Source organism: Oreochromis niloticus, linkage group LG3, assembly GCF_001858045.2.
Source record: "Oreochromis niloticus isolate F11D_XX linkage group LG3, O_niloticus_UMD_NMBU, whole genome shotgun sequence".
In the NCBI taxonomy this organism is placed as follows: domain Eukaryota; kingdom Metazoa; phylum Chordata; class Actinopteri; order Cichliformes; family Cichlidae; genus Oreochromis; species Oreochromis niloticus.
This window is the reverse complement of record NC_031967.2, coordinates 2,280,475-2,424,653: the sequence shown is the minus strand read 5'-3', so window position 1 is coordinate 2,424,653 and position 144,179 is coordinate 2,280,475. Positions and strand designations below refer to the sequence as shown.

The following is a 144,179-nucleotide window of genomic DNA, read 5'->3' as shown; positions in this document are numbered from 1 at the left end:
GCTCTGATATCGATGCCACACTCTGTCAGGTCTGATTCATAGAAGATCAGGTTTCCTTTCTGCAGCTGATCAAAAGCCAGTTTTCCCAGTGACTCAATCATCTTCCTGCTCTCTGGACTCCAGTGTGGATCTGTCTCAGCTCCTCCATCATATTTGATCCGCTTGACTTTGGCCTGAACCACCAGGAAGTGGATGTACATCTCAGTCAGGGTCTGGGGCAGCTGTCCTCCCTCTCTGGTTTCCAGCACATCCTCCAGAACTGTAGCAGTGATCCAGCAGAAGACTGGGATGTGGCACATGATGTGGAGGCTTCGAGCTTTCTTGATGTGGGAGATGATCCTGCTGGCCTGCTCCTCATCTCTGAATCTCTTCCTGAAGTACTCCTCCTTCTGTGGGTCAGTGAACCCTCTGACCTCTGTCACCATGTCGACACACTGAGGAGGGATCTGATTGGCTGCTGCAGGTCGTGTTGTTATCCAGAGGCGAGCAGATGGGAGCAGGTTCCCTCTGATGAGGTTTGTCAGCAGCTCATCCAATGAGGTGGACTTTCTGGTTTCAGTCAGGATTTTAGTTTTGTTGAAGTCCAAATTAAGTCGACACTCATCCAGACCATCAAGTATGAACACAACCTGGAAGTCTTCAAGCCTGCAGATTCCTGATTGGTTAGTTTGATTAAAGAAGTGATGAACAAGTTCCACCAAGCTGAACTTTTCATCTTTCAGCACATTCAGCTCTCTGAAAGTGAATGGAAATATGAACTGGATGTCCTGGTTGGCTTTGTCTTCAGCCCAGTCCAGGCTGTATTTCTGTGTTAAGACTGTTTTCCCAATGCCAGCCACTCCCTTTGTCAGCACTGTTCTGATTGGTTCGTCTCTTCCAGGTGAGGCTTTAAAGATGTCTTCTTGTCTGATGGTTGTTTCTGGTCTGTCTGGTTTCCTGGATGCTGTTTCAGTCTGTCTGACCTCATGTTCATCATTGACCTCTGCAGTCCCTCCCTCTGTGATGTGGAGCTCTGTGTAGATCTGATTCAGAAGGGTTGGGTTTCCTGCTTTAGCGATGCCCTCAAACACACACTGGAACTTCTTCTTCAGTTGGGCTTTAAGTTCACGTTTACGGAGCGAAGCAAATATTTCTGAAAATAAGAAATTCAGAAGAATTAATTATTATATAATAAATATCACAGCCTTTCAGTACCCTGAAAGGATGAATGTCTATTGGTCCATTTCTTGAGCTATTGGGAAAGATCAATATTCAGTCTTTAGAGAAATTCTCTTACTGCTCTGCAGATGGTCAACCATCTCATGCTGCTTAAGTCTCCTCAAGAAGTGGAGTGTGATCTTCAGAAATGCTTCTCTGCAGCTCTGTCTTTCATCTTCATCCTCACCTTCAAACATCTCCTCATCCTCCATCTGGCTCTTTAAGGTTTCTGGGTGATCTGGACTCAGAAGCTTCTGCATCTTCTTCAGCTCGTTCTTCACAAACATGGTGATGTTGTCCTCCAGCCGCTGGAAAAGAAGACTATATGAATTACCCAGTGGTAAATGGACTGGTTCTTATACAGCTCTCTGTGATACTCTGTGCACACAAAGCATTTTATACAACATGCCTCATTCAACCAAGCACATTGTTCTGTGCTTAAATACTTTCTTTCACACTCTGATGGATGCATCAGAGGGCAGCTTGGGTTTAGTACGTTACCCAGTACATTTGCCAGCCAGGGTTTGATTCACAAAGCTTCTGACTAGTAGCTGACCTGCTCACCTCCTGAGCTACAGTCACCCCAATCTGACTGAAATCATGGAGCCCAAACTCTGATTTATGTTGGACACACTGACAATCCTCTGGTCCACAAAGTGCAGCATAGAGGTGACTGAAAAGAACAAATGTAAACGTAGTACTACAAACCATAACCACAGAGTCCAGGTGTGTTTGATGTTGCTGTGCAGACTGACCAGTGGAAACCTCGGCTCTCTCCTGCTCCACTCTGTGGAGGAGTAATGAATAATTAGCTCATGTTATGTCTGTCCACACACAGACACAAGCTAAAGGTCCATGAAGTGATGTTTGGATGGGTTCAGTCAATCAGATGACTGTCATGGTGAAGCTTTGCTAGTCCTGGTGATCCCACTGAGAATTAACAACTCAGTTTCCAGATGTCTGTAGTTTTCTGCTCAGTTTCTTTAGTCCCAACAGCTCTTACCATCTCCTGCATGAAGCTTTGCCTCCATGCTCAGATGCCCTGGAACAAGGTGCTCTCTTTATATCAGTGACTGGTTTAAAGGGACAACTTGCAGTGCTCGCCAAACTGTGTGTCAGCAAAAGTAGTTCTAATGTTTATTACACTTTTTACATTTTTACACACAAATCAATGAACGCAAAAACATAAACTTTTCAGATATTTTGTTTTACAATGTTACAAAACTCAGTTCACAACTACACAGTCTGATTTACAAAATATTTATGACCACAGTTTGAGCCGATGTCTGTCCCGAGTCTGTGGACTCAGTGGTTTTGTTTTGATTCTTATTGTCTTTGGTTACAATTTCATCCTGATTAAGATTTTCTAGTTCTGAGGTTTTGGTTTCTGTGTTCCCTCTGTACTGTGTTAGTATTGTGTCTCTGTGTTCACTTCCTGTTTTATTTTGACAGAGCCATGTCCTACGTTAGTGTGTCTACTTTTGCTTCCCCTTGTCTGGTTATGTCCAGTTAATCCTGCTGTGTCTCCCTTTTCTCATTCCCTGATTGCTCTTTTGTGTATATGAGCCCTTTGTTTTCTCCTGCTTGTTGCTGGTTCGTCTGTGTTATCTCCCCGTGTCTCCGTTTAAGGTTTCAGGTTAGTTTTTTCAGTAGAGGTTATCTTAGCTTCTGCACAGGCCATCTCCACTGCACTTCACCGTTTCAATAAAGCTCACTCACTTCACAGCAGTGTCGGCATCTTGGGTCCTTTATTAAATTCAACATGGCTCGCCCCGCTAGCCGTGACATAAGATGTGAAAACAATATCCAAAAAACATGAGGGACAAACAGGGAATAGTTTTAAGGTGCAGGGCCAACAAACTGAGTCTAGCCATAAACTCAGAGTTGATTGAATTAGCATTTTGAATTGGCTGATCTGAGTTACTTCAATCAAGTCTATGTTCACTTTGAGTTAAGATTATACATGATTAATGTAAAAGAAAAAAGCCATCATCAGCAACTGATTCTGATTCAGCAGGTTTTCAAATCTAAACGGTACCCATCCCTAGCTGGCTGTAGTTAAACCTTTACTTAAAAAGCATCCCTAGACTCAGCTGTCTTAGCTAATTATAGGCCAATCTCCAACCTGACAATCCTTGAAAGAGTAGTTGGGGGGAGACAATCAGAGGGGCAGTGTGATGATCTTAGGTTACAAACTACCGCAGTCAAGTCATTAAGGGAGACAGGATCAAACTGCTCTAAGACAGCTGAGCACACAGGAGAAAGACTCGGATCTGAGGCAGCAGTCGGCGAGACAAGAGCCCTAATAGACAGAACCTTGTTGTTAAAAATGCTAAAACATCATCACAAATACTTGGTGAAGAAATGACTCTGACATTATCACGTGAAGGAAGAAAACGATTGAGGACATTAAAAAGTACCTGAGGCCTGTGACTGTTTACTGACACTAAGTTTAAGACAAACTGTGTCTGCAGTTTTTACAGCTTCTTGGTAAGAAAGACAGAAAGTCCTTAAAATCTGTAGAGAAACATACAATCTGTCCTTTTTCCATCTCCTTTCGGCGCGTCTACAGTCACGTCTGAGGGAGCGCGTATGTTCATTCAACCACAGCTCTTATAAATGCTGAGCGTGCAGAGTCCTGAACGGAGCAATAGAGTCCAAAATATCAGTGCAGGTAGAACGAAGAGTGTCCGAAAGGTCCTCAACACTTTAACAGCTGGAGTTCATTATTCCAGAGTCCATAAAGGCAGCAGAAAAAGTGGCGCTGTCAGAGCATTAAGTGCTCGCTTTTTACACGCTGAGGCGCACGGCTTATCTACCGAGCAGCGCAGCGTTACAGTGAACAACACAGGAAAATGATCGGAGATGCCCAACTCAGATATTTCAGTGATGCACACATCCAGCCCGTGGGAAAGCTCCAAGTCTAGTGTGTGACCTTTTTCATGCGTGGGACCAGTAACCCACTGGGTCAAGTTAAAAGAGTCAATAATATTTAAAAAGTCATTGACCAGAAGTTTAGAGTCACAGCAGACATGGATGTTGAAATCACCAAGGCAGCATCATCAGAAGACATAGCACACCCAGCTCTATCTATCCATGAAGCCAGGTAACACACACCAATGAGTTACACTGCAGGAATGTCTTAAAGACATAAAGACCTGGATGGCCGCTAACTTTCTGCTTCTTAATTCAGATCAAACTGAGGTTATTGTACTCGGCCCTGAAAATCTTAGAAATATGGTATCTAACCAGATTCTTACTCTGGATGGCATTACCTTGGCCTCCAGTAATGCTGTGAGGAACCTTGGAGTCATTTTTGACCAGGACATGTCCTTCAATGCACATATTAAACAAATATGTAAGACTGCTTTCTTCCATCTCTAAAATTAGAAATATCCTGTCTCAGAGTGATGCTGAAAAACTAGTTCATGCATTTATTACTTCCAGGCTGGACGACTGCAATTCATTATTATCAGGATGTCCTAAAAACTCCCTGAAAAGTCTTCAGTTAATCCAAAATGCTGCAGCAAGAGTCCTGACAGGGACTAGAAAGAGAGAGCAGATTTCTCCTGTTTTGACTTCCCTTCATTGGCTTCCTGTTAAATCCAGAATTCAAAATCCTGCTCCTCACATACAAGGTCTTAAATAATCAGGCCCCATCTTATCTTAATGACCTTGTAGTACCATATCACCCTATTAGAGCACTTCGCTCTCGCTCTGCAGGCCTACTTGTTGTTCCTAGAGTATTTAAAAGTAGAATGGGAGGCAGAGCCTTCAGTTTTCAGGCCCCTCTTCTGTGGAACCAGCTTCCAGTTTGGATTCAGGAGACAGACACTATCTCTACTTTCAAGATTAGGCTTCAAACTTTCTTCTTACTTAACGATTAAGTCCCTGAATTCCACCGTTATATGGAAATCAGCCATTATAACTTGTGTCAAATCTACTTGTACCTCACAGTTTTCTAAGTACACAGAGAGCAGTAAACCTCAGAGCAGCAGCACATCAGACTGTGTGCAGAAAATCTAGAAGAGAAAATATTTTATTTCTAAATGATTCTTGTGACCATGCTGCACCACAACACCTGATCTCTGGTTTCCTGACCTCTTCAATCCCACTTTAATACTTAACTAAACTCATTTTCCTGTTTAGGTGTTGAGGCAAAGCCACCATCTACAATGCAGGCAACAGCAAATGGAGCTGTTTTTTATTCCCTTTGGGGTTTTTCTACTTTTGTGCTACAAAATGTTCAAGCTGATTAAATTCATTAGAATAAAAGTTCAGATAATTTTCTCATATTAATGTTGGAGGTAGAAATTCAGGTAACTTTGCACAAAAACTGGCAGAAATTTCCTTCAAAGATGGAGTTTTTACTTTAATACTGTGAGTACATTTCAGCGCCTGGACTCTTTTACCTTTACTTGAGTAAAGAAGTTGAATCAGTATTTCAGCTTTAAGAGGCTATTTTAACACAAACATCAGTCCTTCTACTTAAGTATGTTTGCCTCTTTGTTTACGCCTAAATTAACTTTACTGTTAACGAGTTTTCATCTTTCTGTAATCCACCAGTGTGCTCATGCTTTTTTAATTGAAAACATATTTTTAATGATCAAATATAATTATTTTTGTTATTTGTGGATTTTAAATGTGCTTGACAGAGACAGATGATAATCATTATCCTGCACTGTGGTCTCAGGTTTGGTCGAGCTCGCACAAAGAATGGCTGCTATGTTGAACTTCCTCCTGGGATCTACACTAAGAAGTGAGTCCAACATTAGCAGGGTCTCTTTCCTTTATCTGGATTCACTTTAGCATTCACAGTCACGTGAAGCTTGTCATTAACTCGATAAGTCAACCCAGGGTTTCAGCTGAGCGTTCACATGAAACACATGGTGTTGGCAGCATCTGATCAATCATATTGATGGAGACGTGTATCAGCAACAGAGCAGCTGAGTTTGCAGAAGGAAGTCAAACTAAACCACAGGAACAATATGAGGAGATTACACACATAATAAAATACTAGCAGTAACACAGCTGCTGCAGACAAATCAGTCGTGTGATGGTGTGTGAGAGGAGAAGGACTGTAAAGGAGTTTGGTGTTAAAAGCTCTGTATGAATTTGAAGGGCTTTAAAAAGGCCAATATAAAGTAAAAGGCAGCAAAATTGCTGACTGTGAAAGTCACCAGACTTATCAGAGCTCTGTGATTAAGACCTGTAAGAACACCTATTTGTACTTGTTGGCATTATATCAAACACACACGTATATTAAGCCTTTGTTTGAATTCTGGTTGAATTGAAGAGCTGAGCTGATATTAAACATGAGGATTTATTCAAAAATACAGAGTCAGGAACAACATCTAGACACACATTACCTCTCAGCAGCAGAAGAACAGCCTTTAAAGTTTATATCAATATCCTTCGACATGTTGCTTTTTAGAGACACACAGCTGGGTTCAGGTCCAGGAGATTCTGGCCTCTTATTGATCCTAAAAGAAAAACAATAAATGTAACAGTTTCATGAGATAGGAAGGAAAAACTGGAAATATTAAATTAATGACATGATGAACAATCTGAAACTCATAAAAATAATGTACTTACTCTTTGTCACATAACAGTCTTTTGTTAAAGTTTAGAATAAAACCCTTCGACCGGTTGCTCTTTAAGGAAACACAGCTGGGTTCAGGTCCAGGTTCTGGATTAGTTTTAGGGTTATGTCCAGCTGAGCCTGGTACGCCCCACAGCTCTGGGCTTTAAAACAACACACACAGAGGTATGAGTGTGAATAATGATGGAGCAGTGATGTGAGTGCTGAGCTGTGACATGGAGAAGAGTCACGGACAGTTAGAGATGGTCATCTCACCTCTGAGCTTTGGTCTGGCTCTCATGTTCCCCACACAGAGTGCTTTTAGAGGGAGGGACTCCCTCCTCTCTGTCCTCACACTGATCCATGCTGCTGAAAACATCCAGATGAACACAATCAACTTTTGGGGGATTTACTGGATGATTGAGCATCCAGACACTTTTTAATATTTTACTAATTTCTGAAGCATTTTACCAACTTTGTTCAAATTGGTCTGCTGTCATTTTATAGTGATGAAGGAAAACGCTGGGCTGGCATGAAAAGGGGCATTTATTCCCTTCAAGGACCTGAAGCTTCATAAAGCAACCCTACAATAGCCAAACCCATCTGTTCTCTGATTGGATTGTTAAATTTGTGATTGACATGACATTGGCCAATCAGATGAAAGGAAAATAGGGTCGTACTTGTAACTTGAAACTTGAGTGCAGAGTTTCACACGTATTTCTTGGCTAAGTCCACACACAAATCTTTTTTACATACACACAAATTCTTTTTACACATACAAATCCTGATTTACAAGTACAAAATATTTATGACCACAATTTGAGCCCATACATCCACAGACTGATGGAGGCAGGAGAACCTGCCTACAGTCATCAGTCAGTGGATCCACAGTAACATCGACTCTGAGTTCAGCTGCTGATCATCAACTAACTGTTTCTGTGTCGTTCCCAGACTCTGATCTCACATAAACGAAGCAGATTTATGCTGAAACTAAGCTGCACACAGCTGATGTTAGCCAGGAAACAGTACAGACTGCTAACGTTACCTTAACATGGAGACGATCAGCTGCGCCACAACATTCACGAAAGCGAAAGTAAAAGTGACGCAAGGAAACGATCAGAGAGGCGTTTGAGGGACGTTCAGAGTCAGGAACCTCAGAAACGGATCAGGCTGGAGTTTAATTCTGTTTTCATCTTTAGAAACATCTATAAATAGTTATAAAAATGCTGCGTAATAAAGAAAAATAGTGTAGATTAGTTTGAGTTGTGTTTAGCTGAGCTGTGTCTGTAATCAAATCTAAACTGAAGAGTTCATTTTGTGGAGGAGCAGCAAGACTTTCAGTGTGACTCTCAGGAGAAAGCCTCCCACATGTCTGTTGTCTTAATAGTGGAATTATCTGGAAAATGAACCAGTTCTTATAAGCTGCTTTTCTATATGAGCAGTCAAAGCATTTTATACAGCGTGCTTCATTCACACAAGCACTTCTTTTTCTAACAATGACACTATGATGGATGCATCAGAGAGCAAGTCGGGGTTCCATATCTTGCCCAAGGATACTGTGGCGTGCAGACTGGAGCAGCCAGGGATCAAACCTCCAACCTTCCAGTTAGTAATTCTACCTGCTGAGCTACAGTCTGTACTTCCTGAACAACACACCCTCCTTTTGTTTCTTTATTTCCAGTGGCAACCAGGACCATAATGAACCCTGACTCCAACAGACACTCAGGATCCACCTGCCCAGTAAGTCACCCGCTAACTGTAACTATCAGAGCCCTGACCTTCTGCAGAGACGAGTCACACTGAACACAGCAAGTGTCCCTGCTCTCAGATACAAAATCTGCCTTTAAAAGTTAAGAGTAATGAAATCAGCAGTACTGATTCTATAATTTGTAGTCTCACACACTTGTGCAGAGCACTTTTGTTGTTTTGGTTCACATCGGTTGATATTCTGCTGTAAACAACTAATGAGAACATTTTATGAAAGCTTTGAGTGTCCATCAGGATCCTGTAGAAACAGCTTCCATGTCAAAGATCAATATTCTGAATTCTGTTTTGAAAGAAAAAGATTTCTAGAAAATTCTCTAAAGAATTCAACATCTGTCCCTCTAGCACAGATTTCTTTAGCCAAACGTCTTTCTGTGTCTTCCATACAAACTTTAAACATGTAAACACTCAACACAGCAACACTGAAAGCATTTGAGAGTAACTTTCATTCAAATTAAACTTTATACACAATTACAATAATGGAAAAAATGACTAAATATTAAAACACTACAACCACTGAAGAAAAAATAAAACCAATCACAATCAACATCAAAATATGATCATAGAAAAATAGAAGAGAGATATCATACAATTCATATACGCTGATGTGATCTCTACGTTCAAAAAAACCAATAACCTTCAATCCTTCATTTAAATTACATTTAAATCTCAGCTGGCAGCTGTTGGAGTCAAATTGTTAAATGTTGTCATTGTGTTACTTAAATTTGTAAGTCTTAGTTCAAGCAGCTGATCAAAGACATTCCTTTGTCTCTGACCACCTCTGCAACCAGCCTGTTGGTGGGGAGGCTGTAGTGTTTTATTATAGGGACATCCTATCTGAAGGTTCTGTTTTCTTGGTTAATAAGCTTCCTGCTTTTATGACCCTTTTGGTGAGCAGGAGGTCACACAAACGCACCTCCAAACACAAATACACACACACACACACACACACACACACACACACACACACACAGTGCATTATCTTTTGTAACCATAGGGGGGTTTTACAATGGGAGGTGCTTGTGTGTACTGTAACTGTTTTCAATAAAAGGCAGCAAGGAAGGCTGTTTATTTGATGCTGGCTAGCAGACAGGTGAGGAGTGTTCAGCTCCAAGAGCCTGGTTCCAACCAGCCTCCCTTGCTACAAGTAAAAACCGGTTAACACTGGAAGTCCCAGAGAGCAGCCATTTGGCTTTTCTACCTTTAAAACCCGCCTTCCACCCAAATGGCTGCTAGGCTTTTAGCTAATATCCTTAATCACCTGTGAACAGCTGCTTTTGTTATGTAAATAAGGTGGGGCCATGCTGAGCCACTTGGAGTGGTTAGTTTCCTGAGCCACAAGGAAACTTGTGTTTCAGTTTGCCATATTAGGGAGAAATCAACACACATGGGTGTATTTCCTTTGTTGCTGAGATTTATTGATAAAAACAGTACAAAAAAACAAAACAACACAACAACCATTTGTACACATATTTACAAATAATAATAAAAAGTGAGTGAGTACATTTCAACATTTTCAGCAATCACTCACAATCCTGGCACTGCCATGGCATCTGTAGTCTGCATTTACCACATGTGTATCTGTAGCAGTGAACACATCGCACAGTGGCATGATTGTTCTTGCATTTGTGTTTGACCTGACACGTGGCTCTTTTTCCAGGGCTAGGTGTGGAGGGTTGTGTCCGAAGCAACTGTTCTTTTCTTGCCTTCTTCCCAGCCATATGAGAGTTAGCCAACTCTCTTGCAAGCTCCACCAGGAAGTCCACCCGTCTTTCCTGCGTCCCGGTGCATGCTTGATACAGCACGTGTGCATTCAGTGCTGCCATGTCAATCATGTTATAGAACACGGCAACTGGCCAGCGCCGTGTTCCTCTGCGGACCGTGTACTCCCGCACCATCTGGTCCATCACATCCACGCCACACTTTGTGGTGTTGTAAAGGATGACAGTGTTGGGCTTCCTTTTGGTGGTGTTATCAGTCTGAACCACGCTGTGCATGCTGCTAAGAATATAGACTGTCTTCTTCCGTTTGCCGCATACGCCGTCAGCGTGGCAGCAGAGGTTGAAAACACCTAAGAAATAAGATAAATTGTTATTTCCATAGCACTTTTACACACAATGAAACACATAAACATAGAACCACAAAAGACCTGCAACATACCTGATTGGTGAATTCATTGCAATCTGTGTGTCTAGCGGATTGAGGAATTTCCCGGCGAATCTTGTTGACTGTGCCGAGGATGGTGGTTTTCCGTCTAAGAAGTTTTTGTGCAAGTGAAAGCGATGTGATGCGATCTTCATATAAGATCAACAAACTAAGGAACAGAGATGTATTGCATTGTTATCAATTCATGGAGGAACTTTGTGTTGGAGCACATATATAATAGCTAAAATACTCAATAGAAGGCTTCTGTGTGTGTCTGTGTGTTATGAGTCAGGAGTTATACCTTAAATAGGGTATTGACCTCGGAGCTGTCAGCCTCCAGCACGCACAGTTTCCCTCTCAGCATTTCCTGTGACTTTTCATCTGCAGGAAGATGGTCTGGACCCCTGACCACATCCAGCAGTACAGGAAGAGCTAAACACACAACACACACTTAATATAGACGTGTCAGACAAGACTATGAGTGAATCAACTCTAATGTGCTGATTTCATAGCTTTCCTGTTCTGACTGGAAAACCTAGATTGTAATGAAAATAAAATCAGTTAAAAAAATGTATCTGTTGACCAATCATTTGAATTTACATATATGGCTGTGTGGTGTCTGTTAAAGATATAACCATACAACATGTTTTCAACCATGTATAAAAACAAGGGTAAACAGTACAAAATTAATAATTAGGAAAATACAGTGTTATAAATAAAAGTCATTAATAATCTCCATATTCAAGATGGTGCAGCTGATGGCAGCCTGAATACTGCTCAATGATACATTTCCTGCTTGTGTTTATCTGTTCAGTTTTCAGCTTTTCCTTCCTGTTCACACATACATCAACGAAACAAGTTATCAGGGTTTTTTTTAAATAAAACTTTACCCTGTCTTTCACCCATCTGGAGAATTCTGCAAAACTATTAGTTGGAGCAGCTCTCAACAGGATCAGGAGATGCTGATGAGAAAAGCGAGCTGGAGCACTCGTCAAACTCCTTCCGATCGGACATTGGCCAGTCCATGCTTCTTTCATTTCACCCAGCGAATGTTCAGCCCTGTGCCTCAATGAAATCTGGCTGGGTGAACATGTCCCCAACAGCTCACTGTATCTACCAGGCTTTCAACTGCAGTACAGACCTTTCTCTGCACAATAATTTCCAAAAAAACTGTTTCCATATAGGCTTCAACCTACAAATAGGTTTCCGGTCAAATTCCAAAACTGAACCCAAGGAGATCTCATAAAGTGAGTGCTCTTGGTTAGCTTTCATCTGGTATGGCTAAAACCTCTATTAGCGTCTATTATAATAGAAGATCAACTCACATGGGTTCAAATAGAAACTTCCAGTGAGTTCACTGTAAAATAAAACCATCCAATGATGAGCTAATGATGAACCTGAGTGTCTCTCTCACAGTTTAATAAGTGACTGAAAAGGAACTGGGTTCAAGGTATAAACCACTTTAAAATCTTTCATGATTTTCTACTGAGGTCACTTCAGTTTTACAGGCTAAATTATTTCCTGTAATACTCAGGGATCAAAGTACCAATAAAAGCAATATGATTTGTTAGGCTGATTTGTCTTCCTCCTAAAATGTTTTATGTGCATTAAAAAAAAAACACTGACTCCTAACTCATCTAAAATAGACTTCATGAGACCATAGCGTGTTCTGACCTGATAACCCTTGCAATCCCAGCATCTGACAATGGTTCAAAGAATGTCTATAAACATCACTATTTTTGGTGTGCAACTTTCTCCAGACTGACAGCAAAACAATTGTAGCTCAGTGTTCAAACATTCGGAAGAAGGAGTTGATCTCACAGCTAGAGATTGACAAGGTACATAATAGGATCACGGGGAAACTTGAAACCTGGACCCTCCGTAGCCGCTTACCAAGATCAGAACACCATGGCAGCAGTGATCAGTGAGATGACTACAAGACGAACAGCCACAAGGAGCAGTACCCACCATGGAGAACGAGACTAGAAGCCAAGATCAAGGTAGCACAACTAATGGAGTTGCAGAAAGGTGCCTAAGAAGCACAGAAAGCTGTCTGTACCTGAGGCCTTGAAGACACCCAAGCAAAGACTACCAGCCTTGGACAGCTGCTTGAAGAGGTATACGCAGAGAAGTAGAAGGCAGGAGAATAAACCATCTATTCTGCAGAGAACCATCCAAGGTGTACTCTCAGTAGGGAACAATATGAGAACAGCACCACCAAGGCTGGAGACGGAGCAGCACTGGAAAAGCATATGGGAGAAGGATGCAAACCCTAATAAGTGGCTAGTGGATCTAAGAGCAGACCACAGCAACCTCGCTGAACAGGATCCAGTAACCATCATAGTGGCAGATATCCAGCTGGTAGTCAATGAGAGACACCCAGAATGGCTAACCAAAGGTCCAAGATTCCTGATCCCCAAGGAACCCCAGAAATAACCAGTCCCATCCAACTACCGGCCAATAACCTGCCTCAGTACCACGTGGAAGTTCCTGTCAGGCACATGGCCCAATACATAAGCGGGGAAGAGAAACGAACTGGCAGGAATAGCAGAGAACCGTAACACCAGGTACCGATAGACAGAGCAAGACTGTAAGACCAGACTGACCAACCTGTGCACTGCCTGGATTGATTACAAGAAGGCTCATGACTCAATGCCCCACACCTGGATCCTGGAATGCCTAGAATTGTCCAAGATCAACAGGACCTTAAAAGCCTTCATCAGGAAGTCGATGGGGATGGACATTAGAGGCCAACTTCAAGCCCATAGCACAAGTGCAGGATCTATCAAGGAGATGCCCTGTCCCCACTACTGTTCTGGATAGGCCTGAACCCCCTCAGTGAGATCATTGAAAAGAGTGGCTATGGTTACCGACTATGGAATAAAACAATCCTGTACATGGACATCAAGCTATATGCCAAGAGTGAACGAGACATCGATCACACGAGTACCTCAGAAAGATGACCATGGACAGCTGCGTGCTCAGTGAATGCCTCAAGCAGCAGAAACCCAATAAAGAGCAGCAAAAGGAGGTACCATCGTGGAAGGACAGGCCCCTGCACGGTATGTAGCACCGGCAGATAAAGGAAGTGGCTGACATCCAGAAAGCCTACCAGTGGCTGGACAAAGCTGGACTGAATGACAGCACAGAGGCACTAATCATGGCAGCACAGGAACAAGCTCTGAGCACAAGATCCATAGAGGCTGGGGTCTATCACACCAGGCCAGACCCCAGGTGCAGGCTGTGTAAAGATGCTCTGAGATCATACATCACATAACAGCAGGGTGCAAGACGCAGAAACAGAAACATCTGTGCCGAATATGGCCTGGTAGTCGAGAATGGCCGAACTAAGATCCTGTGGGACTTCCAGATAGAGATGGGCAAAATGGTGGCTAACCAACTGGACATAATAGTGGTAGACAAACAGAAGAAGACAGCTGTAGTGATAGATGCAGTGATACCAAATGACAAAAAAAAAAAATCAGAAAGAAGGAACACAAGAAGCTGGAGAAGTACCAAGGGCTCGAGAAGATGTGGAGGGTGAAGGTAAACATGGACCCAGTGGTAATCAGAGCACTAGGTGTAGTGACCCCCAAGCTAGGCGAGTGGCTCAAGCAGATCCCAGGAACAACATCGGAGATATCTGTCCAGAAGAGTGCAGTCCTAGGAAGAGCTAAGAAACTGCGCTGGACCCTCAAACTCTCAGGGCTCTGGTAGAGGACCAGCGCTTGAAGGATAAAATGCCACCCGCAGGGGTGAGCAGGGAATTTTGTTTATAGCCAACCACTGTTTACCTATTAGCAATGTGACTGTGCACCAAGGTTTTACCAGGACCTTTACCAAGGCTGTCTAGCCTCTAGTACCTGTTAATGGCTATTTTGTCATGACCATATGAGCTACACCTGACCCAGACAGGCATTCTCAGCTGCAAATCTCAGAGTTTGCTGAATGGAACAATAGACAGGTGAGCCTTACTCCCAAGTGGAATTCTTACAGGAGGGGAAAACGTCACTGACAATGCAGTGATGATGTGATATTAAAAAATAGCCATTAATGTGCGAGTTATTCTAGTATTTCTATAAAGTACACTGATTATACCTAAGCAGCTTTTATTATGAAGTTAAATGTGGATTATTTCCTGTGTTGGTTCGGTGAACTTGACACTGGCGACAAGGAAAGCTTGTACAGTTTTCCTTCAAATTAAATAGTGTAAACTTCACGTTAATAATCACCCAGTGAGCAGCTGAGTCACATGATATTATTAAAATCACTCTTTGCTTTGTCCCTACCTCTACCCCAAAGGATATGCATTTTTTGGAGACGAACACATTTGTTCCAAACAGTTTCCATCAACTTTTTCTCTCTGTTTGCTTGCACGTGGGTTTGACTTAGTGTGAGTTTTTTTCCTCATTAATATCCCAGGAAAAGACTCAGCACTTCCTTTCCTCCAGTCAGTTCCTCTGTCAGCTCAGAATTGCAGCCAACTAGCAGCAGTGTTGTAGAAACACAAGAACTGTCACAGTCATGAAATCATGAGACATAAAGTGACACACATTCTGCAAGTCTTGCAAATGTAGGGGAGACCGGGGATAGTTGTAACATTTTTGACATTTCTGTCTGTAAATTGGAGCTCTTTTAAGGTAGTGGATTCAAAATGTAATGCAAAGTATTTACATGTCTTTGCTATTAAATGGTGCAGCTATTTTCTCTGCAGCACAATTATCCATTGCATGGTATGGTCTCAAACACAAAGAGTGAAATGTTACAATTAACCCCATAGTCTGGGTTAGTTGTAACATATCCTGGGGTGAAATGTAACACAATGAAATAAGGGTACTGACAAAACATTAACATGTAATCTTTTTTATTCAACACATGAATGCACTTAGAGTCATTTATGTAGCTCTGTGTGTGACAGAATGCAGAAATCTAGCTTTTGAACATATTCCAACCCCCCAAAAAAGACAAATTACGGAATTTTCTGCAACTGAATATTTTTGGTTGGTCTTACTTTAGTTTGGCCTCATTGGCTCAGTGGGCATTATAACCTACAACTCTTGCACCAACTTTTTAACATAACAATGAAGCTGAAAAAATGTAGTTGTGCACCAGCATCGCAATTCCATTACTTTTTATCATGGCTTACCTTGGTGTGGTTTGCAAAGTGCTTCAGAAAGATGAGGAAATCTGTTTCTTGCACCCATCCTGATTTATTTCCACTACCAATACTTCCTACTGGTCCATCTCTGACACAGTGGTCTGCATAATGTATGTGTGGGAACACAAACAGTGGTTGTGTTGCCAATGGCATTAACCGCATATACAAAGGCGACCAGTGAACCTCTCTCTGCTGATGTCGTTGCCCCAACTTGTTTAATATAAGTTACAGTAATAGTTTGGTAAGTTGTAACACTTGCATTATCGTTACAACTAACCCAGACTGTTGCTGTTACAACTGACCCAGACTCCTATAGCCATGAACTAGCTAACATTACAGCCAACGGCTAAAACATTAGCACTAAAGACCTACACAGAATATATCCCCACAGACATACAAATAACATAATTTAAGTTTGATGAGTTTAACTGCAAAGCAGATAATGCTATTAGAAACTGAAATAAAGTAGAAAAACTTACTTTTTGGCATACAGATTACTTTTTTTCGTGTTAAATTGTCTGTGTTTGACAAAACGTGCTGATTTTTCACATGTGATAGCAGAACTGAATTGGGCATGCACAGGATGAATCACATCATTTGAAACTTAGCCCTGATTGGAGAAATTGGAAGTGTTACAACTGACCCACGTTACAACTATCCCCGGTCTCCCCTACTGCCATATAATACTTCAGTTCTTTTTATTGTACACACTAGTAGTCAGATAAAGTACTATGTCAGCAACATGCGACCCTTAAATTCTCTTTTATGGTAAACGGACTAGTTGTTATTCTACTCAAGCACTCAAAGCACCTTATGCAGCTAGTTTCATTCACGCACAAGCAAACTGTCAAAGTGCTGTCTAACATTCATACAATGAATGGAACACATCTGCAGCAACCTGTGTTGAGGATTTTGTTATGCGCTGGATTGTCTCACAGGCGTCTTTGCACAGCCTGCACCTGGGGTCAGGCTGGGGTCTTGCCTATTGTGGCAGAGCCCAGCCTCTATGGAGCTTGTGCTTAGAGTTTGTTCCTGTGCTGCCATGATTATTAATATTAATCTTTTCATGTAGTTCTTAGTGCACTGGTGGCAGTAAATCAGTGCTGTTAAACTAAAGTACAATAAGTGATAGCATTTCTCCAATTTTCTTTTAACAAGCACAACTATTATGGCACAATGCAGTCTTTGTACCAGAAGGCTTGTACTTGACACGTGGCAGTCTCCTGGCAGCGGAGCCATTGTGAGTGTGGTGCAGTCTAACAGTGTTAGAGATCTTTTCAGTCACGGGGAGACAGCGAGCTAGATGAGTGGCATTCAAAATCTTTCCATCACTCAGCAAGAAGGCATTTGAGCCTTTGTTACTGTTACAGGAGGAGTAACTCTGGGGTGTCCTTTAGCAACCAGGTGTGGTTTCCCTATCCTCACTCTCTCTCCTGGTAGAAATTTCTGCATGATGCTTATGATCAGCATAATGCTGCATTTTAAACTGATATTTCTTCACTGAGTGACGTGCAAAGTCATCCAGTGGAGACACCGTAGAAGGCAAAGGGAGGATGTCCAGTTTAGTACACATCTTCCTGCCAGACAGCAGGGAGGACGCGATGAAACCGTTCAGTTGCTCAGTTTGCAGCTGGTAGACAGATGTTCTGCTGATGTTCTGGCTACCAGGTGTTATACTTGAATCATGTATTTGAATGTATTGTAATGTATTTTGAATTTGCTGATAAGCCACATAAATTACTGGCCAGGCATCTAAGGAAGAGAGAAAGTGATAGGGCCATTCATGCAATCAGGTCAGACTCAGGGTTGTTGACTAATTCTTATAAGGATATTAATACTGTTTTTAGACAGTTTTATGAACAGTTATATACATCTCAGTGTAATGCACCTCCTGAGATTATGCAGGATTTTCTAAGCAAATGTAACTTGCCTACATTGGCACAAAAGGACAGGACATCTCTAGATGCAGACTTAACATGTCCAGAATAGATTAATACCATACGCTCCCTGAAAAACGGGAAGAGCCCAGGACCTGATGGTCTATGTAATGAGTTTACTAACCCCATATTTGCTGAAAATGTTTAATATGGCCTTGGAAGATGGTGCACTCCCACAGACCCTGAATGAAGCAACTGTTCCAAAGAAAGGAAAGGACCCAGAATTGGTGAGTTCTTACCGACCAATCTCTTTATTGAACACAGATCAGAAAATACTGGCCTTTTTATATTTATTTAATTCTCTGGGATCCAGATAAAGACCTAGTGATATTGAGCCTTGATGCAGAAAAGGCCTTTGACTGTGTCGAATGGTCATATCTATATGCAGTATTAAGTAAGCTCGGAGTTGGACCTAAATTTGTCTCCTGGAGTCAATTCTTATTCATTATCCATCACTGTGTCCACTTTAAGATCCACAATCATTTCATTGGTGTCTGTCACACTGAGCTGCAGATGATTCTGTGTGCACCACATTATATGACTCCATCTCTTTACCCTGACCGATGCAACTAACCATCACAGAGTCAGCAGGAAACTTCTGAAGATGGCAGGACTCTGTGCAGTGGCTGAAGTCTGTGGTGTAGAAAGTCAGTAGGAAAGGCGGTTCCTTGTGGTGTCCCTGTGTTGCTGATAGTTTTTAAAGTTTTTCTTTATCTAAATAACGCACTAGCATATCCTGTCCTTTTACCACGTCACTCTAGTTATACTGTCTGTAATGCATTTATTATCAGTTTAACTCTACCTTAACTCTAACTCTTTGCTTCTCTCTCAAACTTCTTTACTGTAATTTTAAAACTATCCATTAATCCTTTAGATATTGTTTTTAAAGTTAGGTCCACATGTATTTGGACACTCACACAAGTTGTTGTTGTTTTTAAACTGTTTACTGAAACAAATTCCAATTATAGTTAAATAACAGACAACATCTGTAGACTCTCAGGTTTCAGGTACATTACAATACATACATTCAAATTGGATGAAGGTGTTATGATTCAATGAAATGTCGTGATTTGTGATCACATGCTGGCTGTTTTGATGTTTGGCTCCTCCCATTGGTGTACGTGTGGTTTTTGAATCTCCTCCCTCCAGGCTGGGCGTGTGGGTGTGTCTGTGGCTGGTGAAACAGGCTAGAGCGCTTATTGGCTGATTCAAACAAGCTCTTGAAGTCCGGATTGGATGATTGAATGGACAGCAGCCTCTTAACCTCCAGCTGACAGCGCCCTCCCTTGTCTCCTCTACACCCAACAAAGAGCCAGCTAGTTGTTTGTAGTTCTGAGCATCTGTGTGAGAAAGTCTTTTCGTACAGTGTGCGCTGTTTGTAATTAAGATATCTTTGTGTTGGGCTAACAGCATTTTTGTAAATTCTTATTCATGTGTGTACATTGAGCACTGCAGCAGTTCATTAGGAGTGAGAAGCCCTTTTTCTCTTTTTTTGGTAGGAGCTTAGTTTAGAGAATTGTCTTGTTTGCTTTTACTTTCTGAAACGGAAGATTAGAAAAAATCCAAAACCTTTTTGTTTGTTATTTTGACATTGTTCATATCTGAAGAATATAAACTGCTGATGAGCTCCTTTAGTTAGTGTGTTGCTGGCCTGTCATGGGAGTCATGGGAGTGGGGATCGCTCCTGCATGTTGGGTCCCGGTTACCCCTAGGCCGGGTCGAGGGTCGAGGAGTTTCAGCCCCTTATGTGCCACCCTGTTTTTATGTGCACTTGTCATCTTCCATATTGAGTTGATTGGTTCAGCTGCCCGTCATGTGCGAAGGTAACTCTACTTAGACAAACTGCCCGAAATGCGTTGACAGAAATATTTCAGGGATTTTGAGCCATTCTGCACTCCAGATGCGTTAATTGCGTTAACCCATTATTTTTGACAGCACTACTTTAAACACATCAATCATGTAATCTTTATCTATTTTGGGATTAGGAACTTCTGTATCATCATTTAATATCCACTAATGATATCCAACTCTTGCTTCTTAAAATCATCCTCTCTAGGATGTTTATTGTCGGTTGACTCAGCCAAGTCAGTCAGAAATGGCTCCACATAATCAAAGAATTTTATTTGGAATATTTTTTTTAAATTAGTTGTTTGTTTTTAGTAATTCCTTCCTTGCTTCCCTTTCTTTCCATAGCAAATCATATTCTGTTTTATTTTTGATTGACATACTCTTAATTTGCGGCAATTTACTGGCCCCATAATAAAGTATTATATACAAGCTAAAGCTCAATCACGGATCCCGAGTTTCCTCTTCTTCATTTATGGCACCAACTTAATTACTTGGAACATCATGAGTAGGAACAGTATGTTGTTGCGTGTCAATGCTGCTTTATTGATCGAGACTCACCAGCACGTTTATTTGATAAACACTTCTACAAAATAGAAGTATGGGGCTGTATTGCTTCCCGTCTATTGTAACGTTAGGTTGCTGATGTAAGGCAGTGACTGGAATAAGTCACAAGGTGTCGCTGTTGAGCTGCATATGTATGGTAGATTTTAGCAATTTTGGCCATTTGTCCTCTGTAGGACACCGTAGTTCAGATTTCTTGTTCGCGTGGGCGCCATCTTGGTTCAGTGTTTACTGTGATTTGCAAAGGTAAGCACTGTCCGTGGTGTACTGCAATGGTTTTGTTTAAAAATAAGTTTTCCACTGCGTAAAATGGCGATTTGCTAAGCATATATTGTGTTTATTGAGATGTTCATGTACTGTCTGATGAGAGTACGAGGAGTTTGTGTGCATGTTTCATTCTGTAATATCTGCCGCGATTTCGGGTTACATTTCCGCTAGTTAGCAGAGCACTCAGTCGGGCAAAGTAATGCAAGATGAAGCATTAGCTTTTCAGCAACAGTTCGCTGGTAATCCTGTTATGTTAGTTTTGTGTTATACTCATTCTTGAGACCGAGGAGTTTTGTAAAGAGATGATTATTTTTGTGTAATGTGTTTTTTTTACATATTTATTGTTGGCTTTCACTATGTGTTGATAATCACGTTCAGTGTTTACTGTGATTTGCAAAGGGCCAGCAGCAGAGTTGGAGTGGTGTTTGCCCCAGCATTTGAATAAACAGCACGGTCCGAGCCACAAATTGAACGCCTGTGTCCGACTGGTCTCTCTACTGTGCACCCCAATCCAACACAAAATTACACAACGCAGAGTCCGGGGTGCAGGGAGGCCCCTGCACTGGTTGGGTTACACTAGCAAACAAAACAAAGGAGCTAACAGCGGTACTGCAGAGTCAGAGGGAATATGGAGACTGCACAGAGACCTGCTATCTTCAGAAGTTTCCTGATGACTCTTGTTGGTTTGATGCATCAGTGAGGGTGATGAGACGGAGTACGGGGCTGTGGTGGACTCCTTTGTCATGCGGTGTGAACAGAAACATCTGGAGATCAATGTGACAAAGATCGAGGAAATGATTGTGGACTTTAGGAGAACCAGGAAACCAGTGACCCCAGTTTCAATGCAGGGGGTCGATGTGAAAATAGTGAAGGACTATAAATATCTCAGAGCACACAGTGACAAGAAAATGAAGCTTATGCGTAATTTCAATAAGGGAGCTCTGTGGTCTCACATCTGTCTGATTTCACTCATGCTGTATGATTAGTGTGGTATCATACATAATTTTTATAACTTATACAAATCCCGTTTTTTAATTTGAAATCAGAAAAGTCACACTGAGGTTAAACACAAGCAGCTCTGCGCTAACGTAGCAAGGCACACTGGCTGCGATGACGTTATGTTGACCATACAGATGCCCGCGTTAACCTGACCAGCACAGGTTAACGTGGGCGTGGTTCCTAAACAAGCAGAGTTTGAAATCTTACTTTTTCTGGGTCACAAAATAAACTTTTAAGATATTTTCATGCCAGAATGGTGCTGTGTAAACTTCAAATACCTGCTCCATTCATGAAGACATCACATATTTGCAAAAGTGCTCTAACGTTCTCGGAGATGCCTGTTACCCACCAGCTGACCGGGTGGTCACTCGGGTTAAACGTAAGGCTGAACTGACAAAAACAATCACCAGGTATTATAGGAAAAACCATAAAGCCTTCGAACTAAAACAAACGCTGTTGTGACAGTGATGTACACTCCAGCAAACAGCTGATACTAGAAATTAATAATAAATAAATTCTAACAACAGCTGATCAAGCTTAAACGTGCTGCTGTTGTTAATAATAATAATAATAATAAACTTTATTTATAAAGCACACTAAAAAACCAAGGGTATACCAAGGTGCTTGACAACAATAAAAATAAATAAAAATAGATAGAAAAAGGGAGATGGAAGGGAAAAGAGAAAGGACCAGGCACATATCAATTATAAAACCTTGACAATCATAAGATATAAAAGTAGTTCACAAGCATAATGGATAGAAATGTACCAATGCACACCAAGTGTTAACTAGGTGGAAAGGCAAGATTAAACAAATAAGTCTTCAGCCGTGATTTAAACAGTGGCAGAGAGTCAGACACCCGGATAGCAACAGGAAGGTTGTTCCATAAGACCGGGGCAGCCACAGCAAACGCGCGGTCACCGCGAGACTTCAGACGAGAACGAGGTTGCTCCAGAAGAATTTCGGTAGCAGATCTAAGTGCTCTGACAGGAGTGTGTAACCTGAGAAGCTCACTGAGGTAGCTCGGCACCAAATTATTAATGGTTTTGAAGGTGAAAAGTAATATTTTAAATTGAATACGGTATTTAATTGGAAGCCAGTGCAAGCCAGCAAGAACAGGAGGGATGGAGGAAAACTTCCTGCTACCTGTCAAAAGGCGTGCTGCCGCATTCTGGACAGTCTGCAATCTAACGAGAAGGGTGGAGGAAAGGCCAATGTAAAGAGAGTTGCAATAGTCCAACCTGGAAGTCACGAATGCGTGAATGAGTTTTTCCAGGTCATTGTGCGGAATGTAGCGCTTAGCCTTAGAAATGAGGCGCAGCTGATTAAAACTAGACCTCACAACAGCAGACACTTGCTTGTCAAATTTAAGCGAGCTATCCAGTAGTATGCCCAAATTACTGGCATGATCAGAAGGAGAGCTAGCAAAAGGCATCAGAGCAGCACACAGTTGGTCGCGGGGGATTTTACTATCAAACACCACAATCTCCGTTTTCTTTTCATTCAGCACAAGAGAATTACTCTTGAACCAATCTTTAACCTCACACATGCATGCATAAAAATAGTGAAAAGACATAGCAAGATCATCGGCAATCTCAAAATAAATCTGTATATCATCAGCATAGCAATGAAAGGCAATATTATACTTCTCAAAAATTGCTCCAAGAGGGAGCAGATATAGCGAAAAGAGAATAGGGCCTAATACAGATCCTTGAGGCACACCACAGCGCACAGGTACCGAGGAAGATGAGAAGTTGCCCAAATTAACCGAAAAAGACCTGTCAGCAAGATAAGATTTAAACCAGTTGAGGGCAGTGCCTCTTATACCCACAGTATGCTCAAGTCTTAGTAGAAGAATGTTATGATCAACCATATCAAAAGCAGAGGAAAGGTCCAATAAAACCAGGACCACAGAGCGTCCAGAGTCAGTGCTTACAAATAGGTCATTGAGAACTCTAAGCAAGGCCGTTTCAGTGCTGTGCCGTGGCTTAAAGGCAGACTGAAATTAAATTAAGTGCGACCTCCGCTGGTTTCCTCTTTCTGGCGCAAAGTGGGCGATAAACAAACGAGAGACGATCAGCTGATCATTGATCAGTTTCATGATTGAAGTAGCAACAGGAGAGGGAGGGGAGAGAATGAGAGAAGAAGAGGCAGCTGCAGCGTAAAGACAGAATAACTCCAGCTTTGTGTCTTTTTCATTCTAGCTGAAGTACGGGACGAATCGCGTTCCTTTCCCCCTCAATATGGATGTATTGTAATTGGTCCAGCCTAGTCGTAAAAATCTAAACATTCACATTCTTTCTCTCACACGGCGCCTAAGTTTTGACCTCGGCTCCTTGTTTTATCTCCTCCTGATGGCAGAAAACCTCTCTGGTATGTTCTGTTCTCTTCTAATCAGACAAATAAGGCCATGACTATCTGAAAACGGTATTTCTTATAACTCAGCAGTATAATGGATCATAAAACAATATATTCATTCACAATAAATCAGCAGTCTAATCTAATACAAATCAGTTTAATAAATGTAATAGTTATCACCTCTTCAGAAGAATAAAGCAAACTAAAACTACATAATAATTTCACAATCATTAATCAGGGATATAACATGGCATAAGACAATATAATAATCTCACACCAGTCCAGCTATGGTCGTGCCTCAGTTAACCCTTCACGTGCCAGCTGTGACACGCGTGCCCAGGGTTGCCGACACCTGCTCTAAAGCATCTGATTTGGATTCCTGAGATCAAATATATTTTCCTTTGGCTTTGTTTTCTTCCCATTTGTGGCTTTAATGTAGTGTTACATCCTGTTTGTTTGCTTCCATCTGTACACATGTCCAGATTCACTGTTATGTTTCTGTTACGCCGAGAGATGCGGTGAGGGAAACATTAGACTTCACACTGTCTTAACTGAAATAATTGCTTTATTATCTCATGCCAATATCATGCATATACAGATAGCAACTTCGCAAAATGGCCCCCAATCCATTTCCTGCTCCCTTTAAATACTCTAAACCACGTCTTCTCAATTCAGACTGGCCTATAAAAGAGCTGCAATTGAGGCAGGCCACCTTTTTACTGGGAAAACAAGATGGCCACCACAGAGGTAACCTGCAAAACACTGTTACATGAATGCTTCCCAACATTACTCACTACCCCCCCCTTCTGTTCAACACATATCCGGCAAACGGGAAAGATAGTCAGCAATGAGATTCTTCTTACCCGAACAATGCTGGATGGTGAACTAGTATGGCTGGAGGGCTAGGCACCAGCGCAGTATTCTCGCATTTTGATGTTGTTTAGGGTGCATCCACACCAGGGGTCTGTGATCTGTCTGAAGAATAAACTCTCTTCCAAGGAGATAATATTTCAACGAATCAATTGCCCATTTAATTGCCAGTCCTTCTTTTTCCACTGTGGAATAGTTTTTTTTCCCTGTCAAACAGCTTCTTACTTAAGAAAAGCACAGGTTTCTCTTCACCAGCTTCTCCCTGTGCCAGCACTGCTCCAAGTCCAACATTAGAGGCATCTACCTGCACAACAAATGGTTCGGAAAAATCCGGGCTTTGCAAAACAGGTGCTTCAGAAATCTGTCTCTTTAAAGATAGGAAGGCATGTTCACAGTCGTCATTCCACATCACTTTAGAAGTGTGTTTTCTCGTGAGATCTGTAAGAGGGGCTGCCAAGGTTGAGAAATGGGGAATAAACCTCCGAAACCAGCCAACCAAGCCCAGAAACGACCTCACTTGCTTCTTGGTTTTAGGTCTGGGAATTGTTTGTATAGCCTTTACCTTTTCAACTTGCGGCTTTATTTGTCCATGGCCAACAATGTATCCTAGATACTTCACTTCTTCTTGTGCCCAGGCACACTTACTCACATTCAGAGTCAAACCAGCCTTCTGGATCTTTGCCATCACAACCTTTAGATGCTGCAGGTGTTCCTCCCAAGACTCACTGTAAATCACCACGTCATCCAGGTAGGCAGCTGCAAACTTGAAACAACCATCAAGGATGATGTCCATCAACCTTTGAAAAGTTGCAGGTGCCCCATGAAGACCAAAGGGCAACACAGTGTACTGAAATAAGCCCATTCCTGGAATTTGGAAGGCTGTGTATTCTTTACAGGACGGCTCCAAAGGCACTTGCCAGTAACCCTTACACAAATCTAAGGTTGTAATGTATCTAGCCTTTCCTAGTCTTTCCAGTAGCTCATCAATCCGTGGCATTGGATAAGAATCAAAACAGGAAATACTATTTAGCTTTCTCATGTCAGAACAAAACCGTAGTTGAGGGGAGTCTTTCTTTGGAACAAGTACAATGGGGTTTGACCATTCACTCCTTGACGGCTCAATCACTCCGAGTTCCAGCATCATCTGAACCTCCTTCCTCAACGGTCCCATCATCCGTTCTGGGATCCTGTAAGGCTTAAGACGAACAGGTTTTGTGTCTTTCAAGATGATGTTGTATGTTATGGCATCTGTTCGGCCCGGTTTGTCTGAGAAAAAAGATGGAAAAGATTGCCTCATCTCATTCAACTGATGCCACTGATCTTCAGTCAGATGTTCAGGAGGGTCTTCAGATTTGGGCATGTCTCTGAATGGACTCATCTCAACTTCTCCAACCTCCAAAATGCCACTGTCTTCAGGCTGAACATCCCGTACCATCAGGATTTGCTTCACACCTGGTTCTGGGGCATTTCTTTCATGATACTCTTTTAACAAGTTTACATGTAGCAGTTGCTTTGATTTGTGTCTGTCTGGACAAATGACCTCATATGTCACTGGGCCGGTTTTTCTGGCCACAGTATAAGGTCCTTGCCACTTAGCCAGCAGCTTACTTGGTCCAGTAGGCAAAAGTACTAAAACTTTTTGACCAGTCTTTAGTTCTCTCTCACAGGCATGCTTGTCATACCATACCTTTTGCTTTTGCTGCGCCTTCTGCATATGGTCTCTAACCTTTTCTCTGTATGTTTCCAGTTTGTCCCACTCCTGACACCACTGTTACGCCGAGAGATGCGGTGAGGGAAACATTAGACTTCACACTGTCTTAACTGAAATAATTGCTTTATTATCTCATGCCAATATCATGCATATACAGATAGCAACTTCGCAAAATGGCCCCCAATCCATTTCCTGCTCCCTTTAAATACTCTAAAGACCACGCCTTCTCAATTCAGACTGGCCTATAAAAGAGCTGCAATTGAGGCAGGCCACCTTTTTACTGGGAAAACAAGATGGCCACCACAGAGTTAACCTGCAAAACACTGTTACATGAATGCTTCCCAACAGTTTCTATTCTTACATTGCTGTGTGATCACTGTTCCCTCTGCTGACTGATGTGACCTTTTGTATCTCACACTGATACTTGTCATATTTGTATCTGTGCCTAAAAGAGAAAAAGTTTTCCATGCTAAAACACAGCTCCACCTCCTGCAGTTCTCCCTCTGAACCACTAGATGTCTCTGTTATCTAAATGAAGACGTGCAGCACAGCAACCACAGCAGCGCTCAGATCACACGTGTCCTGTTCTTATGTATAAAAGCATGAAACAGGTGAGACAGGTGGGATCAATATTAATGTTGTGGAAATATATGAAAAAGCAACAGAAGAGTGAAAACATTTGGTGTTTCTAGAAAGATCTTTCAGCTCATAGCTGCTCACAGACTGTATTTACAAGTGACAAACTGAAACTCTACAGTACATCTACAGTATATATCAAATCTATTCTGTATTCAAATCTATTGAGTGATGTTTGAAAGTCTTTCCAGGTGAGTTTGATCCAGGAGGGTCTGAAGCCAGAGTCAGACAGAGACTGTGCAGAGACTGTAGAAGGACAGAGCAGCAGCAGAGCAGTCCAGATACACTGATGATCCTCTGTCAGATCCAGAGGGACACACAGGGATGATGCTGGACTCTACATTGTGTCTGAAGTGGAGCTGTTCTCAGAGCAGTTCACTCTGCAGCACTGACAGTCATCTGCACTTCATTCCTCTGTCAGTCACTGCTGGATGAAGCTCTCCTCTCCACCTCCCAGTAACATGGCCCAGTCAGAGCGTCTCTACACACAAGCTGCTGCTGCTTCAACCTCTCTGGATCATCAGGACACAGCTCCTCCTCTCTCAGCACACACACCGTCCTGTTTACCATCATCAGCTCCACCTGCAGAGAGAAGAAGGAAGAGCAGAGGAGATAAACGAGTGTTTCCAGAGACTCTTCATCAGCTGTCAGTCAGTGATGCAGCACATCCAGTATAAAGAGCAGCAGGGACTTCAGTGCTGGGACTGTACTAGGACTCATTGTTGCTTCACTTTTTCTAATCTTTGGATTTTTATTGAAGTTGATGAAAATGTTTTTCCCTCCTAGTTTGAGTTTGGACTTTCATTCATTAGAAGAAGCTTGGTGTGTCCACTCTGAGCTCTGTAGGAACCCCAACAACAAGCCCAACAATCCAGATGGACGGTTCCAGCTGTTAACTGGAGGAATTCCATCCAAACATCTGCTCTCACTAAATTCTTCCTCACCTACAGACTGTGTTCTTCACTGCTTTAAACTTGGAAATGAATGCAGTCATTGGTCTGCGTGCTGTTTGGTTCAGAGAGCTGATTGGCTGTTGACAGTGTTCGATCAGAGCGCGTCAGCCGTTACCATGGTGACCATAAAGGTGACAAAAAGGCAGAAACAGGAAGTGTTTGTGTCCAATCCTGAAGCCTGTCACCATTCTCCTCTCACAGCTTCACTGAGAAGCTGCAGCTTTACAGGAAACACTGGATCTTTGTTTCATACTGACTGTGTTTAGTACAATACTGCTGACAGCACCACCCACTCACTCCATCACTCTACTGACCACAGAGTCTCCAGTCTGTACTCTGGACTCTGCTGAAGATCAGACAGCTGCTTCACATCTGGATCCTTCAGGTTGGTCCAGCTCAGCTCCAGCTGTCTCAGATGGGAGGGGTTGGACTTCAGTGCTGCTGCCAGATAATCACAGCTGATCTCTGACAAACCACAGCTCTCCAATCTGTATAAAGAATGAAAGATGTAAGTTTATTAGACAAAGTGTGAGCTTGAAATCATTCAGTGTTTCATCATCTGTTCAGAGCTGAAGAAGGTTCAGAATGTAGAAGTTTAGAAAATGGAAACTCCAAACAGCTGAAGCCAACAGGAAGCAGCTTCAAACAGGAAACTGTGCAGAGTTTCAGACTATATGTCCTGATGCAGCCAGTTGGATTTTGGAGATTTGAATCTCTGTTCTGTGACTAAGTCCTTGAATCATTTCTTCCAGTTGGTCCAACAAGACAGACTAAGTATTGGACATGTGTTGTGGCTCCATTAGGGGAGCTTCTACATGTGATGTGATGGCCCCTCTGGGTCTGTCAGGTCACAGGACTGAAGAGAGCTCAAACTGGGCACACAGTTGTTCCAGTCTGGACCAAAGACTCTATACTGGGACTGAGGGACTGCTTTGACTGCACCCACTGGGACTTTTTAAAGGCTCATGTTCTCACTTAGATCATCGATTTCTACTGACATTTCTTTCTGGGAAAAATGGGATTACTTTGAAAACAGGAAGTATTTTCCCCAATAAGCAGCCCTGGATTAGTAAATCACTCCAACATGTTCTCAGGCAGAAGAAGCTGTCTTGTTATGAGGGAGAGAAGAAAAAGATTGAGGCACAGAAACTTGTTGAAAGAGAGATAAAGCAGCTAAAATCAGGTGTAAAAGTAAAGCAGAGGATGAGCTGAATAAAGGACACTCAAGGCTGGCTTGGAAAGGAATGAAGTCCATGGTGGGGATGCAGAACAAGGAGCAAAGATGAATGTGATGCTGAATCAGCAGAAGACTTGGACTCATTGGATTCCAGCTTTGATATCATTGATTTCAATGAAGAGTTTTGTGATTGTAGCAAAGGGCTGGTAGCTCTGAGAGTCCCACTGATGAGGTGTTTGTGTGGAAATCTCTTAGTGGGACCAAAGAGAGAAAAAGCCCTGGTCCTGATGCTGTGGGAGGGAAATGATTGAAGTGTGCTGTGAGGAACTGACTGGGAGGTTTTCACACATTTTCCAGTCCTCCTTGGAACAACAGGAAGTTCCCAGCATATGGAAACAAAGGTTAAGTGTCCTATGGCACTCAGTGATGATGGTGCTGTGGCCCCACCACCTCCACCTCTTTGTAAAGGAACTAACTGTCATCTGAAGCTTCAAATGGAACTAAGACTTCCTCCACTAGGTGGCAGTGTCTGATGAGAAAGTGTTAGTGGAACTGGCCTGGAGTCAGAAACAGGAAGATGCAGGATTTGGGCTGAAATGGGGAAAAGTGGTTGGCACTAGTGCCTTAAAGCAAGAAGGTTGTAGGTTGAAGCTTGTTGGCCTTTCTGTGGAGGTTGGATGTTCTCCCACAGTCCAATGAAATGCTGCTTAGGTTCATTGGTGCTTCTAAATTGGCTGTAGGTGTGGATGTGAGAGAGTGCTTCTCTGTCTCTCTCTGTTGGCCCTGTGATGGACTGCTCACCTGTGCAGGTGGACCACGCCTCTTGCCCTATGACAGCTAGGGCACAGGCTGCAGCCCTGTGAGCCTAAGCTGAATAAACAGTTAGCAAAAATGATCCATAGATGGCCTGAAATCCCCCAGTTAGCAGTTTGGTAGATAGCTATGACATGCTAATCCCATCCAGCAGCTGTATTCTACCTGTAAGCTGATCCCTGCTGAGCCAAAGCACTTTTTCACATACAAATTACAACCTTTAATAGAAACCTATTGGTCAGCATCTTATTAGCCTGCTGTTAGCTTCATTCCACAGAAAACTGAGAGAAACTAACAGAGTTGATAAAGAATAAAGAGAAATGTGCTGATTTAAAGCCTTTGAAGTGCTTCAGATGATCTCTGTCCACTTCTGTCCACTCATTCATTCATGTAAGCTTCTAATGCAGCTTTGATCTTCACAGTCTGCTTCATGAAACTCATTCTAACCCTGAATGTCAGAGTGTTCCTCCTTCTCTTTCCCATCATTCATGCTGGCAGTGGAGGAGATTTGGATGTTGGACTGTGTTTTGGATGATGTGTGTATGTTTGTGTTGGACTGCTGTCTGTAAAGCAAACACACATTTTGCTTTTTTCAGTGTCAGACAGACTTTAAGGTGGAATGAAGAGTTGGAGAGTTTCACAGTGAATTATCCAGTGGAGGATTTTTCTTCTTCTTTGAAGGTTTGAAATGTGAACATTGTTCTGCTACAGTCAATGGACTACACCAGAGAAGAAGAAAACAGACTTTACCATGAAGATCCTCAGTGTGGATCAGTATAATATCAGCCTGATGTCTGCAGTTTAGTGTCAGCATATCTTTCACATCATATTCATCTCAGCACAACTAAAACATGCTGACTGACCTCAGAGTTTCAAGTCCACATCCTGGACTCTCCAGGAAACCACACAGATGCTTCACTCCTGAATCCTGCAGCTTGTTGTTGTAGCTCAGCTCCAGCTGTCTCAGATGGGAGGGGTTGGACTTCAGTGCTGCTGCCAGATAATCACAGCTGATCTCTGACAAACCACAGCTCCTCAATCTGTATAAAGAATGAAAGATGTAAGTTTATTAGACAAAGTGTGAGCTTGAAATCATTCAGTGTTTCATCATCTGTTCAGAGCTGAAGAAGGTTCAGAATGTAGAAGTTTAGAAAATGGAAACTCCAAACAGCTGAAGCCAACAGGAAGCAGCTTCAAACAAACACAACAAGAGAAAAACTCTGAACGTTTCACATTAAAGTCGTACATTTATCATAAAAACAGGACAAAGACTTGAAAAAGTGTTTTTCCTTCCAGGAACCACAAGGCTTCACTTTTAAAGGTGAAGTGTGAAAGAAATGGACATATTTGAAGTCCAACACCTTTTTCCAGTCACATGATTAAAGCAGACAAACTACAAGCTCATTTTCATTCCAACAAGTCATCTTCTGACCTGGACTAACAACACTGGTCTCTATGTGCAGCTGGCTGTGAGACCAGTGCTCAGGGAGCGTCTACAAAGTGCAACACTGAAAGAACATCACACACTCATTTGCTTCCATCATCCAACCTGAAGAGGAAACAGAGACGGCTCCCCTTCAAAGTAAAAGCTGCTCCTTTTGGACACAGTATCAAAGAAAGTCTACAGTATAACATAGAAAAGACAGAACAAAGTTTTGGTTGTTTTTAAATTGTGCAGAAATGAAACTACACTAAGCTCAATTATGTGGCAGACAGTTCATCCCATGTCAGTTTGGCCTCATCCTGGGCCGGATTATCCAGCACACACTCTGACCACAGGCCCAGGGGCCACGCACAGCTGGGCTCCATCCAAGAGACAGGAAACAAACCAACACAATAATAAAAAGCACCATGTGATCTTCTTCCATCTTCAAGACAAACATAGTAAAAACATGAGCATATCTATGTTTCCTGATAAAATGATGTGACAGGTAGAACAGAGTAAAGTGGTGGTGTTACAGCCTTTCTCCCCTCTGCTGCCGAGGCTGTTAGTCTCTCCCAAACTCAGCTACAGGACTTCCAAATGAATGAAAGCAGCAGAAGTGGCTTTACAAATAGATCCTGTGCACGGGAAAATGCTAACTTCCTGGTTTGAGACCGGATGTGGGGTTGTACATTTCCGGTAGCTTTACTTTGCGGTCAATCGCTACTGCGAAGATATTCTCCAAAATCATGTCCGAAACTCGAAAACGGAAAGATGGCGTTAAGTTACAAAGAGCAGAAGGTGGGAACACTCACCACTGTTGTGTCATAAAAAATCTAATGATCAATTTTGACGTTTAAAGAGTTTCGATCGATCAGTTGTTTACATCACTCAACACAAGCAGAACTGCATCACTGTAGCAGAAGACACATCGTCCACATTCAGAAGCACATCTCTGTATAGTGACTGGTCTGATGATTTAAACAGGCAAATGTTCAGCATTCAAACTACAGCTGAACAACAGTCAAACCAGATGTTTCCCCGTTATGTCGATATCAGCAAGTCAAGTACACATCTACACAGCATGTTAACAAACCATGAAAAAGCCACACAAAAATGAATGACTGCTGTTAAGGGTTTCAATACATTAGTTTTTACGAAGGGTCTGTTGTGACTTACCTTCAAAATTACAGAGGTCCCTCACTATAACGCGGTTCACCTTTCACCTGCTGTTTGGCGGATTTTTGAGTGCAAGTTTGCTTATTTTACGTCACATTGTGTCCTGCGTCCTGCTCGCTGCAGACGATCTCCTCCGTGCCGTCTCTCCTGTACAGAATCGCTGCATCGATGCTAGCAGCGTGACTCTGAAGTTCAGTACTGGATGTCCATGATGTCCACGAAACGTTTTGCACCGTCAAAAATAAAATTGGCTACTTGATTTCACCCATCGCTGGTTATTTTTAGAACATAACACCGGCGATAAACGAGGGACAGCTGAGAAATATAACATTTGAATCTCTTTTCTCTTTTGCTCTGAGGCGCGGGGGAAAATATCGACAAGTCGATGAACATCATTTACAGATATATTGGGTAAATGCCCAAAACATCTATAGAAATGTAAATCGCCGCTTGATTCATTCATTTGCTTAACTTGTTTTGGACCGGAAACAAAGCGCGAATAGGACACCGGAAACAAAGCTCCCCACAGGAGTTTCCGCACCGGAAGCAGCATATGCTAACGTGCACAAGAGGAAGAGGAGAAGAAGAGGAGAGAGAAGCTACCCTGACCATCACTCCAGCTGAAAACATCACACTTCCATTAAAGTTGGTGAGAAAATGTTGAGCAGGATGAGCTGCTGGCTAATCTGGAGGCTGTAGCAGCAGCTCACAGTCACAGTGGATTTCCACTCATGAAAAAGCTCTGGCTGCTTCATTTCTCATCTCATATCAGAGACTTTAGTGAAGCTGTACTGTGATGCTTCCATATTCCAGTGAGGCCTCCATAATGATTTCAGCTGTTCTGTACACACACTGTGTGCCCTGTATGGCTCAAAGTCTCTGCAGCCTGTTTTTATCTGCTATCATCAGATCTTCATCATCCTCATTCACATCCCTCACATAAAATGTATTTATGAACAGCGATGCAGGGCAAGGAGTAGCAACGTGAATTAAATAAATACATCATTAAATAATTCATTATCAATATATTTTTTAATTAATTATGTACATTTTTAATTAATTTGTGAAATAAATAATTCATTAGTGATGTATTTATTTAATACAACCATAAAATTATTGCTGTTTTACTCAAAATAAATTGAAGACATCAATATTAAAGGTTAAATTATGATAATGAACACATGCAACTATAACTGATGACATAAGAATTTGGATTTTTAAGCTAAAGTGAAGGTGCTGACTAGGGCTGCACGATTTTGCATAAAATGAGAATCACGATTTTTTTGCTTAGAATTGAGATCACGATTCTCTCACGATTTTCTTTTCCAATATAAATATTTATTGCACTTATTAACTGCACATCAACTTCGTAACAGTTGAAACTGAAGATAAAAACAATAAATAAACATAAAAACAATAAATGCCTCACATTTTGTGGTTGCCGCAAAATGTTGTACTACTTGAAATTCCGTCTCCACCGTTGCTCGATACTGCGTGTATAGAGCAGGTAGTGCAACAATAGAAAAATAGTTGCGGGACGGCGCTGTGTAGCGTTTGTCTAGGGTGTTGATCATTTTCCTAAATCCCTCGTTTTGCACAGTGTTGATGGGAGCCATATCTTTGGTCAGGTGATAAGTAATAGCCTCCGTAATTTCTTTGTGCCTGCGGGAGTTCGACGTGTATAGGGAAGCGCTGTATAAGGTTCCCGTTATTGATGTTTGGGTGGTTGACCGGGACGAATTTTCTCCTGTCACTTTCTCGTCATCCCTGACGTTTTCTCCGTTGTTTTTTCCCTGCCAATTTGAGCATCACGGCACAGCTTCTGTATCACGTGGTACAAGGCTCCGCCCTTGTCATTTGTTGAGCAGGAAGAGGGAGCGCTTGTTTTCATGCAGATTACGTCCCGGATCAAAATGCGGTACAATCGTCGTCGTCTTTTTTTTTTTTTTTTTTTTTTTTTTTTTTAAATAGTTGTCATTTGGAAATGAGATCGCACATAAGTATGAATCGAGATCGCGATTTTCTAACGATTAATCGTGCAGCCCTAGTGCTGACTCACTTGTTTCTCTCAAATCCTCCCTAATAACAATAACATAATTACACTTTAGCCACAAGAGGGCAGCAGCATTAATATAAGTCCACTAGCACTTTATATAGCCTCTGTAGAAATTATCCACATATCTCACTTATCTTAACTGCACTACTGTATAGTTCTGTGTAAATAATCATTCTGTACAATAATTTTTAATCCTATAACTGTTTATAACTTGCATAGTTCACATTTCTGTATAGTTTTTTTATTTCATATTTATATCCTGTTCATAGCCTGTACATACTTATAGTTATAGAATATTCATAACATACTTCATACCGTGTACATTATAACATACCATAATAGACCCATTTCTGTAATATACTTACATATCTATATTATTGCTAATATATATTGTAATATATCTATATCATGGCTAAAGCACTTCTGGATGGATGCAAACTGCATTTCGTTGCCCTGTACCTGTGACATGTGCAATGACAATAAAGTTGAATTCTATTCTATTCTATTCTATTCTATAAGTCACGTGTATATAAAGGTACAGTGATTATATTCCAGTGATTCTGACAAAAACAAAACAGAATTTGATGGCAGTGTGTTTTTCCATAACATACCAACCAAATTAAATAATAAAAACTTTATAACTTACAGAGCTTTTTTAGAGACTTTGACCACTGGCAGCAGCCTCAGAAGAGCCTCCTCTGAAGCAAAGTATTTCTGCAGGTCAAACACATCCAGATCTTTTTCTGATGACAGTAAGATGAAGACCAGAGCTGACCACTGAGCAGGAGACAGTTTATCTGTGGAGAGACGTCCTGATCTCAGGGACTGTTGGATCTCCTCCAGTAGAGAACGATCATTCAGTTCATTCAGACAGTGGAACAGATTGATGCTTTTCTCTGCAGACAGATTCCCACTGAGCTTCTTCTTGATGTACTTGACTGCTTCTTGATTGGTCTGTGAGCTACTTCCTGTCTGTGTCATCAGGCCTTGCAAACGAGTTTGATTAGTCTTCAGACCCAAGAGAAAACGAAGGAACAAGTCCAGGTGTCCATTGGGACTCTGTAAGGCCTTGTTCACAGCACACTGGTAGAAGTATTTCTCTGTCTGAGAACTTGTTTGTTGTTCTTCCAGCAGATTGAGTCCAGAGTTGATGAAGGTCAGGTGGACATGAAGAGCAGCCAGAAACTCCTGAACACTGAGATGAACGAAGCAGAACACCTTGTCCTGGTACAGTCCTCTCTCCTCTTTAAAGATCTGTGTGAACACTCCTGAGTACACTGAGGCTGCTCTGATATCGATGCCACACTCTGTCAGGTCTGGTTCATAGAAGATCAGGTTTCCTTTCTGCAGCTGATCAAAAGCCAGTTTTCCCAGTGACCCAATCATCTTCCTGCTCTCTGGACTCCAGTGTGGATCTGTCTCAGCTCCTCCATCATATTTGATCCTCTTGACTTTGGCCTGAACCACCAGGAAGTGGATGTACATCTCAGTCAGGGTCTTGGGCAGCTGTCCTCCCTCTCTGGTTTCCAGCACATCCTCCAGAACTGTAGCAGTGATCCAGCAGAAGACTGGGATGTGGCACATGATGTGGAGGCTTCGAGCTTTCTTGATGTGGGAGATGATCCTGCTGGCCTGCTCCTCATCTCTGAATCTCTTCCTGAAGTACTCCTCCTTCTGTGGGTCAGTGAACCCTCTGACCTCTGTCACCATGTCGACACACTGAGGAGGGATCTGATTGGCTGCTGCAGGTCGTGTTGTTATCCAAAGGCGAGCAGAAGGGAGCAGGTTCCCTCTGATGAGGTTTGTCAGCAGCTCATCCAATGAGGTGGACTTTCTGGTTTCAGTCAGGACTTTAGTTTTGTTGAAGTCCAAATTAAGTCGACACTCATCCAGACCATCAAGTATGAACACAACCTGGAAGTCTTCAAGCCTGCAGATTCCTGATTGGTTAGTTTGATTAAAGAAGTGATGAACAAGTTCCACCAAGCTGAACTTTTCCTCTTTCAGCACATTCAGCTCTCTGAAAGTGAATGGAAATATGAACTGGAAGTCCTGGTTGGCTTTGTCTTCAGCCCAGTCCAGGCTGTATTTCTGTGTTAAGACTGTTTTCCCAATGCCAGCCACTCCCTTTGTCAGCACTGTTCTGATTGGTTCATCTCTTCCAGGTGAGGCTTTAAAGAGGTCTTCTTGTCTGATGGTTGTTTCTGGTCTGTCTGGTTTCCTGGATGCTGTTTCAATCTGTCTGACCTCATGTTCATCATTGACCTCTGCAGTCCCTCCCTCTGTGATGTGGAGCTCTGTGTAGATCTGATTCAGAAGGGTTGGGCTTCCTGCTTTAGCGATGCCCTCAAACACACACTGGAACTTCTTCTTCAGTTGGGCTTTAAGTTCACGTTTACAGAGTGGAGCACATATTTCTGAAAATAACAAATTCAGAAGAATTAATTATTATATAATAAATATCACAGCCTTTCAGTACCCTGAAAGGATGAATGTCTATTGGTCCATTTCTTGAGCTATTAGGAAAGATCAATATTCAGTCTTTAGAGAAATTCTCTTACTGCTCTGCAGATGGTCAGCCATCTCATGCTGCTTAAGTCTCCTCAAGAAGTGGAGTGTGATCTTCAGAAATGCTTCTCTGCAGCTCTTTCTTTCATCTTCATCCTCACCTTCAAACATCTCCTCATCCTCCATCTGGCTCTTAAACGTTTCTGGGTGATCTGGACTCAGAAGCTTCTGGATCTTCTTCAGCTCGTTCTTCACAAACATGGTGATGTTGTCCTCCAGCCGCTGGAAAAGAAGACTATATGAATTACCCAGTGGTAAATGGACTGGTTCTTATACAGCTCTCTGTGATACTCTGTGCACACAAAGCATTTTATACAACATGCCTCATTCAACCAAGCACATTGTTCTGTGCTTAAATACTTTCTTTCACACTCTGATGGATGCATCAGAGGGCAGCTTGGGTTTAGTACGTTACCCAGTACATTTGCCAGCCAGGGTTTGATTCACAAAGCTTCTGACGAGTAGCTGACCTGCTCACCTCCTGAGCTACAGTCACCCCAATCTGACTGAAATCATGGAGCCCAAACTCTGATTTATGTTGGACACACTGACAATCCTCTGGTCCACAAAGTGCAGCATAGAGGTGACTGAAAAGAACAAATGTAAACGTAGTACTACAAACCATAACCACAGAGTCCAGGTGTGTTTGGTGTTGCTGTGCAGACTGACCAGTGGAAACCTCGGCTCTCTCCTGCTCCACTCTGTGGAGGAGTAATGAATAATTAGCTCATGTTATGTCTGTCCACACACAGACACAAGCTAAAGGTCCATGAAGTGATGTTTGGATGGGTTCAGTCAATCAGATGACTGTCATGGTGAAGCTTTGCTAATCCTGGTGATCCCACTGAGAATTAAAAACTCAGTTTCCAGATGTCTGTAGTTTTCTGCTCAGTTTCTTTAGTCCCAACAGCTCTTACCATCTCCTGCATGAAGCTTTGCCTCCATGCTCAGATGCCCTGGAACAAGGTGCTCTCTTTATATCAGTGACTGGTTTAAAGGGACAACTTGCAGTGCTCGCCCAACTTTGTGTCAGCAAAAGTAGTTCTAATGTTTATTACACTTTTTACATTTTTACACACACAAATCAATGAACGCAAAAACATAAACTTTTCAGATATTTTGTTTTACAATGTTACAAAACTCAGTTCACAACTACACAGTCTGATTTACAAAATATTTATGAGCACAGTTTGAGCCGATGTCTGTCCCGAGTCTGTGGACTCAGTGGTTTTGTTTTGATTCTTATTGTCTTTTGTTACAGTTTCATCCTGATTAAGATTTTCTAGTTCTGAGGTTTTGGTTTCTGTGTTCCCTCTGTACTGTGTTAGTATTGTGTCTCTGTGTTCACTTCCTGTTTTATTTTGACAGAGCCATGTCCTACGTTAGTGTGTCTACTTTTGCTTCCCCTTGTCTGGTTGTGTCCAGTTAATCCTGCTGTGTCTCCCTTTTCTCATTCCCTGATGGCTCTTTTGTGTATATGAGCCCTTTGTTTTCTCCTGCTTGTTGCTGGTTCGTCTGTGTTATCTCCCCGTGTCTCCGTTTAAGGTTTCAGGTTAGTTTTTTAGTTTTTTCAGTAGAGGTTATCTTAGCTTCTGCACAGGCCATCTCCACTGCACTTCACCGTTTCAATAAAGCTCACTCACTTCACAGCAGTGTCGGCATCTTGGGTCCTTTATTAAATTCAACATGGCTCGCCCCGCTAGCCGTGACATAAGATGTGAAAACAATATCCAAAAAACATGAGGGACAAACAGGGAATAGTTTTAAGGTGCAGGGCCAACAAACTGAGTCTAGCCATAAACTCAGAGTTGATTGAATTAGCATTTTGAATTGGCTGATCTGAGTTACTTCAATCAAGTCTATCTTCACTTTGAGTTAAGATTATACGTGATTAATGTAAAAGAAAAAAGCCATCATCAGCAACTGATTCTGATTCAGCAGGTTTTCAAATCTAAACGGTACCCATCCCTAGCTGGCTGTAGTTAAACCTTTACTTAAAAAGCATCCCTAGACCAGCTGTCTTAGCTAATTATAGGCCAATCTCCAACCTGACAATCCTTGGAAGAGTAGTTGGGGGGAGACAATCAGAGGGGCAGTGTGATGATCTTAGGTTACAAACTACCGCAGTCAAGTCATTAAGGGAGACGGGATCAAACTGCTCTAAGACAGCTGAGCACACAGGAGAAAGACTCGGACTGAGGCAGCAGTCGGCGAGACAAGAGCCCTAATAGACAGAACCTTGTTGTTAAAAATGCTAAAACATCATCACAAATACTTGGTGAAGAAATGACTCCGACATTATCACGTGAAGGAAGAAAACGATTGAGGACATTAAAAAGTACCTGAGGCCTGTGACTGTTTACTGACACTAAGTTTAAGACAAACTGTGTCTGCAGTTTTTACAGCTTCTTGGTAAGAAAGACAGAAAGTCCTTAAAATCTGTAGAGAAACATACAATCTGTCCTTTTTCCATCTCCTTTCAGCGCGTCTACAGTCACGTCTGAGGGAGCGCGTATGTTCATTCAACCACAGCTCTGATAAATGCTGAGCGCGCAGAGTCCTGAACGGAGCAATAGAGTCCAAAATATCAGTGCAGGTAGAATGAAGAGTGTCCAAAAGGTCCTCAACACTTTAACAGCTGGAGTTCATTATTCCAGAGTCCATGAAGGCAGCAGAAAAAGCGGCGCTGTCAGAGCATTAAGCGCTCGCTTTTTACGCGCTGGGGCACACGGCTTATCCACCGAGCAGCGCAGCGTTACAGTGAACAACACAGGAAAATGATCGGAGATGCCCAACTCAGACATTTCAGTGATGCACACATCCAGCCCGTGGGAAAGCTCCAAGTCTAGTGTGTGACCTTTTTCATGCGTGGGACCAGTAACCCACTGGGTCAAGTTAAAAGAGTCAATAATATTTAAAAAGTCCTTGACCAGAAGTTTAGAGTCACAGCAGACATGGATGTTGAAATCACCAAGGCAGCATCATCAGAAGACATAGCACACGCAGCTCTATCTATCCATGAAGCCAGGTAACACACACCAATGAGTTACACTGCAGGAATGTCTTAAAGACATAAAGACCTGGATGGCCGCTAACTTTCTGCTTCTTAATTCAGATAAAACTGAGGTTATTGTACTCGGCCCTGAAAATCTTAGAAATATGGTATCTAAGCAGATTCTTACTCTGGATGGCATTACCTTGGCCTCCAGTAATGCTGTGAGGAACCTTGGAGTCATTTTTGACCAGGACATGTCCTTCAAGGCACATATTAAACAAATATGTAAGACTGCTTTCTTCCATTTGTGCAACATCTCTAAAATTAGAAATATCCTGTCTCAGAGTGATGCTGAAAAACTAGTTCATGCATTTATTACTTCCAGGCTGGACTACTGTAATTCACTATTATCAGGATGTCCTAAAAACTCCCTGAAAACTCTTCAGTTAATCCAAAATGCTGCAGCAAGAGTCCTGACAGGGACTAGAAAGAGAGAGCAGATTTCTCCTGTATTGGCTTCCCTTCATTGGCTTCCTGTTAAATCCAGAATTCAAAATCCTGCTCCTCACATACAAGGTCTTAAATAATCAGGCCCCATCGTATCTTAATGACCTTGTAGTACCATATCACCCTATTAGAGCACTTCGCTCTCACACTGCAGGCCTACTTGTTGTTCCTAGAGTATTTAAAAGTACAATGGGAGGCAGAGCCTTCAGTTTTCAGGCCCCTCTTCTGTGGAACCAGCTTCCAGTTTGGATTCAGGAGACAGACACTATCTCTACTTTCAAGATTAGGCTTCAAACTTTCTTCTTACTTAACGATTAAGTCCCTGTATTCCACCGTTATATGGAAATCAGCCATTATAACTTGTGTCAAATCTACTTGTACCTCACAGTTTTCTAAGTACACAGAGAGCAGTAAACCTCAGAGCAGCAGCACATCAGACTGTGTGCAGAAAATCTAGAAGAGAAAATATTTTATTTCTAAATGATTCTTGTGACCATGCTGCACCACAACACCTGATCTCTGGTTTCCTGACCTCTTCAATCCCACTTTAATACTTGACTAAACTCATTTTCCTGTTCAGGTGTTGAGGCAAAGCCACCATCTACAATGCAGGCAACAGCAAACGGAGCTGTTTTTTATTCCCTTTGGGTTTTTTCTACTTTTGTGCTACAAAATGTTCAAGCTGATTAAATTCATTAGAATAAAAGTTCAGATAATTTTCTCATATTAATGTTGGAGGTAGAAGTTCAGGTAACTTTGCACAAAAACTGGCAGACATTTGCTTCAAAGATGGAGTTTTTACTTTAACACTGTGAGTACATTTCAGAGCCTGGACTCTTTTACCTTTACTTGAGTAAAGAAGTTGAATCAGTATTTGAGCTTTAAGAGGCTATTTTAACACAAACATCAGTCCTTCTACTTAAGTATGTTTGCCTCTTTGTTTACGCCTAAATTAACTTTACTGTTAACGAGTTTTCATGTTTCTGTAATCCACCAGTGTGCTCATGCTTTTTTAAGTGAAAACATATTTTTAATGATCAAATATAATTATTTTTGTTATTTGTGGATTTTAAATGTCCTTGACAGAGACAGATGATAATCATTATCCTGCACTGTGGTCTCAGGTTTGGTCGAGCTCGCACAAAGAATGGCTGCTATGTTGAACTTCCTCCTGGGATCTACACTAAGAAGTGAGTCCAACATTAGCAGGGTCTCTTTCCTTTATCTGGATTCACTTTAGCATTCACAGTCACGTGAAGCTTGTTATTAACTCGATAAGTCAACCCAGGGTTTCAGCTGAGCGTTCACATGAAACACATGGTGTTGGCAGCATCTGATCAATCATATTGATGGAGACGTGTATCAGCAACAGAGCAGCTGAGTTTGCAGAAGGAAGTCAAACTAAACCATAGGAACAATATGAGGAGATTACACACATAATAAAATACTAGCAGTAACACAGCTGCTGCAGACAAATCAGTCGTGTGATGGTGTGTGAGAGGAGAAGGACTGTAAAGGAGTTTGGTGTTAAAAGCTCTGTATGAATTTGAAGGGCTTTAAAAAGGCCAATATAAAGTAAAAGGCAGCAAACTTGCTGACTGTGAAAGTCACCAGACTTATCAGAGCTCTGTGATTAAGACCTGTAAGAACACCTATTTGTACTTGTTGGCATTATATCAAACACACACGTATATTAAGCCTTTGTTTGAACTCTGGTTGAATTGAAGAGCTGAGCTGATATTAAATATGAGGATTTATTCAAAAATACAGAGTCAGCAACAACATCTAGACCAGTGGTCAAGTTACTTGAAAAAAGTAATCAGTTACTAATTACTGATTACTTCCAGAAAAAAGTAATCCCGTTACTTTACTGATTACTTATTTCCAAAAGTAATTAATTACTTAGTTACTTAGTTACTTTTTAAAAACACGATTTACAACCTGAATAGGTGATAAAGCGATAGATCTTTCAGCCCAATTCTACTTTTTCTGCATAATCCATCATACAAAATGTAATCAAATGGAAATGTCTCTTTTTAAAACTTTGAACTTTAAATCTTTTAACTTTATGCATTAAGCAAAAACTTAATTATATGCAACATTCTCTGACTGGAAGAAATTTGTTTAACATTTAAACCTATTTTCTGCACATTCCAGCATTTAAATTAAAATATTTTTTTGTGTTTACACTCACTCTTTCAAATAGATGCAAGTGAAACACAGCAGAAAATAAATAAAATCAAAGACTCAGCGGTCCTGTTGCTCTATTTTCACCTGTAAAGCAGGAGTAGGTTAGGCGGAGGTTTACCCTGGTGCAGGTGTGCCGCAGCGGTCAGTTGAAGAATCCGCGAGTTTCTCTGTGAATTTCACATTACGTCGTAGCGCACTCGGTGCTTGCTTGGAAGTTTAGGGGTTTTTTCGCTGTAAAAAGAAGTTTTCTTCCCACGCACAACGGACACTAATGTTTTTGTCACTTTTTATGGAATCAAACTCAAAGTAAGGTCAGTACTTCCACGCTTTAAACGCTGCATGCTACACTCTCTCCCGCACTCGATATATTATGATCTGCAGACAGCTGTTGTCACGAACGTCGCACACGCTTACGTCACTGTCATGAGACGTTCTCGCAAGAAATCACGGTTTTAGTAACGCAGTAACGCAGCGTTCCTACGTGAAAGTAACGGTAATCTAATTACCGTTTTTGCAATAGTAATCCCTTGCATTACTCGTTACTTGAAAAAAGTAATCAGATTACAGTAACGCGTTACAAGTAACGCGTTACTGCCCTGATCTCTGATCTAGACACACATTACCTCTCAGCAGCAGAAGAACAGCCTTTAAAGTTTATATCAATATCCTTCGACACGTTGCTCTTTAAGGAAACACAGCTGGGTTCAGGTCCAGGAGATTCTGGCCTCTTATTGATCCTAAAAGAAAAACAATAAATGTAACAGCTTCATGAGATAGGAAGGAAAAACTGGAAATATTAAATTAATGACATGATGAACAATCTGAAACTCATAAAAATAATGTACTTACTCTTTGTCACATAACAGTCTTTTGTTAAAGTTTACAACAAGACCCTTCGACTCGTTGCTCTTTAAGGAAACACAGCTGGGTTCAGGTCCAGGTTCTGGATTAGTTTTAGGGTTATGTCCAGCTGAGCCTGGTACGCCCCACAGCTCTGGGCTTTAAAACAACACACACAGAGGTATGAGTGTGAATAATGATGGAGCAGTGATGTGAGTGCTGAGCTGTGACATGGAGAAGAGTCACGGACAGTTAGAGATGGTCATCTCACCTCTGAGCTTTGGTCTGGCTCTCATGTTCCCCACACAGAGTGCTTTTAGAGGGAGGGACTCCCTCCTCTCTGTCCTCACACTGATCCATGCTGCTGAAAACATCCAGATGAACACAATCAACTTTTTGGGGATTTACTGGATGATTGAGCATCAAGACACTTTTTAATATTTTACTAATTTCTGAAGCATTTTACCAACTTTGTTCAAATTGGTCTGCTGTCATTTTATTGTTGACAAAAAGAGATTTTGAGTTTGACTGTTGACATTTTCATGTGGGACTAGTTTCAAGTTACAAGTACGACCCTATTTTTCTTCCTTTCATGTGATTGGTCAATGTCATGTCAATCACAAATGTAACAATCCAATCACAGAACAGATGGGTGTGGCTGTCGGAGGGGCGCTTTTTGAACTGCAGGTCCTTGAAGGGTAATACAGATTGAAGCTGGAGGATCTCTATGTAAATATCCGATAGAAGCTAGGTCCCCACCATTATTACTTTAGGATTAGTTTAACACAAAGTCAGGGCGGACCCGGGACCAGTGCTGTGAGTCACAGTGCGCAGCATAAAGGTCCTTTCACATCGGACGCAGCATGTGCTGCTAATGCTAACTGCTAACTAAGCACGTAAACCTGTGACACAAAAATCACAAAACTCGGACAACCACAGACTGTTTTCCTTCCTGGTGATGAAGGAAAACGCTGGGCTGGCATGAACAGGGGCTTTTATTCCCTTCAAGGACCTGAAGCTTTATAAAGCAACCCTACAATAGCCAAACCCATCTGTTCTCTGATTGGATTGTTAAATTTGTGATTGACATGACATTGGCCAATCAGATGAAAGGAAAATAGGGTCGTACTTGTAACTTAAAACTTGAGTAAGTAAAGTAAGTAAAACTTTATTGATATAGCACCTTTCAAGATAAAAATCAAAAAGTTCTTAAAAGAAGCTAAAACCTAAAAATAAAAATCAACCAAAAGCAAGTTTAAAAAGATGAGTTTTTAGCTGTTTTTTAAAAGCGACCACTGAGTCCACAGATCTCAGGCTCAAAGGGAGAGAGTTCCACAATCTGGGGGCCACAGTTACAAAAGCTTTGTCGCCTTGTGTTTTCAGCCTCGTGTGTTGGACAGCAAGCAAGCCCTGGTCACATGACCTCAGGGACCTGCTGGGAATGTATGGATGTAAAAGTTCACTTATATATGTTGGTGCTTGTCCATGCAGAGCCCTGAAAGTCAAGGTCAAAACCTTAAACTGGATTCTGAATTTAACAGGGAGCCAGTGCAGCTGGATCAGCAGGGGTGAGACATGGGAAAACTTGGAGGACTTGGTCAGAAGCTTTGCAGCAGCGTTCTGAACAACTTGCAGATGCTCCAAAGAGGCTTTACATAAACAAGTAAACAAAGAATTACAATAGTCCAGACGAGATGAAACAAATGCATGAATGACAATTTCTAATTCGGAGCGCGATACAATGGGACTCAGCTTAGCAATGTTTCTCAAGTGATAAAAACAGGAATGAACCAGAGATTTTACATGGGCATCCAAAGTCAGAGCTGAGTCAATACTAACACCAAGGCTCCTGATAGATGGTTTTGTAAATGTAGCAAGTGGACCCAAGTTTTCCAAAACACTAGGTACAAAATTTTTAGGAGCACAAACAAGAACTTCAGTCTTCTCCTCATTTAGTTGAAGAAGGTTTCCAGCCATCCAACATCTAATGGAGTCTATGCACTTATGCAAAATCTGTAGCTTGGAAACATCATGGGGCTTAAAGGAGATATATAACTGAATATCATCTGCATAGCAGTGATACGATATGTCCTTAAAAGTGCTCAATAGGTGTTGAAGAGGAAGTAAATACAGTAAGAACAATAAAGGCCCCAAAACTGAACCTTGTGGCACACCATAGGCAAGAAAAGTAGAAGTGGAACTGTACTTAGAGGTAGCCACAGAAAAGGATTGTTTATGCAAATAGGATTCAAACCAGTCCAAAGCAGCCCCTGATATACCCACCCAGTGTCTCAGCCTATCTAGCAGAATATGATGGTCCACAGTATCGAAGGCAGAACTGAACGGAGCATTCTCCTGCATCGCATCTCATCAAAATGTCGTTGGAGACTCTAAGAAGTGCAGTTTCAGTAGAGTGAGCTCTACGAAAGCCAGATTGGAATTTATCCAGAATACTGTATTCATCTAGAACAGCTATAAGCTGCTTAGCCACAACCTTTTCTAAAATCTTAGCAATGAACGGTAATTTTGAAATCGGTCTGTAGCTACTGAGAAGAGAAGCATCAAGCTTAAGTTTTTTTAACAGTGGATGAATAACAGCATTCTTACAATAAACAGGGACCTGACCAGAAACCAGTGAGGTATTGATAATTGTGAGCACACAGGGACCAATAGACTGAAAGCCATTTTTAAACAAAGATCCAGGTAAAATATCAAGAGAGCAGGAGGACGCTTTCATTGAATTAACCAAGTTGACCAGCTCAGGTAAGGACACAGGTAAAAATCTTTCTAAAATTACAGGCCTATCTTGAGTTGGAGCAGACAAGAGAGACACAGAAGGAGAGATATTGTTCCTCATGTTACTGACTTTTTCAACGAAGAAAGAAAGAAATTTTTCACAATCCTCATTTGATGAAATTGGGACAGCATGTGGAGCAGGAGCAACAATATCACTAATGGTGTCGAATAGCACCTTAGGGTTACCTCTGCTCTTAGACACTAAGTCTGAGAAATAGGCCGCCCTCGCATCTCGAACTGAAGTGTTAAAAGAGACTAAAAGGTCCTTTAAATCAGCGGTCCCCAACCTTTTTTGCGCCACGGACCGGTTTATGCCCGACAATATTTTCACGGACCGGCCTTTAAGGTGTCGCGGATAAATACAACAAAATAAAACTAGTACCGGTACCGAAAAAAAGAAGATTTATTCATAACACACGTGAAAAGACCCAGGAAAACCGAGTTAACGATAAAAATGATAACAAAATAACGCAGAAAACCGATAAAAACCCTGAAAAACATACATTTCACACCTGAGCCTCAACTCTCGCGGCCCGGTACCAAACGACTCACGGACCGGTACCGGTCCGAGGCCCGGGGGTTGGGGACCGCTGCTTTAAATGAAGGAGATGGACATGCAAATGCGTTTTCCTCCACAAACGCTCAACCTTACGGCAGCAACGCTTTAAGAAGCGAATGCTGTCATTTATCCAGGGAGGCGACTTTGAAACCGGAGCTAGTCTAGTTTTGACAGGACAAACATTGTCTAAAATAGAAAGACAATGATTGTTAAAAAGATTTGTTAAAAAAATGAACATCTTTATAAGGAGATAAAACTAAATTAAAAGCATCGGAAAATTTAACAGCAGTAGAGGAAGTTAAGATGCGAGAGCTAACCACATGTCGAATAGGAGAGAGGGACAAATGAAAAGATAGATTAAAAAGAATACAATGATGATCCGAAATAAAAATGTCCTCAGTACAAATAAAATCAATGTTTAAACCTAAAGTAAAAACAAGGTCCAGTGTGTGTCCTTTGGTGTGTGTGGGACCAGACACATGCTGAGTAAAATGAAAAGAATCCATGACGCTAAGGAAACCTCTGGCAAAGAGGTCAGAGTCATCATCAACGTGTATATTAAAATCCCCGACTATAACCAGTCTGGACAGATTCAATGACGAGGATGAAAAGTCACTGAACTCCTTTAAATACATACTGTTTAGGCCAGGTGGACGATACACTACAGCGCAGTAAAATGGATCTTTATTTCCAATTCTAACCAGCTGTAGTTCAAAGGATGAAAAATGTCCGACCAACACTGCGCGACAGTAAAACCGGCTTCCAAACACCGCGGCAACACCTCCTCCTCGACCCGACGTCCGAGGCTGGCTGATGAAGGAGTACCCACTCGGGCAGAGTTCGATGAAGGATGAAAAGTCACCATCGCGCTGCCAGGTTTCGGTTAGAAATAAGAAGTCCAGTTTCTTGGAAAGAATAAAATCGTTCAGCAGGAACGTTTTATTCGTCATTGATCGAGCGTTAAAAAGCGCCACTCTCAGCGAAGTAGAAGACATATTATTAACAGAAACGGCCCGATTTAGGGGACAAAGAAACAGAGAGTTGGATCCGCGACGTTCATAAATTCCCACCGCGGGGATGGAGGGCCAAACAACAGGAGAGTCTGGATGAACACTCCTGAGGTAGCGCCGTCTCACAGATCCAGACACAGCTAGTCCCCGCTTCCAGAACAGTCTGAGTTTTACCTGGACACCTGCTCTTTTTCCTCTCCTCCTCCGTGACTTGCGCGGACACAGAAAGGCGCCACTGATGACACCTAACGAAGATCCAGACACCGGTGTCGGCAGCGGCGGATGAAAAATACCGCAGGAGGATGAGGCATCTTGACTTATCATAGAGGATCGGATGGATAATAGCGTCAGGCGATCATAGACAAGGCCAGCGAACACATTAGTAACAAAAAGCGAAAGCAAAAAGGCCGAAAAAAACAGCACAGAGAAACCACGGCCGGCAGCGGCAAAGCCAAACACAGGCGCCATCATACCGGAAATGATCCTGAGTGATGAGTGCAGAGTTTCACACCTATTTCTTGGCTAAGTCCACACACAAATCTTTTTTACATACACACAAATTCTTTTTACACATACAAATCCTGATTTACAAGTACAAAATATTTATGACTACAATTTGAGCCCATACATCCACAGACTGCTGGAGGCAGGAGAAGCTGCCTACAGTCACCAGTCAGTGGATCCACAGTAACATCGACTCTGAGTTCAGCTGCTGATCATCAACTAACTGTTTCTGTCTCGTTCCCAGACTCTGATCTCACATCAAACGAAGCAGATTTATGCTGAAACTAAGCTGCACACAGCTGATGTTTGCCAGGAAAACAGTACAGACTGCTAACATTACCTTAACATGGAGACGATCAACTGCGCCACAACATTCACGAAAGCGAAAGTAAAAGCGACGCAAGGAAACGATCAGAGAGGCGTTTGAGGGACGTTCAGAGTCAGGAACCTCAGAAACGGATCAGGCTGGAGTTTAATTCTGTTTTCATCTTTAGAAACATCTGGAAATAGTTATAAAAATGCTGCGTAATAAAGAAAAATAGTGTAGATTAGTTTGAGTTGTGTTTAGCTGAGCTGTGTCTTTAATCAAATCTAAACTGAAGAGTTCATTTTGTGGAGGAGCAGCAAGACTTTCAGTGTGACTCTCAGGAGAAAGCCTCCCACATGTCTGTTGTCTTAATAGTGGAATTATCTGGAAAATGAACCAGTTCTTATAAGCTGCTTTTCTATATGAGCAGTCAAAGCATTTTATACAGCGTGCTTCATTCACACAAGCACTTCTTTTTCTAACAATGACACTATGATGGATGCATCGGAGAGCAAGTCGGGGTTCCATATCTTGCCCAAGGATACTGTGGCATGCAGACTGGAGCAGCCAGGGATCAAACCTCCAACCTTCCAGTTAGTAATTCTACCTGCTGAGCTACAGTCTGTACTTCCTGAACAACACACCCTCCTTTTGTTTCTTTGTTTCCAGTAGCAACCAGGACCATGATGAACCCTGACTCCAACAGACACTCAGGATCCACCTGCCCAGTAAGTCACCCACTAACTGTAACTATCAGAGCCCTGACCTTCTGCAGAGATGAGTCACACTGAACACAGCAAGTGTCCCTGCTCTCAGATACAAAATCTGCCTTTAAAAGTTAAGAGTAATGAAATCAGCAGTACTGATTCTATAATTTGTAGTCTCACACACTTGTGCAGAGCACTTTTGTTGTTTTGGTTCACATCGGTTGATATTCTGCTGTAAACAACTAATGAGAACATTTTATGAAAGCTTTGAGTGTCCATCAGGATCCTGTAGAAACAGCTTCCATGTCAAAGATCAATATTCTGAATTCTGTTTAGAAAGAAAAAGATTTCTAGAAAATTCTGTAAAGAATTCAACATCTGTCCCTCTAGCACAGATTTCTTTAGCCAAACGTCTTTCTGTGTCTTCCATACAAACTTTAAACATGCAAACACTCAACACAGCAACACTGAAAGCATTTGAGAGTAACTTTCATTCAAATTAAACTTTATACACAATTACAATAATGGAAAAAATGACTAAATATTAAAACACTACAACCACTGAAGAAACAAATAAAACCAATCACAATCAACATCAAAATATGATCATAGAAAAATAGAAGAGACATATCATACAATTCATATACGCTGATGTGATCTCTACGTTCAAAAAACCCAATAACCTTCAATCCTTCATTTAAATTACATTTAAATCTCAGCTGGCAGCTGTTGGAGTCAAATTGTTAAATGTTGTCATTGTGTTACTTAAATTTGTAAGTCTTAGTTCAAGCAGCTGATCAAAGACATTCCTTTGTCTCTGACCACCTCTGCAACCAGCCTGTTGGTGGGGAGGCTGTAGTGTTTTATTATAGGGACATCCTATCTGAAGGTTCTGTTTTCTTGGTTAATAAGCTTCCTGCTTTATGACACTTTTGGTGAGCAGGAGGTCACACAAACGCACCTCCAAACACAAATACACACACACACACACACACACACACGTGCTTACACGTGCACACACATACACACATACACACATACACACACAGTGCCTTATCTTTTGTAACCATAGGGGGATATGTCTGTGAAGGTTCTCAGTCGTCCAGGTCATTGTAGTCTAAGGAGCTTGGAAAGAAAAGCGTCTGGACTTTTTTGAGTTGCTTGAAGACGTTTCACCTCTCATCCGAGAAGCTTCTTCAGTTCTAAGGGTCAAATGGTGGAGAGTCCCAGATTTAAACCCAGTGGGAGTTTCCCCCCCTAAAGAGTTTTCGGCCGAAACTCTGGCTGATTAGGACCCACACCCACTTTCACACCTCGGCTCATGTGATTAGGTAGAGGATCATCAGGGGGTCCTTTGTCCCTCTTTAGGGGGGAAACTCCCACTGGGTTTAAATCTGGGACTCTCCACCATTTGACCCTTAGAACTGAAGAAGCTTCTCGGATGAGAGGTGAAACGTCTTCAAGCAACTCAAAGAAGTCCAGACGCTTTTCTTTCCAAGCTCCTTAGACTAACCATAGGGGGGTTTTACAATGGGAGGTGCTTGTGTGTACTGTAACTGTTTTCAATAAAAGGCAGCAAGGAAGGCTGTTTATTTGATGCTGGCTAGCAGACAGGTGAGGAGCGTTCAGCTCCAAGAGCCTGGTTCCAACCAGCCTCCCTTGCTACAAGTAAAAACCGGTTAACACTGGAAGTCCCAGAGAGCAGCCATTTGGCTTTTCTACCTTTAAAACCCGCCTTCCACCCAAATGGCTGCTAGGCTTTTAGCTAATATCCTTAATCACCTGTGAACAGCTGCTTTTGTTATGTAAATAAGGTGGGGCCATGCTGAGCCACTTGGAGTGGTTAGTTTCCTGAGCCACAAGGAAACTTGTGTTTCAGTTTGCCATATTAGGGAGAAATCAACACACATGGGTGTATTTCCTTTGTTGCTGAGATTTATTGATAAAAACAGTACAAAAAAACAACCATTTGTACACATATTTACAAATAATAATAAAAAGTGAGTGAGTACATTTCAACATTTTCAGCAATCACTCACAATCCTGGCACTGCCATGGCATCTGTAGTCTGCATTTACCACATGTGTATCTGTAGCAGTGAACACATCGCACAGTGGCATGATTGTTCTTGCATCTGTGTTTGACCTGACACGTGGCTCTTTTTGCAGGGCTAGGTGTGGAGGGTTGTGTCTGAAGCAACTGTTCTTTTCTTGCCTTCTTCCCAGCTATATGAGAGTTAGCCAACTCTCTTGCAAGCTCCACCAGGAAGTCCACCCGTCTTTCCTGCGTCCCGGTGCATGCTTGAAACAGCACGTGTGCATTCAGTGCTGCCATGTCAATCATGTTATAGAACACGGCAACTGGCCAGCGCCGTGTTCCTCTGCGGACAGTGTACTCCCCCACCATCTGGTCCATCATATCCACGCCACACTTTGTGGTGTTGTAAAGGGTGACAGTGTTGGGCTTCCTTTTGGTGGTGTTATCAGTCTGAACCACGCTGTGCATGCTGCTAAGAATATAGACTGTCTTCTTCCGTTTGGCCACATACGCCGTCAGCGTGGCAGCAGAGGTTGAAAACACCTAAGAAATAAGATAAATTGTTATTTCCATAGCACTTTTACACACAATGAAACACATAAACATAGAACCACAAAAGACCTGCAACATACCTGAGTGGTGAATTCATTGCGATCTGTGTGTCTAGCGGATTGAGGAATTTCCCGGCGAATCTTGTTGACTGTGCCGAGGATGGTGGTTTTCCATCTAAGAAGTTTTTGTGCAAGTGAAAGCGATGTGATGCGATCTTCATATAAGATCAACAAACTAAGGAACAGAGATGTATTGCATTGTTATCAGTTCATGGAGGAACTTTGTGTTGGAGCACATATATAATGGACTAAAATACTCAATAGAAGGCTTTTGTGTGTGTCTGTGTGCTATGACTCAGGAGTTATACCTTAAATAGGGTATTGACCTTGGAGCTGTCAGCCTCCAGCACACACAGTTTCCCTCTCAGCATTTCCTGTGACTTTTCATCTGCAGGAAGATGGTCTGGACCCCTGACCACATCCAGCAGTACAGGAAGAGCTAAACACACAACACACACTTAATATAGACGTGTCAGACAAGACTATGAGTGAATCAACTCTAATGTGCTGATTTCATAGCTTTCCTGTTCTGACTGGACAACCTAGATTGTAATGAAAATAAAATCAGTTAAAAAAAATGTATCTGTTGACCAATCATTTGAATTTACATATATGGCTGTGTGGTGTCTGTTAAAGATATAACCATACAACATGTTTTCAACCATGTATAAAAACAAGGGTAAACAGTACAAAATTAATAATTAGGAAAATACAGTGTTATAAATAAAAGTCATTAATAATCTCCATATTCAAGATGGTGCAGCTGATGGCAGCCTGAATACTGCTCAATGATACATTTCCTGCTTGTGTTTATCTGTTCAGTTTTCAGCTTTTCCTTCCTGTTCACACATACATCAACAAAACCAGTTATCAGGGTTTTTGTTTTTTAATATAACTTTACCCTGTCTTTCACCCATCTGGAGAATTCTGCAAAACTATTAGTTGGAGCAGCTCTTAACAGGATCAGGAGATGCTGATGAGAAAAGCGAGCTGGAGCGCACGTCAAACTCATTCCGATCGGACATTGGCCAGTCCATGCTTCTTTCAATTCCCCCAGCGAATGTTTAGCCCTGTGCCTCAATGAAATCTGGCTGGCTGAACATGTCCCCAACAGCTCACTGTATCTACCAGGCTTTCAACTGCAGTACAGACCTTTCTCTGCACAATCATTTCCATATAAACTGTTTCCATATAGGCTTCAACCTACAAATAGGTTTCCAGTCAAATTCCAAAACTGAACTCAAGGAGATCTCATAAAGTGGGTGCTCTTGGTTAGCTTTCATCTGGTATGGCTAAAACCTCTATTAGCGTCTATTACAATAGAAGATCAATAGAAGATCAACTCACATGGGTTAAAATAGAAACTGCCAGTGAGTCCACTGCAAAATAAAACCATCCAATGATGAGCTAATGATGAACCTGAGTGTCTCTCTCACAGTTTAATAAGTGACTGAAGAGGAACTGGGTTCAAGGTATAAACCACTTTAAAATCTTTCATGATTTTCTACTGAGGTCACTTCAGTTTTACAGGCTAAATTATTTCCTGTAATACTCAGGGATCAAAGTACCAATAAAAGCAATATGATTTGTTAGGGTGATTTGTCTTCCTCCTAAAATTTTTTATGTGCATGAAAAAAAAACAAAACACTGACTCCTAACTCATCTAAAATAGACTTCATGAGACCATAGCATGTTCTGACCTGATAACCCTTGCAATCCCAGCAATGGTTCAAAGAACTTCTATAACCATCACTATTTTTGGTGTGCAACTTTCTCCAGACTGAATGCAAAACAATTGTAGCTCAGTGTTCAAACATTCGGAAGAAGGAGTTGATCTCACAGCTAGAGATTGACAAGGTACATAATAGGATCACGAGGAAACTTGAAACCTGGACCCTCCGTAGCCGCTTACCAAGATCAGAACACCATGGCAGTAGTGATCAGTGAGATGGCTACAAGATGAACAGCCACAAGGAGCAGTACCCACCAAGGAGAACGAGACTAGAAGCTAAGATCAAGGTAGCACAACTAATGGAGTTGCAGAAAGGTGCCTAAGAAGCACAGAAAGCTGTCTGTACCTGAGGCCTTGAAGACACCCAAGCAAAGACTACCAGCCTTGGACAGCTGCTTGAAGAGGTATATGCAGAGAAGTAGAAGGCAGGAGAATAAACCCTCTATTCTGCAGAGAACCATCCAAGGTGTACTCTCAGTAGGGAACAATATGAGAACAGCACCACCAAGGCTGGAGACGGCGCAGCACTGGAAAAGCATATGGGAGAAGGATGCAAACCCTAATAAGTGGCTAGTGGATCTAAGAGCAGACCACAGCAACCTCCCTGAACAGGATCCAGTAACCATCATAGTGGCAGATATCCAGCTGGTAGTCAATGAGAGACACCCAGAATGGCTAACCAAAGGTCCAAGATTCCTGACCCCAGGGAACCCCAGAAATAACCGGTCCCATCCAACTACCGGCCAATAACCTGCCTCAGTACCACGTGGAAGTTCCTGTCAGGCAGGTTGAGCAAAACAGGCACATGGCCCAATACATAAGCGGGGAAGAGAAACGAATTGGCAGGAATAGCAGAGAACCGAAACACCAGGTACTGATAGACAGAGCAAGACTGTAAGACCAGACTGACCAACCTGTGCACTGCCTGGATTGATTACAAGAAGGCTCATGACTCAATGCCCCACACCTGGATCCTGGAATGCCTAGAATTGTCCAAGAACAACAGGACCTTAAAAGCCTTCATCAGGAAGTCGATGGGGATGGACATTAGAGGCCAACTTCAAGCCCATAGCACAAGTGCAGGATCTATCAAGGAGATGCCCTGTCCCCACTACTGTTCTGGATAGGCCTCAACCCCCTCAGTGAGATCATTGAAAAGAGTGGCTATGGTTACCGACTATGGAATGGAACAATCCTCTGACATCAAGCTGTATGCCAAGAGTGAACGAGACATCGATCACACGAGTACCTCAGAAAGATGGCCATGGACAGCCGCGTGCTCAGTGATTGCCTCAAGCAGCAGAAACCCAATAAAGAGCAGCAAAAGGAGGTACCATCGTGGAAGGACAGGCCCCTGCACGGTATGTAGCACCGGCAGATAAAGGAAGTGGCTGACATCCAGAAAGCCTACCAGTGGCTGGACAAAGCTGGACTGAAAGACAGCACAGAGGCACTAATCATGGCAGCACAGGAACAAGCTCTGAGCACAAGATCCATAGAGGCTGGGGTCTATCACACCAGGCCAGGCCGAATATGGCCTGGTAGTCTCAAGGTCAAATAAGGAGACCCCGCGTAGGGTGGTCGAGAATAGCTGAACTAAGATCCTGTGGGACTTACAGATACAGATGGGCAAAATGGTGGCTAACCAACTGGACATAATAGTGGTAGACAAACAGAAGAAGACAGCTGTAGTGATAGATGCAGTGATACCAAATGACAAAAAAATCAGAAAGAAGGAACACAAGAAGCTGGAGAAGTACCAAGGGCTCGAGAAGATGTGGAGGGTGAAGGTAAACATGGACCCTGTGGTAATCAGAGCACTAGGTGTAGTGACCCCCAAGCTAGGCGAGTGGCTCAAGCAGATCCCAGGAACAACATCGGAGATATCTGTCCAGAAGAGTGCAGTCCTAGGAAGAGCTAAGAAACTGCGCTGGACCCTCAAACTCTCAGGGCTCTGGTAGAGGACCAGCGCTTGAAGGATAAAATGCCGCCCGCAGGGGTGAGCAGGGAATTTTGTTTATAGCCAGCTACCTCCTCTTAAGCACATCTATTTTAATACTCCTATTCGTAGTGTAAATATCAACACTTTACCAAGTTCTGTTGATTCCTCAGAGGCATCCGATGGAAGACAAAACACTGCTCAGTAGACCATTTAACACTTTATTTCACTTTTACAAATACTTCTAGAAGGGAGATGCGTCCTGCAAGACACGTTGCTGTAGATCTTTGTTCACTTTCTTCAGTTTCTGATAAGCATTTGTGTATTGCTCCATTTCTAAAAAGGGGTAATATACTTTTTTATTTGTGATTTTATCTATCTATCTATCTATCTATCTATCTATCTATCTATATATATATATATATATATATATATATATATATATATATATAAAACACCCATCTCGCCCCTGCGGGCGCTTTATCCTTCAAGCCCGGGTCCTCTACCAGAGGCCTGGGAGCTTGAGGGTCCTGTGCAGTATCTTAGCTGTTCCCAGGACTGCGCTCTTCTGGACTGAGATCTCAAATTTGTTGTTCCCGGGATCTGCTGGAGCCACTCGCCTAGCTTGGGAGTCACTGCACCTAGTGCTCCGATTACCACGGGGACCACCGTTACCTTCACCCTCCACATCCTCTCGAGCTCTTCTCTGAGCCCTTGGTATTTCTCGAGCTTCTCGTGTTCCTTCTTCCTGATGTTGCTGTCATTCGGAACCGCTACATCGATCACTACAGCAGTCTTCTTCTGTTTGTCTACCACCACTATGTCCGGTTGGTTAGCCACCACCATTTTGTCCGTCTGTATCTGGAAGTCCCACAGGATCTTAGCTTGGTCATTCTCCATCACCCTTGGGGGCATCTCCCATTTTGACCTCGGTACTTCCAGGCTATACTCGGCACAGATGTTCCTGTACACTACACGGCCACTTGGTTATGGCATTCCATGTATGCCTTGCCTGCTAGCATCTTGCAACCTGCTGTTATGTGCTGGATTGCCTCTGGAGCATCTTTACACATCCTGCACCTGGGGTCTTGCCTGGTGTGATAGATGAGATGAGAGATGAGATAGCCTTTATTTGTCAGTTGCAGGTCTTTTGCCCACAACCGAGATGACAGACCTTGCCGACCGTACATACAATACACAAACATCACATTGGGGAGACAGGTCAGGCTAGGTAGCGAGGAAAAAAAAACATTGAAATGTGTAACACAAAAGGATAATACAGGAATGCACAGATATCAACACACCATAGCACAATAAACACAGACAAGCAACATGGGAAAGAGTTCCAGTGTGTACATCTGATCTGGGACCGCTGCAATCTTTCGACTGCGCCTCCAACTGACCCGATGTCCACATCAGAGGGGAGGTAAGCGTTGGAGGTGGCGTTGGATCCGGGGTAGGGAGGGTGATGCGTCGGTGAGTGCTTATCAGTATCAGTATATGTATGTGTGTGCGTGTCCAGAGTTCAGCTGAGACAGTGTCCTTCGCCCTGCCAGGCTAAGTAAACAGTCTTCCAGCCAACCCAGGTGGCCTTGCATGGAATGGGAAGGAACAGACCAAACACAGTCGTTATCAGGGTGTTGTTCAGCTCCGGCCTTGCAGCTGGCGCCAAAGGGGTATCCGCATAAGTGATGTTATTTTTTTACTCTAGTGCGAACTGCTCATATGAATTTCAAAGCAGTTCTAGTCCAACACTGGTCTCTCAATCTCCCATTGGAGAGCCGCGAGCTTCGCCATACTTGCGTTCTGTGATGTTGTCACTTCTTGTGCTCAAGGAGCCAATTTTTGAGAACTCACGGCAGTGTGCCTCCCCGAGATGTCATCCAATTTTGCTCCCAGAGATGTTATTCCGGGCTAGCCCTTCCGAGATGTATCCAGTCTGCAGTCAGAGATCTTATTCTGAGTATTCACAGCAGCCGTAGCCTCTCCAAGATCTTATTCTGACTCAATGAGCCCATTTTGAGAAACTCACGCCTCTCCCATCGTTCCAATCCCAGCGGGCAGCCTTGTGGGGGTTTGAACAGCCGGTTCCGCTTTCTTAATTCTTCGATAAGTCAGGGCCAAGCCAGCTCCGATCAGCAAGAACCCTGTTACCATGGTTCCGAATAGGTAGATATCTTCACAACTCAGGCTCACCCAAGCCCAAACTTCTCGTTGAGAAAGGGGTGTCAATTGCATTCAGAGACCAGTTGATCCAATCCATAATTCCTCCTTTAGGTTTTAGAGAACAGACTGTGAGAGAGTGTTCCAGGGAAAATACAAAAAAACCCACAAGCCTAGACAAGGACATAAGCAGGGAAGATAAGGGAGAGGAGAAAAAGTGCGTCCGCCTCCTCCGAGAGCAAAAGAAGAATAGACCCCAGCCTCTATGGATCTTGTACTCAGAGCTTGTTCTTGTGCTGCCATGATTAGTGCCTCTGTGCTGTCTTTCAGTCCAGCATTGTCCAGCCACTGGTAGGCTTTCTGGATATCAGCCACCTCCTCTATCTGCCGGTGGTACATACCGTGCAGGGGCCTGTCCTTCCATGATGGTTCCTCGCCTTCCTCCTCTTTCTTGGGTTTCTGCTGCCTGAGGTATTCACTGAGCACGCTGTCAGTGCTCATATATATATATATATATATATATATATATATGTATGTATGTGTGTAAGCTGCAGCTCTACAAGGTTTTCATTCTCATTTCCGTGGCCCGCCCTCCCTTCCCTTTTTCAATTCTTTCACTTCTCCACTTCTCTTTAGTACATAGGGAGCTGCCAGGCTCAGTATCCGCTGCACTCCCCTCTGAGGCCTTCCCCAAACCACAGCTCAATTCATGTTTAAGCCATTCGCCTTCATCTACTAAATATGCTGTCAAACAAATGAGTGAAAGGAAAGAAATGTACAAAATATAAATGCTACATGTCTTTGAATGTTCATATTCATACACATGTATATGGGAAAACAGGAAAGTTTCAACTTTTCTTTTCAGTCAACAAATAGCTGTGATGGATTTCACAACAGCAGGATCATAGTAACTAAAGACACCCTCAGGTGATTTTGGTTAAAGCTGTAAACCCTCAAACCTGGTAACTGAGAAACCATAGAGAAAATCTGACATTTGCTGATAAGGGAGTTAGAGAATATTAAAAAACAAAACAAAAAAAACAACAATTATGATTATTACTTCTGTTTTGTAATGAGACGTGACGTCAATGCTGGAGTAATAATTTGAAAAACATTGTAAGCGTAAGAACACTCACCCCTCTAAGTTGAATACAATAGCTTGTATTTGTAGATGTTACAAAACTCATTAAAGACTTTCCTATTTTTTTTCTCTGTAACTAAATTACTACTTTATTCATTCACTGGCTCATGTGAAATTGAATCCTGACACCATATCAGACTATTTATTACTAAATATTGTATATATACACCGTGATCATAAGATATTAAATAATTAAATGTTTGTATTGTGTATGTGTATTGCGTTAAAACAGAGAACTTTGTTTAAAAAGTTCAGTCTAACTGTTTCTAAAATTTCTAAATATGAACCAGTTTGGGAGGGGGGAGAGCGTTGATTAATGAATCATATCCTGAATTTTAAGTTTATTTTACTGTGAGAAGTTCTGTGTCACTCCTTTAAGTTTTGATACCATACTTTTGTTATGAGAAGAGCCACACTGACATTTATACACAGTTTTAGCATCCCTTATACAAAAAACACTGTCATGGTCACCGTGTCTCTCTGGCTGGCTCATGCTGGCTACAGGTTTTGTTTTTGTTTTTCTCCTCCTCTCTGCATCTCCCTCCCTCCTCTCTGCCTGGGCGGAGCTCATTACGTGCTCTCGCTCTTGGCCCACGCACCTGTCACCACCTGCTGCTGATCTGGCTGATTTCCAAAGCTGCTATTTAAGGTAGTGGCACAGAGCAGCTCACTGTTGGAACGTTGAATCTCCTGAGTTCATGCTCTCGGCCTCATCAAAGATCTCCCTGTGTATATTCGCCTGTGGTACTAGCTATTGTATTCTGTGTGTAGATATTGCCCTCCTGGACCAGATTATGGACCCTTCCTGTGTGTGGTGGCGTGAGTGGAGTTTTGGAGCAAGTGCGGCTGAAGAGGAGTGAGTGTCTGCGGAGGAGCTGCGGCTGTAGAGGAAGCATGTGTGTCTCCCTGGAGCCCTGGATCCCCTTCCCAACTCACTGTACGTATATATAACACAGAGGTGTTCCCTGTTCTAAATAAACTGTCTTCTTTTGTTTGCAAAGAGTTCTGTCTGCGCTGGAGTCCTTCCAGTAGCCATGACCAACACTAATTATTTGAGATGACCAAAAACAAGGCTAATAGTACAATAATAATATTCATTTTGCTCCTCGTCCCAAATTAATTAAGACACAGAGAACAGAAAGGTTGCAGAAGGAGACAGTCAAATACATTATCAAGAGACATACACTGACAAGGTGATGATCTTCTATAATTATAAGTCCAGGTTCTCCTGCTGGGTCGAGGAGGTCATTCGGCAGGAATATGTCTCTTCAGATGTTACCCTTCCTTCTAGAGTGCAGGTCAACTTGACCCATGGGGTGGCCACCTCATGGGCCTTGTAAAATGGCAATGTGATCATCTGTGTGTGGAAAATTTTAAATAAAACTGCAGCAACCAGGTGAGTACATATGCATCGACCTTCACCAAGTTTTACTGCCTGAATAGGGCAGCCTGCCCTTGTATAGCAGCCAACCCAGTACCTGGGTGGCTTCACGGGGATCCTTCATCCCCACAGTTGGCCTAGGGTTTTGCAGGCCAAACATAGTGACTTGCTCCGTTTCAGTCCTTGGATCTGTGTCTGGCGAGGCCTTGACTAGGCCGGCGTGTTCAATGCGGCCTCCGAAGGACGCAGCCCCTGAATTGGGACACAGCCTATGTATGCTTCATGTGAAGCAGACGTAGGATCTTCTTGGCAAGAGACTACGCTCATCTTTCTGAGTGTCCTCTGTCAGGTTGAAGGCTGTAGTGACAACTCCTTTTAAGAAAGCTGCGGTGAGGCTAAGTTGAGCTCTTTACTGTGACATGTTTGACACTTCAGAGTCCATTCTGACAACCACTTGCCTCTAAAGGATGCTGATTTTATTTGAGCAAACATGAATTGCAGAAAACGTTATCCAGTCAAGGAAGAGTGACCAGAAAAACAGGCCAACAGAAAATATCTGAGCCCTATTCACCCTCTCGCTTCTCCTGCACCTGTGGAGTAACCAGATGAGTAAGGTGAAACCACACCCACTCCAGCAATTACCAAAATTTGATATCACCATGGTAAAAAATGTGAATCTGAACAATAAGCCAAAATAAAAAAAAGAGATAGCCCTACAAAGGCTTTAAGAGGTAATCAGGAAACACAGCTGTCACTGCATCTGTAATCACATGAGCAGATCTTCACACAGAGTTTCATGAGCCTCTACTGAAAATATCGCTTAATTGAGTTAAAGTGCAGCCAGCAGCCTTTAATCTTAATGTCTGAATGAGGTACAAAGATCTTATCTTATTAGATGTAAGTTCACTGTACAACCACTGTTTATCCATTTCTAATAATGAGAGTGTTGAAGTCAGAGAGCCTTCTAGAAATGTACATTTGCACATATCAGGAAAAGGTTAAAGCATTGTTGGATGTTGTTGGTTTAATTTCCATCAGCTTAAAATCAGCTTTTGTGCATCAAATAGCAGAAAGAAGAGGAACTAAATGCAGACCAATCATGCTTCATGTCCAGAGGCCCATTTTGAGCAGGAACACTCTCTAAGTTAGTGAGGCTGAACAAAAAAGACAAAATGCTTCAGGAAAAAGACTGTTAGTGTGACTGAGATTAGCTGTGTTGTGGTCAATAAAGTGCGAAGAGATTGACCCAAGTGTTATGCAGACCCGGTTGACAAAGCTTTGAAAAAACAGCTGAATCAAACCTGAGGCTGTATTACTGCTGGAGCAGTAGAACTACAGCAGAATACCCCATAAAACAACAAAACTCCAAGTTATTCTCCTTTGTTTCAGTGAAAATAATTACACCTCCAGTCCCTGACATGTCTGAAGAAAAACAAGTGCAGCTTTGACAGTACGCCTCAGGTTGTCCATATTATGAAATGCTGCTGTAGTAAATCAGAGAAACCTGCAGCACAGCGCTTTTGGTGTCACCTGAATGATTATAGAAGAAAAGCACTGGCAGCTCACAAGCGGTACTTTATCCCATTATTAGAAAAACATAAATGTTTTTTTAATTCACAGAAAGTGTCCTGTTTTTTTTTTCTTGTGGATCCACTGTAAAAAACAACAGTAAATTCTATAGTAAACAGTGAACAACCTTTCTGATTTTAATGGAAACCTAAAGACAGAAACATCTGTCTTTTAATGCTCCACCTGTTACTCTGCTGTGGTGTGACAGTTCATGAATGATGTGTTGGTCAGTAGGAAGGCTGTAATACTAAAGAAAAAAAAAGATCAAAGTTCAACATTTTTACCCTTGTTCTTTGCGGTCTCCTTATTTTCCAAAGCTGTCCAGGTGGCCTGATTGGACCCTTAGGCAGGCTGGTTCTGGCCCATGTTTGGCACCCATGCTCTCTTTTCTCTTTCTGAGTCTGTGTATACAGATTTTATTGAGTTAAATTAGCCTTAAAAGGGTGATTTATGGGTATGATATCATCCACAAGAGTGAACTTGCAAAGTTCAGCTTACTAAATCATTTTCTCTTTGCTACAAATGTGTAAAAATATTTGTAACATCATACAGGAGCATTGTGGGTGACCCAAGGGACCTGGGCCCAACCACCTCAAGAAAAGACCAATCATAACTAGCCTACAGACATCTTTTCTTAGGTTTCAATTATCACAATAAATATTTAAATAAAAAAATTACAGTGAGGTTGGAGTTAGATAAATAAATAGAGGGCGAGAATTACCGATACCAGTACTTGTAACTTACACAGGCTTCTTACGTAGAGGAGAGCAGAGTGTCATGATTTATGAATCATTATCGCTGTGTTAAATTTGAATTTCAGTGACCACTAAATGACTGAGATTTTTTATTTCCCCTGTTCAATATAAATTTCCGAATTATGGAAGTAATAAAGGCTGTCTTATCTTATCTTATCTTATCTTAATGCGTTAACACAACAAAACAGCTCTAACAGTTTTTCATGTGTTTTGTTTTCATGTGTACTGTAAATGACTTTAAAGCACTTTGGTTTGAATACTGAAGAATAGAACAGCTCATCACCCCTCCAACAGAACACAGAATTTACCAATTATAGATTTTTTTGATCTGTGGAATCAGCTCCCTAATATTCTGGACTGACTCTCGGTTTAAAAAAGTCTAGTCTGTGATGAATACCCAGCAGGCAGTGGATCCCTTGGGTTAGGAGATTTGGCAGTTCTAACTCCCTCTATTCTCTGGATGCCTACCCTGCCTACTCTGATATAAACCCAACCCTGCGTAGCCTTGAAAGCCCAGTATTCTACCACAAACATCAGTTGCGGCAGCTCCCCTCTAAATCAGTGTTCTTGGAATATGACTGGGCTTAATATAGTGCTTTAGAAAAGCACGCCATGAGGGTCTGTTATTTTTAGAAGGCTTGAGTAACCTGTAAAGTCATATATAAGGTGTAAACTAGTACTCAGATTTTTACCTTTACTGTTTTATAGAAGGTTAAAAAGGACCACAATTTAGAATTTTAAATGCAGGATATTTTATTAAAGCAATTTAGCAGGAGCAAAGCAAACAAATTCAAAGCAACAATCAAATCAAGCTTAAGTTCAATAAGGTCTATGGTCTAACATCTGTCTGCTCCCAGGTTGTCATGAACTGGCTGTGTGGAGGCAGGTGAGGACACAAACGCAAAACTCATGGAAACAGAACTGAACTCAAAACTCACTGCTTTATTGCAGGCTTAACAATGATACAGACCTATACTGGGAATGTTAAACTGAGGACCGAGGAAACACAGGGAAAATCATACAGCTTCAGGGATGAGACATTGCCAACACAACACAGAACTGAGGGGGACGCGGACATAAATACACAGAGGGTTAACGAGGGAAGTGGGAGCACACGGGGAACACAGGTGACACTGATAATCATAACAAGACACTGCAGGAGTAACACAACACTGACTCATACTGACGGGAAACTGTCAAAATAAAACAGGAAGCACAGAGACGGAGACCAGAGGGGGAGAGAGAGAACAGACATAGCGGGCTGGGGAAAACATGAAATAACACACAAGGAAGAGAAACAAGGACTCACAGATACACAGAGGGGGGCACACAGGGGGTAAAGTCACGAGGGGAAAACTAATAAGCAACGTCTTAACAGAACAACCTAGGGACCTTAACAATACAAGGAACACAAAATACCGGGTAGAAGTCCCAGGACCATGACACCGGTGTTGCCAGCTAAATCTAGGCATCACATCACTTCACTTTCCCACGCTGTCAAGCTGTTTGTGACATCACTGGTCTAGACCAATCATCTTTCTCCCAGTCTTCTTTAAGCCATTTAACATTCATGTCGCATACTTTAAATTTGACTGTCATTCTCCCTTGCAGATGCTTTCGTGCAACCCACCTCCTCTCCATCGCCGTCTTTTTCTTGTCACTAAGGCTCTATTCCAGCTACCATCTCCTTATCTTCACTACCAAGTCTAGACTCCGGGGGGGTTGGGGCTCTACTTGCTATCACAGCTGGGGTTTGGTTGAACTGAAACGGGCCATCAGAGTCTAAGCACCAAATACCTCTGTCTTAATCTGTACATCAATAAAGCATGTCATTTTCTTTCTAATGATCTCTCCTTATTAAAACAATAATGTTCACATAATCAATTCATATGAATTAAACTTATCTAATTAACCTACTCTGAGCTAATGGTGATTATGTTCTGATCTTTGAGAGGGGAAATCGAGAACAGAATGGGAACATCCGAACCAGAAGATGCACTTATGTCTTTGATCTGTGTTGATAATAATAATCCAACAAGAAAAGCAGAATTCCTTGGAAATTCAGTTCCACAGGAATACAGTGGAAATTATTGGTAGTTTTAATGTGACAGGAAAACAAGTGAATGAAAATCAAAAATGAAAATGCAAAAATGAGCAGAGACACAGCCGGAAAATCCAAAATTAATTAGTTGGCCCAGAACGTTTAGACATCGGTTGCTCAGGGATGGATCTTCAGATGATGTCATCTGCGCATCGCAAAAACAGACAACCCCAAATGATCCTAGGTGCTCTTCTTTATACTCATTGCATGTTGTTCTTGCAACACACAACTTTACTCTTTCTGTGTAGAAACAGCAGAGGCAACAAGACATTGCTGGGGAGATTAAACCAGACACTCCATGACATTAATATACATCCATTAAATTTTCCTGTAATATACACTACAGACCAATTCAGATCCCAAACAAACGTCAACACCAGTATTCCCAGTATGGTCACAATGGTGTAAAATGCCCTCTTCTTTGATTGATCAACCCTGTCCCTGTTCCTGCTGTCTTCTCCAGGGCCTGGATGAATTACGACACGGAGAACAGAAAGGCTGCAGAAGGAGGAGACGGTTAAAGAAAATGTCAAGAGGCAAAAATTCAAAATGGCGATGATCCTATCGTCTATCATTGCAAAACTTGTTACTGCAAAGCAAAGCAGCCAAATGCAGCCTATACTGATCTTTCTGATTCTGACACCTCTTTCTCTCCTTAAACTCCGATAAGTGATGGGATCAACAGCAGCCATGTAGTGCTCCACACAAGTCAGCATGTAAAAGAAAATCAGTCCAAAAAGCCGACAGAAAGCCGACAGAGTAAAGATAGAACCCCCAGGATAACATGTTTAAATTATTCATGACGATACCACAATAAGTGAAGATCCACGCTAAGACAGCAAACAGGTCCATGATGACGATGTTGTAGGTGAAGCAGTCAGAGTGACTCAGTACGTCCATGAAGGTGGAGCCTTTTTTCCTCCATTCTTGCAGACCATGTTGGAGGATGAGGATGCAGACAGGGAGGACAAGGAAGATGGCGGTGATGCAAAATGCACAATTGATGTAGGAGCTCGGTTTAGAGATGAGACAGTACATGCATAAAGAAAGGGAGGTGTTCATGGAGGAAAGGTGCAGATCGAAAGAGGAGTTAGTGAAGAACGATGAGTTTGGTGACATCTGGAAAAAAATAATTTAAGAAATCAGACACTTATGTTTCTGAAAGATTTGACTACTTTAATACAGATTTTAAAAATCCAAAAGAGAGATTTATTTATCAACTTATATATATTTCAATTCCATTTCATGTATGATTTTTTTTTCTTCATAAAAAGTAGAGTACCAACTGTCCAACCCAAACTGTGACAATGACAAACTGGGAAATACAGTTCAGCAATGGAAATTATTTTGACATAAACATGCGTCACATAGACATACACTTATTCACGTATGTCATGCATTTCTTTATTGACTACCACACACTGTACAAAATGCACTATGTGCCTCAGTGTGTTTGATCCACCTGCTGCTGTTTTTTTGTCCTTTCATTAGGACAATAAGTGTAAAGCATTTAAATGATTTGCAGAGTTTTGTATATTCAAATAAACCAGAGGCATCATCTGTCACTGTCTCACCTCTGCTCTGATCTTAGTTTTGCATTACATGTTTCCTTAGTGGCAGGAAATATGTAAAGCTGCTTCTCTGTTAAGCACTTCAAAATCTCCCTCAAGAATTATTTGTATGTTTTTTATTTTCTTTCACAATATGCTGTTGAAAATACGCTGACTTAGAGGTTCAACACATTAAAAATTTGTGTTTCCTCTACTGATGACCTTCTTTGTTTCTTCCTAAATTTATTTAATCAATAACTGCAGTATATTACCACATGAAGCCCAGCAGGAAGATGAGAAGGTATCTACAAATGTTTGATATATCAACTGTCTATCCCCAGTGTTCAAAGTGCTTTTTTTCATGTATAGTCTCAAAACCCTTATGATATTATAATTCTGAAAATATAAAACAACTTTGACATAGTTAATCAGAAAACTGCAAAATTTAAAAATAATAATAATAATAATAATAAATATTGTTTTTGTATGTCATTTAATTTTATTAACTCAAAAGGAACACCAACCTTATGAGTCCTCTCTTCTCTTCTTCTGTTGACTTCCGTTCATGTGATTATTTGCTCAAAACATATTAGAGCTGCACTCCACCCCACTTTGTCTCTCCAAGTATAATTCAAATATAGTTTATTTGCGTTCAAATAAAACCATGTGACAATGATGAATTAACAAATGAATTAACTGATCAATATACTATTACTTGTCTGCACAGCTGTTTCATATGTAATCTGTGTAGTGTTGCCAAGCTAGCCTGAGTATCATAGCACAAATACCTATTCGTACTGCACATACAGAACTTTATGTTTATCTGTAATACTACAGTGAGTAATATTCTACATACATTTGATTTAATAATGTATCAGCACATACGGTGCTCTTGTGTATTAAGATGAACACTGCAAAACATTCAAATTCAAACAGCTTCATCATCTGTGTGGTTTGTGAGTGTTGATGTGTGTAGTTTTGCTTTTCTAAATCACACCTGTGACTGCAAACAAAAACATGTTCGATAAGGACGGTACACAAATGTAAGGTTATATTAATATCCTTTTCAAGACTCTTCAAACTTTGCTTCATACAATAACTTTACTTAAGCATTCCACTTATTAATTTTGATGTTGATCCGTTACAAAAAAGTGATCATTTCGAGGACTGGAGTAGACCTGGTGTAGAACTGAATGTTAATACCTAACGAGAGGTATTAACATAATGAAAACAGCAGTTTTCAGATCTTGCCACAGATTTTCTTTTTCCTAATGAAGTCAGCAGTGGGTGGGTGAAAGCCGTTCATCAGAGCATAGCTTAACTGCTGCTGATGTGGGCTGGCCTTCTCTGCACGCTCTTCAAGGCCGCTATGTTTTCTGCCAGCATTTGACATTTTCCAACAATACAGTGCGTTACTATAACCAACAAGCAGCCAGTAAAACCAGTTTCTTTCACACATAATCAGTAAAACAGAAAAGTAGCAGCTAAAGGGTTAAGTCTGCAAGGCCCGCCCACACTCATGTAAACCTACAGTCTCCCCTCCTCTGGTCTCCGTCATCCTTCTGCTCCTGCAAAAACAAGCAAACAAACAAACAAACAAACAAAAAAACCCCACATACATCCACCTCATGAAAGAATAAAGTTACGTTGAAACCAAGCACACCATTGCTTTTCTTGTGACATTACCAATAAGTTTGATGTGTCACATGACCCTCTTCCTATTGAAAAAAAGAAGTTGTATCCAAGACGGCCGACTTCTAAATGGCCACCATGGTCACCACCCATCTTGAGGAGTTTGCCCCCTCACATAAATTAATGTGCCACAAACAGGACTTTAATATCACCAACCATTCCCATTTTATTACAGCGTATCCATATAAATGGCCCACCCTGTATATTTATTCCAGCTCTCGTAGGGCAAAGGAATGACTCAGACTTGAAATGTTCTTTTATTTGATACACAATATGAAGTTCACAGTTTTCTTACAAATAAAACTATAATGACAAACATGAACAGCTGTGCTTATTTCTGAGACATGATTTTTTTGAATGTGTTCATATTTAGACAGTGTGCATCTATATGCTGTAACTGTAATGGTGAACCTGAGGTGATGGTCAACAGAAGGCAAATATACATAAATATAAAACAATATTGAAGTAATGTCTTTACCCTCTGCAGCGTGTGGACGCTGTGCACACAATCACCTTATCCACTGTGGTAAACGTGCACCGCTAGCTCACGTGACTGACTGTCTCCATGGTTGCTGTCATGGTCCTGGGTCGGTTCGACCCAGCTTTTGGAGTTATGTTTTGGTTTTGAATGATGGATTTTTCCTGTATACTGGTGGTGGTGATGATTATGATGGTGATAGATTATTATTTGTGTTCTCATGTTTTGTGTGGGTTTAGTTCCACGTGTCATTTCCTGTCTGTCTCTCAGTGTCGAGTCTGCGTCTTTGTGTTGTGTTCTCGTTTCCTGTTTTATTGTGAAGGTCTGCGTCTCATGTGAGTGTGTTCAGTTTTACCCCTGTCTCGTCTTGTTGATTACTCCCAGCTGTGTCCCCCACCTGTGTGAAATCTCCTTGTGTTTCTCTGTGTGTATTTAAGTCGTGTCTTCTGTGTTTGTAGTTGCTGGTCTGTCTGTGTATCCACCCTGCTTCATCTGTGTGTTCTCCCTGCATTTGTCTTCATGTACCATCGTCTCCCTTCCTTCATGTTCAGGTTTGTGTTCTTGTTCAGGCTCAGTAGTTTAGTTCTCCGTTTACCATTTGTCCATCTATACTTTTGTGTTTAATAAACCACCCTCACACCTTCACTACTGCCTGCGATTGGATCCTCCTTTATTATTTCCACACGGCTCATCTCACTCGCCGTGACAGTTACATCATGACATACATGTAAACAGCTTCCAAAGATACCGCCATAGCTCTCTGCAGCTGTAACACTTTCACGCTTTGCAAATCATTTCACGTTTTTGATAGTTATGAAGACAGACTATGTTTTTAAGGTCATGCTAGGCTGTTGCTGTGGACTAGGGTGGATCCTGTTTTTAGCGGTCCACCGTAGGAAGGCTGCGTTCCATTTAGAAGTAGCGACAGTCTGCCGTAACTCGAACTCAAACCCCGCTTTGTTCTGTAATTAAAGGCCTTTTATAGCCGTTCATGACACACGCACACACACATAAAACACTTTTCCTCACCATGAGAATGCAACTTTACTAAAACATTTAAAGTATCTGATAGAGGATAGAAAAATGAAGCAACCAGAGATTTAATGATGAAGACTGTTGCTGTTTAATTTTTTACATTACTTACTGTTACTGTGTTATGTCATGAATAAGGTTCACCTGCTTGGGGTTTGATGGATCAGCTGGACAATACAGTCAAAGACAGACTTCACCCATCATATGAAAGAATCCTAGTTGGATTTTTGTTTTCACTCATATTTTTGAACCAAATATTGAAAAATAACTAAATGTTGCCAAGAAAGGATCAACACTTAAAGCATTTTGTACATAGAGTGAGTTTGTGTTCTTTCTGGGCCTGTAGTCTGAAGAAAACTGGGTTTTTGCCCTGAAGTCAAGTTTCTCAGTTCTGAAACTATACATATGCCTTCATGGGGTTGATGGAGTCATCTCCCTGCATCATCAGGATCCAGTTATCTGTCTGTTATTACTGATACATGCTGCAGTAAAGCACACAGACACAGAGGTGATGTGCTGTGTATCAGGGTTTTAGGAACCAGCTGAGTTTTAAGTGTTTTGTGTGAAGGCCTGGCTGTCTTACAAAATTTAAACACACATCTTTAGGAGAAATATCAACAATAATGATAATCATGAAGTCCAAAATGTATTTTTTAAACTAAAAAACCTGAAAAAAACCCCTCATGCATCTGTCTGTGTTTATTTCCTGTGAATGTGAACTTGAAGATGTTAAACTGTCTGCCCTTTGGATTATTGTGGTTAATAAATTGTAACAAGGAACAGGAACTATGACTAAGAAAAGCAGGACTTTAAAGCTACCGGCAGTGTTTCTATCTTTTATTGCAAAGCAGTGAAACACCAAGGCTTTAATGAAAGGTAGATTAAAGTGGGTTAGGGTTTGATTAAAGGGTCCATGTGGTGTATTGTTCTTCACAGCTGGATTCTCAGTCTGATTCTTTAGCTGCTGTTTGTTGCTGCAGCACATGTTCTAACAGACAAGCTTTAATTTTTGTTTTTCAACCAAAAAGTCCGAAGACAGCACACAAACCTTAAAATGTCTTGGTAACAAGTATCTTCTCTGAAATGAGCTGCATGCTGGCTGGATGTCCTCACTCACAGTGTGAGATCTCTGCAGGCTCCCACAGATGCAGCAGAATCTGGATGTTCCTCAGTCACTGCTGTGAGTGTTATTACTGTGGTCCATGTGTATGAGAACAATAATGAACATGAAATAAAACAGCACTGAAGAACTGAAAACTGCATCTCTTAGATTTATTGTTAAGTTTGTAGATAATTTTTAATTTGTCTTCAGCTGAATGTACAGATCAATACCAGCCTAATTACTGATAATTAGATCAATAATATCTGGAGGAGACTCAGTGGAGATGTGAGGTAGGCCACGTGGTTCAATCCTAACGTTAATGTATATAGACTATGTTATGGTGAGGTGCCAGATTCAGTGACCATGTGACCCAGTAACAAACAGCCCCATCAGTAACACTGACTCAGCACCAACAGGCTGAACAGGTGTGCACAATAAAGTGGCAAATAAAGCACATTTCATTCATAATATTATCAATCCAAGCCCATTATGTCACAATCAATTTTTTCTAGACTTTGCGAAATTGCAGAAAAAACCTAATACAAACCGAGTCTGTGCAGTAAGGCGGAGGTCTGTTAATTGGTGCTGATTCTCGAGTTTGGGTTGGGTGTTGATATTGGAGAGCAAAATGAAAGATGCACAAGAAGAGGTCAAAGCCATCAGGTGCTCGGTTTAGAAAAAAGACAATAGAAGAGGAGGAGAAACAAGCAAAAGATGACGGTAAGCAGAGGTGTGATTGGATAATGGCAGGTATTGTGTATGATGTGTATCCTGAAACAAGATCACATTCATTAGTAGGGATAGTGATAAACTTATGTTTATGTTTAAACTTATATTATGTTTACTTATGTTACGTTTGTTAGCCACTTGGCGCCTGATAGTAAACAGTAGACAGACAGTAGACACTGAAGTAATATTATATAATATAATGATAATTAGCTATTATTGTATTTATTACATTAGGAGCGGTTATATCACAATGTTTGGATATATCACATTGTTTGGAAGTCATGCATTACTCAGTAATTACAGTAAGATAACTTTCCTAGGTAATACAGCCTAATAGTGTAAGAAACAGCCATTATAATTCATCATACGCTGAGAATAGGAGACAAATCAACAACACATATAATTCTGAGTATTTGATAAACTGGGCAAAATGATATGTTTGTTTTAATTAATTGCATGTTTCAGAGTTTTGTACTGGGTTTCTATTCAGGAGCACTTCTGAAATATTTTGGAGCACCCTCTGCTACTTCCCATGATGAGGGGCCGTCCACCTCCTCAGCCACATCTGTGTGCCCACAAATGTCTCATCCCGAGGATGGAGACCCAATTACGGGATCCCTTTCCAGACGCCTTAACGCCCACTCACATCCTGGGCCTTTTGACCTCAGGAAATCACATGATAGTGTGGGGCTAGGTTCACAATGAGTTCACCCGAAACTTGGCTGATTGCGACCTATACCCGTTTTTACATCTTGACTCGTGTGATTAAGTAGAGGATGAATAGGGGGTCCATGTCCCCTTTTGGGGGACCCTCCCATAGGACTTAAATCTGGGACTCTCCACCAAGTGACCTTAGAGCTGAAGAAGAGAGATGAGATGAGAGGTGAAACGTCTTTAAGCAACTTAAAGAAGTCCAGATGCTTTTCTTTCCAATCTCCATAGACTAAACACACAGAACATGGAACACAAGACTTTCACAATAAAACAGGAAACAATGGAACACAAGACTGACACATGAGCTTGACACAGGAGTGGAAGAACGCCAGACAAGAGGGAGCGAGGGAACACAAGAGAGAAACACAGTGGACTGGGAAACATGGATAAATATGATAGACAGGGAGAACATGGAACGAAACACAAGGAAAGGAAACCAGATACAACGACACACACAACCCACGTAAACTCAGATTCACAGAGAGCGACACAGAGGACAAAGACACAAAGTGAACCTAAATCAAGGAACTAAAAGGGAATGAGGGGTGTGCGATATGATGAAATATATCGGATGACGCAAGGAAAACATCTGTTGTTTCATATTATACGCTATCATTTGTTTAGTGGTGTCGCAAAATACACTGTTTAAAGCAATATTTTTTCAATGTTTGGATGGTCACATTGTGGATGCAGGCACAGAGAGTACCAGCCGAAAGAGTAAGCCGAGAGTTTGGGGATGAGAAGCAAAAAATGTTGTCAGGTGCTCAAAATAAATCTTAGACTCAAATGTTAGAACAGGATTTTCCTCGCAGCATGCCATCTCATAAATACTCACAAAGAAAACTTATATTTATATGTGTATAGTTTCATGCATCGATCAAAACACTTGACACAATGCACAGCTGAAAACACTTCACACAAGTTGAGTTGCCTGAGATTCACAGAATTTATAGAAAATGTATAATATATATCGTTATATATGCATAATATATATCGTTATATACAGTGTTGGGAAGGTTACTTTTAAAATGTATTCCATTACAGAATACTGAATACATGCCCCAAAATGTATTCTGTAACGTATTCCGTTACGTTACTCAATGAGAGTAACGTATTCTGAATACTTTGGATTACTTAATATATTATCATGCTGTTTACAACTACGTGAATGTACTATTGCTGTGATTTATTACTGTTACTGAAGGTCCGCGGCTCCGAACAGTAGTAAAGGGACCTCTGGCTAATACGGTGGGTTCCGTGTCGGGCTGGTAGCCGAAAACTAGCTTTACTTTGTTGTCTGGGTCAACTTTGCTTGCGGGAGACAGAGAGAGGCGTTGAAAGGCTGCTACAACGGAACTTATTTTTTCCGGAGGAAAACACGAACACAGTGTACAGTTGAGTCTTAATAGCTTACTTACAAATGGGCTCGTCAGGCACTCTTCATGGCTGCTGTGGTTATTATTATATTTACATGCTTCCAGCTCCCGTTTTTGCTCCGTGACAGCTCGGACTTTTCCTTTTTCTCCCTCCCTCGCTCACAGACACATAACGGGTATGGCAGTCCATTCTCCCTGCAGCACGGACTACACTGCCCATGAGGCTACATTCTTTAGGGCCATGCCTGTAGCATTCTGCCTATTAGCTTAGCACAACAACAACAACAAAAAAGCGCTCTCTCACCCAGGAAACACGCAGAGAGAGAGCGTCACCCTGTAACCATGGCAACCTGGAACAACAGAACATAGCTGTCAAACAAACCCAAACAGTCCTGACCCGCGACAATATGAAACAGGGAAGTACCGCCGTGTATTCCATTTATTTCAACAAAGTAACTGTATTCTGAATACCACCTTTTTAAACGGTAACTGTAACGGAATACAGTTACTCATATTTTGTATTCTGAATACGTAACGGCGGTACATGTATTCCGTTACTCCCCAACACTGGTTATATATGTATAATATATATCGTTGTCGGGATGAGAAATGTCTCATATCGGGATATGAGAATTTGGTCATATCGCACAGCCCTATAGGGAATATAAGAAACTCGCCCCTGAGGTACCGAGCATCTGCAGTAAGAGAGGCTTTGATTGCGAGAGACCACACCAAAGACTCAGTCATAAAGACTGGGGCCCAGTCTTTGTCTGAGGAGGTGGGATCATATCGAATCAGCATTTGTACAGTGGTATGGTATGACATCCTGAATCAAACCCAGCATATGAGCATATCAGTCTCCCAGCATGCATATGGATGTTGTGGTCAGTTTCCAACTACAAGGTAGCAGGCTTTGAATCTGCACAAGTGTCAGCCAAGGATATGTGAGGACATGAACAGAGGCTGTTCTGAAACAGAAAAGACTGAGATCTACGAGGCGGCACTTCTCTTACGAATAATTTGATTAGCCATTGAATGATGCCCTAAAGGAGATGGAGGTGACCTTTGTAATGTTGTTGTTGATGCTGCAGTGTCTTCCATCCAAGACAGATTCACCACATTGGAAATTTTGGGAGAGACATTTGGAGTACTGACACATTCTCTCAAATGATGACCTCACTGAACAGTGTAAGGCTCTCAGCAATACTTTGCTTTTTCAGTACCAATCAGAGCTTGCCAGAGAGCTTGCACAGACAAGTAACAATTTGCCTGATTTACCATCAAAATCTATGAGCTCTCTTGAGTTGCTGAACTTTGTGCATGACAGTGAACTTTCAGAAATACACCTGTAACTGTGGCTTCAGCAGAGGAGCTTTTCAAAGCTGAAACTGAGACATATTTGAGGTCCACTCTGTCTCAGGAACGCCTCACTGCCATCATCAGCATCAATCATGCAATTGCTGACCAGATTTCATATGATGACATTATTTATGACTTTGCATCAAAGAAGGTAAGAAAGGTCCTGATTTAGAGGGGGTGGTCGCCCAGGGCACCAAACAAGCTAGGACACTCGCTGGAGTGTAGCCGCTGTAGAAAACAAGACAGTGTTATGTTTGACCCACAATCAATAAAGGTAAGGATCAATTCAAATAATAAATAATGAAGAGAAGCCAATATGGGAGAAATATGTCTCTTTTTCTAGTCCCTATCAGGACTCTTGCTGCAGCATTTTGGATTAATTGAATGCTTTTCAGGGAGTTTTTAGGACATCCTGATAATAATGAATTACAGTAGTCCAGCCTGGAAGTAATAAATGCATGAACTAGTTTTTCAGCGTCACTCTGAGACCGGACATTTCTAATTTTAGAGATGTTGCACAAATGGAAGAAAGCAGTCTTACATATTTGTTTAACATATGGCATATGTGGCATTGAAACTGAACATTTAGTTTCCTGAAAACCCTCTGCTGTCTGATCATTTCCCGATAACATTTACAATAATTGATTACACAGCAGTGGAGAGTAGACTTTATCACAGTAGATGTCTTTCTGAAAGGGCTGTAACTAAGTTTAAGAATATAATCCACCCACTGTTATCATCTTCAATGCCCTGTACCAACATAGAGCAGAGCAGCTATCTGAACGCTACTCCAACAGAGGTCGATTATCTTGTTAATAATTTTACCTCCTCACTACGTACGACTCTGGATACTGTAGCTCCTGTGAAAACTAAGGTCTCAAATCAGAAGTCCCTGACTCCGTGGTATAATTCTCAAACACGTAGCCTAAAGCAGATAACTCGTAAGCTGGAGAGGAAATGGCGTGTTACAAATTTAGAGGATCATCATTTAGCCTGGAGAAATAGATTGTTGCTTACAAGAAAGCCCTCTGCAAAGACAGAACATCTTACTATTCGTCACCGATTGAAGAAAATAAGAACAACCCCAGGTTTCTCTGCAGCACTGTAGCCAGGCTGACAAGCTGGTACAGCTTTAGTTGTGTACTGCACATACTGCAAGGTAGGTCTGGGGACGCGTACGTGCTTGACCATGTATCTCACAGCAGAAAACTCATTCTCAATACTCATGTACATTCACTCCTCACTTCAATCTGACAACTCATCAAAGCAGTTTGTACTTTTGTCACTCACAGCTCCAGATTGCTCACTTTCCTGAATACTATCCAGCACTGCATTAATCTTTACAATCAAATTACTTCCACATTTTTTAAAGTATGTACGAAAGAGTGAATACAGTAACTCGCTGTCAGAGGTTTACTTGCAACAAATATAAATACATATTTTCAGTCTTGTGTCACAGCTGCTCATCCAAATTTCCCTTTCAAGTATCCCAGGGACTACTGGAAACAGATCTGGTGACTGAGCAGGTCATTGGAGTACAGTGTTGTCTATTATTGGTGAGTCAGTGCAAAATGTAGCCTTAGTTTCCTGTTGTAGCCGAGCGACATGGCCCCCAGTGTTGTCTTCTGTTGGTGCCCATTTGCTTAAAGGTCAAATGTGCTGTGCTTTCATAGATGGTCTTCTGTGTGGTTGTTATTTGTAATGAGTGGTTGTTTGAGTTACTGTTGGCTTTCTATCAGCTCAAAGTAGTCTGGCCATTCTCCTCAAACATCAACACATTTTCAACCAGGAAACTGCTACTCACTGGATATTTTGCCATTTCAGGCCTTTCCTTGTAAACCCTGGGGATGGTTGTTTAGGAAAATCCCAGTACAACAATGTACTTACACGAGCCCGTCTGACATCATGTGAGAAGCCAATCTCAGGTTAGTAATTCATATAGGCATGTAGACATGGTCAAGACAGCCTATTGAAGTTCAAACAGAGCGTCAGGTAGAAAGGTGAGTGGCATGGTTGTTTGTCTGAGTGTTTCAGAAACTGCTGATCTACGTTCCCACTCTGTCACAGTCCCTGTTTTGTGTTTTGGGGGATGTTTTCAGTTTTCTTTAGCTTGTATTTTTGATCATTTTTGTTTGCCCACCTGTAGCAACGTGTGGTTTGCAATCTCAGTCTAGGAATATGCTCTAGATGTGCAAAGGTCTGCATGGGCTAGCAACTAGCGGTGAATTCACTGTGTTCTCCAATAGTCCAGAACGCAGCACCTTCATCCTGTATTTGTTCTTATTGCTCCCACTGCAGACACATTTGGACGATGGGTGGACTGAACATTGTCTCATGGTTTGTAGTGATCCATTTTGGTTCACTTGTAGTTCACTTGGGTTTTTCTCTCATTTCAAACTCATCAACTGTTTCAGATCAGAGTAAACAAACTATGTTTTCTGATTTCATACTTTCGTACTCGTGTAGTATCTTTTTGTTTTCAGTCAGGTTTATCAATCTCTGTTTTTTCCTGCTTTCCTTGTGTTTCTGTTTCTGGTTCAGTCTCATTTCTGTGTTTGTTTACTTTTCTGTCTTCTCAGTCAGTCATGTGTTCATGTTTGTTTATCTCCTGTCACTGTGTCACATGTCCTAGTCCAGGGGCCCGTTCTTCGTACCTCGCTAAGTAAGTTAGCCGGATTTGAATGTTGACGATTTCGCGTGATCTTGGATCGTTCGGTTCTCCGAAGCTCATCTGGGACTTGCTGTCATAGCAACAGATCCGTAAGCGTAAACCTGCTCGGGAGCAGGTTTACTTTATGTAAACAGGATTAGATCGCGGCCTCTCAGGTATGTCCGCTGCAGTTATATGAAAGCAAGAGCGATATTTCGCCACTGTTTTACCATAAATAAATATTATCAATGTAACTAAAGATAATGCAGTATTTGATTCTTTTATTGATTTCATTTCATTTCCTGGTCCTCTTAAGATCCACAATCATTTCCTTGGTGTCTGTCACACTGAGCTGCAGATGATTCTGTGTGCACCACATTATATGACTCCATCTCTTTACCCTGACCGATGCAACTAACCATCACAGAGTCAGCAGGAAACTTCTGAAGATGGCAGGACTCTGTGCAGTGGCTGAAGTCTGTGGTGTAGAAAGTCAGTAGGAAAGGCGGTTCCTTGTGGTGCCCCTGTGTTGCTGATAGTTTTTAAAGTTTTTCTTTATCTAAATAACGCACTAGCATATCCTGTCCTTTTACCACGTCACTCTAGTTATACTGTCTGTAATGCATTTATTATCAGTTTAACGCTACCTTAACTCTAACTCTCTGCTTCTCTCTCAAACTTCTTTACTGTAATTTTAAAACTATCCATTAATCCTTTAGATATTTTTTACAGTTAGGTCCACATGTATTTGGACACTCACACAAGTTGTTGTTGTTTTTAAACTGTTTACTGAAACAAATTCCAATTATAGTTAAATAACAGACAACATCTGTAGACTCTCAGGTTTCAGGTACATTACAATACATACATTCAAACTGGATGAAGGTGTTATGATTCAATGAAATGTCGTGGTTTGTGATCACATGCTGGCTGTTTTGATGTGTGGCTCCTCCCACTGGTGTATGTGTGGTTTTTGAATCTCCTCCCTCCAGGCTGGGCGTGTGGGTGTGTCTGTGGCTGGTCATCAGCCTAGAGAGCTTATTGGCTGATCTAAACAAGCTCTTGAAGTCCAGATTGAATGATTGAATGGACAGCAGCCTCTTAACCTCCAGCTGACAGCGCCCTCCCTTGTCTCCTCTACACCCAACAAAGAGCCAGCTAGTTGTTTGTAGTTCTCAGCGTCTGTGTGAGAAAGTCTTTTCGTACAGTGTGCGCTGTTTGTAATTAAGATATCTTTGTGTTGAGCTAACAGCATTTTTGTAAATTCTTATTCATGCATATACACTGAGCACTGCAGCAGTTCATCAGGAGTGAGAAGCCCTTTTTCTCTTTTTTTGGTAGGAGCTTAGTTTAGAGAATTGTCTTGTTTGCTTTTACTTTCTGAAACGGAAGATTAGAAAAAATCCAAAACCTTTTTGTTTGTTATTTTGACATTGTTCATATCTGAAGAATATAAACTGCTGATTAGCCCCTTTAGTTAGTGTGTTGCTGGCCTGTCATGGGAGTCATGGGAGTGGGGATCGCTCCTGCATGTTAGGTCCCGGTTACCCCTAGGCCGGGTCGAGGGTCGAGGAGTTTCAGCCCCTTAAAATGTGCAACCCTGTTTTTGAAGGGAGAAAAGTAATTATTTTTTTAATACTCAAATTTCCCATTGATAGGGCCAATGTGAGTTTATCATTTTCCAGATTGAGTTGATTGGTTCAGCTGCCCGTCATGTGCGAAGGTAACTCTACTTGGATAAACTGCCCGAAATGCGTTGACAGAAACATTTCAGGGATTTTGAGTCATTCTGCGCTCTGAATTCCTTAATTGCGTTAAAATTTTTTAATCGCGTTAACCGTGATGGTGGATTAATTTGCGTTAACACGTTATTTTTGACAGCATTACTTTAAACACATCAATCATGTAATCTTTATCTATTTTGGGATTAGGAACTTCTGTATCATCATTTAATATCCACTAATGATATCCAACTCTTGCTTCTTAAAACCACCCTCTCTAGGATGTTTATTGTCGGTTGACTCAGCCAAGTCAGTCAGAAATGGCTCCACATAATCAAAGAATTTTATTTGGAATATTTTTTTAAATGAGGATTTGTTTTTAGTAATTCCTTCCTTGCTTCCCTTTCTTTCCATAGCAAATCATATTCTGTTTTATTTTTGATTGACATACTCTTAATTTGCGGCAATTTACTGGCCCCATAATAAAGTATTATATACAAGCTACATCTCAATCACTGATCCCGAGTTTCCTCTTCTTCATTTATGGCACCAACTCACTTACTTCGGACATCATGAGTAGGAACAGTATGTTGTTGCATGTCAATGCTGCTTTATTGATCGAGACTCACCAGCCTTTTTATTTGATAAACACTTCTACAAAATAGAAGTATGGGGCTGTATTGCTTCCCGTCTATTGTAATGAGGAACGTTAAGTTGCTAGCAAACAAAACAAAGGAGCTAACAGCGGTACTGCAGAGTCAGAGGGAATACGGAGACTGCACAGAGACCTGCTATCTTCAGAAGTTTTCTGATGACTCTTGTTGGTTTGATGCATCAGTGAGGGTGATGAGACGGAGAACCCGGCTGTGGTGGACTCCTTTGTCATGAGGTGTGAACAGAATCATCTGGAGATCAATGTGACAAAGATCGAGGAAATGATTGTGGACTTTAGGAGAACCAGGAAACCAGTGACCCCAGTTTCAATGCAGGGGGTCGATGTGAAAATAGTGAAGGACTATAAATATCTCAGAGCACACAGTGACAAGAAAATGAAGCTTATGCGTAATTTCAATAAGGAAGCTCTGTGGTCTCACATCTGTCTGATGTCACTCATGCTGTATGATTAGTGTGGTATCATACATAATTTTTATAACTTATACAAATCCCGTTTTTTAATTTGAAATCAGAAAAGTCACACTGAGGGTAAACACAAGCAGCTCTGCGCTAACGTAGCAAGGCACACTGGCTGCGATGACGTTATGTTCACCATACAGATGCCCGCGTTAACCTGACCAGCACAGGTTAACGTGGGCGTGTTTCCTAAACAAGCAGAGTTTGAAATATTACTTTTTCTGGGTCACAAAATAAACTTTTAAGATATTTTCATGCCAGAATGGTGCTGTGTAAACTTCAAATACCTGCTCGATTCATGAAGACATCACATATTTGCAAAAGTGCTCTAACGTTCTCGGAGATGCCTGTTACCCACCAGCTGACCGGGTGGTCACTCGGGTTAAACGTAAGGCTGAACTGACAAAAACAATCACCAGGTATTATAGGAAAAACCATAAAGCCTTCGAACTAAAACAAACGCTGTTGTGACAGTGATGTACACTCCAGCAAACAGCTGATACTAGAAATTAATATTAAATAAATTCTAACAACAGCTGATCAAGCTTAAACGTGCTGCTGTTGTTAAGTGCGACCTCCGCTGGTTTCCTCTTTCTGGTGCAAAGTGGGCGATAAACAAACGAGAGACGATCAGCTGATCATTGATCAGTTTCATGACTGAAGTAGCAACAGGAGAGGGAGGGGAGAGAATGAGAGAAGAAGAGGCAGCTGCAGCGTAAAGACAGAATAACTCCAGCTTTGTGTCTTTTTCATTCTTGCTGAAGTCCGGGACGAATCGCGTTCCTTTCCCCCTCAATACGGATGTATTGTAATTGGTCCAGCCCAGAGTTGAACATGACCAATTGGCTAATCCACCACCTTTCATTGTTTATACCATAACAAAAACAAACAAACAAACATAAAAATGAAAAATCATTATTGGCTCACCGGGCAAATGCCCGGTATGCCCGATGGCCAGTCCAGCTGTGGTCGTGCCATCAGTTAACCCTTCACGTGCCAGCTGTGACACGCGTGCCCAGGGTTGCCGACCCCTGCTCTAAAGCATCTGATTTGGATTCCTGAGATCAAATATATTTTCCTTTGGCTTTGTTTTCTTCCCATTTGTGGCTTTAATGTAGTGTTACATCCTGTTTGTTTGCTTCCATCTGTACACATGTCCAGATTCACTGTTATGTTTCTATTCTTACATTGCTGTGTGATCACTGTTCCCTCTGCTGACTGATGTGACCTTTTGTATCTTACACTGATACTTGTCATATTTGTATCTGCGCCTAAAAGATAAAAAGTTTTCCATGCTAAAACACAGCTCCACCTCCTGCAGTTCTCCCTCTGAACCACTAGATGTCTCTGTTATCTAAATGAAGACGTGCAGCACAGCAACCACAGCAGCGCTCAGATCACACGTGTCCTGTTCTTATGTATAAAAGCATGAAACAGGTGAGACAGGTGGGATCAGTATTAATGTTGTGGAAATATATGAAAAAGCAACAGAAGAGTGAAAACATTTGGTGTTTCTAGAAAGATCTTTCAGCTCAGAGCTGCTCACAGACTGTATTTACAAGTGACAAACTGAAACTCTACAGTACATCTACAGTATATATCAAATCTATTCTGTATTCAAATCTATTGAGTGATGTTTGAAAGTCTTTCCAGGTGAGTTTGATCCAGGAGGGTCTGAAGCCAGAGTCAGACAGAGACTGTGCAGAGACTGTAGAAGGACAGAGCAGCAGCAGAGCAGTCCAGATACACTGATGATCCTCTGTCAGATCCAGAGGGACACACAGGGATGATGCTGGACTCTACATTGTGTCTGACAGTGGAGCTGTTCTCAGAGCAGTTCACTCTGCAGCACTGACAGTCATCTGCACTTCATTCCTCTGTCAGTCACTGCTGGATGAAGCTCTCCTCTCCACCTCCCAGTAACATGGCCCAGTCAGAGCGTCTCTACACACAAGCTGCTGCTGCTTCAACCTCTCTGGATCATCAGGACACAGCTGCTCCTCTCTCAGCACACACACCGTCCTGTTTACCATCATCACCACCTGCAGAGAGAAGAAGGAAGAGCAGAGGAGATAAACGAGTGTTTCCAGAGACTCTTCATCAGCTGTCAGTCAGTGATGCAGCACATCCAGTATAAAGAGCAGCAGGGACTTCAGTGCTGGGACTGTACTAGGACTCATTGTTGCTTCACTTTTTCTAATCTTTGGATTTTTATTGAAGTTGATGAAAATGTTTTTCCCTCCTAGTTTGAGTTTGGACTTTCATTCATTAGAAGAAGCTTGGTGTGTCCACTCTGAGCTCTGTAGGAACCCCAACAACAAGCCCAACAATCCAGATGGACGGTTCCAGCTGTTAACTGGAGGAATTCCATCCAAACATCTGCTCTCACTAAAGTCTTCCTCACCTACAGACTGTGTTCTTCACTGCTTTAAACTTGGAAATGAATGCAGTCATTGGTCTGCGTGCTGCTTTGTTCAGAGAGCTGATTGGCTGTTGACAGTGTTTGATCAGTACGTGTCAGCCGTTACCATGGTGACCATAAAGGTCAGAAACAGGAAGTGTTTGTGTCCAATCCTGAAGCCTGTCACCATTCTCCTCTCACAGCTTCACTGAGAAGCTGCAGCTTTACAGGAAACACTGGATCTTTGTTTCATACTGACTGTGTTTAGTACAATACTGCTGACAGCACCACCCACTCACTCCATCACTCTACTGACCTCAGAGTCTCCAGTCTGTAGTCTCGACTCTGCTGAAGATCAGACAGCTGCTTCACATCTGGATCCTTCAGGTTGTTTCCCCACAGCTCCAGCTCTCTCAGATGGGAGGGGTTGGACTTCAGTGCTGCTGCCAGATAATCACAGCTGATCTTTGACAAACCACAGAAACTCAATCTGTATAAAGAATGAAAGATGTAAGTTTATTAGACAAAGTGTGAGCTTGAAATCATTCAGTGTTTCATCATCTGTTCAGAGCTGAAGAAGGTTCAGAATGTAGAAGTTTAGAAAATGGAAACTCCAAACAGCTGAAGCCAACAGGAAGCAGCTTCAAACAGGAAACTGTGCAGAGTTTCAGACTATATGTCCTGATGCACCCAGTTGGATTTTGGAGATTTGAATCTCTGTTCTGTGACTAAGTCCTTGAATCATTTCTTCCAGTTGGTCCAACAAGACAGACTAAGTATTGGACATGTGTTGTGGCTCCATTAGGGGAGCTTCTACATGTGATGTGATGGCCCCTCTGGGTCTGTCAGGTCACAGGACTGAAGAGAGCTCAAACTGGGCACACAGTTGTTCCAGTCTGGACCAAAGACTCTATACTGGGACTGAGGAACTGCTTTGACTGCACCCACTGGGACTTTTTAAAGGCTCATGTTCTCACTTAGATCATCGATTTCTACTGACATTTCTTTCTGGGAAAAATGGGGATTACTTTGAAAACAGGAAGTATTTTCCCCAATAAGTAGCCCTGGATTAGTAAATCACTCCAACATGTTCTCAGGCAGAAGAAGCTGTCTTGTTATGAGGGAGAGAAGAAAAAGACTGAGGCACAGAAACTTGTTGAAAGAGAGATAAAGCAGCTAAAATCAGGTGTAAAAGTAAAGCAGAGGATGAGCTGAATAAAGGACACTCAAGGCTGGCTTGGAAAGGAATGAAGTCCATGGTGGGGATGCAGAACAAGGAGCAAAGATGAATGTGATGCTGAATCAGCAGAAGACTTGGACTCATTGGATTCCAGCTTTGATATCATTGATTTCAATGAAGAGCTTTGTGATTGTAGCAAAGGGCTGGTAGCTCTGAGAGTCCCACTGATGAGGTGTTTGTGTGGAAATCTCTTAGTGGGACCAAAGAGAGAAAAAGCCCTGGTCCTGATGCTGTGGGAGGGAAATGATTGAAGTGTGCTGTGAGGAACTGACTGGGAGGTTTTCACACATTTTCCAGTCCTCCTTGGAACAACAGGAAGTTCCCAGCATATGGAAACAAAGGTTAAGTGTCCTATGGCACTCAGTGATGATGGTGCTGTGGCCCCACCACCTCCACCTCTTTGTAAAGGAACTAACTGTCATCTGAAGCTTCAAATGGAACTAAGACTTCCTCCACTAGGTGGCAGTGTCTGATGAGAAAGTGTTAGTGGAGCTGGCCTGGAGTCAGAAACAGGAAGATGCAGGATTTGGGCTGAAATGGGGAAAAGTGGTTCGCACTAGTGCCTTAAAGCAAGAAGGTTGTAGGTTGAAGCTTGTTGGCCTTTCTGTGGAGGTTGGATGTTCTCCCACAGTCCAATGAAATGCTGCTTAGGTTCATTGGTGCTTCTAAATTGGCTGTAGGTGTGGATGTGAGAGAGTGCTTCTCTGTCTCTCTCTGTTGGCCCTGTGATGGACTGCTCACCTGTGCAGGTGGACCACGCCTCTTGCCCTATGACAGCTAGGGCACAGGCTGCAGCCCTGTGAGCCTAAGCTGAATAAACAGTTAGCAAAAATGATCCATAGATGGCCTGAAATCCCCCAGTTAGCAGTTTGGTAGATAGCTATGACATGCTAATCCCATCCAGCAGCTGTATTCTACCTGTAAGCTGATCCCTGCTGAGCCAAAGCACTTTTTCACATACAAATTACAACCTTTAATAGAAACCTATTGGTCAGCATCTTATTAGCCTGCTGTTAGCTTCATTCCACAGAAAACTGAGAGAAACTAACAGAGTTGATAAAGAATAAAGAGAAATGTGCTGATTTAAAGCCTTTGAAGTGCTTCAGATGATCTCTGTCCACTTCTGTCCACTCATTCATTCATGTAAGCTTCTAATGCAGCTTTGATCTTCACAGTCTGCTTCATGAAACTCATTCTAACCCTGAATGTCAGAGTGTTCCTCCTTCTCTTTCCCATCATTCATGCTGGCAGTGGAGGAGATTTGGATGTTGGACTGTGTTTTGGATGATGTGTGTATGTTTGTGTTGGACTGCTGTCTGTAAAGCAAACGCACATTTTGCTTTGGATTTCAGTGTCAGACAGACTTTAAGGTGGAATGAAGAGTTGGAGAGTTTCACAGTGAATTATCCAGTGGAGGATTTTTCTTCTTCTTTGAAGGTTTGAAATGTGAACATTGTTCTGCTACAGTCAATGGACTAAACCAGAGAAGAAGAAAACAGACTTTACCATGAAGATCCTCAGTGTGGATCAGTATAATATCAGCCTGATGTCTGCAGTTTAGTGTCAGCACAACTTTCACATCATATTCATCTCAGCACAACTAAAACATGCTGACTGACCTCAGAGTTTCAAGTCCACATCCTGGACTCTCCAGGAAACCACACAGATGCTTCACTCCTGAATCCTGCAGCTTGTAGTTGTGACTCAGGTCCAGCTGTCTCAGATGGGAGGGGTTGGACTTCAGCGCTGCTGCCAGATAATCACAGCTGATCTCTGACAAACCACAGCTCCTCAATCTGTATAAAGAATGAAAGATGTAAGTTTATTAGACAAAGTGCTTGAAATCATTCAGTGTTTCATCATCTGTTCAGAGCTGAAGAAGGTTCAGAATGTAGAAGTTTAGAAAATGGAAACTCCAAACAGCTGAAGCCAACAGGAAGCAGCTTCAAACAAACACAACAAGAGAAAAAACTCTGAATGTTTCACATTAAAGTCGTACATTTATCATAAAAACAGGACAAAGACTTGAAAAAGTCGTGTTTTTCCTTCCAGGAACCACAAGGCTTCACTTTTAAAGGTGAAGTGTGAAAGAAATGGACATATTTGAAGTCCAACACCTTTTTCCAGTCACATGATTAAAGCAGACAAACTACAAGCTCATTTTCATTCCAACAAGTCATCTTCTGACCTGGACTAACAACACTGGTCTCTATGTGCAGCTGGCTGTGAGACCAGTGCTCAGGGAGCGTCTACAAAGTGCAACACTGAAAGAACATCACACACTCATTTGCTTCCAGCACTTTCACACAAACATCTACTGTCATTATTGTCACCAAACTCTGTGGATCCTTTATTGCAAATTCAAATGGGATCAAATGGTCAGACAAAAGAGGGTTATGAGGAAATATGATGAAATGTTGTGTATTAGCAGCAAGTTATTGAATCATTTTCCTCAGAAACCAAACAAAATGACTGACAAACATGTTTTTACAAACTCAGTGTTGGACTTGGATCAGCAGGATAAGCTGATGTTTAAAGGCATTTGAGTCTCGCTGTATGAGAGTCCAGTTATTCCTCAATATTTATGGATGATGTTCTTTCAGTGTTGCACTTTGTAGACGCTCCCTGAGCCTCACAGCCAGCTGCACATGGACCAGCTGACATTACCCAGCATTAGAGGCGGCTGTAAAAAAATGGATTTTCCTATTTAAATGGTTTTAATTTGAATAAAGCGATGTTGATTCATTCAATCCTGAATGGATTTTTAATATAAATGTATTTTGCCAGAATCTCAGGTTAAAGCTCCCAAAAGTATTTCAACAACAAGCAAACAGATAAAACAGTAAATGAGAGCAGCTAAACACACAAAGATGGAAACACAGAGCGTGGATCGTTCACTCGACGGCACGTACACGGACACGCCGTCGGGGCTGAAAGTGGACAGCTCACAGATCCTGAAGCTGCAGGTTTCATCTGTCTCCAACCAAAACTGAGTGAACCAGCAGCAAAAGAAGATCCAAACTACGCTTTACGTTTGATGAACATGGTCATGAATTCTCTCTGACTTTGACCTTTACTTCCTGCACAGCTCTCTCTTTCTCAGTGTACTTCAAGAACAGTTTACCTTCAAAAATCTGTTTTCTGCATTATTCACTGCTTATTATGCACCAGTCTGCTGTTGTGTTCACTGCTGTCGGCCTCCGAAAACAAAGCCTCATTTCTGCTGTTCAATACTGAAGAAATGTAAACCTTTTAAAATGATGACAGATTACAAACTCTCAGCTGTGTCTGTAATCAAACCTCTGTAACTTTGCTTCACTTCAGCAGCATCAGCTCATGTTCACATGTTGATTCATGGTTTGCTTCAGTTTTTGATCGACTGCAGAATATTTTGAAGGTTATCTGCTATAAAAAGCCAGAAGAGGAAAATCTGCTTCATGTGTTTCTGTTTGATCCTCAGTGACTTTGACACAAAGGCCTCTGCTGTGATGATCACACCTCTGATCAAGTCTCACAGTGTCAGCTTTGTTTTTATACATATGGATATGTGCTGATAAATGATCAGAATTAGAATATTTCCAACTGTCTGCTGTGTGCCGTGACCTTTGACCTGCTAAAGACAGTCAGCTGTGGATTATTCATTGTTGTGTCTGATACTTAGAACTGTGAGGAAGAACACTACACAGTTAATCAGGGTCCCCTCTCTCTGAATCAGGAAAGGTGGGCAGGCCGCGTGTGGGCCGCGGGCCATACGTTGAGTCTCACTGTTTGAAATGTGAACATTGTTCTGCTGCAGTCAATGGACTAAACCAGAGAAGAAGAAAACAGACTTTACCATGAAGATCCTCAGTGTGGATCAGTATAATATCAGCCTGATGTCTGCAGTTTAGTGTCAGCACAACTTGCACATCATATTCATCTCAGCACAACTAAAACATGCTGACTGACCTCAGAGCTTCAAGTCCACATCCTGGACTCTCCAGGAAACCACACAGATGCTTCACTCCTGAATCCTGCAGCTTGTTGTTGTTACTCAGGTCCAGCTGTCTCAGATGGGAGGGGTTGGACTTCAGTGCTGCTGCCAGATAATCACAGCTGATCTCTGACAAACCACAGCCCATCAGTCTGTATGAAGAATGAAAGATGCAAGTTTATTAGACAAAGTGTGAGCTTGAAATCATTCAGTGTTTCATCATCTGTTCAGAGCTGAAGAAGGTTCAGAATGTAGAAGTTTAGAAAATGGAAACTCCAAACAGCTGAAGCCAACAGGAAGCAGCTTCAAACAAACACAACAAGAGAAAAAACTCTGAATGTTTCACATTAAAGTCGTACATTTATCATAAAAACAGGACAAAGACTTGAAAAAGTCGTGTTTTTCCTTCCAGGAACCACAAGGCTTCACTTTTAAAGGTGAAGTGTGAAAGAAATGGACATATTTGAAGTCCAACACCTTTTTCCAGTCACATGATTAAAGCAGACAAACTACAAGCTCATTTTCATTCCAACAAGTCATCTTCTGACCTGGACTAACAACACTGGTCTCTATGTGCAGCTGGCTGTGAGACCAGTGCTCAGGGAGCGTCTACAAAGTGCAACACTGAAAGAACATCACACACTCATTTGCTTCCATCATCCAACCTGAAGAGGAAACAGAGACGGCTCCCCTTCAAAGTAAAAGCTGCTCCTTTTGGACACAGTATCAAAGAAAGTCTACAGTATAACATAGAAAAGACAGAACCACTCCACTTCTGTCAGCCTTTAAATGAACCCTGCTCAAGTCTGTCACTTCTGTTTGGAGCCAAAAGGAAAAACTGTTGTTCAGTCGTTTGGAAAGACACAACATTTCTGAAAGCACTCAAACTTCTTCACATTCGTCTTCAGACACATCCTGAACATTTAGGAACTAAAGAAAGTTTCAAACATCAATCAAAGACCTGAAATATAGAAAAAAACAACAGCCACAGTCAGCGAACTCACCTCAGAGTCTGCAGTCGACAGTTTGGACTCTCCAGTCCAGCACACAGAAGCTTCACACCTGAATCCTGCAGGTTGTAGTTGTTACTCATGTTCAGCTCTGTCAGATGGGAGGGGTTGGACTTCAGAGCTGAGGCCACAACTTCACAGTGAGACTCTGAGAGTTGACACCGAGTCAGTCTGTGATGATAGAAAATATAAAATGTGTTATTATAAAAGCAGAAAATCTGCATCATAAACACAGACTGAATGTATATGAAGACAAAACAGAGTGAGGTCATAATCTGATGAATCTGCTCTTCACATCTGTGCTTCAGCTCCTCTTACTGTGTTTGACATGACACAACGATTGAGTCTCTCTCAGACCTGCAGACTTTTAATGAGAATCTTTGTTTGGCTTTAATCTGCAGATGAAGGAGGAAGATGGTGTCACATTTAGGCTTCCATAATGTCCACAGTCTGTCACTGAGATCTGATCTAGAGTCAGAGTGAAGACACACATTTGGACTGTTTCCTGTTTTGACTCCAGAACATTTTGAATGAGTTCAGCTCAGTGAAGAGTTCCAGCTGGAAAGATGATCTCTGTTTGCTACCTGCTGTCAGGTACGACTGTTCACGTCCACACGCAGGAAAAACCTGCTGACTGTTACCAAACGGAGCAGAAATCTCATCACTGGACAATAATGATGAATGAACTCAGAGCTGCTGATATCAGATCTGATTTCAGGGGAACTAAACACAGAAATGATTGGCTCATTTTAGCTTTCTGAGCCATTATCTGCTGGTGTGTCGCTAGTTGGCAGAAAATGATTTGTATTCCTGTTCAGGCCTTCAGTGTTTATGAGTCCAGATCCAGGTGACAGCAAGTCAAAATGATGTTACCTGTCTGTGTCCAGCAGCAGCCTGTATTCACTTTGAATATTGTTATAACCTGACATGGATCAGTTTGTCTTTGATTGGTTTGTAAATGTCACTGTTTCCATTGGACCTGAGTGATGGTACAAAGACAGAGAGGGAGAGAAAGGAGAGAGAGGATGGAGACAGCAAAGAGAGAGCAAACACAAACAGGTGAGAGTGGACAGGTGACCAAGGTCAGCAACCAATCAGAGAGCTTCTGTTTGACCCACAGTCACTGATGATGACTGCACATAACCAAGCAGTGTGTTACTCTGATATCAAATATGGATCCTGCTCTTATAATAATGATCATCAGATGATATTATTGTGTTATTTTGTAGCTGAATACGATGTTTGTGTGATTATCAGTGAAAGAAGCAGTGAGGAGGATGGAGAGAGAGAGAGGACAGAGGGTGAAGTTAGAAACACTAAAAGGATTTTTCATGGATTTCATGGATGATTTGAGTGATTTCCAGCAGGACACTTAAACATGTCAGTGGACGTCCTAAAGAACATATTCACTGATATGAAACGTGTCATTGAACAGGATTAATATCAGTGGAAACATGGTGGAAACAGCTGTGACTGCATGGATGTGACACACTTCAAATCTGTTCTCCACTCTTGGATTTGGGATCCATGGAGCTGCTGCTGAGTCTGTACAATAAAGGATGGTGTGGAAGGTTGCAGCGTACGGACACAAACACTTTGTGCTTACAGTCTGATTTTATTTTTTCAAAATTACACTACTAACTAGAACTGGGCGATATAAGATTTCTTCATATCACGATATACTTTTTTCATTTCAGGCGATAACGATATATATCACGATATAAGCCAAATATCTATATATGTAAGATTTAAATGTGATGTTGCTCACAAATAAAATGTAACATAATCAGCAGCTTGTTTTGATTTAAATATTCATTTTCCATAATAACTTCAACAGGGCAGATGTACTTAAAATGAGGCTTCAGTTTTATGTAAAATAAAGGCAAATATTACAATCTACACAAAAGGCAGCCGCTAAAGCGTTTAAGTTTCAAAATAGAACAAACAATACAGACTACTAAATTGTCAGTTCCACTTAGAAACAAAATATTAATTCTAAAAATAAATCTTAGTTTATTTTACAGAAAAAGAGACAAAATTGACCAACTTATATAATATTGCTTTGGAAGCGCTGTCTGAGAGAAATGTTTATGTCCAGGGAGTTGGTAACAAGGATCCATTACCTTAATTAGCTGCTTGAATCCTTCATTTTCGACCGTGTTTATTGGTAGCATGTCTTTAGCAAGAAAGTAAGCTATGGCATTCATTATGTTGCTATGTCTCTTACCTTTTTCGTCATATGGTAAGACGCTGGCGAAAGCCGACTCACTGACTGTTGCTGCTTCACAGGGATTCTCCTGGTTGTTTTCGATGACAAATTAGCGCTTTCAGTCAGAGATTGAGCGTGCTCTAGTGGGTGACACTGCTTCAGGTGATAACAAAGGTTTGTTGTATTTCCAGACTTTGTGGGAACATGCTTTCGGCACAATTTACAGTGCGCGTTACTCTGTTTTTTGTCAGACTTCAAATAGCCGAAATACCTCCACACTACGGAACTTCTCTGGCCCTTCTTTTCAACAATCTCTTCGGCAGTGGAACCGTCATCTGTGTTCGCTTCGGTATTCTGGTCACCAAAAACCCGGCACGGCGGCTGGCTGCTTCCCAAACAAATACACATGTGCGGCTTGGCACTTGAGCTGTACGTAATGTGACGTGACGCTGCGGCTGTGATTGGTTCGGCTCTGCGCTACTTAATTTTTATTGGCTATTGGTTTTTTTATAAGACAGGAAGAGAGAGATGAGGTCTATCGCAATAGTTTAATTTTTCTATCGAGAAAAAGTTATTTCGCAATACATATTGTTATCGTTTTATCGCCGAGCTCTACTACTAACCTACACTGATCAATGATGTTAATGATCACATCTGGACTCACCCAGCCTTTCTGCAGTTCCTCACAGCTGGAATCAGTCTCTGTCGTCCCCGCTCTGATGTTTTGTACTTCTGCAGGTCCAACTCATCCAGAACCTCCTCTGACATCTGCAGCATGAAGGCCAGAGCTGAGCACCCGAACTCAGAGAGTTCCTTCTCTGATCTGTTCTCTGACTTCAGGAACTGTTGGATCTCCTGAAATAATGAGAGGTGGTTCATCTCCATCAGACAGTGGAAGATGTTGATGCTTCTGTCAGGAGAGATTTCATATCTGTTCATCTTCTTCAGGTTGTTGATGACTCTCTGGATGGTTTCTGGACTGATCTCTGTCTGACCCAGCAGACCTACTAAGAGTCTCTGGTTGGACTCCAGACAGAGGCCATGAAGGAAGCGAACAAACAGGTCCAGGTGGCCATTTTCACTCTGGAGGGATTTATACATGACTTTGTTCAGGAAATCATCCAGAGATGATTTCCAATAAGTTTCTCCCAGGAAGTTCTTCAGCACCTCTGTCTTCCTGTTGGTGAAACAGTGGAACATGTAGACTGCAGCCAGAAACTCCTGAATGCTCAGATGAACAAAGCAGTAGACTGGTTTCTGGAAGATCACACACTCTCTTTTGAAGATCTCTGTACAAACTCCTGAGTACACCGAGGCCTCTGTCACATCCAGACCACACTGCTCCAGGTCTTCTTGGTAGAACATGATGTTTCCTTTCTCCAGATGTTCAAACGCCAGCCTCCCCAGCTTCAGAAGAACTTCCCTGTCAGCCTCCGTCAGCTCCTGTGGACTCGTCTCATGTCCCTCATGGTACTTGTTCTTCTTCCTCTTTGTCTGAACCAGCAGGAAGTGTGAGTACATGTCAGTCAGGGTCTTGGGCAGCTCTCCTCTCTGCTCTGTAGTCAACATGTGCTCCAGAACTGTAGCAGTGATCCAGCAGAAGACTGGGATACTACACATGATGTGGAGGCTCCTGCATGTCTTCATGTGGGAGATGATTCTGCTGGACAGCTCTTCATCACTGAATCTCCTCCTGAAGTACTCCTCCTTCTGGGCGTCAGTGAAGCCTCGTACTTCTGTTAGCCTGTCAACACATGTAGGAGGGATCTGATTGGCTGCTGCAGGTCGGGAAGTTATCCAGACGAGAGCCGAGGGAAGCAGATTCCCCTGGATGAGGTTTGTCAGCAGCTGGCTGACTGATGACTTCTGTGTGACATCAGACAGCAGCTTCCTGTTGGTGAAATCCAATGAAAGTCTGCTTTCATCCAGGCCGTCAAAGATGAACAAAAGCTGAGAGTCAGCCAGCTTCTCTGCTGTGACCTTCTGTAATGTTGGATGGAAAACATGGAGCAGCTCCAGAAGACTGTACTGCTCATCTCTGATCAGGTTCAGCTCCCTGAATGAAAGCAGAACCACCACACTGACATGTTGGTTCTCCAAGCCCTCTGCCCAGTCCAGAGTGAACTTCTGCACTGAGAAGGTTTTTCCAACACCAGCCACGCCGTTGGTCAGAACCACTCTGATGGGTCTCTGTTGGTCAGGGAAGGCTTTAAAGATGTCCTGGCACCTGATTGGAGCGTCATGGAGGGCGTCCATCTTGGAAGCTGTCTCCAGCTGCCTCACCTCATGTTGGGTATGAACCTCTTCACTCTGTCCCTCTGTGATGTAGAGCTCAGTGTAGATGGTGTTGAGGAGGGTTCTACTTCCTGTTTCATCACTTCCTTCAGTCACACGTTCACATCTCCTCCTCAGACTGATCTTATGTTCATCTAAAACCTCCTGCAGACCAACATCTGCTGAAAGAAAGAAAAACAATGAGACTAAAGAGAAAGAAAACTCTTCAATGTCTGAACAACACAAGAAGTCCAGTTTTCAGAAATGAGTCCATCAGCAGACAGATGTTCAGTCTTACTTTGTACACAGCTGCTCTGACTGGCTGTCTGCAGTCCAGCTCTGCTTCTGGATCTTTCTCCACACTGTGCAGAAGCTCTGATGGTGACACAGAAAAGTCAAAGTGGAGATACTTCTGTGCACCTTTGATTAGACTCATTATAAAAAGGAAAACAAAGTTTGAACACAGTCATGTTTCCAGTTCACTGACTTACATTTATTCCATGGACACTCACTCTAACCTGAACCACAGCTACAACCCAACATTGTTGAGGCCTCATCTCCTCCTTTCCTGACTGTAGAGCTTAAATATGCAACAACCAACAAATAAAAGAATTTGGTTCATTTCAAAGAAATTCACACGGTGACCAAGTAAAGTAACCGTAGTAAAGGAGACAACATCCCGTTGATGGTGGGATTATTTGAAAGATTTGCTTTAGTCACGTCACCAAATGCAGTTGAACCACCCGTGGATCCATGTTTGACCATCTACCACTCTGAGCTCTGCTTTTTAATCATTTTATTATTATCATCATTCATTTATTCATTCATTCTTTGGAGGGGGGCTATTTCCTAATGCCACCCTAATAAAGTGATGTTCAAGGGGAAATATAACAGAAACTCTTTCAGTGTTATTCATGAATAAATTAACAGATAAACTGTGAAGAAGAAAAAACTGAGATTTAAAGGAGAGAGTGAGAAACTTGATCATCCATCCTCATAATACATGTTCATCAGTATCTGCTGTGACCATCCTGCAGTAATAACTACAAGTCTACATTTCTGTGACTGTTGATCAATCACAGCAGGAATCTGAGCTCATCTCTGCACACAGAGCAGCTTCAGCTCTGGGATAAACTGCTCGCTTCACGTCCTTCTCAGCTCACAGACACTCATCCTGATATTTTCCTTTAACATTTGATGGTATAATTCATCTGAGTTTACACTTTATCTGCATAAATACAGAAAAACAGACCCAAACACCATAAACCATCAGTTTCACCATGTAGAATATATTGTTGTTTCCTTGCTTTTAATTCAGAGAAAAACTCTGATTTTGATTTTCTCTGTTCTCTTTGCCACAGCCCATCCCAGCAGCAGCTGAAGCAGCTGACTGTCACAACACTGAATAACACTTTAGGAGGAACGTCTTGATGCATTCTCAATCATCCAGGAAAGTAAATCTCCAAAAGTAGATTCTGTTCGTCTGGACGTAGCGTAAATGTGGTTATTGCAGCTGGACTTTTGTCAAAGCTGGAAAGGCTCCTAAAGAAAGCTCCAGCCGATCCAGGAGAGAAGGACAACTGCTGCCTATGTTAGGATGCCTGGGTCGTTGACCCAGGGTTTTGAGTTTATTATATTATTTATCATTTCTAGTCTTTGGTTTCTTTGTTAGAGTTCTGTCTTATGGTTTATGTCTCTGTGTAATCCTCAGTTGCTGTCTCCCCTGCCTGCTATATCCCCGTGTCCAGTCAGTGTCTGTGTCTGCCCTGGTCCCACATCTCTGTTCCCTCTGTAGTGCTTGCCTGTGAGTCTGTGTCTGTAAGTTCAGTCTGTGTTATGTTTCCTGTTTTACTTTGAAAGTCTGTGTCTCATGTAAATGCGTCTGGTTGTGCTTCCTTTGTCTCGTTAGGCCTGATTTGCCCCAGCTGTGTTTCCCTCCTGTTACTCATTCCCTGATTGCTCCCTCCGTGTATTTAAGCCCTGTGTTTCTCTGTGTCCGTGTTGCAATCTACCCTCATCTAACTGTGTGTTCTGTCTGTGTAAGTGTATTTTGTATTCCTAGTTTTGTTACCCTTTTGAGTTCACGATCCGCCTCTGAGTGTCTGCACATTGGGTCTCCTACTACCACCTAAAGAAAGCTCCAGCCAATCCAGGAGAGAAGGACAACTGCTGACTAAGTGACCTGTAGTGATCCCATATGTGTCAGGAGTATCGGAGCACCTGAGACACGTTTTTTCTAAACACCGGGTCTCTGTGGCGTTTAAACCCCAAAACACGCTGCGCCAAAAACTGTTCCACCCCAAGGATCGGGTCCCCTGACACAAACAGAGTAACATAGTGTACGCTGTTAAGTGCAGGAGGATTGCCAGGATTTATACATCGGGGAAACCGAACAACCTCTGGCTTCAACACAGAAGAGCGACCTCGTCGGGCCAGGACTCTGCAGTCTACACCTACAGGCCAGTGGACACTCTTTCAATGATGAGGATGTAACATCCTGGACAGGGAGGAACGCTGGTTGGAGGGCGGAGTCGATGAGGCCATTTACATGAAAAGGGAAAGACCATCTCTGAATCGAGGAGGGGGCCTAAGGGTCCATCTGTCACCATCTTACAATGCTGTGATTGCAGCCATTCCCCAAACTCTCTGTGAATGGGACTCATGGATATTGGTTATTGATCAGTGGTTGTTGATCAATGGTCATGCGAATTGCATAATTAAGATTAAGGAACTGACCTCACAGCCCATTGTTCCTTCAGTGGGCTGGTTTCAGTCATTATGTAAATGTACTGTTTATAAGATTGAAACCTGCAGTCAGCTGAGACTGAAGAAGTCACTTTTTCCCCCAAACACTACGTCCAGATGAACTTTTGGAGAAAGCTGAATCAGTATTTCAGCTTTAAGAGGCTATTTTAACACAAACATCAGTCCTTCTACTTAAGTATGTTTGACACTTTGTTTACGCCTAAATTAACTTTACTGTTAACGAGTTTTCATGTTTCTGTAATCCACCAGTGTGCTCATGCTTTTTTAATTGAAAAGAGATTTTTAATGATCAAATATAATTATTTTTGTTATTTGTGGATTTTAAATGTCCTTGACAGAGACAGATGATAATCATTATCCTGCACTGTGGTCTCAGGTTTGGTCGAGCTCGCACAAAGAATGGCTGCTATGTTGAACTTCCTCCTGGGATCTACACTAAGAAGTGAGTCCAACATTAGCAGGGTCTCTTTCCTTTATCTGGATTCACTTTAGCATTCACAGTCACGTGAAGCTTGTTATTAACTCGATAAGTCAACCCAGGGTTTCAGCTGAGCGTTCACATGAAACACATGGTGTTGGCAGCATCTGATCAATCATATTGATGGAGACGTGTATCAGCAACAGAGCAGCTGAGTTTGCAGAAGGAAGTCAAACTAAACCACAGGAACAATATGAGGAGATTATACACATAATAAAATACTAGCAGTAACACAGCTGCTGCAGACAAATCAGTCGTGTGATCGTGGGCGTTTATCAATATGCGTACTTGCGTTCTCGTGTACTCGTGATACGTCATCAGTCGGAGACCAAGTACTGTTCCAATTCGAAGTACGCATCACGCCGAGAACGCGAAAAAGTCCTTGATCCGCCCGTTTTATCGAGCATGCATCGGTGTAGACTTGGGACAGCTATATGTCCCAGAATGCATTTCGTCCAACACTCAACAGCGGACTCCCGGCACATCGTTTTCAACCCCCCCCCCCAGCGCTCGCGGACTTCTCACTACTCAGGTTAAAGAAACCCCAGCAGTTGTCTATAGTATTGAGTGTCCACTAGAATAGAAATAAAAGCGTTCTAACATCTCACCTGCTTGTTTCTATTAAGGTATGTACACGTATGTACATGTACACTATTTTTATTATTAGAGGTTTCACTACCGAGGTTAAAAATGATATATAAGTCACTTAGATCACTTCTAAATGTTAATGTTTGGTTTATTTCAGTGTTTTATTTGTTCCTGAGTAAACCGGTTTGGCTGTGATTAAAGTTAAGCTTCATAACATGTTACTCACAGTTAAATTAAGAGGGGACGGCAGTAAAAACTCCGGACCTGTGACATCATCACGTACGCTGGTGTTCCGACTGTACAAATCACGAGTCCGTGCTCGCGTACTTGAGAATTGAGAAACGGCCCACGAGTCCGTGCTCGCGTACTTGAGAATTGAGAAACGGCCCACGAGTCCGTGCTCGCGTTCTCGGCGAGTACGTACTCGCGTACTTGGGCATTGATAAACGGCCCGTGTGTGAGAGGAGAAGGACTGTAAAGGAGTTTGGTGTTAAAAGCTCTGTATGAATTTGAAGGGCTTTAAAAGGCCAATATAAAGTAAAAGGCAGCAAAATTGCTGACTGTGAAAGTCACCAGACTTATCAGACCTCTATGATTAAGACCTGTAAGAACACCTATTTGTACTTGTTGGCATTATATCAAATACACACGTATATTAAGCCTTTGTTTGAATTGAAGAGCTGAGCTGATATTAAACATGAGGATTTATTCAAAAATACAGAGTCAGCAACAACATCTAGACACACATTACCTCTCAGCAGCAGAAGAACAGCCTTTAAAGTTTACAACAATACCCTTCGACATGTTGCTCTTTAAGGACACACAGCTGGGTTCAGGTCCAGGAGATTCTGGCCTCTTATTGATCCTAAAAGAAAAACAATAAATGTAACAGTTTCATGAGATAGGAAGGAAAAACTGGAAATATTAAATTAATGACATGATGAACAATCTGAAACTCATAAAAATAATGTACTTACTCTTTGTCACATAACAGTCTTTTGTTAAAGTTTAGAATAATATCCTTCGACTCGTTGCTCTTTAAGGAAACACAGCTGGGATCAGGTCCAGGTTCTGGATTAGTTTTAGGGTTATGTCCAGCTGAGCCTGGTACGCCCCACAGCTCTGGGCTTTAAAACAACACACACAGAGGTATGAGTGTGAATAATGATGGAGCAGTGATGTGAGTGCTGAGCTGTGACATGGAGAAGAGTCACGGACAGTTAGAGATGGTCATCTCACCTCTGAGCTTTGGTCTGGCTCTCATGTTCCCCACACAGAGTGCTTTTAGAGGGAGGGACTCCCTCCTCTCTGTCCTCACACTGATCCATGCTGCTGAAAACATCCAGATGAACACAATCAACTTTTGGGGGATTTACTGGATGATTGAGCATCCAGACACTTTTTAATATTTTACTAATTTCTGAAGCATTTTACCAACTTTGTTCAAATTGGTCTGCTGTCATTTTATTTTTGACAAAAAGAGATTTTGAGTTTGACTGTTGACATTTTCATGTGGGACAAGTTTCAAGTTACAAGTACGACCCTATTTTTCTTCCTTTCATGTGATTGGTCAATGTCATGTCAATCACAAATTTAACAATCCAATCACAGAACAGATGGGTTTGGCTGTCGGAGGGGCGCTTTTTTGAACTGCAGGTCCTTGAAGGGTCATACAGATTGAAGCTGGAGGATCTCTATGTAAATATCCGATAGAAGCTAGGTCCCCACCATTATTACTTTAGGATTAGTTTAACACAAAGTCAGGGCTGACCCGAGACCATTGCTGTGAGTCACAGTGCGCAGCATAAAAGTCCTTTCACATCGGACGCAGCATGTGCTGCTAATGCTAACTGCTAACTAAGCACGTAAACCTGTGACACAAAAATCACAAAACTCGGACCACCACAGACTGTTTTCCTTCCTGGTGATGAAGGAAAACGCTGGGCTGGCATGAAAAGGGGCATTTATTCCCTTCAAGGACCTGAAGCTTCATAAAGCACCCCTACAATAGCCAAACCCACCTGTTCTCTGATTGGATTGTTAAATTTGTGATTGACATGACATTGGCCAATCAGATGAAAGGAAAATAGGGTCGTACTTGTAACTTGAAACTTGAGTGCAGAGTTTCACACGTATTTCTTGGCTAAGTCCACACACAAATCTTTTTTACATACACACAAATTCTTTTTACACATACAAATCCTGATTTACAAGTACAAAATATTTATGACCACAATTTGAGCCCATACATCCACAGACTGATGGAGGCAGGAGAACCTGCCTACAGTCATCAGTCAGTGGATCCACAGTAACATCGACTCTGAGTTCAGCTGCTGATCATCAACTAACTGTTTCTGTCTCGTTCCCAGACTCTGATCTCACATAAAACGAAGCAGATTTATGCTGAAACTAAGCTGCACACAGCTGATGTTAGCCAGGAAACAGTACAGACTGCTAACGTTACCTTAACATGGAGCCCCAACCCTGAGGGCGGTGCATCGTTGGTCAGACCAATCGGAGTCTACGCTGTGGGACTGTTTTGATCACGCGGACTGGGAAATGTTTCACGTGGCTGCTAAAGACATTGATGAGTACACAGACTCAGTCTGCGGATTTATCAGAAAATGCGTGGAAGATGTCGTCCCATCCAGAACAGTTAAATCCTTCCCAAATCAAAAACCCTGGATTAACGGAGATGTTCGCGGGGCACGGAGCACCGCCTTTGCCTCCGCAAACACATCGTACTACAAACACGCACATTACCAACTCCGGAAGACGATTAAAGCAGCCAAACGTGAGTACAGGGACAGGGTGGAGCAACAGTTTGACAACCCTCAGAGTATGTGGCAGGGACTAAACACAATCACAGACTTTAGAGGGAAAACCAGCACACCGCAGACCACGGCCTCTCTGTGTGAGGATCTAAACGTATTCTACGCTAGATTCGACACAGCGAACACCATGAGACCGGACAGTGTGCGCACCGCGGATGACGTCAGTGCGCACACTGTGTCTGAGGAGGATTTGCGGAAGTGCTTCAGGAAGGTGAACGCACGCAAAGCTACTGGTCCGGACGGGATTCCCAGCCGCGTCCTCAAGTCATGCGCGGCTCAGCTGGCTGGAGTGTTTACACACATCTTCAACCTTTCCCTCTCTCTGTCTGTAGTCCCAGCCTGCTTCAAAATGGCCACCATCGTCCCTGTACCCAAATCCTCCACCATCTCCTCATTGAACGACTGGTGACCTGTAGCCCTGACCCCCATCGTGAGCAAATGCTTCGAGAAGCTGGTCAGGGACTTCATCTGCTCTGCACTACCCGACTCACTGGACCCTCTACAGTTCACATACCGCCACAACAGGTCCACTGATGATGCCATAGCCCTGACACTCCATGCTGCCCTCTCACACCTGGAGAAGAGAGACACGTATGTGAGAATGCTGTTTGTAGATTACAGCTCAGCATTCAACATCATCGTTCCCTCGAAACTGGACAGGAAACTGCAGGATCTAGGACTGAGCAGCTCCCTCTGCAGCTGGATCCTTAACTTCCTGTCTGACAGACGCCAAGTGGTCAGACTGGGCAGCACCACCTCATCCCCCATCACACTGAACACTGGTGCTCCACAGGGGTGTGTACTGAGCCCCACATCATTGTGAAGTTTGCGGACGACACTACAGTGGTGGGTCTTATCACCAACGGTGATGAGACGGCCTACAGGGAGGAGGTCAGCGCCCTGACCCACCCTCAACGTCGCAAAGACAAAGGAGTTGATAGTGGACTTCCGGAGGTGCAGAGAAGTACACACCCCCATCACCATCAACGGCGCTGCTGTGGAGAGAGTGAGCAGCTTCCGCTTCATTGGTGTACATCTGGCTGAGGATCTTATGTGGTCAGTACACATAAACAAAACAGTGAAGAAGGCGCAGCAGCGCCTCTTCTTTCTCAGGAGACTGAAAAGATTCGGCATGAGCCCCCGCATCCTCAGGACCTTCTATCGCTGTGCCATTGAGAGCATCCTCACTGGATGCATCACCACCTGGTATGGCAACAGCACCGCTTACAACCGCAAAGCTCTCCAGAGAGTGGTGCGGTGTGCTGAACGGATAATTGGAGGTGAGCTTCCCTCCCTCCAAGACATCTACAGGAAGCGGTGCCTGAGGAAAGCGGGGAGGATGGATTTTTTTGGTCCTTCCGAGCCGGAGCCCAACGCATTGCGTCCACCGAGGAGAGGGAGAGGAGACACTGAAGTCTGCTAGCAGCCAGGAGGTCTGGGACGCCTGATGAAAGCCCTGGTGCTTAATTTTGAGGAAAGCGGGGAGGATCATCAAGGACTCCAGTCACCCCAGCCACAAACTGTTCAGACTACTTCCATCAGGAAGGAGGTTCTGCAGCATCCGGTCCTGTACCAGCAGACTGAGAGACAGCTTTTTCCACCAGGCCATCAGACTGCTGAACAGGTCATAGACACCTCACCCTCACTACTGGAACTTCAACATTATGCACTCCATACTGTATATAAATGCCACTGTTTTGCACAATATCCAACTACCAACCTCTGTATATTTTATATATCTTATTTTATTGTTTACTCTATTTCATTTGTAAAATATGTACACACACACACACACACACACACGTAGAAAAACATATTTAGTATACACATCCAGTAATGCATATACTCTTATATATTGTACATATATTTATTACTTTCAGATTTAGCCATTCTTATATTTTGCTTGTTTTACGTTATTGTATTTTTGCACAACTCTGTTGCTTGTGAAGCTCGCACACAAGAATTTCACTCACATGTACTGTACCAGTGTACCTGCACATGTGACGTGACAATAAAAGTGATTTGATTTGAGACTGTCAACTGCGCCACAACATTCAAGAAAGCGAAAGTAAAAGTGACGCAAGGAAACGATCAGAGAGGCGTTTGAGGGACGTTCAGAGTCAGGAACCTCAGAAACGGATCAGGCTGGAGTTTAATTCTGTTTTCATCTTTAGAAACATCTGGAAATAGTTATAAAAATGCTGCGTAATAAAGGAAAAATAGTGTAGATTAGTTTGAGTTGTGTTTAGCTGAGCTGTGTCTTTAATCAAATCTAAACTGAAGAGTTCATTTTGTGGAGGAGCAGCAAGACTTTCAGTGTGACTCTCAGGAGAAAGCCTCCCAAATGTCTGTTGTCTTAATAGTGGAATTATCTGGAAAATGAACCAGTTCTTATAAGCTGCTTTTCAATATGAGCAGTCAAAGCATTTTATACAGCGTGCTTCATTCACACAAGCACTTCTTTTTCTAACAATGACACTATGATGGATGCATCAGAGAGGAAGTCGGGGCTCCATATCTTGCCCAAGGATACCGTGGCGTGCAGACTGGAGCAGCCAGGGATCAAACCTCCAACCTTCCAGTTAGTAATTCTACCTGCTGAGCTACAGTCTGTACTTCCTGAACAACACAGCCTCCTTTTGCTTCTTTGTTTCCAGTGGCAACCAGGACCATAATGAACCCTGACTCCAACAGACACTCAGGATCCACCTGCCCAGTAAGTCACCCACTAACTGTAACTATCAGAGCCCTGACCTTCTGCAGAGACGAGTCACACTGAACACAGCAAGTGTCCCTGCTCTCAGATACAAAACCTGCCTTTAAAAGTTAAGAGTAATGAAATCAGCAGTACTGATTCTATAATTTGTAGTCTCACACACTTGTGCAGAGCACTTTTGTTGTTTTGGTTCACATCGGTTGATATTCTGCTGTAAACAACTAATGAGAACATTTTATGAAAGCTTTGAGTGTCCATCAGGATCCTGTAGAAACAGCTTCCATGTCAAAGATCAATATTCTGAATTCTGTTTTGAAAGAAAAAGATTTCTAGAAAATTCTCTAAAGAATTCAACATCTGTTTTGTTTTTTACTTTTTTTTTTTAATAAGTCCCTCTAGCACAGATTTCTTTAGCCAAACGTCTTTCTGTGTCTTCCATACAAACTTTAAACATGCAAACACTCAACACAGCAACACTGAAATCATTTGAGAGTAACTTTCCTTCCAATTAAACTTTATACACAATTACAATAATGGAAAAAATGACTAAATATTAAAACACTACAACCACTGAAGAAACAAATAAAACCAATCACAATCAACATCAAAATATGATCATAGAAAAATAGAAGAGACATATCATACAATTCATATACGTTGATGTGATCTCTACGTTCAAAAAACCCAATAACCTTCAATCCTTCATTTAAATTACATTTAAATCTCAGCTGGCAGCTGTTGGAGTCAAATTGTTAAATGTTGTCATTGTGTTACTTAAATTTGTAAGTCTTAGTTCAAGCAGCTGATCAAAGACATTCCTTTGTCTCTGACCACCTCTGCAACCAGCCTGTTGGTGGGGAGGCTGTAGTGTTTTATTATAGGGACATCCTATCTGAAGGTTCTGTTTTCTTGGTTAATAAGCTTCCTGCTTTATGACCCTTTTGGTGAGCAGGAGGTCACACAAACGCACCTCCAAACACAAATACACACACACACACACACACATTCAAGCACATGCATACACACACACATACACACACACACACACACAGTGCCTTATCTTTTGTAACCATAGGGGGGTTTTACAATGGGAGGTGCTTGTGTGTACTGTAACTGTTTTCAATAAAAGGCAGCAAGGAAGGCTGTTTATTTGATGCTGGCTAGCAGACAGGTGAGGAGCGTTCAGCTCCAAGAGCCTGGTTCCAACCAGCCTCCCTTGCTACAAGTAAAAACCGGTTAAAGATGTTGTCTTGTTTCCTTGCTTGTCATTAACGAGAATAAGTTTCTAAACCAGCAGGCCTGTGGAAGTGCAGACCCAACATTTATTTGGTCCGAGCCAGAGCCCAACGCATTGCGTCCACCGAGGAGAGGGAGAGGAGACACTGAAGTCTGCTAGCAGCCAGGAGGTCTGGGACGCCTGATGAAAGCCCTGGTGCTTAATTTTGTCGCCAGGCCGGTGAGTTAGCATCTGAACTCCCCTCGGGTTGGATGGCAATTGACAGGATCCAGAGACTCTTCCCGTGAAACGAAAAGCAACACAGACAGTAAATACAGAAGGCCTTATGCGTCGCCGTGACTGCGCATGTAGACGCGAGTCCGGGGGAGCGCTGGTTGGGCAGGTGCACGCGGACCTAAAACAATAGAGAGCGGCTACGTGAGCGTGTGGTCAAACGCAGGTATGGGAGTGCGCTAGCTGTGCATGCAGATGCAAGCTACCTGGCTTCTCCACCGGTTTTTCTTTATTTTTTTAAGGAGGTCTGGTTTCCCCACCAGTTTTTTAATTTTTCTAAGGAGGTCTGGTTTCTTCGCCAGTTTTCAAGGAGGGTTAAGGATGGTTTCTCCACCGAAAGGAGGTTTTTCCTCCGCTGCTGAGGGTGTTGAGTGTTTGGTTTATCCACCAATATGTAAGGAGGAAGCACCGGCACCGTTTCAAAAGTACCGGTTTGGCACCGGTGTCATATAAAACCTAAACGATACCCATCCCTACTCCTAACATGCCTCCTTCCTCCTCTTCCTTTTCTTTCAGCCATCAGTAGCATGACAGTCTTATTCATTATGATCCATGCATTTTATTTGGTAAAGCTTTAGTTCAGAATGCCCTTACTAATGCAACACTCCCCATTTACCCAGGCTGGCACTTGGAGTACACTGGTTTGTGGCCCCTTGTGCCAGCATTAGTGCTTTCCTCCTTTCTGCTGCTCACAATTCACCGACCACACTTTGACTATTACCATTAAAACAAGAGTCAGAAAATTTAGCAACAGAGCTACGATACTTTAAATGTTAAAGTTTCATGATTCACGCGTGGATGTTGCATAAGAAAAGCATGATGTATAAAGTATAAGTGTTTCTGACCAGTTGTTCATGTTCCTTCATTTTCCCCTGAAATCTATCAAATACTGTCCAACAGACTGATGGCACAGCAGTGCAGAGGCTGCAGAACCTGCGTCTGAAGCCTCTGGTTTAAAATAGAGCAACATGGGGTTAGTATCTTGCCCAAGGAGATCATGCAGACTGGCATTAAACCACCAACCTTCTGGTTAGCAGGTGACCTGCTCGACCACCTGAGTTACAGCCGCCTCATCAAAGTGACCAATCACATTAGAATCCTGTCCTGCTTTGGGCTCCGCCTCCAAACCATCCAAAGCGGGTTTATTTGCACCATGTATGCAGGTAAACTCAAACATCCATTCAGCTGCTTCAGAAGGAAAATGTCAGCTTGTGGTTTCAATCACAGGAAACTCACAGGTTAGAGTCCAGCCAGAGGGCTGCTGTTGTTTATCTGGAAAGTCTTTACATTTACAGAAAGAAATAATTATGTGGACACATCTGGATCATCAGCAAACATGAAACCAGGCGACCACCAGGACCAAGCTGACTGCTGACACAGAGTTCATACTCTAACTGCTAGCTGCTCTGCTAGCTAAGTGAACTGATGTTAAAGGTCCGAGTAAAGAAATGACGTGATGCTGCTGGGAGTGACACCACAGACTAGCAGCATTTAGTTACTCAGCATATAATGCAGTTAATCTGAAGTCTCTTTTTCTCTCTGAAACAAAGTGACAGCAGACTGAGTCAAAGACAGAAACCTTATTTAAACAGCAAATATTCACCGGCTTCACTTCCTGATCCAGGATTCAAAGAGGACGTTGCACTTACTCAGCTTCTTCCCATGAACGTCTTCACTCTGCAGCTCTGCTGTCTGGACCAGGTCTGTGTAGAAACAGAGACAATCGTCTGCTTCATCAGTCCTCTGTGTCTGCAGGCTGAAGTCACATTAAACACTTCACACCAGCAAAGAGTCTGAAGCTCACAGGTCAAAGGTCAGCTGCTGCACCTTGTGTGATATTGTTTGATCAATAATTAACCTGCAGCAGGTTTCTGCTCCAACTCCAACACACTGAACGACCCTGAGAACAAATCAGATGATGTGGGTGTGTCTGCAACCTCACACCAGCAATGAGTCTGAAGCTCGCAGGTTAAAGGTCAAAGGTCAGCTGCCACACTGTATATAACATTTCAATATTTATACAACCTGACTGTGGGCGTGTGTGCAGCCATAAACAGTTTAAACATTAAACACTGAACCATAAAAGAAGCTTAAGCTGTAGCTCACAGGTCAAAGGTCAGCTGCTGCACCCAGTTATGACTTTACATAAATCATCATGTTTTCCCTCTCAGCACTTGGGCTGTTTTGACTCAGCTACACTATGGGAAATGGCCAATGGTTCCACAGCTGTTCTTGTTCACAGCATCATCCAGTTAGAGAGGAAACTGTATAATGCAATGATGTTGCTCCTCCTCCACATGCTTACCTGCCACAGTTTAACTCCGCCTCTTAGACAGTCATGTCACCTGATCTGCATGTTTTGTTGTACGATGACGTCATCTTGGCGTTGACGAGGAGGGCGAGAAAAACTAGTTTTATCCTGCAGATGGCGATCTTGCACCGTGTTCAGAGAGCCGACACTTTGATGGTGCTGATCTACTCAACTTACTTTTAGCCTGGGTTGGACTCTATATGAGCTGCTTCCACTCTGGTTTTCATTGTTAAATACACTTGTTTGATTTCACGTGTAAAGTTGGAAAATAAATATTAAATTATTTGTTGGTACATTTTTTTGAGGGTCAAATATTTTGCTTCATTTGAGGAATGAACTGTTAAGGTGGAGAAATGAATCAGGTTAAAATAGTCGTCCTTTAAATCAGTGCAGATGTATAATGTAATTTAAATGTTGATAATGGTTGTAGTGGGCTTGTAGTGTAAATGTGGTCTGATTAAATGTGACATTAATGGTGACGCTGCATAAACCTGATAAAACAGTTCTATTAGTGGGTCTGTGTGATCAGCATCAGTGGGTTAAGGTCAGGCCTTGACTAGTAGAACGTCATGTTGGTGTATGACAACACATGAGCCAACATCAGACTCTGAGCGCTACGATGCTAAAGACCAGAAGATCAGATAAACTGAGTACGTCTGTCTTGAACAGTGATGGGAATAACGACGTTACAAGTAACGGCGTTACTAACGGCGTTACTTTTTTCAGTAACGAGTAATCTAACTAATTACTATTCCTATCGTTACAACGCCGTTACAGTTACTAACAAGGAAACGCGGTCCGTTACTATTTTTCAACAAACAGACGGTTGAAACTGTGTTCAGCTTACCACATCTTATATCAGCTGCACAGAAGTAGCTGTAAGTAATCTGGGTGCTACAGCTTTAAGCAGCTGCGCGCTCCCGCAGACGGCAATCACGATCGCTGTCTAGCACAACACCTGGAGCTCAGGGGGCAAAACAATCGAGTGCTGCTGTTTGACTGAGGAAGAATAAAGTAGTCGTGGTAAGTCAATCACGTGACCACTTAAAGCCAAAGCAACAAGGTGATATATACCAGTTTTTAAATTGTGTTGATAAGCCACGTAAAACCAGAGTCATGATAAACAAGATATATACGCGGCGTTTTTTCCTCAATAGTTTTGCCACGTTAGCGCTAGCAAGCACTCTCTGCTTATGAGCAAAAAACCAAAACAAAACAGGGGAAGTTTTAGGAGTGACGGCGAGAGAGAGAGAGGGAGAAAGAGAAAGAGAGAGAGAAAGAGAGAGGGGGAGAGAGAAAGAGAGAGAGAAAGAGAGAGGGGGAGAGAGAAAGAGAAAGAGAGAGAGAAAGAGAGAGGGAGAGAGAGAACGAGAGAGGGAGAAAGAGAAAGAGAGAGGGAGAGAGAGAAAGAGAAAGAGAGAGAGAAAGAGAGAGGGAGAGAGAGAAGGAGAGAGAGAGCGAGTTTTGAGATGTGAGATTTGTGACGTTTAGCGTGTTTGGAGTGTGTAGTTAATGTGTTGTCTTGTGTAGTTAGTGTGTAGTGTTGTGGATAGTCTTGTGTTGTGTGTCAGAACCATGAGGCGACTGCTGTCTCCAGGTAGAAACAGGAGCGATACACCTGCTGCTGTCAGACCTGCAGGTATCAGGCTGTGATGTTCTCCTTTGTAGTGGAAACAAAATATTTTTTTGGAGTGGCACAAATAATTTGTGTGGCATCTTATTGAAGAACAGCTGATTGTTCTGTAAATAGTTTGAAATGGTTATTTAAAAAAAGGGTAAAAGGTAAATGGATGCAAATAACTTTGTTGTTTGCAAAACTTGTGCATAGGATTTTAAAATTGACAATTAATATTTGCATTTGAAGTTATGAAATATGATTCATTAAACATGTTTGTGGTTGTTACAGTAAAAATATAACTTTTTCTACTCTGATTTTATGGCTTTTGTCTGATTTTAGATCAATTCTGGTTATACAGTATGACAAAATGAGAACATGACTGTAAATTTAGGCACGCGAGGTTGTGATAAAAAGAATGATACCAAACAAGGCAAAGCAAATAGTTTTTAAAGGTAAAATGTGGAGAGAAAATCAAGAGTAGTAAAAAAATGGTCAATTATACCCTGGACCCCAGGGGGTTAAACGTTCTTTGTTTTTTTTAAAGTAACGCAATAGTTACTTTTCCAAGTAATTAATTACTTTTAGAATATTGTAACTCAGTTACTAACTCAGTTACTTTTTTGAAGAAGTAACTAGTAACTATAATTGAATTACTTTTTCAAAGTAACTTGCCCAACACTGGTCTTGAAAGGGGATGGAATACATTGCAAAGTATTCACTGGGCAGCACGTAGTATGTAGATCATTGAAGGAAGAAAGTAATGAATTTGTTCACAAAGCAGATGGAACAGTGAGTGTGAATGTGTCTGACGTCACTGTGTGTGTGAGCCACAGAGAGGTGTGAAAGACAAAGTCAAACATCCAAACTCAGCCTGCAGTTCTGTTCTGTGATTCTACATTTGACTGTCCATTGAGTTTGGTGTGTACTTCTGCTTTGTTCAGATGCATTTAGATACATCACCTCCACTCTCCTGTCTTTCCTTCTCTACCATTGCCTCCTAACTGGGGATGGGTACCGGTATCCAGTGCCATTATGGCACCGGATCTGACATAAATGGTATTAACCAGACCGAAAAGCAGCGCACATTTCGGTGCTTTTTTTTCCTGAGATGTCATACACTTTGGATTCTAGCCAATCATTTTACCTTTCCAAGGATAGTAGGCGGGCCCAGGTACATACGTTCTTTTAGAGCAGAGCTACAGATTAAAAATGCCCAAGGCGAAGCGGTCAAAGTCTGGCTGTACTTCACAGCAAAAGATGCAAACTCAGCAGCCTGCAACAAGTGCTTTAAGCTGATACTGTGCAAAGGAGGTAACACCTCCAATCTGATGAAACAGGGTGGCTGTAGCTCAGGAGGTAGAGCTGGTCACCTACTGATTGGAAGGTTGATGGTTCGATCCCAGGCTCCTCCAGTCTGCGTGTCAAGTATCCTTGGGCAAGATACTAACCCCAACTTGCTCTCCGATGCATCCATCGGAGTGTGAATGTATTTAGAAAGCACTGAGTACAGATAAAGTGCTGGTGTGATTGGATGAATGTGGCACGTTGTATAGAGCGCTTTGAGTACTCCGGGAGAGTAGAAAAGCGCTATATAAGAATCAGTCCGTTTACCATTAAACACCTGACGACGCATAGCGTTTTTTTTTTTAAAAGCCGAGAAATTCACCGTATTTGATAGCTTGCTGCAAGATCTCACACCGAGCACATCTACTGTGGGTGTGGTGCCTGTTATCGGACCCGGAGTTAGCAACATCCCCCAAGAACCCGAAGAGGAGAGTCCTGGTCCCTAGCCCTGCCAGTGTAGCAGAAATGATGAGGATGATGATGGCAGCAGCAGCCGTTCTTCTCTGCGTGAGTAGCTTCATGTTGTTCGTGTGTAATTTAAGTTGAGTACGCTAACCACGTTATTACATTAATGTAAGGTGAACTAGCAAACACCGTCGTAGTTACATGCGGCTGTCTTCTTGTTTGATAGAGTGATACCATATGTGTCCTATAGCTGCAGAAAAGGCTAACATTGTTATCTTTTTACAAAAAAAAACAGCTAAACATGAGAGGTTTCAGGACAAAGTTTGTGTTTTCCATTCTTTAAGCACCGGTTCCAACCAAAGGAGGTGTGTTGTATCAACAGAAAAGGCTGACTTGGTTATCATTTTGCAGAAAAAAGAGACTGCTAAAAATAAAAACATGAGAGGTTTTTGGACAAAGTTTGTGTTTTCCATTCTTTAAGCACTGATTCGAGCACCGATTAAGCACCGGCACCGTTTCAAAAGTACCGGTTTGGCACCGGTATCGGATAAAACCTCAACGATACCCATCCCTACTCCTAACATGCCTCCTTCCCCCTCTTCCTTTTCTTTCAGCCATCAGTAGCATGACAGTCTTATTCATTATGATCCACGCATTTTATTTGGTAAAGCTTTAGTTCAGAATGCCCTTACTACTGCAACACTCCCCATTTACCCAGGCTGGCACTTGGAGTACACTGGCTTGTGGCCCCTTGTGCCAGCATTAGTGCTTTCCTCCTTTCTGCTGCTCACAATTTACCGATCACACTTTGACTATTACCATTAAAACAAGAGTCAGAAAATTTAGCAACAGAGCTACGATACTTTAAATGTTAAAGTTTCATGATTCACGTGTGGATGTTGCATAAGAAAAGCATGATGTATAAAGTATAAGTGTTTCTGACCAGTTGTTCATGTTCCTTCATTTTTCCCTGAAATCTATCAAATACTGTCCAACAGACTGATGGCACAGCAGTGCAGAGGCTGCAGAACCTGCGTCTGAAGCCTCTGGTTTAAAATACAGCAACATGGGGTTAGTATCTTGCCCAAGGACATCATGCAGACTGGCATTAAACCACCAACCTTCTGGTTAGCAGGTGACCTGCTCGACCACCTGAGTTACAGCCGCCTCATCAAAGTGACCAATCACATTAGAATCCTGTCCTGCTTTGGGCTCCGCCTCCAAACCATCCAAAGCGGGTTTATTTGCACCATGTATGCAGGTAAACTCAAACATCCATTCAGCTGCTTCAGAAGGAAAATGTCAGCTTGTGGTTTCAATCACAGGAAACTCACAGGTTAGAGTCCAGCCAGAGGGCTGCTGTTGTTTATCTGTAAAGTCTTTACATTTACAGAAAGAAATAATTATGTGGACACATCTGGATCATCAGCAAACATGAAACCAGGCGACCACCAGGACCAAGCTGACTGCTGACACAGAGTTCATACTCTAACTGCTAGCTGCTCTGCTAGCTAAGTGAACTGATGTTAAAGGTCAGAGTAAAGAAATGACGTGATGCTGCTGGTAGTGACACCACAGACTAGCAGCGTTTAGTTACTCAGCATATAATGCAGTTAATCTGAAATCTCTTTTTCTCTCTGAAACAAAGTGACAGCAGACTGAGTCAAAGACAGAAACCTTATTTAAACAGCAAATATTCACCGGCTTCACTTCCTGATCCAGGATTCAAAGAGGACGTTGCACTTACTCAGCTTCTTCCCATGAACGTCTTCACTCTGCAGCTCTGCTGTCTGGACCAGGTCTGTGTAGAAACAGAGACAATCGTCTGCTTCATCAGTCCTCTGTGTCTGCAGGCTGAAGTCACATTAAACACTTCACACCAGCAAAGAGTCTGAAGCTCACAGGTCAAAGGTCAGCTGCTGCACCTTGTGTGATATTGTTTGATCAATAATTAACCTGCAGCAGGTTTCTGCTCCAACTCCAACACACTGAACAACCCTGAGAACAAATCAGATGATGTGGGTGTGTCTGCAAGCTTCAATAGTATTAAACACCTCACACCAGCAAAGAGTCTGAAGCTCGCAGGTCAAAGGTCAAAGGTCAGCTGCCACACTGTATTTAACATTGTAATATGTATACAACCTGACTGTGGGCGTGTGTGCAGCCATAAACAGTTTAAACATTAAACACTGAACCATAAAAGAAGCTTAAGCTGCAGCTCACAGGTCAAAGGTCAGCTGCTGGAGCCAGTTATGACTTTACATAAATCATCATGTTTTCCCTCTCAGCACTTGGGCTGTTTTGACTCAGCTACACTATGGGAAATGGCCAATGGTTCCACAGCTGTTCTTGTTCACAGCATCATCCAGTTAGAGAGGAAACTGTATAATGCAATGATGATGTTCCAGCGTCATGCTGCAGTTGTTGCTCCTCCTCCACATGCTTACCTGCCACAGTTTAACTCCGCCTCTTAGACAGTCATGTCACCTGATCTGAATGTTTTGTTGTACGATGACATCATCTTGCCGTTGACGAGGAGGGCAAGAAAAACTAGTTTTGTCCTGCAGATGGCGATCTTGCACCGTGTTCAGAGAGCCGACACTTTGATGATGCTGGTCTACTCAGCTTACTTTTAGCCTGGGTTGGACTCTGTATGAGCAGCTTCCACTCTGGTTTTCATTGTTAAATACACTTGTTTGATTTCACGTGTAAAAGTTGGAAAATAAATATTAAATTATTTGTTGGTACATTTTTTCGCTTCATTTGAGGAATGAACTGTTAAGGTGGAGAAATGAATCAGGTTAAAATAGTCGTCCTTTAAATCAGTGCAGATGTATAATGTAATGTAAAATGTTGATAATGGTTGTAGTGGGCTTGTAGTGTAAATGTGGTCTGATTAAATGTGACATTAATGGTGACGCTGCATAAACCTAATAAAACAGTTCTATTAGTGGGTCTGTGTGATCAGCATCAGTGGGTTAAGGTGAGGCCTTGACTAGTAGAACGTCATGTTGGTGTATGACAACACATGAGCCAACATCAGACTCCGAGCGCTACGATGCTAAAGATCAGAAGATCCAGTGTGACATCATCGTTACCTGGCAACAGCAGCCCTCATCTGACTTTATTGGAGGATATTTACACCAGCAACACTGTTTAGTTTGATATGACGGATTAACAACATGCTGTGATATCCAGTTCATCTGTAATAGATACTGGATCTAATCAGTCAGCAGATATTTGATCACCTTATTTATAACTATACTAGAAACAAACACAACTGTGTTGGTGATTGATGCAAACTTGCATATCAGCCTTTTAAGCTTTTGTAGTATTGAGAACAAAGAGGTTGTGTTAGGGCTGAAAGCCCGACTTGTTCTCCTCTGCAGGTCATCAAATGCACCACAGAAGTTTGTATTTGCACAGCCTGTATATGTTTGATGGCTTTATTATTCTCTGTTCAAAGACAATAAATGTGGAAAATGTCTCATGTAGTATCAGCTTCATTTAAAATGACTGCAAACATTTAGAGAACATGTGCTGCTGTTTGTCCTACATTTCCAACACTGAACTAACCCTGAAAACGTGATGGCAGGTGGCAGATTGGAGTTCATATGAAATATCGGCTGTATGAAGACTGGAAAATACAGATGATAAAAATATGCAGCCAAACATTTGTGGACATGGATAAACTATCTGATCCAAAAAGCAGGAAGTGACACAGCTAGAAAATGAAAGTGTGTAACAGCTGAAGTCAAATGTAATGCAGAGTTGAATCTGCACTTGGATCCATCTGTGAAAGGTCCACATGTAGGGATCACATGAGTCCTGATGTTTGTCAGTGCAGCTTGATAACTCCATCTACTGTGGGCTACATATACTGGGCTGGTAGCTCCATAGTGTTGGAAAGAAACTATTCAGTGTGCATATTTTAAACTCAGAGGCTCTTCTAACACAGGAGCCATGTTGAGTTTAGATCACAGCCGACCACCAGCAGTCTGAAATGGAATGAAGCCCATTGACAGCCAGCAGGTCTGAACAGGAACGCACCCATGGATAATACACCACTTTATTTGAAGACATCTGTAGCACTGCCTCAGTTCTGGATGTTTCCACAGACTCCTCTGTGCACCTAAAGAAAAGGTCAAAGGTCAGCAGCACATGTAGTTGGGACAATTCTTCATTTACAAACAACAGTCGCACAAACAATACAATTATTTTCCTCCAATTACGACTTTTAACTTGCAGAAATGGTCCTGCACTCTAAGAAATGACACACTGATGTTGGTAGCATTATGTAAATGTTTCATGTTAAAACTAATGCCACCAATTGATTTTTAACTTTAAACACAAGTTTGTTGTTTTGAATTTAATTAACAACATAATATTTCAATACAACAAAATGCAGTAAATTAAATCCAACGTAAGAAGTTCATTTCAAATGAAGAGCACTTTAATTTAAAGAGGATTGTCCTAATAGGCTCTCCGTACTTCTGAGTTTGCACATGTGCAGTGTGGAAGTTTGATCATCCGCCATTTTCAACTGAGACTTGCATGTGCTTAGCATCCTGGATAGAATCCATTGCCATCTGAGGATTATTTGGTAAGTACAAAAATTTAAGGATGACAAATTTGATTAATGTATACTAACTGATAAACATCTGACACTTTCGGGAATACTTTTGCATTTTTTTTTAAACAAATGATGTCTGGTAAATTTTTTAACACTCTAGCTTGTATACCTCTCTCACATGTTAGAAGTATGAAAACATTTAACAAATATTGTTGAACCTGCTTTGGTGTAATTTTCCAAAATCTTTTGCGATTCCTGTTAAGGTGAGACTTGCCTACTAAGACCGACAGTTTTAAAATTACTCCCAACATCTACCGCACCTGCTCCCTGACATCAGTAATGACCACTGGGAGCGCCAGCGATCCTGTAGTTTGAAGAATGAAATGAATGTGTAGTGTATTATAGAAATGTGCATCAATTAAGTTGCTATCCAAGTGACTGAAGAAGTCACTTGGATGAGTGACGAAATGTTTCTCCCACAAAATGCTACGTCCAGATGAACAGATTCAACTTTTGGAAAGTTGCTACATTGTTTGAAAGAATTCGACTCCATGTTGATTTCTGGTTTAGTGTCAAACGCAGGGATTTAAGCGATTAACACTTTGATTTGTAAAGTATAAGACATGTGTTCATCTGTTGTCATTGAAGTGCAGAATAATGTGTAATACTGTTATATATAATGCATTTAACTCCTTGTATCAGTTTCCATTGGTTATCATCGCTACCGAAGACAGGAAATCATCAAAGACATGCCATTCATTGCAGAGGTCAACAACAGTTGGCCTGCCCTGTTTTCAGAGACTGAGGTAATTTGATGAAGAACAAAGTACTGTAAATTGTTAATTTTAAAAGATACAAAATGTTTGACTGAAAGTTGTAACATTCTTGCATGTGGCCTCTAATAAAATTAATAGAGAATACTCTCTAGTTGTAATTTTTAATATGTTTCAGGTTGTTGCTGAGTTCACCCGCATCACCATGGTCCCTTTGTTGTCGATTTTCATGGCCAAGCTGGACCACTATGCTGACCACCTTCTTAGAGTGTTCAAAAAGAAGGGGGGGACAGCTAAACACAATATCAACTTAATCATGGCAGCCATGGATGGGGTATGTATTTTAGTTGACCTTGATTGAGCTCTGAAATTATTTGAATGGTTCTTAAACTTCTGTCTGTCATTAATCAGAAATTTTTTTCAACTTAATATGTGTATATCTGAATATTTTGTAGATACATGTGAATCAGTGACATGCAGTCAAGTGAGGCACCTTAATGAGAAGTAAAATACTAACAAAAGAGAAATTCAATTTGTACACTAGATTTTAAATTTGCTTTCTGTGCGATTTCATTTTTATGGTCAAAATTGCTGTCATTACGGATTTTCTGTTCAAATACAAGGTAAAACGCCGAGAGGAGGAAATGATGCTGTCTCACCGCGGACACACATGCGCGATCCCACTGCTGTTTCTCTAAATCGCCAACGTACATGTTTGATTACACATGTAATACAGATGATGACTTGATTGCAGTCTACCTCATTTATTTGACGAGTGTGTGTTACATGTTTAATGTTATTGGTCATAAATGTACTGCAAAAATGCATGGAGTGAGGCTAATGGAGGGCAGTGCTGAACCCTAAAGGCAACATGTATAAGAGGTACACGTATATGAATTCACAGTGTAATCACATTACACTGAGAGCGCCATTGACACAGTGGATAAAGCAGCGCGCTTAGGGAACATCAGTAAATTTCACAAAGGACAAATTGACACCAAATCAGTCCTAAGCAATGAGGCGCACCAATTTTATTTCAATGCATCTCCTATTTATAAATTAATAATTAATTAAATTAAAATTAATGATTTTTCTATAATTGCTTCCAGGTCATTTGACCAATTTATTTACTACACAGAAAAATGAGACACACCAAACCTAAATAAATTGTAATGCATCTTCTGTAGGGCTGGGCACTTATTGCATCGCTTATCAATATTGTGATAACACACGTCCTATGTGATTAAAATGATAGACTGCTTTCAAACCTCTAAAAAAAATATATGATAATTTAGTTGAGACTATTACTTCCATTAATGTCAAACTTATCATCAATTCAACAAGATAAATAACTGCTGGTTTGTCTAAATAGCACATTTGCTAAGTTTAATTTGCAGTATTTGTATTTGTGAGGCTGCATTGATAGATTTATAGGCAAAAACACTATTATGATCTTTTATTGTAACTCTTTTTGTTAAGAAGCTTGGAAAGAAAAGCGTCTGGACTTCTTTAAGTTGCTTGAAGACGTTTCATCTCTCATCCGAGAAGCTTCTTCACTGAAGAAGCTTCACTTTTCTTTCCAAGCTCCTTAGACTACAATGACCTGGATGACTGAGAACCTTCACAGACTTATTGTTATTGCAAAAAATACCACAAAATGTCGTGATAGGATTTTAAGTCCATATTGCCCATTTCTAATCTTCTATTTAATTTTAATATTTTTAGGGGCACAATTATTAAATATATTGTTGAACAATCTAGAATTGATTAAAGCAAAAATGAAAGCTTTCACGTAATGTCAAAATTGAAAAGCTTCGATTTTTGGGTTCATATATTTGTTGATCTGACTCAGCGGAGTCAGTGCCTTACCAATCATGAACCTCACTGTACGTCACTGATGTGAGTTATGAAACATTTCTTAATCACTTATCTGCATTATGTGTTAATATTTTTGACTTTGTTGTGTAAAGAGGTTGAAAGGAACCAAAATAGGAAACTTCTCTCATATTGAGTTCTTATCTCCACCAGAATCCCAGCATTGATGTTTGACGGGAATGCATTCTGAAAGCTGTCTGTGTCTACTTAAATGAAAAGCCAGATGACCTGTTCAAGGAATTCTTGGTAAGTTAAAAAAGGAAAACGATCAGTTATTTTCCTTTTTTAAATTTGGGATTGGAAATGGAAGGTGGACTTACTTGTCAATATGTATATGTACGCAATCAACTTATCTTTTTCTTTTATTTTTATTTAAAGGATGTGGATCTTGGTGCAAGCAGAGAAATGGAGCAGCTGACTTTGGGAGTCTATGTTGTCAGACATGAAGGAGCAAACTCTGCAGATACACCTGAGGACATTGGTGTCATCATAGAAGGATGCACTGTGCTGAAAGCTCTTAGTGATGTGGCAAAGGGGTGTGCCCTCCTGCTTGGACTAATCTACAGTCTAAATCTGAGCTACCCAAAGCACCTGAAATACACATTTGAATTTCTTCAGAAGGTGCTGATGGAGTTGGATGGGAACAACCTATCCATGAAGGTGCAGGTTCTGAAAAACAAACTGCTTGAGTGAAACAGCCTGCACTGAACTATAGAGGACACTGAACTTTAAGGTTCTCGAACCCTTCTCCTTGAACTTCATAAACTGTTCAGTTTGAATTGCTACAAGAACTTCTGCAAGGCCTTTCACTTTTCTGCGTTCTTTGTTCTTGAACCTTTACCAACATCCAACTACACTGAAAAAGACTGCTCCTAACTTTGGACTTCAGTTTAAGTTTTGAAGCAAAGGTTATTTGTCTAAATATGGACAAAAATGACACTAAAGTAATTTCTACCTGCTGTATTGTGGGATTTTCATTGTAGCCCAATCAAGTTTAAATTAAGTCATGTTCATGGTAAAAATGTTGCAATCACAACACTTTCCAGTTTTAATCATTTCAGTTTAACATGACATTCTGTATCTTGTCTTCCTGCACTTAAAATGCACTTGAATATATGTAAAGATTGTTTAGGAAAAAAGATCTAGAAGCATTTGAATTGCTCAAAGTGTGCTTCAACAACTTTTACACAAAGTGTTATTAAAGTTAGGTTAGGTTAACTGACTAAACTTGTTCGATTTTCTTAATTTACAAACTTAAATAGAGTAAGTTGCAATTCTGTTAAAGTGATTTAATCCTATAGTTTCAGTAGAGCATGTTTTGGGTGAGTAGATTTATCAGATTTACTTAAAATTTCTTGTTCAAATTAAATAGATCATACATTTTATATTTCACTAACCCAGTTGTGTGGAACCAGTTGACATAACTGGGTGGAGTAAATACAACATGTTATTTCTCAAAGTAAGTACAGCTTGTTTTGGTTGAGTAGGTTTTATTCAGTCTTCTCAATTTAAATCAACAAGGTTAGTTAGATCAACATTATGATATTCAGCTAATGCAACATGATTCTTTTGATTTGCATTTAATTATCCAAATGTTATCAGATGTACTTAAAATTTCTTGTTCAAATTAAATGTATCATACATTTTATATTTCACTAACCCAGTTGTGTGGAACCGGTTGACATAACTGGGTGGAGTAAATACAACATTTTATTTCTTAGAGTGTGTGTGATTTGTAAGCTGTGATATGAAAAACTAGTTCCTAATGGCAGCGATTCACTCAGTAAACATGTGTTTCCTTCACCAACCTCACACACAGATCCAATAAGATCAGGAAGTGGGCAGTACAGTACAATATGTGTTATTTTGTACTGTACTGCCCAAACTAAAGATCTGCTGAAGTGTTGGAAATGATTCAGATGTTTATTTTGGACGATACAGCAGAAGATCAGACATGAAAGTGGAGATAACACAGAAGACCTGCAGCAAAGGGTCAGAGGTCAGACTGGGCCACGTGATTCAACAATGAGCCAATGATCATCAAGTAGTGACTAAAGCAGAGCCCTGACGTTCTGACATTTATCACAAAGAACAAATGTCTGCTGATGACTTCATCTCATGAAATGACTGATAGATGTCAATTCATTGATCAGCTGAGCTGCTGATCTTCATCGTGCACAGAAACATTCAGCTTGTTTCAATCAGTGAATAACTTTGAACTGTTCCCACTCAAAATGCTGTCAGAACAATGATCATTGTTACTCCCCTCGAGTCTTAATAAAGCTCAACTTGTTCTTTGTGTTTAAACTGACATTTATTTCAGACAGGAGGATTCTTCCACGTCTTAACATGTAATGATGTCCAACCACAGCCGATACAAAGCCGTCAGAACTAAAAGGAAATACAAACTTAAATGAATATTCTTACTAAAGTCCTTAAGCATTACATACAACAAAACATTCCAACAAAATGATCAATAAAGTACACATTGCACTTCACACTGTGGCTATTGCACTTGAATCTCACGCAACACTCGCGTATTTACATACAACGATAATAAATAAAACATTTACCTCATTGGCCTCACTCAAAGGGAATAAACTTTCATTTTTGCGTCGTGGGGAGGTCCAAAAAAGGCTCTCTTTATTTATCTTTCTGCAGACGTGCAAACCTCGTGGCTCGTCTCTTAATTAACTTGCTGAGTGTGACAGCCAAAAAATGCCCTCTTAGCCACAACACAACTTTAGAAAAGGTTCCTATCTAATTGCACAATTAGCACAAATAACACATTTAAACATAGAAATCTAATCAACAAACATGAATTACTATTTATTTCTTAATATTTCAACTACTTATTGTTTCAAACTTAACTGTCTAATAAAATGAACTTAAATGTGAGAGTTACCTATGACGGCAGCTGCAATCATTGTAGAACTTCACAAACATCACGTGTTGTTTTCCACATGTAAGATCAGCAAACATACAGAAACTTCCTGTTGCCACACACGGCCTCTAAAATCTCTTCCACGGTTTCTGTCTGAAGTCCACTCTCTGTGTCGGATCCACAGGAAACAACAAGATCTTATTAACATGGTTTTCAATGTGTCTCCTTACAAAAAGTCCAACCAATGAACAAATGTGTATATTTGTGGAGGCCGAACAAAAGCATGACACATTTGTCTGTTTCTATAAACTGGTGTCAAACACAAATATGAAGAGTTTCATTGACAGACTCCAAAATGCCCCCGCAGTGAATCACAGGGAAATCCTACAGTGTGGCAGAGAATCTTAATGGCTCCAACATCAACACATCCACAATGTTGGATCCAGTTCTACCTCACAGAGTTACTAAGACACACCCTCTGCCAGCATTACAACAGCTCCACCTGCTTCACCTGCCTCCTCAGCCTCTGTACACCTGAAGAGAAAAGAAAGGCTCCAAAAGCTCAAATCTACAAAGGATTCATGAAGTTTCATCCAACAATAACATGTTTGCCTTCCACAGTGTGCTGTTAGACACCACTGTACCTCTGCCATTTCAAAAAGAGCAGCTTGGGAACATTTTGGCTCCAAACACTTTGTGTTTAAGTTCCTAATCTTTGTTTTCTTTGTGAACAACATCTGGAGCTTTTTGACTCATAGAAACATCATTTTGTTCTTTAGATGACAGCAGATTGGGACTGAATAATCAATCACTATCAAACCAATAAAGACAAAAATGCTGATTTTACAGGAACTTTGTTGAAGAAGCTGTAAAGACATGAAACTGGTGGAGATCCCAAACCAGTTGATAGTGCTGATTATTCCAAATAAAGCTGTTTTCCATTTGAGATGAAATGACTTTCTGTCCTGATATATAATAAAGATGTTAGTTGTTTTTGAGCCCCTGTATTAAAAGTAGATCCAGTTTAAAGTCAGCTTGAGTTTGATGTCTTTATGTCAAAGCTGCTCATGATGTTGAGCTGCTGATGGAATAAAAACAGTGAAAAATCTGCCTCAATATAAAAGCATGTAGTCCAGACTTACATGTAGCCTGTTGTTAGCTGAGGTCCACACACAGTGTTTGACAGTGTAAACTGTGTGAAAGGGCTGCTGGTGGAGCTCACTAGGATGAGCAGGTGACCATGTGCCACGAGGTGGAGAGCAGCTGGCCTGGCTTTGATTCTGACCACGCCCCCTTTCTCTCTCCCTCTGCTTTGCTGTCACTTATCTTCACTGCTCTGTCCAATAAAGCTGAAAAAGGCCCCAAATCAAAGAAATCTGCCTGCAGCCTCTGAAATGTCTTCTGTTTCCTTCCAGAGGCCGACGGCTTTTTCACCGTCAGCCCATCAGACAGTCCAGTAGCATTTATGATGATGTCATGATGTTGAAGAGACTGCTATGGTGGCCTCCCATGACCCCCAGCCTCATCTACACTGAGATGCAGACATTTGAAAACATTCAGCACACAGCAGACAACTGAATAATAGTACAACACAACAGTCTGTGTACAGACACACACTGAACTTTCATATAGTCAAAGGAGTCAATCAAACACAGCTAGTTGAGTCATTTCTCTGTGAGTCTAAAGTGAATCTAGTATTTGAAAGTCCACTTCCTGTATTTGTTGTTGAAGACTTCTTCAGCTTCTTCTCAAGGACATCAGCTGCTTGTTTGGCAGCAGAGGCAGTTAAGAAGCTTCCTGAAAAACACTGAACAGTGAGTTCACTGTGGGATATGACAAATTCAGCTTTCTATGTGCAAATGTGTCTGTGTCAACCTTTCAAATGCTGTCGAATCCAAAACATCAGCGGCTCCTTGGCTGCTCACTTCATGCACTTCTGTCTTTGTGACAGTCCAATGACATCACAGCTGTTTCCACCCCCAGTGTCTCAGGACTGGACACCTTTAAACATGTAGAGCAGGGGTCGGCAACCCTGGGCACGCGTGCCACAGCTGGCACACGAAGGGTTAACTGATGGCACGACCATAGCTGGATTGGCCATCGGGCATACCGGGCATTTGCTCGGTATGCCCGATGATTTTTTTTTTTTTTTTTTTTTTGTGACGGCATAAACAATTAAAGATGGTGGACTGGCCAGATGCTGGCCGGTGTGTAAAAATAACTCAGTTGTTTGGTGGTGGATATGGCGGAGCTTCCACAGATTCAGTAACATTAGTAAGTGGTGGAGGCCAGCAGGTGGATGAGGGAAAGGGGAGGCAGGAGGAGCAGAGACCCGAGGCGGGGCCGGTCCGAGTGTCAGGTGAACTGAACTTCAGGTAAGAAGTTATGACCTGCAGTCTATCTGGGTCAGATATAAACCAAGTTTAGGTGGAGTTTATTTTCCTTGTGCTGACTTTTTACAGTCAGTTACAATAACTCGTACTGCGTACTAGCTAGCATGATGGAGTTTCTATACAGCTGGGTGGGTGCTATGATGTTACCGATAGTGAACTTTATTTAATTCATAAGGTTAGTTAGTAGAGTTGCAAACCATCCCGTAAAAAACGGAATCGTCGCGTATTCAGAGAAAATATTACGCGTTTCGTATTGAGCTGAAAAAGAACACAGTTTGTCCCGGACTTCAGCTAGAATGGAAAAAACACAAAGCTGGAGTTATTCTATCGTTACGCTGCAGCTGCCTCTTCTTCTCTCATTCTCTCCCCTCACTCTCCTGTTGCTACTTCAACCATGAAACTGATCAATGATCAGCTGATCTATTCTACTGTAAAATGCTGAGATGATTATTACACAGAACCCAGTCACTCACCAAAAGCCTGCATTGAAAATCTATATTAACCCTTTAAGACCTACCATAGAACCAAGTCCGCCAGAGTTATCTTCATATTTTCACATGCTGTGGTGCCATTTCTGGGAGCATTTCAAGTTGCTATACATCAATATAACCGTTATAGCCCAAATTTTGATAATATGTATGCATTAAGTCTATAATAACTACATAAATTGCAAAGAAGTGCAATAAACTACAAAAAATTGAAAATTGTTTTTTTTTTTTAACATATATTTCTAGTTAGAGAAATTTAAGAGGTTTGTTCCTCAAAACTGTAAATACAAAAAAGTTGCACAAAATAGTTTCTAACAACAGGAAATTTATTTTGAGTGTCTTCATAGTTTTATTTTTGAGATACACCAATTTTATATCCTGCTGGAAAAATGAAAATAAATATTATAAATGCAAATTTGCAAAAAAGCAACATGTGCATCAAAATCAACTATTTTCAGCAGTGCAGTTTGAGTCCTAAGCATTCCAGAAACTATTCAGAAAAGTATGAAGTCAAACATGACTTTTAAAAACACCAGTACAGGCTTATAAGTATGGGCAGAAATCTGTGCCATCAGAAACTGAATTTGAATAAGTTAAATTTGAATTTGAATTGCTCAGATTGAATCTGAATTGTAACTTGAATAAATGCTTTTGAAAACTGAATTTGAATTAGTCTAATTTGAAATTGAATTTATGGTTTGAAAATGATCATCACTAAATTGAAATTGAATTTTATATATTGAAAATGAATTCATTTGCTTTGAAACTGCATTTTATCCTTTAAAATTTCAGCTCTCGAATAATTTCAGTTTCACTTCTCACCATTCAGTTTCAGTTCTACAATTCAATTTCAGTTCCAAAATTCAGTTTTTTGGAACTTACATCCGGTTCCGGTTCAAGAGTAAACGAGCGCAGATTAATAGAACTACGTTTTACTTCTAGCGGACTGAAGGTGTTACTGACGGGAATCTACAGCGTCTTGAGCTGAATTAAGACTTCAGAAGTCATTCGTCATGTCGAATGACCAGCGGATAAACTCTCAGGTTGGTAATAAATGTATTACATGTATAATAACTGTCAGGAGTTTTTCCTGTATTGCAACCCAGGTCGGAATAAAACGCTCAGACAGGTTAACGTGTACACGGGTGAGACTCAGACAGACTCTCTTCGTGCAATAAAAAAGAAAGAGTCTTTATTCAGAGAGCACATACAGGAAGAGAGAAAATAGAACAGCAGGCTTCCTGTGTAACTTCCCCATTTAGGAGCCTGCACAAAGTGTGACTTACTGAAAGAGCAAACATAAACATAAAGAGCAAAAGATAAAGTAATAAAATAAAATAATAATAATAAAAATGCCAAAATCCTGAAATCTTTTGACATTCCCACCTGTTGTTTGATCTTTCCTTCTATATATGTACATAGCAACCACTAACAGTGCATCAGTCTATGGCCACTTGTAGACATTTTTAGCCAAGACATCATAAAATAGTGGGTTTTGTGAGTATGTTATATCCAAGTGTCTATCTCATTATCATCTTCATCATTCTGTGATAGGGTGATGTAAGCATGAATTGAAGCAGTTACCACTTTTGATACCATGTTCTTCAAACAAGGTATGACACATGAAGTGAACAGACACAACAACAGCAGAAGAACACCAACAAAAACAAGTCCATTAATCAGCAGGGACTTCCAAGAGCCGCTTAAAAGCCACGTAAGCCAGTCTTCTGTATTTGTGGCATAGTCTCGTTGTTGTGCATCCCGAAGTTGTCTGAGTGTTTCCAGAGCATCAGTCATGTTCGGTGAGTGCACATTATCTGGAATGTATGTGCAACATGTGTTGTTAAAAAGGATACATAGCCCGCCCTTCTCGGCGAGAATCATGTCCAACGCTACCCTGTGTTGCATTACTGCAATGCGCAGGGCGTCAATTTCCTGATCCTGTTCGTCGTCGATTTTACATGAAGCATTCAGAAAAAGTCCAAAGCGGTAGTTCAGAGTCTCTATCCTTAAAGCATGTTTTCCTACCCCCACCCATGGGAAGAGTGCGTGAGTAACTTTCTGTCTGTTAGTCCATAGTTTGAATTCCTCTGGGACATCGGAACCCCACACAGAATCATGCTGCCTGAGGTTCGGGGTGCTTCGTTTTTTCCTTGTTGTTGATGTTGAAGATGACGTGGCGTCCATGGTTATCTTGAAAGTGTGGTCAGATATGAAAATGGGAGCGCACTGACCTGTCCAATTCCCCGGAAGGATAAAATAGGCCTGTTGGCCACAGATCCAGGCCATCCCTTGCACCCAGAAGGTACCATTTGAGATGGTGTTGCTTTTCACGGGCCCTCCAGGAGCGTGTGTCTGTACTGCTTTGCAGTTGGTGGTGTTTCCCATTGGTGTGGATCCGTTCTCTTGGCGGTAGCATAGGCTGTGGCTCAAATTCCCATTGTTTCCAAGGAAGACTGGGAACGATTTAGCCTTACTTCTGTGCTTCACTTTCAGGTCAACCCAGAACCATTCGTCACATGTGCCATTTCGCAGTCCTATCTGGAGAGGTTCCTCATGGTTGACCACGATTCCCTGGAATTGATACCCAAGGCTGGCGTAGCTCGCGGCACACTTTGCTTGGATTATGTCCATTCCTTTCGCATACAAGGTGGCGTATTGTGTCGTTGGGGGCATGTAGGAGCAAATATAGCAGTCTTTTCTGGGTGTGCTGTCATGTATATATCGATACCATGCGTTGTTCATCCATGGGTGAATGTGGTCTTGTGTCATGTCACCGAGATGTGAGTTGTCATGTGTCAATCTTGTCTGCAGGTGGTGTTGTTCATCGTTTTTCTTTCGGGTGAGTGTTAATAAACTCACCAGGAGTGCAACAGTAGCCACTAGGAAGATGAGCGTCTTCATGATGACCAGACGCACCAGGTCCTATAGGTGAGTAGACTAGGGGCGAGAAGAACAGGGTGGGATTCTACCCAAACAGCCCTCTCTCCACCTTCCTAGATCACCTACAGGCAGGGGCGTCGGCGTCTCTTAGTCTATGTTGTCACTCACTTTTTTGCAGTGGCTTTGATGGATCCAAGATGGTCTTTCTGCTATTTTGCAGGCAGTAGGTGTGGTGAGTAGCACTTGATAAGGACCTTCCCACCTTGGTGAACTCCAATTTTTCCTTTGGAGCACTTTGATCAGGATCCAATCACCTGGTTTCAACCTGCAAGACACTGGAGAGATGTCACTTGGCAGTTGGTTGTTTAGAACAATCTCTTTGTTTTCAAGTAACTTAGTCATCCACTCGGCTAGTGTAGTTTCTCTTATTGACTTATCTATAGGCTCACTTGTAATTGGCAGTGGAAATGGTCTGCCGTGAATGATTTCAAAAGGTGTGAGTTTCTGAGAACTTTGTGTCAGTCTCATCCACATTTTTACCAGGCCTATACATTCAGGCCATGGTCTCCCTGTTTCTTCCATGCATTTTCTCAGTCTCTGTTTTATTGTGCCGTTAGTTCTTTCCACGAGTCCGGCACTTTGAGGGTGGTAAGCACAGTGGTGTTTGATGCTGAATCCTAGTGCTTCAGAGACCTTACTGATTACTTCATTAACAAAATGTGTCCCATTGTCTGATCTTATCAGAGTGGGGATGCCATACGTTGGAATGAAGTGATTGCATAAACATTTTGCAACTGAGATGGCGTCTGCTTTTTTGACTGGATAGATTTCTGGCCATTTTGAGAATACGTCTATGATCACTAGAGCGTATTTTGAGCCTTGGCATTCATTTAGCTCAATGAAATCCATGTGGATTGTATGAAAAGGATGAGGTGGTGTGGGAAAATTACCTCTTCTCGGTCTGAGGTTTCCCTGTGTATTATGTTTTTGGCAAATCATGCATGTTCTGACAAATACTTTTGCTGAAGTTTCGAAATCTTGGGTGTAGAAATGTTTAGAGAGTATATCTACCATTCCTCCCGTCGACACGTGAGTAGACCCGTGTGTCACTAATGCTGCTGTTTTGTGTAAGGATTTTGGTAGTACTGGTTTGCCATTACAAGTCATCAAATCATTCTCCAGCCGAGCTCCACATTTTAACCACCTCTTTTGTTCTCTAGTTGGTGCAGCTTTCTGTTCATTTATAAGCACATCAAGTGGTATTTGCATTGAGGAGTCAGACATTAATGTGTCTATAGGTTGTTGTGCTGCTGCTTTTGCTGCTTGATCTGCAAAGTTATTGCCTCTAGTGACCTCTGAGTTGTCTTTCTGGTGTGCAGCACATTTACATAATGCTAACCGTTTCGGCAATCTTATCACTTTCAACAGTGCCTCTAAAAGATTCCCATGTTGCACTGGGTTGCCAGTAGAGGTAACCATCCCCCTATTCTGCCAGATTTTTGCAAAATGATGCACAGCAGCAAAGACATACTGGCTGTCAGTGTATATGTTTATGTCTCGGTCTTCATGCAGTTGACAGGCACGTATGACGGCCGTGAGTTCTGCACTCTGTGCAGAGTATGAGGAAGTTAGTGCTTTCGCTTCTAAAATTGTGTCAACTGTGGTCACCGCATAACCCACACAGTTCCGCCCAAGGCTATTTTTGGACGCTGAACCGTCTACAAAAATATTAATGAAACCAGCCTGTGGGGTGCTGTGAAGGTCAGCGCGTGGTTTTGTTTCCTCATTTAGCGTCATGTTAACAATTGATAGCTGTACAGTAACTTTTATGCTTATTGTAGCTGTTAGCTAAAAATGCTAATTTAGCCTAGTTTGCCCTGATTTCAGCTTTGACAAACAAATATGATCGACTGTTTCTAGTAGAATTCCAAAGTTGTCATCTTGTACCCTGTCAGAGCCCTGTATGCTTGCAGAGACCCCTACAGTAGGGAAACATGCAAAACAGTGTCCGAACCTTTGTATTTGAGCTTTATTTATGTCTTACACAGCATCCCAACTCTTTAGCGAACTTAATAACTTTAGCTAAAGTGAATAGTTAGTCTAATTCATTAGTGCAGCATTACTGGATCACCTCTGTTTGAAGTGATATGATATGTGACTATTACTGTGTTTAATTATCATAATAATTCTTAGGGTACTGAGTGCATGCTTAATTAGTTGGGGTTTTTTTAAACATACTGCTCCAGTGCTATGTTTGACAGGCTGAAGTTGTCGGGTCACCTCCTAAATCGACCATCTTTTACAGGTGTTTTGTGCCAGAAATGGAGTGTCCACTGAAGACTGAAGATACTGAATCTCTACGCCTTGCCATTGATCCCTCTTGTGCCTTCATCTAGACAAGAGACATCAACTTAAGCTCAAATACAAAGGTTTGGACACTGTTTTGCATGTTTCCCTACTGTAGGGGTGTCTGCAAGCATACAGGGCTCTGACAGGGTACAAGATGACAACTTTGGAATTCTACTAGAAACAGTCGATCATATTTGTTTGTCAAAGCTGAAATCAGGGCAAACTAGGCTAAATTAGCGTTTTTAGCTAACAGCTACAATAAGCATAAAAGTTACTGTACAGCTATCAATTGTTAACATGACGCTTGTTCTTATACATGTAATACATTTATTACCAACCTGAGAGTTTATCCGCTGGTCATTCGACATGACGAATGACTTCTGAAGTCTTAATTCAGCTCAAGACGCTGTAGATTCCCGTCAGTAACACTTTCAGTCCGCTAGAAGTAAAACGTAGTTCTATTAATCTGCGCTCGTTTACTCTTGAACCGGAACCGGATGTAAGTTCCAAAAAACTGAATTTTGGAACTGAAATTGAATTGTAGAACTGAAACTGAATGGTGAGAAGTGAAACTGAAATTATTCGAGAGCTGAAATTTTAAAGGATAAAATGCAGTTTCAAAGCAAATAAATTCATTTTCAATATATAAAATTCAATTTCAATTTAGTGATGATCATTTTCAAACCATAAATTCAATTTCAAATTAGACTAATTCAAATTCAGTTTTCAAAAGCATTTATTCAAGTTACAATTCAGATTCAATCCGAGTAATTCAAATTCAAATTTAACTTATTCAAATTCAGTTTCTGATGGCACAGATTTCTGCCCATATATAAAGCCCCGAAGATAAAAAAACAAACAAAAACAAAAACAACAACTAAATTTTCCGTGAAAATTACGTCACTTCTGATTTTGGCCAGGTAATGGTGGACACGCGATAGTTCGCGCTGACGTCTATTCCAACGTAGAAAGTGTTACGAACAGCTGATCGGATCAGCAAAGCGTGTTTCTGGAATATTGTGTTTTTGTTGCTGCAAGTGCTTTTTACGCTGTTTTTGCAAAGCTATATGTGGAAAGAAACCATGAGTTAGGACAAGCTGATGGCATAAAACGTAAGTACAACTCCTCCAGGTTCATGTGCAAAAAAATGATTGTGCTAGCTTACGTGGTTCCAGTTCTACAGGGATTTAAAAATAGTTACGCAAAACGGAGCGTGAGAGAACCAAGTCTGTCAAATCTCTTTATCCAACACAAACTATCAAACACATTGGGCCACAGTCAGATTGGCTTTGTATGGATGGTCTAACAGGGGGCTGGGAAAGGATGGTGAAAGCTGAATATAATACAGAACAATAACATGACATATAATAATGTAGCAAACATGATCTTCAACAGGCACACTTCTATTATTCATGATCACAAACACAAAGAACTTGTGCAGCCCTGATATCAGCCCTAATATATGAGTGTGTTTGCCCAAAGATTGAAACAGCATCAACATGACAGCTATAAGAAATCTTCTCTCAGCCTTGTTTGGCAGAAGATCCCTACAACAAAGATTGTAGCTGAACGATGACGTGTGTAAAGTTTGCTCTTTGGGAGGGTTGAGGCTGTTTTTAGACCTTTGATAGTTTCCAATCCAGTTCTGAAAGACAGAAATAAACCAAAACAACATCATTAAGATCAGATCATGGAGCTGTTTTCTGCCTTGTTTCTGTCTTCAGATTACAATACTTTACTACAATAAAGATGCTAACATGTATCTGTAGGAACAACATCACTGAATCTATAACAACTGGAGCCAAACCAGTGGCCTCTGCTGGGATCACTGGCGAGCCAACACTTGTCCTTCCTTGTTGGATGCAGATTTCAGGGCTTCCTTTTGCTCCTCCGTTATAACTGTTCTCTCTTCTCAACACATGATGACACAAAGGAATCAGCAGTGACAAAGATGAGACTGAAGAGAAGCACACATGTCACACATATAACAGACCAGTCCAGTTACACACACCTCTGCTTGACATTAGGCCTAAAACAAAGACACAAAACACTAACTTGACTCTAAATAGAAGAAACTCGCAGCTTTTTCTGGTATGTCCTTATTTATATTTGACACACATTGTTAAAGTGAATTGTTTAATGTTGTCATTTTTATGCTTACCATCTCTACATTGTTTCAAACTGTGTGATCAAAGACATTCCTTTGTCTCTGACCACCTCAAAGCTACTCTGGTGCTGGGGGAAGTTTTATTGTAAGCACATCCTCTCTGAAAGATCTGTTTCTTGTGTGGTAACTTCCTGCTTTTATGACCCTGTTGGTGAGCAGGAGATCACACAAACGCACCCTCAAACACACACACACACACACACACACCTACACACACACACACACACACACACACACACACACACACGCACGCACACACGCACACGTTCTTGCACATGCATGTACAAGCATAAAGGTGCTTTCACATACACACACATAATGCCTTGTCTTTGTAACCAAGGGGTTTTACGGTGGGAGGTGCTTGTGTTGTGTATTGTAACAGTTTGCCAATCAAAGGCTACGAGGAGGGCCGCTCTTTGAAGGAGCTGGGCTGGAGACAGGTGAGGAGCGTTAAGCTCCACAAGCAGTCTTCCCTCTCTAGCGAGTAAAAGACCGGTTGAAGATGTTCTGTCTTGTTTTTGTCCTTCATGAGAATAAGTTTCTAAACTAGCAGAGCCTGCGGAAACACAGACTCAACATTTATTTGGTCCGAGCTGGAACCCAACACATTGCGTCCACTGAGGGGGAGGGAGATGACGCCACCGAAGTCTGCTAGCAGTGAGACGTCTGCGACGCCTGATGAAAGGCCTGGTGCTTAACTTTGTCACCAGGCCGGCGAGTTTGCGTCTGAACTCCCTTCGGGTTGGATGGCGATTGACGGGATCCAGAGACTCTTCCCGTGAACGAAACAACACGAACAGTGAGTACAGAAGGCCTTAGAGAGCGGCTATGTGACCGTGCGTTAAAACGCAGGTACGTGAGTGCGCAAGCTGTGCGTGTAGATGCAAGCTACCTGGTTTCTCCACCAATTTTTCTTTATGTTTTTAAAGGAGGTCTGGTTTCTCCACCAGTGTTTTTAATTTTTTTAAGGAGGGTTAAGCAGGTTTCTCAACCGAAAGGAGGGTTAAAAACATTTTTCTCTGCCTCTGAGGGCGTTGAGTGTTGGTTTCTTCCCCAAAAGGAGGTCAGAGCTCTTGTTGGTGCCTATTTTTTGTGTGCGGGCCAGACGTGGTCTGTGTGAGTCTGATTGTTGTTTTGTATGCAGTCACTTTTAAGCTGATGAGCAAGCTACACATTTTCAGAGCAGGAGCTGCTTGAACGCATCAGAGGGAGGGAAACAGAGCGATGATAACTCGAGCATGCAGCTGTCCGTGAGTTCAGTTTCTTCCTCACACCTCAGATGGGCAACAGCTTTTCTGCATCCTGATTCATGTGTGTGAGACTTTTGTAACATCAGCATCATGGTTTTTGTTTTGGCAAAAAGCAGGTGATTGTGTCTGACGTCACTGTGTGTGAGTTACAGAGAGGTGTGAAAGTATGTGTGTGTGAAGTGGTCTCGAACTGGGGCAGAGATGATTCTGCAGGTCACCTTCTACCCCAGTGGACACAAAAGAAATAAAATAGTTGTGTTGTTGATGACAAAAACAATGATAACATGAAGAGTGTTTCTCAGCCTGAAACAGCTACAGTCTCACTTTCTGTTTGTAAGAAAGGAGAGTTCAAAAAAGGGAGAGAGATGTGTGTTGTTTAAGCAGTGATGAGAATAATGAAAATGTCTTAGTTTGTCACTTCAGGTGAAAAGCAGACCTGGAACAATTTTCCACGAGCAGCAGTTGGAAGAAAATTATAGGTTAACATCATTAGGAAACAATCAGGCTGAGTTTTGGCTGAATTGTGTTTACAGCTTAACTCTTATGTGTTCCTCACCCTGTAAAAACAAGCTCCATGGAAGCTAACCTCTCCTTGAAGATAAAGAGTGCAGTTCCAGAAGCACAGGCATGAACATCAACAGTTGACAGCAGGCCAAGAGACAACAGCAGAGTCCTGAGAGAGGTCCAGCAGCAGTGTGTGCAAACGGCATCAGAGAGAAAGAAAACATGGATGGATCGAGATGCATTTCCAGGAAGCTGCAACTTCACTGTGTGTGAAGATGACTTTTGAGGAGACTGTCTGAGTGACATTTGCCACGTTTGGAGTGGAATGACAAGATGAGACAGTGAGGATGACCCAGGACAAAGCTGAAGAGAACTGACTGCCATTGGACTGCAAAGTGGGAGAGGAGAACAGAGTGAGAGGAGCAGGTGAGAACACAGAGGAAGGCTGTTGTTTAGTGTGGGAAATCAAAAAGTGGGCTAGCAATCGTGGGAAAAAGGAAACTGACGGCTTTAAGGGGAAAATTGAGAAGAGGTCTGGACCACAAAATGAGAAAGGTACACAAAAACACACACAAACAGAAAATGTATTAACCATACTAACCCTACATACACATACAATGAAACTCATGAAGACCAGACAGAGTCTAAGCATGAGAGTCTGTTTGTCATCTTGTCCAAGTCACTAGTAAGATGAAAGTGATACATAGACTAGTGGACGAATATTATTTTGGAGGACAGATGGTTGCATCATTGAGGAGAAAACAGAATGCTGATGAGGGGTCTTGAATGAGTGAGCTGATTGTTGAGTTTCTGATGTGTGAAGAAGTTTTAACATGGCACACATTTGGTTACATGAGAAGAAACTTATTACGTGATAAGACAACAGGGTTACGTTGTGTGTTGTTGGCTGATTGGATGAATGTTTGAGATTAAACTGGCTGATGATTTGTCTTTTGTTACAAAGTTGAATCTGCCAGTTAGGTTTGGTAATGATTTCCCCTCCTGGGACGAAGAACACGTGTCATGACTTAACAAGGCCTTTCTTACTGTTTTCCTTTTTATTTTGTTACTTTCATAGTGCACTAAAAGTTTGTTGCTAATGTTAAGGTTCAAAAATTGGAGAAAAGGAGTACGGAGGGCTCACAAGCAAATAACAACTCTGGTCCAGAAGATGTGATCAAAGCAAAGATTTATTGATTACACGCGTGGAGTCCGACGCTGGGCAAAGTCAGCGATCGAACTAAACTTACAATAATTAGACAAAGGTTTTATATGGGTAGGACAACAAAGCCCCCTCTTTTGCAAAAACAGACACAATACAGCTTACGTCAACCTAAACCACAAAATGTTCCGTTAACTTTAACATAGTTTTAAGAACATTACGTCTCATCTCCATCCCGGTGTCGCACCATGAGCGCATTCTTATCTCCCAGAACATCAGGTGCACTTCCTGTAAGCATCTGACAATATGCCGGCACAGTTTGCAATTGCAGCAAAAATACATCTTGACTTCTTACCTACTAAAGTGAATCTACTATGGTGTGTATGTGTGTGTGTATGAGTGTGTGTCTGCTGTGTATGCTATGTATGTGTCATGACCTCTCCTGCACCCCGGCTCACCTCACAACTCTCGTCCTAGCCAGACATAAGGCCTGCGCTCATACACAGCTGAACTATGTGTGACTTCTAGACTAAATGTCACACTCAAATGATGCTACTCAAACCATGAAGGAAACTTACTTAAAATGAACATAAATGAAACTTAAAACTTACTCAAACGGCTATAAATGATAAATGATAAAACTTAAATCTTAGCTCTAAAGGATATAAATGATAAAAGATAAAAATAACTCCAGGCATATGTCATGTAAGCAGGTGTGTTGCAATTCCTTTCAGAGCTCCTGTCCTCCTCACCTTGTATTGGCTGATCATAACGCCTGCCAAGAGTTTCTGACCCTCACTTGACCAGGAGCCACAGCTCTTTAATATGCTCAAATGCAATCATGTATAAAAGATTAAAATCATTTTCATAACACAGGTTTTTCCTTCTCAGATCTGCCAATATGTTTGCTCGTCTCTATTACAGTTTAATCATTGAAAATCACACTGATCAGCATGCTATGTGGAAGTTACAGATTACATAGTGGCAAAAGCATTTTGTCAGACCCCTCACTAACTGTCTGTCATTTAAAGCACATCTGAACATTTGAACAGGAAGAACTACACAACATGTTGTCGGGAACGGTTGCAAAGTGAGTTTCTCCAAAATTAAAATGGGTTCAGGAGAAAGCCACTTATTGGGACAATTAGGAAGCGAGTCCCTGTCTAAAAGGATTCAGCGGTAATCCAGTCTAAATTCTTTTTCTTTTTTTGAAATGGCCTCATATTGCTGAGGGTGGAAACGAAATGCGACGATAGATTCCACTATCAGCACTGAATGAATAAATGAATAAAAAATGAGTGAAAAAAATGGGGAACTGACTGGACTGCTGAAAGCTGACAAGAGTTGACTGACTTGACTGACTTAACACCACTATGCAAAGGTTAACCCCCACCCAGATGTGACAAAGGGGTGGATGTATCTCTGTGTGTGTCTTTTGTTGCAGGAGCAGGAGGAGACCAGAGGAGGAAACTTTGGGTCACATGCAGTGTTGGGTAAGTTACTTTAAATTAGTAACTTAGTTACATTACTAGTTACTTCTCTAAAAAAGTAACTCAGTTACTTCAAGTTACTCGTTACTTTCAAAGTAACTAGTTACTAGGGAAAGTAACTTTGGTTTTACTCAGAATTCTCTTGTTAATGTGTTGCTTCCATAACTGGATACCCAGCAAGATTGCCAGTCTTCTATCTTGCTTACTTGCCACAAGTGCATTGTGCCACCTACCAATAGAAAGGAAAAAATAATGTGCACATTTCCACGAGAGAAATCCCACACCTGGACCGTCGTTGACCGCCGCCATGATTCTAGCCTGCTTTTTACATCCAACACAAAAACTGCAGTCGTGGTGCTTTTGATTGTACTCAGAACTTGGAAATTCTGCCTTCTGAATAGGAAGATGTAGGTAACACCAGACTGCAGATGAGCTGCATCCAGGGCTGGACTGGGACAAAAAAATCGTCCCGGGCATTTTGACTAGAGACCGGCCCACCATTATAGGAAAAATCAGAAAGCCTTTGAATGAAAATAAACGCTGTTGTGACAGTGATGTACACTGTTCTGATGGTATATATGTATCAATCTATCAATTGTTTGTTGTAAGACTCAGATAATTATTTTTTTAAAAGCGAGACATTTTAAATGAGAATAAGAAAGAAAAGTATTTCCTTGTCCCCCCCTTTCCCTGTTAATGCCCGACCTGGCCCCCTGGCAAAACTTTGCTAGACCCACCCCTGCACAGTTACCAGCTGTCAGCTACTTAGAAAAGGATCCTGGTGTTATTTGTCTCTCAGAAACAGCTCATAACTTCCCTTCAACTCATCCATGTCACCTAAAAGGTAAACCTGTTTCTCCATCACCTGTTCAGCTCTGATGATTCAGTAAGGACATCTCCTGGTTTCATCTGCATGTTTCCCTCTCACCACATATCCAAACCGACATCATGACCAGCAGCTTTACAGCTGTGGGTCCAGCAAACATCAGCTGATACTAGAAATTAATATTAAATAAATTCTAACAACAGCTGATCAAGCTTAAACGTGCTGCTGTTGTTTAACGCGACATCCGCTGGTTTCCTCTTTCTGGCGCAAAGTGGGCGATAAATAAACAAGAGAGAAAAGCCGATCAGCTGATCACTGATCAGTTTCGTGATTGAAGTAGAAACGGGAGAGGAGAGAATGAGAGAAGAAGAGGCAGCTGTGCAGCTTCAGCTTTGTGTCTTTTTCATTGTAGCTGAAGTCCGGACAAACTGCGTTCCTTTTCACCTCAGTACGAAACGCGTAATATTTTCTCTGAATACCAGACGATTCTGTTTTTTACGGGACGGTTGGCAACTCTAATAATTAACCGTATGAACCAAATAAAGTTCAACATCAGTAACATAGCACCCACACAGCTGTATACAGTAGAAACTCCATCATGCTAGCTAGCACGCAGTACGAAAATGTCAGCATAACGAAAATAAACTCCACCTAAACTTGGTTTATATCTGACCCAGATAGACTGCAGGTCATAACTTCTTACCTGAAGTTCAGTTCACCTGACACGCGGACCGGCGGCCGCTTCGGGTCTCTCCTCTTGCCTCCCTTTTCCTTCATCCACCCGCTGGCCTCCACCACTTGCTAATGTTACTGAATCTGTGGAAGCTCCGCGATGCCACCACACGAAGTAACGAGTAACGAGCCTATCTAAATCCCAGTAACGAGTAACGCGTTCCTGGTTTTGGCATAATAACTAGTTACCGTGCTCGTTACCACAATAATAACGTAGTTACTGTAACGCGTTACTTAATAACGCGTTAGTCCCAACACTGGTCACATGACTGTGTGAACTCTGCAAATTTAAGCTTTTAGCTGTAAATTTTCTGGGTGTCTGTGATTTTACCAGCAGTGTGTTATTCATGATCCTGTATTACTCACAATGCAGACGTCACTGTGAGAAAGTGTGTATACACCTGCGCAGCGCTAACATTTACATTACTTTTCTAGAGCAGAGGGTTAATCATGTGATTTGATCATGTGATTTACAGCAGGACACAACTTAATAATGTTTTTCTACCACAGGATTACTGAGTTTTTGTGTGAAGGAAACTGTGTTTACAGGCTGTATGTTGGTGATGAAATTACACTGTGTTGAGAAATGTGAATATTACAGTGGAGATGTGAATACAGTGTGAGAGACATACTGTGTTTGAAACCAGTGTTACTTCTTTTACAGCAGAGTGTTAACTTTATGACCTTTTACAGCACCTCTGGAATCTGGTGACCTAGGCCTGACCTAGGATGCTACTGCTAATGTTTCTCTAAGAGTGCTTGTAAAGGATTCAGCACAGACAGACAAGTGATAACTGAGCAGATGTGCTGTGATTACAGAATAGTTAAAATGGGGCTCAGTATCTGACCACTATTGAGCTCATAGTGATGAAATAAGTGAGTGACAAACTTAAGGAAAGTCACTGATTACAATGTGGAATGAAGTTGAGATGATCGATGATTTGGAGCAAATTATGGCAAAAAAGTAGGGGTTTAATGATTTAGAATAAACCTGCAGTGATACTTGTCTCTGTGATGCTGAATACTTTATTACTCTTATGAGCTACAGTTGTTTGCAAATGTGAAGTTTGTTTTAACTTACAGGGTTTTGTCTTCAGGCAAGGATACAGGCTCCGAGTGGAGCTGGGAGTTGAACAATCTTAACATTTAACCCTTTAAGACCTACCATAGAACCAAGCCCGCCAGAGTTTATATTATATTTTTACATGCTGTAGTGCCATTTTTGTGGTGCATTTGAAGTTGATATACATCAATACAACCATTATAGCCCAAATTTTAATAATATGTATGCATTAAGTGCAGAGTAATTACATAAATTGCAAAAAAGTGCAATAAACTACCAAAAAATTGAAAATTGTTTTTGTTTTTTTAACATATATTTCTAGTTAGAGAAATTTAAGAGGCTTATTCCTCAAAACTGTAAATACAAAAAAGTTGCACAAAATAGTTTCCAACCACGAGAAATTTATTTTGAGTGTCTTCATATTTTTATTTTTGAAATGCACCAATTTTTATATACTGCAGGAAAAACGAAAATAAATATTACAATGCAAATTTGCAAAAAAACAGCATATGCATCAAAATAAACTATTTCCAGCAGTGCAATTTGAGTCCTAAGCATCCCAGAAACGACACAGAAAGTCATAAAGTCAAACATAACTTTTAAAAACACCAGTATATGCTCACAAGGCCTTGATGGTAAAAAACTACATTTCCGCAAATGACGTCACTTCCGGTTTAGGGCAGGTCATGGTGGACATGCCATAGTTCGCGCTGATGGATGTAGGAAGTGTTACAAACAGCTGATCGGATCGGTAAAGCAATGTTGAGGTTTCCATTCTCTTCATTACGCACGGCACAGTCAAGGAATGGCAAACAGCAGGGGCGATTCTAGGATCAGAGCTTTGGGGGTGCTGAGCACCCAGAGAGCTGCCCAGACAGCCAAAATAAACTTTACTCGTCACGACGAGACTTCTTCCCCGTCTCTGTCAGTCCCTGCATCCTTAAATGTCTCCAGAAGTCCCGAGTTCTCTCTGACTGTCTCCTTGGTGCATTTAAACCCCTGTTCCTCCCTGTCCTCGTCGTCTGTTGTCTTCGTCTCCATTATCAGTCATCATAATTTTACCATCTCTGTGCAAGTCTGCAAATTTCTTTATTAAATCATAAGATTCTTAAATTCATCAAGTCTCTCTGTGCCTGGGTACTCGTCACAAAACATGACATCACTGTTTTGTACATTTTAACACAATTTATCCCCACATTAGTGAAAGAAAAACACTTTTTTGAAAAGTCTGTAACAAAACCATCAAATCTGATAAAGTTTATTTAAATGCTGCAGAGAAGAATGGATTGGAATTAAAAAAAAAATACATATATTAACCTTAATTACTGGGGGAGAATAATGCATGATGCTCATAGTGAGTAAAAAGTAAACTGAGTGCATTGTTTGGACAGAGATTCACTTTTAATGTGTATGTATAATATAATACAGATACATAAAAAATACACTCCAAAACCAGAAGAGTCCTTGAAATGTACAAATGTACAAAATATTAAAACAATTATAAAAATGGAGGCAACTTTGCCTATGGCGCAGTGTATACAATATATGAAAAGATCTTTACTACAGATACTACTATGGCTCTGCAGATTTTTTTCTTTTATTTTAACCTATGTGACTTTTCAATTTAGTAACAGATTGGAATTTTGTGTTGTAAGATTTATAAGCGCCCAGGTACATGGGCGCCCAGGTACACACCGGCTCACTCCTTGGCGGCTGCTTATCGGGGCCTGGAGCCTGGGGCTCGCTCGGGCCACTTCGGAGGTGGAGTGCCCTCGGCCTCTCGGCCTAGGGCTCGGTCACTCAGGCACAGCTGGCTGCCGGCGGAGCCCACGGGCGCGTCACTGCAACCCCCCTGGCTTCTGCTCCGCGGCTGCTGAGTGACGCCTCATCTGGGACTCTCCTCAGCTCTTTCTGGGATAGTGGCGAGGCTGCCCCTCTGTTGGTCTTCCTTGGTCTCTTGTGTTCTGGGGGCCTCAGGATGTCTGGAATTTCGATCTCCTCCATAACTGCTTCATGCCCTGGAGGACGGGGCGGTGGCCCCCCACACCCTCTAGCAGATCATTACATGAAGGAACCTTTTAAAAAAAACAAAAAACAAGCGCGTCCATGCTCACAGGTGTACACACGGGTGATCACACACACAAACTACACCCTTTTTGGCTCCTATCTCAAAGCACACTGTGCGCTGTCGATCTTATGTGCTGCACAATAATGTTTAACATTTAGTATTTACTGCCATATTCCCATATATCGTTGTGATGTTGTTTATTCTATTACTCTCGTTTTCTTCTGCTTGTTTTCTTTTTTCTTTCTCAACAGGTGATCCAGGTGATCGATATATGTATTTTTTTTTATCTGCTTGCTCTGTTGGTTGTTTTTTGCCCTTTTTTCCCCGTCCCTCTTCTCAGCTGTTTTTCTTTCCCTCTTTCTTTCTCCCCTTTTCTTTCTCCCAGTAAAGTCTGTCCCGTATTCAGCAAATGAAAATAAAATAAACAATAAAAGGTGAATCAAATGGACCATTACGGCAAGGCTGGGATGGTCCATTTGGTAAAGTAAATCCGTTGGGCATCTTTCTTTGCCTTTAGACAATAATTCTGATGGCAAAAGAGCCAAACGGGACAAGCGCAAAAAAAAAAAAAAAAAAAAAAAAGATTTATGAGTTTCATGCTTTCATAGTGGTACTTGGGAGAGCTTGACATTATTTTAGGTGGTACACACTGTAAAAAGTTTGAGAAACACTGATAAGGTAAGTGTATGTGTGCTTTTGGAAAACATTTAAAGCTGCTGTACAGAATCTTTGAAACAAGCTAACTTAAAACATTTTTAGAATATAAACAGAGCACTCTGCTTCTCTTACAGCTCCTCACTCCACCAGGGCTCTGTTTGGCATTTTCTGGTAGTGCGCAAATGTGGTGGACGTACTGCAGCAGTCATACAGACAACTAGATGATCCAAAAGTTGGCCTACCTATTATTGGCTGAGGTTTTAGTAGAGTTGTAGCTGAACAACACAAAAATATATCATTAATTTTAATCTCCCCAATCAATGATAATGTTATGTTGGAATGTTGTTAAAGAGGGTCAAAAATGTTTCAACCCAGTTTGTTTTGCAGATTCTGTATAACAGCTTTAATATAGGGAGAACACAACTTCCAGATTGTATGAGTAAAATTGTTTTTGTCTTTGTCAGTTTAACAGTTTCTGTTATGCCTGTCACTATTCCCTGTCTGTTTTCTTACCTGGTTCTTCCTGACCTTGTACTTTCTCCTCACGTTCCCTTCTTTCCTCTCTCCCTTTGGACTATCCTACTCCCTCAGTTTTCATCCAATTTTCACCATTCACATTTTAAACTGTTCTGCTCTTTCTGCTAATGCCAGCTATATCTTTTGGTGCTCATAACTTTTATACTTTTTGAAATATTAAGCTTTTTATGCCATTTTTTTGGCCCATTTTGCTGGGCTGAGTCATGTTTTACCTCAGTGAGATAAACAGCCGTTCTCAGAGCAGGAGGCCTAGGTTCGAATCCCGCTTATAGCAACATTTCTTCAGTCAAGAATTCAACTTTTTTAACTCCTTTCAGCACAAATTTCAGCTTCTTCACCCCTTTTCAGCAGAATTTTCAGTTTTTTCAGCTCTTTTCAGCAGAAAGTTGAGCTTTTTCACTGCTTTTCAGCACAAAGTTCATCTTCACCTCTTTTCAGCACAAATTTCAGCTTCTTCACCTCTTTTCAGCTAAATTTTCTGTTTCTTCAACTCTTTTTGGCAGAATGTTCAGCTTCTTCACCCCTTTTATGCAGAATTTTCAGTTTCGTTACCTCTTTTCAGCAGAATTTTCAGTTTCTTCAGCTCTTTTTAGGAGAAAGTTCAACTTTTTCAGCTCTTGTCAGCAGATTGCTCAGTGGCCTATGCAGCCTCCACATTTTTTCTCTCATCATATCTTTTACTCACATGAGAACCAGTTTCGCTCAGTGAGATGAGAAGCCGCCTTGAGACCAGTTGGCGCAGGTTCGAATACTACCTGTGGCTCGTCCAGCACATCTTCCGTCCTCGCACTCATTCCGCTTTCTTGACACTCTTCAGTGCACCCTTTCAAATAAAGCTGTCTTCAGCGAACACTTCAGCTTCTAAACCTCTTTTCAGTAGACTGTTCAGATTTTTACATCTCTTGAGCATTAAATTCTGCTTCTTTACCAATTTTCAGCAGAAACCTCTGCTTCTTCATTTCTTTTTAGCAAAAAAGTTCAACTTTTTCACCCCTTTTCAGCAGAATTTTCACTTTCTTCATCTCTTTTTAGCAGAACAGTCATCTTCTTAATGTCTTTTCAGCAGAAAGTTCAGCTTTTCACCTCTTATTAGCTCACATTTGAGCTTCTTTACCTCTTTTTCACCAATTTTCAGTAGACAGTTCAGCTTCTTTATCTCTTTTCAGCAGACAACTCTGCTTCTTCACCTCTTTTCAGCTTCTTCTGCACCCTGAACATTTTTTTTGTATCATCATATCTTTCATTTGAATGAAGACCAGTCTGGAACAATGAGATGAGCAGGAGGGTGGGGCTCGAATCTCACTCATGGTAACATGTTTTTGGGGTTTTGTTCAATTAATTTCAGCAGAAACCTCTGCTTCTTCACCAGTTTTTAGCACTAAGTTCAACTTTTTCTCCAACTTGCACATTATTCTCTCATCATATGTCTCATCATATGTTGGCTCAGTGAGATGAGCAGCTGCCATGAGATCCGGCATAGGTTCCAATCCCACCTGTGGGCGTTGCGCACGTTCCCAGCTTGCGCTCAGTCTACTTTCTTGACACTCTTCCGTGTACCCTTTCAAATTTCAGCCATTCAGCCATTTTCCTTATGCCATTTTTTGGCCCGTTGAGATGAATAGGACCACATTACAAGTGCGATCACTCATTTTGCTTGGTGAGCTATGTTTTAGCTCAGTGAGATGAGCAGCCGTTCTCATACCGGAAAGCCCGGGTTTGAATCGCACCCATTGCCATGTTTTCAGCAGATACGTCAAGCTGACAGAACTTCAGCTTGTGCAGCCTTTTTCAGCTGACTGTTTTGCTTGGTAAATACTTCTGCTAATTTATTACAATTCTGCAATATTTTTGTTATTTCAGCAAATTTTCTAATATTCATTTCAGCTTTTTCATCTCTTTTCAGCAGAAAGTTCAATTTCCTCAGCTGTTTTCAGCACAAATTTCAGCTACTTCACCTCTTTTTAACAGGACGTTCAGTTTCTTCACCTCTTTTCAGCACAAATTTTAGCTTCTTCACCTCTTTTTCAGTTTCTTCACTTCTTTTCAACACAAAGTTCACCTTTTTCAGTACTTTTCAGCAGATAGTTCAGCTCCTTCACCTCTTTTTAGGAGAAATTTCAGCTTCTTCACCTCCTTTCAGCTGAAATTTCAGCTTTTTCAGCAGAAATTTCAGCTTCTTCACCTCCTTTCAGCAGACACTTCAGGTTCTTCACCTGTTTCGAGCACAAGTTTAAGCTTCTTCACCTCTTTTCAGCACATTTTACTTTCTTCTGCACCCTTTTATGTCATCATATCTCTCTTTGGGACAACAGCTAGTTTGGCTTAGTAAGATAAGCAGCTGCTGTGATACCCGGTGGTGTAGGTTCGAATCCTACCTGTGGCTGTTGTCACATGTCTTTTCTGCTTGCACTCACTCTGCTTTATTGATACTGTTCAGTGTACCCTTTCAAATACAGCAGTTTTCAGCAAAGACTTCAGCTTCTACACAGTGGTTTCAGCAGATGGTTCTCCTTCTTCTGCTGTTTTCAGATTCCACTACACGGCATTCACACTGCATTTTCGCAGGAAATGCAACTTTTTCTAGTTTCATCTGCCTCAAGTGCAAGTTTCTTTACCAAAGCAAAACAAAGCAAGTAGTACTGAGTCTCCCTGTTAATGTTGTTGGAACAGTGTCATGAGAAATGTTCATCAGCACTATCATTACAACTGAGCAGTCCTGTCTTGTGACATCATAGCTATCAGACTCAAAAACAGGTCATTGGCTGTTAAAGTCATATAACATACTGGCAAGAGATGAAAATATTGAAAACTGGTGAATGCAAAGCTTTCAGCCATTAGATTATTGCTTATGCAATTTTAGGAAAAACCATAATTTGAAAAAAAAAATGCTACTGGGGATGGTAATACTGTTATTAAAAATGTGATTAAAAACATAAAAAACTGCTTGTCCAAATTTTTTTGGAAGTTTATTTTAATCAGAATATGAATAGTGTAAAATTCGAGCACTTGAGTATCAGTCTTGAATCCTTCTCTGTGTAACCATGATTTTATTTGTGATTTCATCACATTGCATCATGTAATTCAAGACTGGCAATGCTCACTAGAAATTTTAACTTATTTCACAACTCAAAATTTTAACAACATCAAATTTTTTGTTATTTTTTTCTGAAATTTCTTCTTGTTAACTTAAAATTTTGAGTTATTCTTGGAGTTACTCTTTTGATTCCAGTAGCAGAAACCAGCTTCCAC

The 144,179-nt window shown here is 41.6% G+C and overlaps 1 protein-coding gene and 5 long non-coding RNA genes across 14 annotated transcripts; 3 read left to right on the top strand and 3 right to left on the bottom strand.

Moving 5' to 3' along the window:
- Positions 1–10,265: 10,265 nt before the first annotated feature.
- On the bottom strand, positions 10,266–11,228 carry LOC112842763 (uncharacterized). Its single transcript, XR_003214782.1, has 3 exons — positions 10,989–11,228; positions 10,703–10,856; positions 10,266–10,613 (listed from the first exon to the last, which is right to left on the bottom strand). It is a non-coding gene; the product is annotated as an uncharacterized LOC112842763 (long non-coding RNA).
- A 16,325-nt stretch (positions 11,229–27,553) lies between these two features.
- LOC109195966 (uncharacterized) lies at positions 27,554–30,892 on the bottom strand. The gene is made up of 3 exons (XR_003214752.1): positions 30,839–30,892; positions 28,300–28,473; positions 27,554–27,614 (listed from the first exon to the last, which is right to left on the bottom strand). It is a non-coding gene; the product is annotated as an uncharacterized LOC109195966 (long non-coding RNA).
- A 4,255-nt stretch (positions 30,893–35,147) lies between these two features.
- On the bottom strand, positions 35,148–112,332 carry LOC112842667 (protein NLRC3). Of its 9 annotated transcripts, none has more exons than XM_025899764.1 (8): positions 112,004–112,332; positions 106,228–106,334; positions 98,758–98,850; positions 98,496–98,645; positions 98,270–98,383; positions 37,824–37,902; positions 37,195–37,423; positions 35,150–37,050 (listed from the first exon to the last, which is right to left on the bottom strand). In XM_025899764.1, the coding sequence occupies exons 3-8, from the start codon at positions 98,844–98,846 to the stop codon at positions 35,276–35,278; spliced, it is 2,436 nt and encodes an 811-aa protein (XP_025755549.1). In that variant the 5' UTR covers positions 98,847–98,850; positions 106,228–106,334; positions 112,004–112,332; the 3' UTR covers positions 35,150–35,275. The 9 variants fall into 9 exon arrangements, 7 of the variants coding, with proteins under 7 accessions (XP_025755543.1, XP_025755549.1, XP_025755555.1 ...); XM_025899770.1 differs by having other exon boundaries at positions 106,182–106,281; XM_025899758.1 differs by lacking the exons at positions 106,228–106,334; positions 112,004–112,332 and adding an exon at positions 99,983–100,317 and having other exon boundaries at positions 35,148–37,050.
- LOC112842768 (uncharacterized) lies at positions 59,845–60,440 on the top strand. The gene is made up of 2 exons (XR_003214786.1): positions 59,845–59,888; positions 60,011–60,440. It is a non-coding gene; the product is annotated as an uncharacterized LOC112842768 (long non-coding RNA).
- On the top strand, positions 110,773–113,388 carry LOC112842756 (uncharacterized). The gene is made up of 2 exons (XR_003214771.1): positions 110,773–111,788; positions 111,905–113,388. It is a non-coding gene; the product is annotated as an uncharacterized LOC112842756 (long non-coding RNA).
- A 1,411-nt stretch (positions 113,389–114,799) lies between these two features.
- Positions 114,800–118,915, top strand: LOC109195368 (uncharacterized). The gene is made up of 5 exons (XR_002057006.2): positions 114,800–114,859; positions 115,532–115,635; positions 115,781–115,936; positions 117,631–117,723; positions 117,856–118,915. It is a non-coding gene; the product is annotated as an uncharacterized LOC109195368 (long non-coding RNA).
- Positions 118,916–144,179: the final 25,264 nt, after the last annotated feature.

Excerpts from the sequence above, each read along its gene's own strand:
- LOC112842667 (XM_025899758.1), bottom strand. The coding sequence starts at position 100,017 with ATGCACCGCCCTCAGGGTTGGGGCTCCATGTTAAG. Across the intron at positions 98,646-98,757 it reads AGCCAGACCAAAGCTCAGAG|CCCAGAGCTGTGGGGCGTAC; the intron begins GTGAGATGACCA and ends GTTGTTTTAAAG. Across the intron at positions 98,384-98,495 it reads AGACTGTTATGTGACAAAGA|GATCAATAAGAGGCCAGAAT; the intron begins GTAAGTACATTA and ends TTTTTCTTTTAG.